Source organism: Tympanuchus pallidicinctus, unplaced genomic scaffold (genome assembly GCF_026119805.1).
Source record: "Tympanuchus pallidicinctus isolate F22 unplaced genomic scaffold, pur_lepc_1.0 scaffold1, whole genome shotgun sequence".
Taxonomy (NCBI): Eukaryota; Metazoa; Chordata; class Aves; order Galliformes; family Phasianidae; genus Tympanuchus; species Tympanuchus pallidicinctus.
In genome coordinates, this window is record NW_026294618.1 from 90,425,582 (window position 1) to 90,554,935 (window position 129,354).

Genomic DNA, 129,354 nt, shown 5'->3' on the forward strand with positions numbered 1-129,354 from the left:
TAAGTCTGATAAGAATAAGGTAAACTCATTTGTGTGGAGCATGTTTCTGCAGTAAGACTGCAGTGTCCAAGCAAATTCATTATGCAGGCCTGTCTAGACAACAACAGTCATTTCACAGACACCTGAAGTAATTATTTAGTATGCAGTATTACTTAGCATGTAATAAAAACAGTTAGTTATTCCTGTGAAGTTTTATCTACATATTCCTAAAAGCTCCTGACTTCATGAACCAGAGGTGAAATAGATGTAAAGACTGAAATCTCCCAAATTCTACAGGATTATTTAAAACAAAGTTGAGATTACATTTTTTTAAAAAATTTTTCCTATAGTCCTTGCATGGTAATTGTTGAGTCACAGCCTGGACCACTGATTGTGCACCTGGGGAAAGGACCCCTGTCAGTCCTGGGAGCACAGGTAAAGGAAGGGGTAGAGCCTGGCTGCACCTCGCTTAGTGGATGGCTGCCACTGGGGAATGATCTCTGGTTGGAGATCCCTCCTTGGTGAAGCTTTCCCTACAAACCTTCTGATACAGGTGTACAGTTTTCTTCTTCCATTCCTTTATAGCATCTTTCTACTGTGCCAATTTTTCCATCATCAAATGCCTTTCTCATCATATTGATCTGTCCAACTGCTACGGACCTTAATATAACAAAATCTGTGAAACTTCATAAAAATGTGCATGAATCATACATATATCAAGAGAGCTGTTTTCTCCTAGACTTTTTCTCCTTCCCAAAAGGTGTCACACATTTAAAGCAACTAAAACCCCACTTTTTCCATTTCTAAAACTTGATTCCTTTCATACTTACTTGTAAATGGATTTAAGGAAGATATTTCAATAGACATTTTTTAAGCCACTGTCGTGGCCTGACCTGAAGATTCTGAACTGAGTACCTTGAATTTTTAAAAGTACCCAAGCTTTGGGTAAAACTCATACCCTGATAATGCTAAAGATGTTTGTTAGCATAATTAGATCCAGGAGTTCATTCCTTTGTTCCTGGCACAATTCCACATAACCATGCACAAAGCGCACCTCCCCTCCTAGGGCACATTTCTGTGTTAAAGGTTTGATCCAGAGCACACTTGAGTCGGTCTCAATCTTTCCATTAACTTCAGAAAGCTTCAGGCCCTTAATGCCAACACAAATTTCCTGTCGGATTTTGGAGCAGCTCCTACATGAATGCTTGTGGTTCCTTCCTCATTTTCATCCCGTGTGCATCCACAATGCTGCAATTAAACCAGTAAAGCTGTAGGGCTGGGTTATTTTTTCTTTTCTTTCTGTCCTTCTTCAAATGAAAGGCTCAAAAGAATTCATGGACTGCTCCCTATGGATTTCATTCTCTCCTGGGTGGAAATGTTTTATTTCCAGTAATGACATCTGTAGTAGCATGTGCATCCCAGGAGGAGATGAGATCCCTGTTGTGCTTAGTGGCGGAGATGAAAGAAGGCTCTTGTAAATGTATCTTGCACCTCATGCATGTCTAAGAAGGTTCCATATAAATAGTACCATAATTTTTGCACTTGATGGTACTTGAGCACATTATAAGCAGCAACAGGTGGGAGACATGTTCAAACAATTGAATGGTCTGTAATAACCATGGTTAGGAGGTCTATTATGTTTCTAATGCAGATTCCACACGCATATTTGGTTGTTTCAAACAAGTTGGGGTTTCTGACTGGATTAGGGGCTGTTAGGCTAGACAATATGAGTCTATGGTTTTAGAAAGAATAAGAATGATACTGTTTAAGCAATTTCAGGGAGAAATAAGGTGGAAGAAGTGGCAGCCACAAAGACATTTTGTTCAGCTGAGTGATGATGGGCAGCTAAAATGTTCACACTTTGTATTTCACACAGGGTTAATGCTACCCTGAATAGATGTTTTCCCCAAGGATTGCATAGTACTGCAGAATGTAAAAGGAAAACTAAGTTTAGAATTAGGATATACAAGGGAAAAAAATGCAGATAGGTTTTTTGGCACTGAGTTGTGTATGAAATCCAAGCCAAGAGTGCTTTGCATTTTCTAAAGATATTTGGAAGTGAATTGAAATTACAGAAATGCCTACCTCTGGGAACCAGAGAACGGGGCATAGGAATCTGGAGAACTGGAAAAAAAATAATAAAAGAACACAGACAAAAGCTTCATGTGGCTGAGCACTTGGTGGTATAATGTTGCTCAGCAGGAGAAGAAACACAGTCCCTGAACCACAGTCCTCATTCTGAGTCAGGGAGAAAGGTTATTGTCCGCAGTGCCTTTTCATGAGTATGAGCAAGACAATGAAGGGAAGTGGTTTAGCTTTTTGAGATTAACAATAAATCATTAATTGCAGTGCTTGACTTCTGAATTAGAAATGTGTTCTAAGGAAAGTCCTCACAAATTGAAATCTGTAACATTCTAATTCCTTCAGTCTCTGTCAACACCACATCCTGTATAAAATAAAATCCCATCTTCTGGAAGATCTGCACTGAGGAAAGTAAAGGAAATATTAAGCTACTGATCCTAGTTACCCCCCAGAACTCAGCTCCACTTCACTAGAGTAACTTAGATTTTAAAGGGTCATAGGGAAACTCTTTGTTCCTTGGACTCTTTATCTGTGAGCATAACCAGTGTGAATCTATGTTGTCACTGAACATCTCAATATGCTCCACATTGAATTTACAGTTAGTTTGCAAGAGGATAGAACAGGTCAAAAAGCAACACTAAATAAACAGGAAAATCTCAGTGATGTTTTTATTTTTGAAGATTTAAGAGAAACTTATCTGATTAAGTAAAAACTTCAGGTGATATTTATGACCTTTCCCCAAAAAGCAATGTGAGTATTACATTTATTCTTTAGTTATCCAAAACAAGGTTTTTGTAAACAAGACATTGTTTTTATGATCGCTCAGAGAATAACACTGAATTTTGGGTTTTATTTAAAACTAAAACAGAATAAGCTATTCCTATTTCAATTGCTATGTTGACTTAGAAAAGATTTTTTGAAAAGAAAATAAGGCCTCAAAAATCACTTTTGTGATGGAGTTCACTCTGAAATAGTGGCACTTCTTCAAGCAGAAATGCTTACCCTTGAATACTTTTTGCCTGGCTTTACTCCTCAGTAGCAGTTTATATTGTAGGTACCGAGTATGCAAGCTCCAAAGCTACACAGCAGATACTATCGGGAATCTTGGTACTGATTTGGTAGGAGGGAGATTAAGCTCTCAGACATTATGTTGATGACTGCCTTGAGAAGAAACTGTCAGAATAAGCCAACCAGATGCAAGGCAGTGGTTTGATTTCATATGCACAAGTATAAGAACCGTATCTTCTCTTTGTTTTTTTTTGGGTTATGTTCGTGTAGAGTACCTTTCATTAAGATCCTATTCATGGGACAGTTTTTTTCAGGAGGGGTAAAAAAAGAAAACCCAGTCACCTCTTCCTTCTTTGCGTTCTTTCTCAGAAAACGGAATCTGTGTTGATTCTTCTGATATTCGTTAAAATATAAGATGTAAGCTGGCCTTTATCCAGCAACATTTCCTTGTATTAATTTATTTCAGTAAACACAGCTTTTAGATTTGAGTGATGCAGTTCACCTAATGCGCAAAGCACGTATAAAAGCAATGTCAATTTGTACAACCTACCCTACTTACTTTCCTTCCTGTCTGCTTTGTGTGAAAAGACTACTTCAAGAAAAGAGGGGAAAATTCCATTTTTTTTTCATTTGAATCTTGACTTTAACATAGTTTTAAATTAGGCAGCTTTGATAATGGTTCCTATTTGTCTAAAACATTTGAGCATTGCAAGACTGCATAAAATAATTCCTCAATGCCCTTAAGAATCTGGAACTCACTCAAGAAATGTGTGAGCACCAACTGTGATGGTAGGCTTTTATGTGAGGACTGGATTGAGATCACTAAGCACTGTCAGGGATTGGTCACATATGACCAATTATTTTATTCAAACTATTTGTCTGGCAGTGACATTAAAAAAAAAAAAAAAAAAAATCAGATCTGGCTAAGTCTCACATGTAAAGATTTACATTGCATTACTGGTCATCTGTACTCTGCAGTGCTATCTCCACTATAATTTACATGAAACCACTTTGAATCATTCAAATAAAGTCAGTGGAATTAATGAAGCTATCCAATCTTGTTTCCCCTAAGGATATGACATGATGGACCCAAGCTGCAATACAAAAATTCTAGCTTAAAATAAGGAAGAATGTTTGAGTTGTGGTCAAGCACTGGAACAGATCAGATTGCCCACAGACGTGGCGTCTTCTCCTTCCTTGGAGAAGTTCAAAACTAGCTGGATGAGGCTCTCAGCATACTGTTTCATTGCGCCTGCTCTGTCTGTCCCAGCTCAGTGCTAGGCACCTCTATATAATTCCCCCTTACAGTTGTATGAGGTCTGAAATGAGATGTGTATGTTAGTGTCACAGACAACACTTCAAGAAAACAAAACAAAACAAACAAACAACAACAACAAAAAAAAAAAAAACAGGAAAAAAACCCAATGTTTCCACATCTCATGGCGTTTCATGCTCAAAATGTGCTTTGTATCTTCACTAACAGTGCACATTGTTACTTATTCTCCTCCAGTTTCTAGCTGGCAAAGTGTTAAGACTGAGTAGTTCTCAGGAGCACAGTGCTCAGATTGTAGAGGCTCCCCTCTGGTTTTTGTCTCTGGGAACAGACTTTCAGCCAGCTTGCACTCCTCTTGCTCTCCCTGCCTGGCATGGTGTTCGCCTCCTCTTCATCTGAGTACATTAGATATGGGGTGTGGGGGATTTACAGCACTGCTGGCAGTATCAGACATAGAATAGCTTTGTAACCCTACCCCTGTCTTCCAGCAGAGAAAATCTTTGATGGAGATCTTTACACACTAATGTACATGTAAGAACATAACCCTTCAATGCATGCCTTTCATTAACATTAGTGATAGTTATGCATTTGCTGTGAGGAGAATAGTGAAGCCTCGGTACGACACGTGTGTGTCTGTGTATGCAAGGCCAGATCCTTCACTGCTATAAATCCACGTAGCTTAAATAATGCTTCATCATGCCATGCTCACTTACATCAGCTAAGGAGAATCTGACCTATGGCATTATCAGAAGCATATACTTCTGAAGTAATGATATCTGCAGTTCATCAGAATTTATCTATAGTTTCTGCTATCTCTAAACTAAACCCAGTGGTCAAAAGTCAACATTCAAGGGCTTGCGTCCTTGAAGATTTATTTCTGAATGACAAAGCTGAGCTCTAAAGTCATGAGGTTTATCTACACTGCATCTCAGTAACTAGAAATGTGCTGAGCTCTTTGGATATTTGGCTAAATGCATCAACCAGATGGCTCCCCAGTGGGCAGAGCTGTGAGAAACATTTTGAAAGATTTATACAACATCATGTTACATGACATCATTTTGCCTCATTCAAGAGAGCCGTAAAGGGGGTCTGAACTTCACAGAAGCTACCAGAGACTCAGAGGATGCATAGGAAATGAGTGCATAGGCTATGTCTCTGGCATTACAACAGAATCTGGCTGGACATGAGCGGATGACAGAGAGAAGTCTTAATGAGCCTTTCTTATGGCAAGTCTCTCTATGTACTTTCCAATATTCTTTTAGCATACTTCAAATATAATCTGCTTAACAAAAGTGGGAAAATGTCAGTTCCCAGTGTGCAACCTGCTAGTGAAGAGATAAAACATCAGGATTTCAGCAGAGATTTTTTCAAAATTATTTATAGCATATTAAAGAGTAAGCATAATGCTCTTTAGCTGAAACCTGTTTCTAAACATTCCTGCCAGATCCCAACCTACAGTAGTTCTCTTAGAATTATATTCAGCAGTTGACTACTAAAGAAATGTTCTATTATTAACTAACATGTAATTAGTTCATTAAAAAATACCTCAGCTGAACACTGTGTAACATAATACAGTCTACTACGAGAGTGAGGAGATTTCAGGCTCTGAACAAATGGAAGTGAAATTACAGTGCAAAGAAGTGGAAAGGAGACTGTGCCAGCTGGCAGAGACTGAAGTGTTTCAAATTACTGTATGTTTGTGACCTCTGTGTTCTTAAACAAAATTAATTAGATTATGGTATTTGAGAATCTTGGAATGCAATGGCCATATGCCAATCTTATCTGAACCACACATCTTAAGTTTAATTAAGATGTTTTAAATTTCTCCAGGTATTCCTTTTATACACACGTATATACACTCGTGTGTATGTTTAAAGCAGTGGAAAGTGATAAACAACAGACAAAGATTATCAAGGTGTGCTTAAGGTGGCAGCTTTCTTAATAGGACCTGGGGCCGACTCCATGAAGGGTCTTGGATCCAGCTTCAATGTTCACCTGCTACCTTAAGCCCCAGTAAAAAAATCTGATCCTCAGTACCCTTTTTCAGCTGTCTCTGAAGTGTGGGATGCTTACAGTTGTTGTAGGTGACTACAGTTTCAGTGTTCAAGATTTCCCTATGCTTAGTTTGTTAGTCTATCAAGTCTCTTTCCTCTATCAATGCTGATACAAAGCATCTCTCCTGCATTGAGCTGGGTTAACCTTCACCCACTTTCCTGCAGGCTGTGAGAGCATCCACCATCAGATTCAGTACCATAAAAAAAAAAACACAAATGGAGGTGATGATGATCCTTGCTGATACTGCTCCTAAAGTCAGAGCATCCACTGGGCTGCAAGGTGGATAGGTCTACTTCCTTCTCAGACTGAGACAATTTGAACCCTCATTCCTTAAGATGCCAGGCTGGATGGGGCTCTGGGCAATCTGATCCAGTGTGTGATATAGCAGCTGGTAACCCTTCTTGTGGGAGGGAAGTTGGAGCTAGATGATATTTGAGGTTCCTTCCAGTGCAGATATATGATTCTATCATGCCAGAAAGCTACCTCACCATTAGAGGAAAGTGAAGGTGGGACATCAGAGCCACTAAGCCACTAAGAGCCAATTGACAAGGTTAGAGGATCTACTTCTTTAATATTTCTCATGAATGTCATTCTCCCATTCTCCCACCTTTTGTTTGACCCGGTTCACACTCTCCTGCCCCAAGGAAAGCAGGCAAAGCTTCAGGGCAAGGTGAGAAAGTTCTTGGCTGGAAGAACCCTGGTAATGCATATTCCAACAGAATGGAAAATGTGGGTTGAAATTTCATTGGATTTAAAACATCCTTAGTGCTTATCCTAAACAGTAAGCTATGGTAGAGATAGACTGTGAGCATGTTTTGAAAGAAAGAACAATCTCTTTGTTCCATCAGTTTTGAAAGAATTCAACCGGATAACTTTTGCAAGACATTTAAGAACTTTGAATTCTCAAGAGAAACTTCTGGGGGAAAAAAAATACAGAAAAAAAAAACAACCCTAGATTTGAAGTGGGATTTAGACTAAACTCACCCCATGGTTAAGTGCCTGTGCTGGGGCTCTTGATTTCCACAAGGGAGGAGTGGTAATGCCCACCTGTACTCCTGGATTGATCCACTGCACCAGTGCCAAGCTGGAGTGACAGGCAGTGTTCAGAGCTCTCCGGTTTTCTGCTCATGATGACACAACTCAGCAGCTGGATATCATTTTACAAGCTCAATGCACTTATCAGATGTACAAATGCAGACAGAGATACACTTCTATGAATAGCCCCTTAACTTCAGTGCAGCCCTTGCTGGACTGGCACTTTAATGCAACACTATCTTCTGCTATTCCTAATTGTCAAATGGCAAAATGAAAGTATTAATAGCTGTTGTACAAGGAGTCAGTAACAAAGACCTATGTTAGACATCAAGATTTCTCCTGGCCTCCCAGATTTCTAATCCCTCTGTATCATTGAAGGGGCAAATAAAGTGTAAAAATAAATGTTTGTGACTATTTGGTAGCTGATATTTTGATTTCTTAGATCTGCTTGCTCGCTGTTCAATGAGATGTCTGCTCAGTAGACATGAAATGGACTGTTCATCTGTTGCAAATCCATATTAGTTATCAGACATGATGGGCTACCAAGAAAAATTAATCATCTATAATCTTAATCATCTGCTCCTTGAAACAGCTGCTATTTCTCCCAGGGATTTGATTACAGTAACCTTCTGCTGCAAATTCCTCCTTAATTTATCCTACTGTATTGGATTAAAACAATTTATTGCCCCGGCCTCTGGAATTTCTTTCATTTTTGTTTTTTTCAACAGAGGTGACAGAATTAATCAATTTCATCGTTTCTCCTAAATGTATTTTCAGTCTTATTTATTTCATCTTGACATGTCTCTCTCTGCAAAAATTTTACTGTCCTCTGGTTTTAGCCTGCAAGCATATAAATACCAAATCAGTGTTAGATTTTAAAAAGGAACCCTCAAAGCAACCTCTGTTCTCTGCTGTAAATCATTTACAGTACTCATAAAAATCACAGAATGACTTCTTTGTGGATACCCCCTAAATGAAAATGGAAATAAGGTGGATATTTTGGAGCAATTTGAATACATGGAGAGGAAGGCATAAAGATCTTCACAAGGGTACTCAGCCTTCAAAATTTTTGTTTCATTGCAACACCAGCTGAGTGCTGCTGTTTTCTTGTGAGATCCTGTAGATACTGTCCTTGATTGCGAAGAAAAACCTTTCATTGGCTACTTTTTCTAGATTTTTTTTGGCATCTTACCCATAGCAGGATGAAAAGCTAGCTGAGAAATGTAAAAGCAAGTCTTCAAAACATAAAGAACATGCTTATCTCCCACTGTCTTCCTAGATCTTCCCTGTTTCTATTGCCTAATCACAGCTGTGATTAGACCACTGCTGTGTGCTTCACAGGCTGTATCTCTAAGTCAAAATAAGGAGAAGAAAGCCTTGTGTTGGATTGATAAAACCCATTCAGCCCTGTACAAGTGCATTGCTTCACTAAAACATTATCACTATTTCCTTCTCTTTGTTAGAGGCCTTTCAACTGGTAAATCAGCAAACAAAATGACTTTGGAGCAAAAAGGGAATAAAAATGGCTCTGGCAGAATACTGTGCTGTTGACAGGTGATTTTTCTAAGAAAAGTACTTGCCTGGGGGTAATGGGCATAATTGGATACTGTTTTACTCCAGCTTAATGCCAGGTTTTGCAGACTCAAACAAGGCCCTTTGAATCCAGCAAGTTATTATTTAAAATAGAAAACAATTATCTAGTGTTCTGGCTAATGTCTGGTAAAATAGTAATTTGATTAACCAAATATGAGAATGAGAGGAAGTGTTGGTGTTGGCTTGTCCCAGCATTTTCCAAACAGTAGAGCACAGTAGTTATGCAACACTTTTCCATGCTATGAAAGGCTTTTTCCCCCATATTGTAAAACGGACGATACTTATATCATTGTGGTAAATGTATATGAGGGGGTTACTGGTTTCCATTGCTTTCATTTCTTATGCTGACATCTGGACAGTTTCAGTGTGACCAGAATTAGTCCCACAAGCTTAACTTTTGTTTGCTCCTGAAGAAGACAGGCCCTTGTTGCCATGGCTAGCAGTAGTCTGATTTGGAAAATTTATATGAAATATGTTCAAAGTCAATGCACTAACAAAAGCTGTGGGAAAAGGAATGTGCTCAGAATCCAAAAGGCACAAAAGCAAAGATGGGTCATGAGCAGATTATACGGAAGCAGAATCTCTACTAAAAATTTCAAAGCCATGCACCCTTCCCATTGCACAGAAAAGGAAAATAACTTTAGAATGACCCTTATTCTTACTTAAACTATAAAACCTCCAGGCTCAAGAGACTTATGAGTGAAAACCAGTACACTTACAGTAATTGTTTTGAATCTGTCTTATGTCTGCTTCTGCTTTAGACTCAAAGAAGATTCAAATACTTATCCATTGGGTCAAGTAAAAGATTCTTTTCCCTGCTGGCCTCACTTTTTTCCATCTCAGTCCCTAAACTCTCATTTACTCATTTATTTACCTGTGTTTATTCCTAAGGAATCTCTGTTTTTCATTTTCTCCCTCAAGCTGCAGATTCTTTCCTGTGTACTACTAAAAAGTACAAAAAAAATCTGTGATTCTCCATAAATGCCTCCCAGAAGGAGTCAAGAAGTCTCGTTACACTCCTCAAGAGCTGGGTCAAAGCCATGTACAACCTCTTTTACAAGAGGTTCTTGTAAAACTCTTCTCTTCTGCAAAGCATATTTTGAAGGGAGCATGACTCTTCATCTGTCTCCTCCTCCCTGCCACTTCAGTAGCAGAACCTTTCCGTAATGTGTCTTCAGAGCTGAAAGATGCAGTCTGATTATCTCTATAAATGACATACACAGATCTTTAGTCTGCTGTAAACTACTTGTATGCAATATGTCCGGAAAAAAAAATAAAAAAAATCTTCATGCATAAGGAAATCACTTTAGGTCTTTGCTTTTGTAAGTTGTGAGTTTTATGTCTGCATACAACAGGTAGGATTTGAGAATTAGCTCTGAGAATGAGTCATAAAAGAAAACTTTCATTATTTGAAGCATAATAGCTGAGTTACTTCTAAATTCAGTCCATTTTAATCCTTTTATACCTGAATATAAAAACAGTGAGTCTGAGCTATGCCTGCTGACCAACAAAGATCAACTTCAGAAAAGTTGGGCTGGACACTAGAAAACTTTCTGTATATTTCTCACCTCCTTCTTTCACTGAATGAACTGTAAAATGACCAAGAACTAAAAATCAAAACCTGACAGCTATTTCTGACCTTGCAGCTGCTGGCATTACTTGTTTGAGCTGTTTTCCAGCCAAAATAATTCCCTACTCTGAGCACAACTGAAAAATTACGTGAATTTAGTATAAGCAGCCATTGTTATCTAAAGACCTGTGTAGCCTTATCAGTGTGTACTGCGATCTTTACTTCTAATTAATACTATTGTTATTAATGATAGCCAGTTGGCCACTGCTGTATTTTGTGCAGTGTAAATACATAATCCATTTACACTTTGGTTCTAAAGAGCTTACAACTTAGATAGACAAAAACATCGTCCTTTTGCAGACATGGAAGCTGAGAAAGGAGCTGAGAGAGTTTAAATCACATTCTTGAAGCCACGCAGAAAGTCTGAAGAGGAACCATGTATTGAATCCAGTTCAGTGGGGTGGTATCTCTCCCCATCTAATATCACCAAGATTGCTCTTTTACTACTCATAAAGTCAAGATTTAGACTATGCTTGAAGTGAATCAGTGTACAGCAATGTAGCTCAGACCACCGTTATGGCTTCTCCTCTCTCACCAGGAATGAATTATTTCTGTGCTCCCTTGAAGAGCAAACTGATTACCTTGGGATGCACAAAATACACTTCTGTAGCAGTTGCATCCCATAAAAATACTCGCAAGAGAGACTACCCCTGAGTTCTGTCATAAGGACTTCATTCTCTCCTTTCAGTCCGAACCCCACTCAGACACTGAGCGCAAGAGGCATTTATTAATACCAGACATTGTAGGTTTCCTATCGTTTTATACAGATGACATTCATGCTGGCTGTTAGTTTAAGCTTTAAGAGAACAATAGGATTACTTTTCCAAAGCAAATATAACTACTCAATATTGTGATTGTAGTTTCCCTGCCTGAATCAATGAAAGGTCACAGTTTCTTCACTACTTGAAGAGGTTACTAAGCCATGGGAAAAAAAAAAACCAACAACAAAAAAACCCCACCAAAAACCAGAAACTGGACCCATGTATATTTGCAGAGAACAATATAGAATTGTTGGTAGACACTCTCTGAGCACAGCTAACAGACACTGCACAGATGTTCTGTGGGCTTGTTTGGAATGGGCACAAGCAGTGTTTAAAAGCCACTAAATAATCTTAAACAGTTGCAGCTAAAAGATCTACACAAAGCTTGCCAGAGTTCTTAACTGCAAAAAAGCCCTTTCCAAGAGCACTGTATTCTGGACATAGTGCTTTTGCAATGGCAGAAAACTGGCAGTTACTGCTGCTGGTATTGAGGAGTCACTCCTGGGAATCAGTCACCTGTGATTATAGGGCATGCATAAGTATTAACATTTGTATTGGTTTCATTCATAAGGACCCACAATGAGATCAGCAACAGTGCACATGGGAAGAGATACCTCCTACTCTAAACTTAACAAACAGAAATAGAATGAGGCCTTTCTCACAACTCCAGATTAAGCAGCCCCTTTTGCTGTGCTGTCCAAGCCAGAAGTCTTGCTTGAAGACTTCAAGTCATCATCTTCTTTCTGATGCTAGTTAGTCCCAGGAGAAAGAAAGGCAAGGTCTTACACAGAGATAGTACACTGGCACAGCTCTTGGAGACAAATGATAGAAACTTTGACAACAAAATATGAGAAGATAGATTTATATATATATATATATATAAAAGCACTAATGAATGCTACTTTTTCTCTAGCGATTTAAAGTCTTCTGGGTTGTTTTTGCAGATATTCAAAGCAAAACTCTGTCTCCAGTCACTACATCTCGCCAGACCTTGTTTATGCCTCAAACTCAAAAAATAACCAAATGGGTTATTATGCAGAGAGATACAGAAGACCTAGTCCATGTTCTGGATACAAATTTCATGAATCTAAACAAATTTAAAAAAACCTTTTTACTCCCATGAAATAAAATTTCTGCTTGTCAAAAATAATTGTGACAAATACATTCACTCTGGAAAAGATGAATTACATATATACGGAAATAAACAGCCAGTTTGCAACTTCTGCCTTCGGTTTGATGCTAGATAATCTTGGTTTACATTTCGTAGCATATGCTGTGCCTTCTGTCCCTTCCTTTTGCTACTATGATCTCTATCTCAAGGTGATGCCAGCAACAAAGTTTAATCATACTGGTTGAGCAGTTGAAAACAGGAGAACTAGTCCATTACCACTTTACTGAAGAGCAGAACAAATGGAAGACAGCAGCTGTCAAGGACAAGTAATATGATAGACTGAAGGAGAAGGAAATTCCCTAATCAGTGGAAGTACAGGCATGCTTCCATCTATGCAAACTAAAAAACAACACTTCTAAGGCAGCTGGTGAAATGACAAGAACAACTGATAGAGCTGCTAGGGTGAAAAGAAGTGCATGACCACAGACTGACATATAGGAAATTCTGGTTTTGGGTGAGGAAGATGGAGACAGAAGGTGTTCTAAAGAAATATGATTAAGATCAGTGATGATGAGTATTATCATCAAAACAAGCTCACATGCACAATCAAGGCAAATCTGTGAGGTTTTTTTTGTTGTTTTTTTTTTTTTTTTTTTTTTTCCCCTGAAGAATTACTCGCTTGTTCCTACTCACTGAAATTCTTGCTCTTTCTGCTTTAAATTGGGATGAAATTAGTACTGCTATTCTAGGAATCGTTTGTAACACGTAAGAAGAAGCTTCTTATATCTTAGCTTCTTATAGAATCAGAGAATTATAGAATGGCTTTAGTGAGAAGGGACCTGAAAGATCATCGTGATCTCTGAGTTTCCATTGGATATGTATACCAGAGCAACATTTCAGGTTGAGCTGAGAGACCTTGTTTGCATGTGCCTGTACCAATTTCCTGCATGTGTTAGCAGACCTAAAAACATGTATTTATAATTACGGCTGGCGAATGTCACAGTTCTGCTGTGCTATCATACGTGTCTGCATATGAATAGGAACCTCATTCCCTTGTCGCAGAATCACAGAATCACCAAGGTTGGAAAAGATCTACAAGGTCATTCTGTCCAACCATCCACCAATCACCAATGTACTTGTGAGCTGATGTAGAATGGGAACCACTCTCACTGCAGCTGTGTTCTCATTCAAGCTTTCCCAGCATGTGAACAAGAGATTTCTTGAGGTTTCATTTTAGACCTGCAAAGGAGGCAAAGGCAGCAGCTCCTTGAAAGGAGCAGGAAGAACACTGAGCCAAAGTTTTAGTGAAAATTAACAGTGCTGTGTAAAGTCACTACATAATGCCTTGTTGTTCTGTATCCATCTTTGTTAAGAGTTGCCAGAATGTAAAGTGTGAAATAGGATTTTGCTTCTATTTCGTATGAGACATGGCTAAATAAGCAGAAAAAGAGGGCTAAGAACATATGGATGTGACATCTGGGTGGTCAAAGGGAAGCTGTCTGTAAACTGGCCCTCCTTCAGGAGCAGCTGTCTGAGGACAAGTCTAAGCCTTATCACCACCCTTCAGTTGTTTCAACCAGCAAATCACAACATAATAGGATTTCAGACTTGCTTGCCTCCTAAGAATTATTGACAATTTAATGAGTTGCATGGGACTTGTGAATCATCGCCTGAACCTCTGATTGATCACCTGAGGCGAGCAATGAGTCAGCCATAGGAGCACAGGTGAAGGCAATTCACCTGAGCCTGGCTCCACCTCTCCTAGACCCATTTAAGAGCTGACTGTCAATGCAGAAAGATCTTTTCTGGAGATCCACTTCACTGAAGTTTATTGTACAAGCCTAGGATAGGGTGAGTGTTCTTCTTTCTTACTCTAGTATAGTAGCTACATCAGCCAAACTCGTGGGTATACTATATCGCCTGTATATTCACTGATTGAACAATGAGGTCGTTATCACAAATTTATTATATTTAAGCAGAAGGCTGATGAATTCCTTAATTATTATTGCATCTGTCTATACAGAAAGTTTCAGTCTGGCTAAATGTGTCAAAGTTTGGCTGCTATCTCTATCTCTTCCTCCATTTTGATGCAAAAATTTCTGACCGTTGTTCCTAAAGCTTTAGTGGAGCCATCAGAAAAGCAGTAGGGGATAATTTGGCAGATAAGTCCACCTGTCGAGGAGACTGGGCTCTGATCTAGGCTTTATCACGGGTTTCCAGTGGATATGGGATAAATCACTTAATCTCTCAACCCCTTGTGTTCCCCTTTTGTAAAGGGATGATAATAATCACCCATTTAGCAGATGAATTGTGATACTAAAGTAATTACCACTTCTAAGGCCTGTCAATATTCATAAGTGCAATCACTACAGAAGCAAAATGTATTACAAGCATTCTTTATTTTCCTATGGGTTACCATAACCTATGAATACCCCTAGAGTTTGTAGGTTGATTAGCTGTTCTAAATATTCAAGTGAGAAAGAAGCTATTGCCAAAGAAACTATTGCCTCAAGTTTGGAGGATGTAATGAACATACAGTTCTCACAAAAAAGGTGTAATTTGGACTTGAAATTTAGCCACATAATGGTCACAGGACACTGCTGGTAAACAAGTAGTAGTGCTGTGACAAATGATTAAATTGGAGTAATCTGTGATAATACATAGTTTTCTAATGGGAAAAATAAATATTGAATAAATAGCCAACCATATATGCTCAATTTTAATGTAACATGTTTCCAGTGTGCTTCAGAGAACTGCTCATCAGAATGGAAAATTAAACACTCTGCCACTAATATTTTGTGTGGTGTTAAATTCTGATAAGAGAATTGCATAAATCTGTATTTATATTATAGTTACAAAACTCTCAGAACTTCATAGATCAACTAATGCATCTGGACACATCATAAACTGGAAACACACTTATCTTCTACACACTTATATGAATTTTGGAAGTTCTCAATTTTTCACTTATTAAATTTTCCTGCTTTATGATACCCAGGTACATCAATCTACTTACTATACAATGATTAAAAAAAATAATAATAATAAATAATAATAAAAAAATAGGGCTAGGAATGTAAGCCTTCAAAAATATATAGAGAAACTGTTCCAAACTCAAAAGGATGCTGGAAACTTCCTCTCAGTGAGAAAATACAGGAGAGCAATCGGACAGCTAGCTCACAGGTCTTTCAGTTTCAAGCCTGTATTTAATATGTTTCACTCCAGTTTTAAAAGCCCTTTCATATCATTCTTTGTCTGTTTTAGACTTTCTCTGAAATTTATTTGTTTGTGTGACTGCCTTTAGAGAGTGTAAGAAGCAAAAAAGCAAATTTTACCCTATATGTTGTGTACCCTCACTTCCACCCTGGATCCAAAGTTTGCTCTATAATTTATTTAACTTGAAAATTGAAAGATTTATTTATCAAGTATAAACAATAGTAAAGTAGAATTTATTCTGATTACCAACCAGCCGAAGCCCATTAATATTTCTGACCCATGTGAAAATATTAAAGATTTATAATCAAGAAGTTTTGCAAGAAAGAATTATCTGTGAGATTTTAATAAGCTTGTACATATACACTAAAGTACACTATTCAAACTTCTGTATTTAAAATATTAACAATTGTAGGTCTATCTTAACATCTGCCGTCAGATATAACTTAAAGATGGAACAGAAGTAACAGATAGCTTTATACGTATAGTCAGAGAAATAAATGGTATCCTACAAGAAACATGGTTTTAATTAACACCTCATCAAGGAATAATCACCAGGCGTTACATGTTAATGTTTAAGTTAATTTTCAGCTAATTTATTTTTAGTAAATTCTCACTTATGGGAGATGCAACTAAACTTTGTTACATTGCATTTCACAGACTGCCATTAACATCTCTTCAAGACTGCAAAGAGCTACACAGCTTATATAGCATGGAGAAATTAATCACAGTCCTTTTTCTCATAGTTTAAGTCCAGGTTTACATATGCTTCAACCAATAAATCAGGAAAAAAAACATATGTTAACCTTGTATGATCAGTGTGATATAATAAGTGTTAAATTTAATAGAAAGGTTGTATTTGATAGTTGGATTACCTTTTTGTTGGACATGCTACGATAAGCTTGCCATATGGATTATCAAACAGGTGTGATTTCACTGTTACATAGTAGCAACAAAAAAGAGTAACTTCTTTAAGCACCCAGAACTAGATAGATTTTCAGTGAAAAGTTCTTTTGAATTCTTTCTACAGAGCCTCCACATTAAAGAAGTGAGCAATGTACGATCTGTACTCAATGCTTCCTGCATTTCTGGGAGTGGAATTATACTATACAAAGAGAGTGCCTGCAGCTGTCAGAGCAGAGCTCAGTGAAATACGCCAACATTTTCACATCATAAGAGCAGATGTGGTTGAAATTGTTGACAAGAAGCAAGGGCACAAGGTCAAATGCAGATTTTCCATATCAGTTTTTTCAACTGTCTTTTCCAATTAAGGCAAGGATGGTACTTGGCCTAGGAATACTGTACAAATCTTATGAAAGGAGTAACTAGTTGGGGAACAGAAGCTCGTGTACCGTATTGCAGCTCCTAACAGTGCTGTCTGATGTACAGTTCTTGATTTGATTTTTATTTTTTAAAATATAATAGATACCTACTTTCAGTCTTATGAATGCACGTGAATGCCCATTAATGTTAATAGGAAACATGTTACGATTTACAATGAAAATGTAGACCATTTCTCCCCCATACGCACCTCATTTTTCTAGGCATAGAGTTGGAGCCTGTAGGAGTTGGACCTACAAGGTCGCATGCTTGTCTGATCATCATTATTTTTCTACGGAAGCAACATCACACCTCATTGCATAATGAGTTGTGCTGAACAGAGATAGTTATAGGGATGACCAGAAAGCCTGTGTATTAGTGGTTCTGACCACCGCCAACCATGAATAGAAGGGGACTGAGCCCCAGAGGTGAGTAGGTTTAAAAAGTCATGTTGAAAACAAACACAAAAAGAAAAACAAAACACAGTGCTCACTGGGGTGTTTTATTCATTCCCTTTCCCCTTTTTTTCAGTCTCTACAAATACATGGAGTCACAATTTTTCCTGCATTATACGAGAACTTTCTAAAAATTTATGTTTTTAATGAAAACTGAGATTCTCTTTCAATCCTAAGGTTCAGAGAGATGGAACTGTAAGTAAAGCTTCAAATGTTGTGAGATTCATGATAAAATCTCTGGGCCTGGCAAGGCTGCATCCCAACGTATAGTTAAAACTAATATTCCAAGGAGGTGTATTTGCTGCTGAGTATGACACTCTTGTTTTCTGGTGCTCCAATACACCATTTCAAGTCAACTGTGATACACTACCTATGATACTGGATCAATGCTGTGCTGAACCAGACTCCAACTTTTATTGATGTTTCAGGCAATCTGCCATTTGGCAAGAGAACTTTGATTTAAAACATAAAAGCCAACTTTAGGGCACGAGGGATTCACTAGTAATAGCAACTGAAAAGCTGAAATTGAAACAAAAAAATGCGTAGTACTACATTACCAGTTCCCTGAGACTTCTTGTGTCCGTTTTACTGCTGTCTTAATCTCTATGCATTAATCTCTGATCATTAATCATTTTTACTTAAAATTATGAGTGAAATGAAACATCGCATGATCTATTTTTAAAATGGCTGTTACATGAAAGTCATTTTTGTTCATGCAACCTTATTTTCTCACAGAACAGTTTGGAGTTGCCTTTCAATTTTTCAGTACTGTAAATTATTTTGAATATTTGCAATATTTTTAACTTCTGGACAAGTGACAAATATTAGAAATATGAGCTGGATTGGGTAGCTTTTTCCAGACAGATTAAATCTCCAAAGAATTTTTCTCTCCCTACATGAACAAGTACAGGCGTTATTTGCTGGAGCCTGTATGTACACAGTTAAATATATGTTTTGTCAAATATTTGTGTTTGTGATTTGGACATTAGTTTTCTACGGAGACTTTTGTCAGAAAAATTCTGTTGGTGTAGAAAGTAAAATTAAAAGTGTAAAACACTGGAAGCAAACAAAATTAGCAGGCCAGTTAGCTCTTTCATTGTTTAAGAAAACAAAAGGGGCTTGTTTTTTGCATTTTACAGCTACTGAGATTGATGGAAAATAAAACTGCAATAGGATAGCCAGAGATTTTACTAATCTTGCATTACAAGTTACATCTATCGTGGGGAAAAAAAAAAAAAGAAAAAAAAAAAGAGAAACCTTTTACCAAAAAAAGAAAAAAAAGCAAAAACAAACGTAAACAAAAAGTTGTTTTATATTAGTCTCTAAGTGTCTCCTTTCAATCTTATGTTTTGACCATCTTCAGATTACACTTCTGAGCAAATTCTTCAGTCCACAGTACATTTTTAAGTATTTATTGAATGTGTCTCATTTTAAATGTTTCATTCTGAAGACGTTTTCCTGTGTGTGCTGTTGGTTTCAATGAATTTCAGGTTTCCAGCACCTGCTTCTTGTTTTGATGTGGTGACTCGCTGTTCAATAACCAAAAGAAGTAGAATTCTGTGCTGCTTGTTGCCTACCTTTTCAGAGGTGGAGCAAGAGAAATAATAATAAATTTAACTAATGCTATTATGGTGTTTCTCAATTTTTGCTCGCCTTTTGTGAAAATGTACCAAGTGAATGGGTTTCTCTTGACTCTATAATCTTCCATTTTTTTTAATATTTGATATGACCTATTGATTTGAGAAGTAACCACCAGGCAGCTGTGTCTGGAGAACAGGTTTACTATGGTGAGGGCGATAGGAGAGAAAAATAGAGGAATCTAATTGAAGGCTTGCAATACATTGAATGCTTGTACGGATAACAAGATAGGGATCAGAATCTGAACATCCCATCTTAAAATCTTACTGAGATAGCTTTCTGAAATAAAACATGGAAGTGAAAATGTAAGTGTTTCAGATGGGAGAGACAGCTGATTGAGAGAACCAAAATAAATCTCTAAGATGTTATAAAGTTACTTGCTTATTAGGAGCTGATCCTTGGTCAAGTGAAATGTCTGCATCTGTATTTGTGTATCTGCAGTCAAAACTTGCTGAAGGCTCAGGCAAACGTGCATTAAATAGAGTTGAGCAGAAAAAGGCAAGAGGTGCTCCAGCCTGAAAATCAGTAAGAGAACATAATTGAAGAAAATTATTTTCAAGTAGAGCCACTCTGGGTTAGGGTGGAGTCTATACATTTTTGTTGGGGCATGGGAGAAGAAAGCAGATAACGTGTGACATACCTCATTCTATACATGGCAGTCTCATTTTATTCAATGGAACATTCCCTGCTTCTACTCTTTGTCTTATCAATTTAGATAGCTAACTTTCAACGTCATAAGCATTTCTTGTGAACTGTGTGTTTCAACATCTGCAACTTTGCTGAGGACTATATGCTATAATAAAATAGGTCTTCTGAATTACAAAGGCAGTGAAGAGTAAGAAGATGTTTTTGATCATTTTTTGGCTGTTGGAACATAACCTTTCATATTTCACTAACTGTAAAATAGACAACTCAAGAAGCCAATCACAGTGGAAAATAAAAGACATAGCAGAAATTTATCAAAGTGACCTTTTCAAGCAAATCAGTAAATGTATCCTTTTCACCTTTTACTCTGGGCACACCCTGCTTATTTTTCATATAGTCATTTTGTTATTTGTATCCTACACTGTGAAGGAAATAGGGAAGGACTACGAGGCTGTAGACTCCAAAATAAAACAAGGAACGTACCTGTTTTCAGATGGGCGCAACAGTTTGGCTGAGAGTTTCAGATATGGTAGGTGCCAGTTTTGTAACTAGTCATTGACTTTCCTAGATATTCCATCACATTAATAGACCAAGACAATAGTCCTAAATTTAACTGATAGGGAAACAGGAAGAAAGTTGACTGAATACATTGTATGGAAGGGCTAAAATCTGAAAAGGCTACAGAAGGGCATTTTCTAGTTGAACGCTTGCAGTGCTGTTTTTAAGAACTCTGGCTCTTTAGAATACACAAAGAAGCAGATAACAAAGCCTTAAGGCAAAAATAACAGTAATAATAGTAGTAAAAAATCCCTGTTCTATTACTATATCACTGGCTAACACATGATTAAATTCATTTTGTACCCTAGTCAGGGGAAAACAAATCCATCAAGATGGTGATAAAACAACTGCCAAGATATAACTGTTTGTGATAGGGATTCTCATTGTTACACCAAATCCAGAACACCATAGTCTTTCAGTTCCCATTTCTGCCTTTTACTCTAAATGATAAAACTGATGGTAATTGAATGCAGTGTTTGTAAGTAAAATGATTACCAAAAAAATCGAAGAAAAAACTCATTTTTTAAGGGATTAAACTGAAACATAGAAAGGAAAAACAAAAAGTAAGGGCAAACCTGACTGAAAGACTTGTTTACATCTCTGCAATTTCCTGTGTTTCATCTGGTTGTGAACTCCAGAGACTGAACTATTCCTTTCAGTTTCAGCATGTTTCTAAGTTTTCTCTCTATTCCCAAATACCTACATTTAATGGCTAGTGTAAGTTTTCCAAAGTGCTTTCAGATTTCATAGAATTATAGAATCATAGAATGGTTTGGGTTTAAAAGCATAAGTTTCAGTGAGTTTCTGGTTAGAGTCTTAATGAAGAAATGAAGACATCAAAGATTCCTCTTTCTCTCCTGAGTGTCTCTATCTCACTTGTTTGAATATCTCACATTCAGTGCTGCTGCAAATTTAACTGATTTAATCAGGAGTGGGATGTTACAAGCCCTAGAATCACACTAATTAATTTTTATGTTATTAACTCTCTCAAAGACCTAATTCTCTATCTCCAGTTTGCAGGATGTCTTGTCTTTCATATCATCTTTCCTTAGGAGTGGGTACTATATTACTGAATTTTTTCACAATGAAGAAATGTGGTGGTATCCTATTGTAGTGGAGAGACTGACCCAGTCTTGAGAGCATTTAGATCAAGTAAACATCTGTGCAACCAGGCAGTAGTGAACCTTACACAAATTAAGGCTTAAATTATGTACTTTGTGTCACAAGAAGAGTAAGCAATAGGGCCTCTATGTTTGGTCTGCTGAACTTTCCTCCCTCCTCCCTTCCAACCTGCCTACCAACCTCCCTCACTTCCTTCCTTCCCTTACTTTTTTTATTGTTCATTTCCTTTTCTTCTACCTTTCCTCTTTCTCTCTCTGTTTCCTTCTTTCTTTCTCTTTCTCACTCTCTGAAATAAATAATTTTTTAATATTTGCTTGGCAACTCATTCCATACACTAGACTGCTTTGGGAACTGGTTATTGATTAATGAACATGTTATTGTTCCATAGTGAAGATGCATGTAATGTGACAGTAATTAAAAACTTTTGGCATAAAGACTGACAAGAGGCACTTTTACTCATCAGTGTGCTATACTACTTTTGTGGTCATTGAATACAACTAACGTTTTCCTACTTTAAACTTGTTACAAAATAAGCTGCAAAATTAGAATGTTTTTTGTAAAAAGAACTGAAATATCCACTCTTGATTTTGAGTGTCTTCAATCTGTTTTTTGAGTATCAATCAATCTGTTGTTTTGAAGCAACTAATTTTAGGAATAATACTCTGAAAGATCCCTTTTAGAACGCCAGATGTGAGAGTACATATTGTAACCAGGTTTCTGGGGGGGTGCATGTGAAGCAATGTGCTTTAGTTGACTAAAAATCACTACCAATTCTTTTTCCAAACTGATTTCCTTTTAAAGCTTTTCTACCCTGTTAAGTACTAAAATATTCCAGTATCTTTACTGATATTGAAAAGTTCAAGCTGCTTACATTCAAAAATGGAAAAATGAATTTGTAAACCTCAATGTCAGTATCAAGCTTCCATGTTTTTTTTTTTTGTTGGTTTGGTTTGGTTTGTTTGTTTTTTGTACAGGGGAAATCACTGACTCCTTATTGTCATTAATAAAATAGGAAGCAACACTTGCATCAGGTCAAACACTGAGTTAAGCCCTAGGCAGGCATAATGAAGTATAATGTGTGCCTACAGCATTGCCTGGGAAGCCACCCCATTACCAAGATCAACTTGGAATTTAATGTTGGCTTATGAACAAGGTATTAAAGGGAGAAGGCAGATGCATTAACTGGAAAGTTTACAGTTTTAGCAGACTGCACTCAAGTTTAAGCAGATTTTTACTTCACCTGTTGACTTAAACATTGTAAATCTCTACATTTTCTGCAGCCCTTTTCAAAGAAGCATCTGTTTCTCATGGTTCATTGATGTATTAACCATTTCAGGCACCAGGTGGTTTTTATGATTTGATCAAGACCTGACTCTGCAGCCCGTACTTGAAGATTGTTATACTGTGCAAAATTTCTTTAATACTAGGAAAGGAAATGGCATATTTATTCTCCATCCATGATTTTCACATCATTATACATAGTTGATTAGTGAAATCTGTATCTTTTTCTGTTCCTCTGAATGAGAAATTTTGCCCATTCAGCTTGAGAACTGAGGGTCTAACTGACATTTTTCTGGTCATAAAAGCCTGCAGCAGCAAAGACTTCCAGACTGAGCTACACCTGCAGAGGTCAACAGCTAACATCATGTTTTATAAATGCAATCAAGTGGCAATGAAGACATCTGTTTGTCTTGCCTACAAGTGGAGGACAAGTGGCTGCAGAAGCTAGGATACAAACTGCAGAATCTGCTACTTAGAAGGCTGACTTCTGTATGAGGTGAAATGAGCTTTCTATTCCTCTGCTCTGCAGTAGCTGGCTCTGATTGGCAGCTGGCCCTAGTTACATTCTTAAGTTTTGGTTTCCATGGCACGCTTTAAAACTCTTCCACTCCTTGTTTGCTGTGTATGTGAGCTTGCTCACTATGCCTGTTCCATGTCACTTAGTGTCTCAGAATTCCACAGAGATAAAACTTCAGAAAGTACTCAAAATATGCTTGCTTTCTCAGCATGGGAGTAGAGAGTGAATCTTACACAATAGATGCTAGCTATAATATTTTATGTGTGACCTAAGACTTTCAGTGTGAAGGTAAGATATAATGTCCATGGAAGTTTGAAGAGTATGAGGTTTGTTTTATGCTTTTCAGTCATTCTCTTCATCTTCTTGAAGTTTATTATGTTTGAACTGAAATGGTGGAGTCATATTTTCCATGGGTATCCTTTGAAATTTCTGGTGTTTTTTTTTTTTTTTCCCTTTAGGACTCTTCTAATACATTTCTTTAAACATAGCAGAAACTGCAGTTTTTTATCAGCATAGATTATCTTCCTACCAAGAGGCGAGGCCTTCGTGAAACAAGCAGGGGAAGCCTGTCTATGTAGTGATTGTGCTTTGGATAATAAAAGAGGAATTATATACCCAATGATAGTTATCAGCTTGATGATATTCAAATCTGCTGAAAATGAATTAACAAATTATTTTCATTTTCAGCTTTTATTAACCTAAAAAATAGCTTTTTCAGATGTTTAGCTAAGAACTGTACATGGCACACGATACAACTGTTTTCTGAAAGTCCAGTTTTCCACATGTAGTCTACACAATATCTCTGGATTGTACTTTTCACACAACAATATGCAGAGCTCAGAAAAGGGAAGTCTAGAGGTTAACACCTAATTCAACGGTGCTTTGTGGTCAAAGCAGATGAAACAAACTGGAATAACAAGGTAAGAAAGATGTGGAAGCCAAGGGTGTAATCAAGGATTTGTGAGAGGGCACCACCGGGCAGTTAGGAAGAAAATTGGACCCTGGTCCTGGCTAGGCAGAGAGGAATGGGAAGGCTGCTTTTCAGTCTATGTTTTGTGACTTATTCTTGCTTGGCTTATCCTTATGTTACCTACTTTCTCTTTTTTTAATTTTCAATACCTTTTTAATTAAAAAAAATGGGAAACTGACAGAGATTTATGAAAGCTATTGTTTCTTAGAGAGAATGTGAAGAGCCTTGGTACTCTTATTACAAGAAAAAGTCTTCAAGTGACCAACAGCTTTGTTGTGTGAATGTATATTCCGCTAAGAAAGGGGGAAAATAGTATTTTCTAGGAAAAACATTATGTACTAATGATGTTCAGAGAAAGAAAGAAAACTGGCAAAAGGTAAAATATAGGCTAAGAGTAAATGGCAGGCCTAGTGGTTTTGTTACAGTAATGAAAGGTCTAACTTAATGAGAAACAAGCATGCTGCCAGGAGCCCTATGTAGACACTAACAAATAAACAATATTTTTTTACCCACACCGTCAATGGAAATTCAAAACAACAACAAAAATAATCAGGCAACTATATAGGGGGCAGAGTAGAACTTGGCAGAAAACCAAAAAGAGTAGTAGAACATCAGGGGAAATCTGCAGGCAGTATGAATGTTTTTTGGGTTTTTTTTTGTTTGTTTGTTTTTTAAGTAGCTCAGAGTTTTCAGAGGATAAAACAGTGTATAAGAATGGAAAATAAAAAACAAGAGTTGTTCAAAGAGATATGGCATTTTCAGAAATTCTGGAGGCAATGTCTGACAAAAAAAGCTCTCCATATCCACACACGATTGTTTGCTTCTACATTAATGCAGGCTTCCTGCTCTGTTAAGTAAGGACAAAAGTTGAAGGCTATGTTGTGGGCCTAAAAGCCTATACTAGGTGGAAGTTCCACAGTCTGAAGTGTTTAACTGCTATGTATCAAGAATGTACACAATATGAACATACACACTATGTACACAGAAAGGGTCTCTCATTTTCAGTATCAGGTGTGGAAGCTTCAGTCACCCAGAAGACTAGGTAAAATAATCAATAACTGTTACCAGTGTTCTTCTGTTATCTCTACTGCAGAACTACTTGTCTTTCATCTTTAATAGAAAAGATGCTTGGTTCCTTAAATCTGAAATTGCAATTAGAAACTGTTGTTAGATATTCAGCAGTACCTGAGTTTAAAAGAAAACTGTGGTAAGATAGTTCCTCTGAACCTGTATCATTTAGTGTAAAAAGTATGCATAAGGAAGAATCCTGTAAGTTAAATAATCTCTACTAAAGACTACTGGATCCTGGGTGGGATCCATACCAAACTGAACATCACTGTAGAAGCAAAACCCAAAAAGAGGTGAAGTAGATATAGGATGAAAAATATATATATCTGTTTAAAGATCTGGACTGTTGAAAACAGAAAATAAAACTGAACTAAACAATGGAAAGAGGCCAAAACAATGCAGAACAATGTGATATTAATACGTGCAATAATTACTTTAAAATAAATAGCTTGAATTTAAAAAATGTTTGTGTTAAAAGTTATCTACAAATTTTTCAAGTACCTAGAAGATAGCTATAATTATAGAAGATGGGATGTAGTTAAAATCAAACTGATCTGTAAATAACACAACAGCTGTATAAAACCTGTTCATGAGGTGATATATTGTCTTTGCTAGCATGTGTGAACATCTGCATGTACATTTTAAAACTTCATAGGCATGAATTTGCCTCAGTCACAGGAATGGGAACTTCAGTCACTTTTTTATCCACAGAACTGTGATAGGGAATAAAATCTTACTCAGTGAGATATCAGTGGTATTTTGACTATAATAGCCATGTAATAAACCTAAGGATATAAAACCACAATATGAATAGAAAATAGAATCTATGTCAATTTATATTCTCTTTTGATATATCCTAGTAAATATGAAATGTGATAATTAATGATTGTAATTTTATTGACAACAATTGCAAACCAAACTCCAGCTGTCTGAGGTGTGACAGACATTAATTTGGGATGTAAGTAGAAATGCATTTCATAGAATGGCTTGGATTGGTGGGAACCTCTAAGATCATCAAGCTCCAAACCCCCTGTTGCAGGAAGGGCCACCAACATCCATGTCTAATACTAGACTTGCCTGCCCAGAGCCTCATCCAACCTGGCCTTGAACACCTCAAGGGACAGGGCAACCACAACCTCTGGGCAGCCTGTGCCAGCACCTCATGCCACCACGTATTAGCAGTTTTAATCACTAGCTACTTGATCTCAGGCATGACCTGTAGAATTAGAACAAATTTAGGCATTCAGGCTAAACATGTGAAGGTCTACCTGTCTGTACAATCTCATTTAGAATTCGTGGGAGTGGAGAAGGAATATTCAGTTTTTAACTCTGTACCTTGACACTATGCAGTGGGTTCATGTTGCATGGTGGGTTTTCTTAGCTCAGTTAAAGGAGCATGTAGGAAACGCATTTCCTTATGATACTAATGATACTGACCACTAGGATTTACCAGATGCCTTTTCTTCTTAGATTTGACGGTTATGATTTTGAATGACTGTACAAGATGCATCAGGAGACTAGCAAAACCAACAGATGTTGATCTCAATAGGCTTGCTCCAAAAGACTGCTGTTTAAGGAAACAGAGCAAAATATTCACACTGCAGCCTGAAGGGAAGAATTTGTAGAAATTTTGTGAAAAAGCTGACAAGCACTCTACATCTCCTTTGTAGGTTTAGGAGCTGTGGAAATTCAACAAAGCATCTGAATATTCCTTTATCTTATCAGAACTCTTTTTCTAACTCTTTGGTTTTTCTTTGTGTGTGTGTGTGTTTGTAATGCATGGCATCAAACAAACAAAGCTTTCTCAGAACCCTTGAAAAAATTATTTTTAGGAGTTTCTTTGTTACAACTACTACACATTTTTGGCAAAATAAATAAATAAATAAGAGCATATTTGGGTTTGATTACTATTGTGCTCACTGTCTTTCTGGGACTATAGAATTGCAGCACAGAGGCATCGATAGAAAAGGACAAAGGACCCTTGTGCAGAATCTAACTTTATTTTGCCCTGTTTAACTTTGCTAGTTTTTGCCATCAAAATTCATTTAGTTACAAAAACTGCAAGCAACTTTCTCTCTCCTCTATCTAGTATGTCAGAACTAGAAATTAATGAGGCAGTGAATTGAGGGTGTTTGTTTTGGACAATCTGATTACTGATATAATTTCCAAGTTTCTATACCTCTTTAAACAGCTTAATCTCAACCTCTGTAAAAATGTACAAAACTTTTTGACTTGTTGAATAAGATGTGTGTTTATTAAGTTCTTGATGATTTCTTATGTTTCTTGAGAACTCTGAACGTTTTAATGAGTACAAAGTGGTAAAGATCTGTGTGATGCCCAAAACCAAGTTTTTTAACTCTGAGTTTTTTTATAGCATATGCACAGATTTGAAATGTGTTCTGGGTTATTTGTTGGTGATGGCTGTTTTTATTTCTTTTTTCCTTTCTTCCCTCCCTCCCCCTTGCCTCGTCCCCTACGCCTTCACACCCCCACCCCCCTTGCCCCCCCAATTTCTGGCCCCATTCCTTTCAAAGCTTAGTGCTGAAGTTTCCCCAGGCAGCATTTTCCAAAACAGCTCAATTTGTTGGTGTCATAGGCTTGCTTAGCACACACAGGACACATTATTCTCTATTTATTTTGAGTTCCAGTATAAACACATTTGCAGCATTAAGACCAGCTCCCTTCTGCATGCCTGTGATTTCTGTTTGATGGGTGCCAAGCTGCTTCTGTAAATGTAAGGGTGTAGCCAGAATCCACTTTGGTGACTTTAGTAACCCAGTTTGTCTTTCACTTCTTCTGCTTAGCAGTATTAGGAGGTAAAAATGATGTTTGAAGCAGAAGGTTCTGTGTATTCATGTACATTTTCACTTCATTTAAAAAGGGGGAAAAGATAAATGGCCCTGGATTCATTTACAAAGATATGCTCGTGATGCAAATGCACAGGTCTTTAATTCTGTATTAACCATGGGATGCTCAACATGTATGTATTTCTCTGTGCAAGAAGCCTTTTTTTCTTTGAAATATTTTCTCCACCCTCTCCACCAGCTTGTTATAGTCCAACAGTAAATATTATTCACAACTATGCAAGAAATAGTGTGTGTGTTACTATTATGAAAAGTCATGGATCTGGATAGGGCACAGGTAAAAAGAAGCAATTGCAGATACCACAAGCACAGGCATTCTGCATATTGCCTTCTTGTATGGTTCCAACTTTCTTCTCCATACCTGGTCACCATCAAGCAGTCCAAACTTGTTGTTGATGTAACCACATATACTTCACTGATATTTCATACCAGTTTACAGGAGAAACTGGCAGTTCTTCCAAGTTGGAGTCTCTTTTTTTCTGTGTGTACTGAGTGGGAAAAAGTTAAAGCAGATTGCTCATGTGGTGCAGTGTCCATTGATGCAGGAGCTGGATACTTGGTCAGTCAAAATGTTTACCATCAGCACTGCAAAATGTAGCCCACAATTTACTCTAGTGATTAATAAGCCACACAATTAATACATTTTAAAAAATGAAAGTTTTTAATATGATGAATTTGCTCTGTTCTATATTTGTTTTTGCTCCTAGGATGCTATTCTGTGCTTACAGATTTCCTTATTTATATCTTTTCAGAGACAGCCTTCCATGGAGGTACACAGGATTCAACATAATTGAACACATTTTCTACACAGTATAAACACTACAGCAGTAATAGAGTGGAAAAAAAAACTACACAGGTAGTAGAGTACCAGAGGATTAGAAAGTCACTGAATATGTGTTAGGACAAGAGTGTCAGCTGGCTTGAAGAGGTATATTTCCATTGAAATTGAGGATCTGGCTTTATATTATCTAAGCCCACTTGAAAACTTCAAGACTTGGCTGCTGAGCTTGTGAGAACAAGCTTTGTTGCAAGATTTTCAACGTTGAATGCTTGAACTTGGACCACAAAGATATCCTTTCGTACAGTATTTTGGCATTTCACCTTCTGGCTTGGGCCAAAATCGAGATGTACATGAACATGGAAAATGAATTTTAAGGCAATGGAAATGTTCAAATGGAAACATCAGATGGGTCTGTGCTAATGTTTAGTTTGAGGGAAAACTTCTGATCTCAGTTATTTTTATGTTACCATTTCATTCACCCGCCATTCAGTAGTGGTCATTTTGAAACACACTGAGCTTGGATCTCCCAGGAGGGGAAAGATAATCTTGCGGTTAATGCACAGAACTAGTAGTTAGGAGTTCTGGCTTCTCAGTCATCTAGAGTGATTTTAGGCAGTTCACTTAAGCCCTGATTCAGCAAAGTATGTAAGCATGTGAATAACTTTAAGTGTATGAGTGGCCTTATTAAATCCAATAGTGCATTTAGCAATGCTGTGTAGCTATGAACTATTGTAAACAATTTTTGTTGATAATGAATAAACAACTGGTATTCCTCATGCTGTGTTCTCAAGGTTTGGAAAATTAAAAGAGAATGCACTGAATAACAGAACACTTCCCAGTACAAATAGAAATACTGATAATTACAAAACACTGGACAAGCTTTGAGAAGGATATCAACTCTTTCCTTGTTTTTGGACTTCTTGTGTGAGCTCTTCAGACATCCCAAGTTTCTGGGGAAGTTTTTGTGATTTTTCTGGTGAAATAGCTAAGTACTACCTAAAAGTGTATAACCCAACCAGACTCTATTCAGATGGAAAACATCTAAAAAAGAGTTGTAAAGCATGGCTCTGAAGAGGCAAGAGAACTTAGGAAACTGTTCCTTATGTGAGGAAGAACTTATGTAGCAGGAGACTCTAGGGTAAGGTCTGGAGTTTCATAAGCACCGGTGCAGATTTTCAGGACTTCCTTGGCAAAATATTGAAAATATTTTATGTAGAAATGCACAATAAAGCACAGGGAGTGAGGGGGTGTATTATCCATTACTCTGCTTTATTACACTGCTGAGGAACTGCGAGAGCTAGTGTGAAATATGTTGGTTCTCCCAGCAGATTCTCTATAAATGGGAAAATCAAAACTTATTCTACCGCCAAATAAATACACTGAAGGTTAAATAATGTTGTGCTAGCTAGTGCTATTCACACACAGCCCACACTAGGAACTGCTGAATGGTGTGCCCTCACTGGGACTCTCCAGTTACACTTGGATGGGGGTTAATTTGAAATGCCTCTTTAATATGACATTGCATCTTTACATCCTACTGTAAAACAAATGGTAAGCTAGAACTGATCCAGATTCACATCCCTCAGAGTCCTTCACTGTCCCTTTACGTTAGAAGCAAACGCTTCTACACATGTTAGAGTTGCTGAGATAGTGAACTCTTACAAGGCACTGCAATGAGCAGATACCTTCCCTGCTTCATTTCATAGCTCCAGAAAAGTAAAAACTACTTTGTCTGTTACAAGCACTTGGAGATCCTTCCTGTACAGGAAAAAGGACTATAAGGACAAACCTCAGTGTATAGGCTGCCTTGTGTTTTAGAGGAAACTCTTTTACTTGGGACATCTCCTCCTCCTGTCCTCTTTCCCTTGGACCCACTGTCACATAAGTGGTACTTATCTAGGCAAGTATTAAATGGTCAGTTTTATTTCTGCCATTGTGATCCTGGCAGCAATTTTGTGTACCTCCATATCATCTCTGGTTTTTGAGACAGAGCAACCATGTCTATAGGAAAAACAGCCATAAATAATGCTTTCTTTTTACTCAGGTATGCAGTTCTCCATCACAAAGGTCCTATGTAGGCTGGTATATCTCATTTAAAGGACTGAAATTTAGTGCAGGTGGAAGCTTAGAGCGTTATCAGCAAGATATGTATATTTACATAAGTTATTTTCCTTAAGCACGTGAAATTTTTTCTCTGCCTAAGTGGACATTTCAGTGCCTCTCTCTCTGCTAAGAATTTCTGGAATTCACCAAGCAGGTATCATGACACTGAAGTATCAGGATTCACTTGAATTCACATGTTCCACCATTTTTCCCGCCAGCTCTTGCATCAAACCTGACTGAAGTGAACGTGAAGTCCAGATCCCAACGTTGCTTGTGCATTTAGTCTCCTGAGAAGGGACCAGAGACTAGGATCCTTTTAAAATTTAGATTTCTCGCCATTGCTCAATAAAGATTTGCTAGCAGGCTGTAGGCTTTGCAACTTGAAAATAGAAATAACAATGATAGCCTGCTTTCCTAACACTTGAGGGAATTTGGAAAGGAAAATGACTGAGATGGAGAGGGGCATTGAAATGTTACATCAGCTGAGGCTTTGTATCTCAGAAGTATATTCTATGCTTGCAAGAAATTTATTTGTACATCTCCTCTAATCTACTTTTCATTTTGATTAATGTCAATTAAGAGGATTTGATATTGTGTATTATCTTAGCATTGTAATAAATAAGCACTGAAAATTCTATAGCCATTTTAAAATAAAATAATCCTAAAACAGAATTAATGTGATTTGTATTTAATTGCAGAAATAAATTTCTTTCTCAATGGCTGAAGCACAAAATCAGCACACACAAACATTTCCGTAGGGGACTCAGTAGCTTTGTTGGTCCCCAGGATCATCATTCTCAGCATGACCAGTCTGAGGAGGTTCAAGGCTCTAATTTTGATGTTATTTTTGGAAATGGCTTGAGTTTCTGCAGTTTTGGCTTTAAGTGAGATTGGAGTCATGCTTCTCAGTCCCAGCTGCCAAGCTAAACTTTTTCCTTGGTGTGAAAGCACGTGTTTACCCACGTGCAATACAAGCTACAACATCTTGCTGTAATTGCATTTGTCAAACTTCTTCCTAAGAATATTACCTCCTAACAGCATTCACCTTTTCTGTTTGTCTGTGCTTAAAATGGAAAGAGTTGAAAAATGCAACCAGAATATATTGTATATGAGTTAGTTTATTTTAGAATGAAAACAACCCACAGCATCAATTGCTCTTATTATTGTTAATTCATTGCCTCACAGCATCAGCCTCTGTATTACTTGATGAATTTCCACTACCCATTCATTATTGCAAATGCATTTCCAAACACTTCATATAAAGCAGGCTTCAGATAACTCACCACATTCTTATGAAAAGCAACATTGTGAAGCAATGCTGGGGAACAGTCATTCAAAACAAACCCTCAGCACCCACATTCCAGCAACACAAAGCAAATAATAAGCTGACAAAAGTAAGTTGCTTTTATACCTGTAACACTGAATTCCTGTGAAGCCGCGTTCCACTCACTAGTGTATTAAATTCTGACAAGTAGTTTGTACAGACTCAAGTTTGGTACCCAGTTACTGCATATCTACCAATGGACTAAAATCAAATTTGATGTGGCAGCCCTGTAGAAGGGCTACCAATGTAACAGTCTGACCTATATGAAATCTAAAGCTTCTTGAAACTATTTGTACCAAACAGAGACTAATGTGAGCTCTTCCAAAACTCAAACCACATTTCCACTGTGGCCCAAAAGCAATAGAGTGTAATGCCCTTTTATGCTCCTAGTCCTGTTCGTCCTTAAGGACTGACACCAAGACAGCTCTAGTTTCTATTTGCAGCTACATAGAAATAATTTTAAAGAAGAGTAAAGGAACGATTTGCTGAAACAGTGTCTCATCCAGTCACTCCTGGATACTCTCTGGCCACCAACCCACACACTGCTTTTACCATGCTGGCTGCCAAGAGATTTTCCAGTAAATGTTGAAGTCGTTGCTTTTTGCATCACTACCTTCACCTCTTTGTCTGCCTTTCAGTCAGGGTCCTACAGTTCTGTTACTGACAGTAGAATCCCAAGGAAACTAAAAATTAATGAGAACTGTTATTTTTTATTTCTTTAGCCATTTGCAAACTTTTGTTCAGGCTAGCAGACAACAGTGCTCAAATACCATATAAAAAAGTGTTCATCTTCTATTTCTGGCCTAACCAGAAACAGGCTGTCTGGTAAGTCTCACTGGAGAGGTTGTTCACTGAAAATTTCAACCTCCATATTGTAGAAGCAAGAGGTCTAAGTACACACTGAAATTTCAAAGTATTCATCTGGCCAAAGCACTCAACAGGCTTTGATTTCCCTCTGCTACTAAAGAGCTCTGTTGTACTTTCTTGAATTTATTACCATCTAGTGCGAGTCTGTCTGTCATCACTGCCCACTGTTTTCTCTAGTGGAGCAACATTTACAGGGTGTATCTTTACTAGAATTTTTAACAATTTTTGGTCAGACAAATTCATGCACCAGGGAGATACATATGTGTGTTATCCTTTTCTCAGAATGCTGGCAGACATCCACAGAAACAAAAGTACCATATGAAGTGTGTATGAATTAGACCCAAAAATATATACTTGCATTTCTCATTCCATTCAAGACCTCAAAAGCCATATTTGCAGTTAGCTTTTTTGTAAGCACGCTAGAAATTTGATAAAGTTTAACTTACTATACCTCAGTATGTTGCATTTGTTCACCGGAATCCAACTAAGAGTGTGAGAAAAGAAATCCTTCATTAAGTCAAAGATTCCTTTAACTCAGTAGCCCATCCTTGGCAGTAGTGATAGTGCACTTAACAGCGACCTTTTCTCTTATGAATTACAGAGCTCTTCAGTTTCGGGGAGACTGAGTTGGACTGCTTTATTTATTCACCACTGGACCTGTCCCTAATGAGCTGGTGTAATCACCAAAAGAATCCCTTTAAACTTTTGGCCTTCACAGTTTCTGGTTGTAACAAGTTCCAAAATATAATTATATGCTATGTGAATACATTACCCCCTTTTTCTGTGCACTAAGTGTACTCCTTTGATGAAGATACTTCTCTCCTTTGCTTGGACTGCTTTTCACATGTTGATTCTGATTGGCATCAGGTGATCAGGAAGACACATTGCATCTTGGAAGAAATGCAATAAAAATAATGTGGCCTGCTCCTCTCATTTTAAGGGCACATTTATATTTGTTTATCTAATCAGGTCTATTACTGCATGTGCTTTGCATACATCAGGAAATGTTCATAAGAGCTGTCAGGAAAGAACTATGAGGAATTCAGTTGTACTTGAGAAATAATGATACATTGCCACAGAAAAGTTTAAAACAGTTTGTGAAAAACTCCTTAACAGAAACAATTTTAAAAAAAAAGGTTGCATAAAGGAAGAAAAATAACTCTACTGGGCTTGATACTGAGTCATCTGTTTATTCCCAGTGCATGATGACAATAAGTGCTATTTACAAAATTTGTGGTTGGATTATGTTTTTAAACACTCTGCATACCAGAAGAGTTCAATATGGAGGCAAAGAGAAGGTGCCCCTCTCTGATTATTTTATGCAAAAGAAATGTACAGTTAATTGACAGTAATAGGAAATTCACCTCTTTTCATTTTTCATTAAAAATTAAACTCTTGGACTATTTAATTCAAGTGTTTATCTTCATTTTATAAATCTGTTTAATTAAAGAGAGAATATTTATGATTTCTTATGGTTTGATATGAAGTAAGGTAGCTGAGTGTGTGGTCTTTCCTAAGTTTTACTTTGAGATCTGGATTTTGGGTCTTCTTTGTAACAAACCACATAGGTTACAAACTGTAATGAATCGAAACTGATGATTGTTGAAAATAAACCAGTCCTATAAGCTGGAACCTCAAAACCAACGCTATATTCTGCTTTCTCTTAATTCCCTACATTACATCTGAGCAACATATAATCTGTGAAAAGGATGTAGCAACTACCTCACCAAAAAAAAAAAGAAAGATAAGAGAAATATATGCAGAGAGTAAATATACAGACAGAAGAAGCATCACCACTGACTCAGACGGAAGGTCATTTGGTATTCTCTTGTCAAATATGTTTAAAATGGATTAACTTAAACTGGAGCAACTTCAGGAAGAAAAGCTTTTGCACTCATGAAAGGAATGAGAGGAAATGAGAATAAATTGTTAATTTAGCTTAGGAGAACAAAAGCAGGAAGCGGATTTGTTTGTGATCTATGAACATTTTAAGGGGAGTAAAGCAACTGGTTCTATAGGACAGCAATGACCAAGAAGCTAATAGATTTAAAGTGGGAATGAATAAACTGAAAAATAAACTGAAAATGAGAAGAGGTTATTAGGCATCTGATAGTGTGGTGCTGATGCAGCCTTCCAGTCAGATTCACAGGAACAGAAAGAACTTGATTTGTTTCTGAAGCAGATCATGTACCGTGGTTGTTTGCAATAGTATAGAGCTGCATTCACTGACCTACAGTTCTCATAAGTTTTCATGTTCCTGTCTTCAGATACAGTACTTGGGTTTAGTTCACTGAGCTGTTAACCTTGATCCAGATCTTCAGTACAGATTTTTGGCTAGCATGGCCTTTACTGAAACCAAAGAAAATATTTTTAAGAAAAATCTGTAGCAAAGTGAAATGCTTTGGGTTCTTAGGCACAAACAGAACACAGCAGGTAGGGTCATAAGAAAAGAACTAATATAAGGCATATATTTATCTCCATACAATTTCTGAGCAGATGTTATTCTAACTGATAGCATATTTAATTTCCCTTAGTCTAGGTTCCAGGTACATGAAAGAATGCTGATACTATACATGGACTCAGAGAAAAAACAATATTCAGATGTTTTTCAATAGCTGAATTTCAGCGGAAGCAGATAAAATATTTGTGATTTGCCTCCAATTATATCCTTAATAAGCTGATAAGAGCACTGAATCATAGAATGGCTTCAGTTGGAAGAAACTTCAAGGTTCCAAGGCTCCAAGAATGGGGTATCCACAACCTCTCCAGGCAGTCTGTTCTAGCAGCTTACCATCCTCTCCATGAAAAACTTTCTCTACATCTGTAGCAGAAATGCTGTCACAGTCTGAACCAGTTATTGAGGAGCTGGTGGGAAGGTCGGGCCAATCCAGGGGAGCTCAGGTGCATGCAATGCAGCTGAGTGACATGAAGGGGTGGAGCCAGGATCCATTCCTTTCCAGATCTCATTTAAGAGGACCGTGAAGGTAAGGGTATCTTGCTGGAGGTCCCTGCATACCTGAGGCTTTCTGAAGGTAAGGAACTTTTTTCCTTTATTTTTGTGCCTCCAGCTGTTGTATTTGAGCAAGTTTTCACTTGCTGCAGCCTGGGCCCTTGCTGCTCTCCTGTCATTGCTGTGCTTTCTATCATATTGCAACATCTAATCTATATCTTCCTTCCTTTAGTTTAAAACCATTCCCCCTTGTCCCATCACTACCTACCTGTGTAAAAAGTTAATTTTCTTCCTTATGGTAATCTCTCTTTAAACATTGCAAGGCTGTAATGAGGTTTTCCTAGAGCTTTTTCTTCTCCAAACTGAACAATCCCAGCTCCTTCAGTGTTTCTTTGCAGGAGAGGTGCTCTGTCTCATTTTCTTAGTTCTTTTCTGAACTCTCTCCAAAATACTGATGATGTGCTTGTGTTGGGGGCATAAGACTTGGAGTACTCCACATGTGGCCTCACAAGGACAGAGTAGAGGGGGACAATTATGTCCTTCACCCTGCTGGCTGCCCTTCTGATGCAGCACAGGATGCCATTGGCTTTTTGAACTGTAGTGCATGCTGCTGGCTCATGTTAAGTCTTTCATTAATGAGGACATGCAAGTCCTTCTTAGTAGTGCTGCTCTCAAGGAGTTATTCTCCCAGGCTGTATATGTATCTGGGATTACATCAACCTTATGATTTTCTTTCCTGAATCTCATTAGGTTCACATAGGCCCAACAGTTGCATTTGTTTTATGGAAGTCAGCCTTCCAAACTTCAGGGCAGCTTGGCCCAATTCTTAGTGTATATTCATATATCATCTATTTATATATTATTATTTATCTTACTTATCAGTAAATCTCATTTTCAGAGAATTCTCTCAGTTTTTAACTAAGTCAACATTATATTTGCCAGGCACAGTATCATTACTGAAGTAGGAATTTTACCTTGTGCCACCAGCAGTCATGGGACTTACGCCTGGAGGCAGCCTGCAAATCATCTTCATTAAAAGAATGCCAGCAACTGACTCTGAGGCTTATATCTTTAGATTAACAAAGAAGCCATATGAGTGGTATTACAACCTCTGCAGGAGGAATGGTTCTGCTCAGTGGAAGGCTGGTAACTTTGCTTCAGGCAGGAGGTATAACCAGATGACATTTGAAATTCCCTTCCACACTGCATTTCTATGATTTAAAATTCACAGTTTATAGTTGAAGTATTTTTAGGTTTGGCTTCAATCATTTCTCAGAGAAGTCACGTTTGCTGTAGAAGCAAAAAGATTTTCTATGTAGTTTGAAATGAAGCCTTAGCTATGGTTTGAAAATGTAGTCTGTATTGCTTCCTTAGCACGAAGAGAGCACTTTGCACGGCATTATGCTCCTTAGGCCTTTTCTGTTCTTTGTAACCAAATCACTTTAATTGCAGTGGCTTATGATCAGATTCTCAGAGACAGTGAGTTGACCAACTTCAGTAATGGTGTATTTGTAAATACAAAAGCAATGTGAATCAGCAAGGATTCTTAAATAGGTTATTTATATTATTTTAATCATAAGTAGATTTAAAAAGTAAATAAAAAATATATATTTTGTAGAGTAAGAGTCTTTATTGGGTTTTGCATTTGACACCAAATGTCACCAAAACCAGGAGTTTATAAAATTGAAACTGAACGTATTTAAAAGCTGAAAACAGACTGGCAACCAAGAAATAAGAGCTTGATAAATGAAAGTGGGCAAAATGGGGTACAGACAGGCTAAACTGAAATGACTGAAAGCCCTTCATTAATAAATGGGATGCTGCTAAGGAAATGATATATATCCATTATCTGTATTTTTGTCATAGCTCAAAATGCACATACTTAATCTGCAGCAGGAATTTTCTGAGACAGGAGTGAAACTGAAAAGAGCAACACTACAAATCCAGTGTCATAATGACTTTACAACTTATACAGTTAAATAGTTTATTACATTTCTCAATAGAAGGCTTAGAAAGGGCCCACTAGCTTACAATTTTCTTTGGCAAAAAAGAAAACAACCTGATTTAAACACAACAAAAAGACTTGCATGGGTTCAAGAAGGGTGATAAAAGCAGTGCTTTTTTTGCTATCATTGGAACACTATCAAATTATGTGTCCAAAACAAATGGATCTGAATGGAAGTAGTTAAAATACTGGAGTAAGCCAGTCCAATTCTTTTAAAGATATTATTGCTAGCAGTATCCTCCCCCATGCGAAATCTGCATTGGGAGATAGAGACCCACTTCAAGTAAATGAGTCACTTTTGCTTCCTAGCCAGAACAATTAAACTTCTTGTATAAAACATGACCTGAAGCCTGCCCTTCACCACATCATCCCTCCTCAAACTCCCAGAGGTCGGTTCTGACATTTAACAGCTCACAAATTTAGTTTCTTAGCTCCTGAGGCCAACTGTGTGTCTTTTAAAACCAAAGTTCTGTTACTGGCATTCATGTGTGTGCATGTACTGTATGTGTACCTGAACATACATAGCAAGCATGTGGGTTGTATGTTTGCTTTCAGCCTATTCAATTTAACAAATGTATTTTTATCATCATGTAGAGGTAACGCCTTTGTCTGTTTTTTTGTATATCTGCTACAAGTTGTCAAGGTACATATTATCATACTGAGCACCCTTTCACTGCTTCAGGATAGAAGCCTATCATATGATACTGCACAAAATGGATGATATGCATAAGTTTAAAAAAAAAATAAATAGTTAACACATTCTGCAATTTGGTGCTTCTTTATTGCTCACAGCTGAGTAGTTTAGGGTGAGAGTTTTCTTTTTAAGTTGTTATTGATCTCTTGCCATATCATGCTAACAATTCCCTAAAAACATTAGCTCATTTCTACTCCACTCTTAAAGATTAGCTCATCTGAACTATGTACTTTGGTGTATAGGTGCTGAGTGCTAAACACAACTTAATTTTTCATTTTTAGAAGACATTCTTAACGATAACAGCTACTTAATTAGTTTGATCTTCTGAGCAATTTATCACAGTCTGTGTATTGGGATACAAACAAGGTCATTGTATGACAGGTTCAATTGGAGAGGTGAGTAGGAGAGAATTTTATTATTTATGTGTATTTCCCCCCCTATGATTTCTTCAATTCTCTAGAATGCTTCTTTATTTTTTTTGTAGCAGCAGAAGTGCAAGAATTTCCTTATGGTAACAGTCCTAATTCAAAACTGAGTAATTTGCAGCAAGTAAAGAGAATGTGCCTTTTCCTTAGCTGCTCTACTCCTTTCAAAGAAACTCTCCAGTGCCTGAAAGAACCATTAGTTATTTTGGGGACTTGATAAGGCCCAAGTGAAATTGAAGTTACTGATAAGGGTTTTTCCTAAGTTTATTCTTCCAAATCAGCTTCTTTTTGTTATGTGAAAACTATAGAGCTAAGCTTCCCTAGTGCAAATCTTTCGTGAAATCTAATTTTATGATATTAAAAGAAAGTTATTATAAAATAATTATTTCATATTTTAAAAATCCCACCCAAAAACAGATTGCACTTTTTTCCTAAGCTTACAAGGACCTTCTGTCTCCACTCTGTCACACCCTTAACCATCAGCCTATCAGCATGGGTAAATGCATGGAAAAGAAGCCCCTGTGAAGTCACAGAGGTTCATCTGTATGGGTTCATTTTCAAGGTGTTAAAGAAGACTACCTTTATTTCTTCTGACTTATATGCTGAGAACGTTATTTTCTAAGCAAACAAATAACAAACTCAGACATAGCGATGTAATAAGTTATATTATGTTTCTGCTAGCCAGATTTTACAAGCTGGCCACTAAGGTCCTGTAAAATTAAAGCAACAGCTCATCACAGAACTTTGCAGCATGCGAGAACATAGAGATGGAGAAGCCCAATTAGGTCATCCACTCCAGCCCACCCTTAACCTCTGCCAATGATACAAACTTCCATGGTGTTCTCATTTTATCATAGCCCAAGGAAAATGAATTCCATCTCATATAAAAGAAAGAATGTAGGGTCAAACATCGAGACAGAGTACAGGCTATGCTTACAATAGCCAACACAATTCTCCCTAACTGACTTCCATCCAAAAGGAAAAAAAGCCATCCCAAATCATCCAAGCAGCTGAACACTTAAGTAATGGGCTATTTTAGTCATCTTGTGAAAATTGCTGACATCAGCAAACAGTTACTCTTAGATTTGAATGGCATGATCTGTGACCTGGTGTTCCCTTCTTGCAGTTATAATCATGTTATGGCACTGAAGTCAATGCTGTTTCTATGCTGTCTGATGGGAAAGAAAATTGCTTTTTTATTTTCTTCCACAGACAGCAGATTTTTTTAAATTATTATTTAATTTCAAGAATACCAGACTTTCTCATGCCTCCTGTAAACCAGTATCTCACAATTTCCTATTCCTTTTAATTTTGACAGAGTTAGTTCTGACTGCTTGCTTTTGAGGCTATTACTTTGGAGAACCCTGTCTTTGATTTTCTGTGATCTTCAAAATCTAATTAGCAGTCTTCCAGAATTGTTGAAATCACATAACTGAATTGCCAGATGAAATCGTTCAGCACCTCAACAAACACAATAATTGGAATCTGCACAAATCTGAGTCCCTCTCCTTCATTTTCTGAGTAAGAAGACGCTTTATGTGTCTGCAGCAGATGCTTGGGTCTGTATGTCATCTTTAAGGGCATTTTTCCAAGAAAGAAGAATATTGTGGAGTGGTATACAACCTTACCTCAAGTAATAAAGTGTTTGCATGGTGCTGTGATGTAGAGGGCAAGAAGGGGAAAAATAAACGAACAAGCTGGTACCTCTCCTTGTGTTTATAATACCATGGTTAAAACTGAACTATAGTGTGTTGGTCAGCATAAATATCAGGTGGTTGCATTTACAGAGGCCAGAGAGCCACTAACTTTTATCATAGCCATGAAGAAATGTTTATGAAGTCTCCATAGCTCCTGTTATGTGTAGTAAGACAGTGATCAGAATGCTTCCAACAAAGCTCCTCTTCTCTATTTTGCTTCAGACGTACATCAAGTGAAATTTGACTCCCATTTTCCAAAAACTCACGTTATGTTAAATGAATATACACGCGCTCTACTTCAAGATACATGGTAAAACTAATGCTCTTAAATTAATGTGTTTTACCTGTATTTGTATATATGTTACAAATTAGCTGTTATTTTTAATGGCTCATTATAATTTTATATAAACTATAACCCCATTCAGTGTCAGAGAGGAGTCTGATCCTAAATGGTTTTATAATCTGGGAATATATTTAAATAAGTGTGCAAGTTTAGAGTTTTATTTCATTTATAATTGAATTGATTTACTAGCAAAACAAAGCTAAAAGGTGAAGTGTTAATTCATTTTTAATTCTTTTTTTTTTTTTTAGTAAAATAATACTTCAGTCCCATGGTTTACTGTATAATGCACAATGCGTAGCAAAAACAAAAAACAAACACACTGCAGTAGGAAGTTATATAGGAATTTGCTTCCCATAGTTAATGCTTTAGGTGGTCATAGAAAAACCTCTCTATCTATTGAACACATTTCCATAGTTAGCTAGCCCTTGACTTACTAGACAAAATAAAACAGATAATAGAAAAAAAAGTCCAAAACCATGCAACTACTGCCTACCATGGAAAGACTGTTCTTTCCTTTGTCAGCTAAATATGGCTCCCTCGTGTAATTTATCACTTTAAGAGAATACCTTCTTTGTTAGAGTCAAGGCGCTCAAACATGACATCTGTGGTGATGTGTGTGGGATGAACTGATATGAGTTATTCACTAGGAACTGCAGAGCTTTTAAAGAAGTAGTGGTGTTTTCTTGTTCACAGAGGTAAAAAGCAGGAGCAAAACAGATGGCAGAGAAAAGTCTGGAAGGTCTATGTAGGTCATTCTGAAAGTAATGCATCCTCGTTGTTTCCATGGAATGTGCAACAGATATAAAGAGCACAATAGTACTGTAAGTGAGCTTGATTCTTCATGGTCTAGACTAACTTGGTAGTTGCTGCCTTTGTCTGTACATAATGTCCTTTACTCTTCATCTAGAACTGAAGTAATCAGAAGGCTGAAGTAGTAATTAATAATTGAGTAGTGAGTAGTGATTTAACTACTGATAACTATTTTTCCAGCTATTACTGAATGCTATAAATGGAATGTAAATTTCTCCCAAAACTGTGTGAAATATTTGCACGTTGTAGCTGGTAATGGGTATGATGTTATTATTTGAGGATTCATAAAAAGATACTTTGAAGTTTTCTCGTCCATTGGTCTAAATACAAACATTTCTTAGAGAAATGTGTAGCAATAGAATGAATTATATCACCTAGTACTAAGGACTGAATTATGACTGAGCTACATTATGACTGATTTACATTAGGACTGAAATATATCACCTTATATTATGTCAACTGGAACATGACCATAAACAGATTGCCAGCTAACATAGGGTAAAAAGTACACGACAATTGTCTGCAATTTTTGCATATATTACTTGAATTTGCAGTGCATCTTTGAAATGCTTCCTTTATGCATAACATATGCTGACAGTGTGTTTTATGGTCCCTTTTTATTTTAGGACTTGAATTTCCAGGATGAATGTTAACAGGTATTTCAAGCCCCACTGTAAAAACTCTTCCACAGATGAGTAACAAATGTCTCTACCTACAGACATAAAGCTACTTGGTTATGGAAGAGAAAGGACTGAACTCATTGCCAAAGCAACTCTTGCTTGTAAAACCTGTGGAAGGGTGGTCTGTGGCAGTAGATTGGAAACACAGGGAGTATTTCTGAGGGTTTATTCAGACAACAGGCTTCTTGAGAAGCCTCATTTAGTCTACAGAACCTGCATAGGGAAACAGGGACTCTTTCTCACTTACTGCCTTTAGATCCTTAACAGTACAAACAACGATTGTTCCTTGGCTACATTTCACTAGGACAGAGGAGAGTCACTTTAGATCATAGGTGCTTTATACACATTATGAATCTGGTCAAGGACAACAAGGTTGCTCCCATACACTAAGATAACAGAAAGATATTTTGGAACTGGATAGAAATACTTAGGTTTTGCTTACTATTTATTGCTCAGCGTTGTGCAGTGTTAAAAAACAGTGATAGAAGGACTATCTCAAGCACAGAGAACCTTTGTAACAGTAAAAGAACTGCTGATCTCATCTGAAAATATGGGTATGATGCTTTCAGAAGTTTTACTAACACCTTTGTGCTGCTCTGCTTGGTACTATATGGGGCCTTCTGCTACCTACCATATGCCCCTTTCCCTACAGAGCTACAATGAATGAAGTAGGGAATGTGTGTTGTTTGTGAATGATGGTGAAAACACATCTTTGGCAGGGACCCTCCTATAACATATTATATACAATTTTAAAAAACAAAGGAGTAAAAGAGAGAAAATGAAGGAAAATGTACCCATTTTATCCCCCTCTGTTCTCCTAAGATTTGGCATTACCATATGGGATCTTGTTTTGCAGGGCTTTGGATCAGTATCAAGGATTTCGTTTCTTCAGTTTTAAGAACTTTTCATCACTTTTTCCTTCTAGCCTGAAAATGCAACCTTAAATACTTTACCAGGGAATGCTTCTGTGTTTGAAAAATAATTTTACTCTGTGCCAGCATCTGCAATTGAAATCAGTGTCAATCCTGATTCAGTTCTGACTCCCACAGACAAATATTCATTTTCACCAAGAATTATCTTTGTGCATGTGTACACCTATTGCATAGAGCTGAAGAAAGAAAAAGGAATTCTGTTATTCGTGTGCACCCTTCTACTGTTCGCCCTTTCTCTGATTCCCTCCATGCCCCATAAGGCACAAAGGCAGAAGAATATGGTCGATCACAAGGTGTCTGACTAACAGATAGGGTGAAAATCACAGCCTTGGATTACTCAGAGATGAATACAGAATATTAACTAATTAATAGGGAGGGGGAGAGATCTAGTAAATGACTACTATGATTATTGTGCAACAGATAAGAATGTGCAGGACTGCAGTGTGTGGGAAGCTGGAATACAAAATTTACCCTTCTGGGTTAGGACAGCACTGGGTTAAGATGAGTATTCTGCTAGTCATCTTCAATGAGTGCTGCACCTGGATAATGTGAGAAACCACAACAACAAACCCACCCATGTGCAGCTCTTAAGGAGAGAGCTGAAGGTGAAACTCCTTCCTGATCTCCAAGTGAAGAATGAAATCTATCTTCATTTCTTCTGTCTCAGAAAGTATTATGATATGAAACAATCTACTTCGAATTCTGTGCTTAACTAAGGTACTATTTACACCCCAGTGTTTCTTACTCCAACAGTTACTCAGTGTAAAGCTGATTTTATTTGGCATTGATTTTATATTTAAAACTGTATGTATCTCACAAAACCAGTGTTCAAACTGATTCATGAGCCTTGCTGGATTTGGATGACCCCTAAAGATATTACTGCTCATTGTCATCCTGTGTACTTATGAACTGGTAGTTGCCAAATCCATCTTAGAAGAGCAGGACAAGTAGTGTTTATCTGCTAGTTACAGTTGCTGGTCAGTATATTAGTAAAATTCAGACCATTCACTTTACTCTCTTGGTTGGCAGTAAGGAAACGAACACATTGCACTGCCTATTCTGTTATTCCTGCTGCAGTTTCAGTATCCTACAACAGTGTAGATGAGTGTGGTACTATTTTTGCATGGATCCTAGGTAGGCAACTTCATGCCTGTGATTCTTCTTCTTTCTTTCTTTTGAATTTCCACTTGATAATTTATAGAGATGTCTGAGCTTTTAAGCTACTTCAGTGGCAGCATGTAATAGCCCAAAGTTTTGGATTCACACAAATTACACAGAAAATTCTGTGTGACTTTATGACATTGCACTATTACAAAGTCTGCAACAACATTATATATTTGTGGTGTGAAAATATCTTGGCTAAAATCGGCTACTTTCTGATAAATTTTGCTACTCTGAGGGTAACAATTCTTTTAGCTCTTCTCATCTTGTTAATATAGTGCTCAACTTTCTGTACGATTTGTATAATTTTATATATGACTGTTTATGCTTAAGCTTTAGTGGGGAAAAAAAAAGTAGTACTGGCACTCAAATTTTATCCTCTGGGGTTTTTGAAAGCTATATAATTGATTATTTAGTGTGCAGAAATATTTCTTCTGTGTATAAGGTAATTTATAACCTTAGCTTTAAACAAATCTGGGACCTAGTTGAGGCTTCCACTTGAGTGGCTGATTAAACAAAAGACGGAAACGGTGACAGCTACTGTATAATGGATTTCTGTGATGAATTTCCAGATGATTGATCACTTGTCCAAAAACTTTTGAACTTCAAATATTTTCAAACATTGTCATGTCTAAGCTGTAACTTAGCCTGAATATCTGTGAACAAGAGGTGGCAAGAGCCTAGCAACAGCAGTAGTGAAATATACCCTGAAATAATTTTGCGGGATTACATGCATGTTATTTTTATCAGTTCATCAATTCTAATTTTCAGTCAGGAGTTAAATAATTAGTTGTCATCAGACTGATTTCTATATGGGCCTGAACTCAGAGTCAACAGGAGTGTTTTTTTTCCATTGGCTTCAATGGGATTTGATCAGACTTTAAAAGGAAAACCTTTCCATAGTCCTTTTCCCCTAAGGACATAGGTGTTTGCTAGGGCAAACTCCTAACAAATTCTCAATTGCTCTAAAACACAGTCAGCAATCTGAGACCATGAGAGAACATTTGTTTATTACTTGTATTTCATACAGACTAGCATTTTCTATTGAAGAAAACAAGTTGATTTCCTGTTTTGAAAATTGAACTCTGCATTCTTCAGTAAGTGGATGCAGGAGATGTTCCTTGCTACTACACAATCTTTTTTTTAATGTCAATCCTGCTTTTTTCCTTTCTTTTTCTTTTCCCTTCTTTTTCTTCTTTCTTCTTTTCTTAATATTTGTTCAGATGTTTACATAAGAATGAAGCTGCTTTTTTTTTTTTTTGGAGGCCCTTGGAAGAATAGTAGGGTTACCAGAAATTAACAATGTTAAGCAAGGACCATTAGGTAGAGGAAGGATTTGAGAACAGGTTGCTCCCAGTCCGGACTTAACAGCCACTATCAATCATAAACACTGTGTCACGCTGGGAGAATGTGTGTTCACAGTGACACTGCAGAAAACAATCTTGCCTCAGTTAGTATCCTTACACTTCAATTAACAATTCACCTGAATAACTGTGACATTCTTCCAGCACTTGATACTTGATCCCAAATCATAGTGGAAATTTTGCTGTTGCTTTTTTATAGGTGAAACTGAAAAGTTCCTTTTCTATTAAGAGCTTTTTCTAGAGGTTGGGTAAGGATGTGAAAAATGTAGTTGATATGCAAGCATATCTTCCAAAAAAAAAAAAAAAAAAAAGTTGATAAAGTTTACCGAGTGCTGGAATCTAATCAAGTTAAACTAAATGGAAATAAGCAAAGTACAGAAACAGTGGACAGGAGCCAGTAGTTCATACCCCTGTGAGTGGTGCCTCTGAAGTCCACATTCTAATTTATTCTTGGTATAGTTCCATGGGTAAATCCTCACTCTTGGGAATTCTCTGTGGGTTGCAGGTTCCAAGTCTCTATCAATAATGAAAGCTGAATTGCAAATCAGGAAAATACACAGTGAGAACAGGAAGAATCTGCTGTTACTTATACCTGTTAAGAGATGGAAACTTCCAAAGGCAGAGCATATCAGTAGCTGCAAGACATAAAAGTATGTTGGTTATTAAATGGGTAGACAATATAGGACCCTTGCAATGTTAGGGAGTGCTATTGAAAGGGTATTCATAACTTTTTATTTTCATTGCAAAATCAGTAAATCTCAACTGCATTCTTCTCCTCTTCTGCTTTATCCCATTCGCTTGTGTTTAAATAAACCTCAGTATTGCATTGTTTTGGTGCCACTGATAAGATTTCAGCATAGTATCCATTCATTATAAAAAGGCAACTTTCTATTGTGTTGTTAAATTTATATTCACAGGCTTAAAACTGTATTCTTTATTCCTTCCCCCTTTCCCCAATAGATTAATATCTTTAACAGGTGCCATTACATTATCAAAGAAATAGTGACAGATTTTCTTAAATTTTTAAGTGCTTATCTTTAGAGAGCAAGTCATGTACTTCGGAATCCTTTAATGTGTCACAGTGACATCCTGACTTCCAGCTAGCAGTTAAAATGTCCTCATTTCAACGTATGATTTTTTCTCTCTGGAAAGAATGTAGTGGCAAATACAAAGCAGTACATTTTTTTTTTTTTAATTTCTCATCTTGATTATTTATATCCAAAATGGATGCTTAATTGAGAAAGAAAACAAGACATAATTCCTGCTCCAGTGAACTTGCATCTAATATATCATCATTGTTTTTAACAGAGATGAATGCTGCAGAGAAAAAAGAAGAATAATCTGTGTAGATTTGGGGTCAGCTAGGCATTCTCGGGAATCATTTTCCATGTTATTCAGCCAGTAGAGCACTTACCATATATGTTCATAATATTTACATACCATACTGTTCTTAGTTGTAAAAGCTCAAGGTCATATTGTCACACGCCTTGGAGGATTAGTGGGAAAGTTACTCACTTGTAGCCTGGTGCCTGCTTGTCTGCGTGCACATTGCAAAACAAAAGGAAATCCCCTTCAATTCAACCTATGCCAAGGGCACTCCTTCCTAACCTTAAGAGAGAAGGTCGGATTGGTGTAAGACTACTGACTCTAGGATTTATTAAAGTTTCAGTAAGTACTCCAAAAAGAATAAATTCATATTAAAAGAAATATTGTCAGAAGTACCTTGAAGACTTAGGAGTACAAATCCCGAGAGTAAAGGATTTATGAACCCGGGCTGCATAGGTTATATTTTTCATAAGAGCATCCTGGGAAGCTTCGTAATGCCTTGCCTCTCCCACTTTCTTCACATCATGAAGAGGTTCAAATGCATCCGGCACAGGCTCTCCCACGCGCCTGCAAGCACTCAGGTTTGCAGCTCTGCTGGTGAGCCTAGCGGTAAGCAGCCTGGAAACTGTCTGTGCGGATGGGAGGACACTGGGAGGTGCAAGGCAAAGCTGGCAGCTGCTTCAGGGGTCTGACCTTCCAGTTTTGCACATGGGCTTTGGTGTTGTTTTCCTAGGTGTCCCAGCAACTTCAGCTCTGCCTTCTGATATAAGTGAGGAAAAAGTGTTAAAGAGCATTAGGAAGGTCATGTTGCCACTGTTATAACCACTGTTATTGCATGTGTTCCTGCGCTCTGTTTGTTTGCTATTGCCAGACACCTTGTTTTCCTGTCAGTATTATCACAAGCTATCAAAAAACTTTATAAATTTGTAACCAGTCTTCTGCACATCAATATTTCCACATCCATTCAAGTTCTAGAAATTTGACATACTTAAATTGTTTTTCCTCTCTGAAAGCTTACAGCTGCCTTTGATTTTGTTCAAGGCTGACAAGAAAGCAAATACCATTTCCCTTCCCTTTTTGCTGATGATGATATTGCTTATCTGCATTTCTTTCTTAGATAGTTCCCCAGCAATACCTTTGTGATAAAAGATGAAAAACATGAAGAAGTCACCTCAGAATTGCTGCAGATTTTCTCAGCCCTGAAAGAGAATTGAAACAACTTCACATCAGCGAAGCTGACTGTGATGCTGCCAAATAGAAATTATTATAAAGCCTTTAGCTGTTAGCATAACAAAATAGATTTTAGATTAATGTTACCCAAAGCAGCCTTTAATGGAAAAAAAAAAAAAGCCACACCCTGCTATGTCTCTGAATTTAAGGGATGCAAAAAAACAACGATAAGAGAGACCACACAATTATGTACAGAGCACAGTGTTCCAAAAGTTTCACAAATAAGGGCATGGAAGAGCAAATCCTGTTGATAGTTCTCATAAGTAAAAGATGACTTCATTTATTATTTTAACAAATGGCATTCTCTGATTCGAGTAATTAATACATATGTTGAAAGACTCAGCTCAGGACACCCCACTAAAGGCTTATGTTTTTTGCACATTAACTGTAAATTTCATTATGAATGAAGGAAAAATAAAATGTATGGATTTTTGAACATCATAAATGATCATGTGCCCCATTAAAACTGTATATTTTGTATGCTTTTTCTTCCCTGCTAAAACATGTCCTTACAGTGACCTTAAGCTATGCAATGTCCCTGTAGGACAACACCATAAAGAGGCCGCTAAGTTGTAGATTAATTTGCTATCTGCTAGTAAATATTAATCTACTGTCATTAAAATGGGAGCAGAATGCCCACATCTGTGTCAGAGTCAGACCTTTGGAGACCATGTTAATGTTTTCAGTGAAACTGTGTGATAAGGAGCTGTCAGGATCACAGGAACTCTTACATTTGTGCTATTCTGAGCTTCTCTGCTGATGCTGAGTTAGCAGTTAATGTGAACATTAGCCAGTGTACTACCTGTAGCTCTTATACTTTTCCCTCTTGCCTTTAACCTGCAACTATCTGTAAACAAATTTGGGAAATGGAAATTCCCTCCAAGCTTCTTGGCATCATCCTCTTTTTTGCTTTTTTTCTTTCACATCTTCATACGTTCTTTCCTTATGCAGTTTGATCTGAGAAACCCTTTTTAATTAGACTATTGTGATCTGATCACCACAAGGGCAAGGAAGGAATTTTTTCCTGGAGGGCAGCACTGCAGAATTAGCCCAGAGGGATTATGCTTCACTTGTTTTTACTTTCCACTCGCAAATCTGATGTTGGATGTGTAATGCAAGACTTCATGGACCAGTGATATGAGCTGATAAGGCAAATCCTCTGCTCCTATTTACCTGCATATGGCTGGGATTTTACTTGAATCATTAAAACATACACTAAATTGAGTAGTGTATGAGGAATCTTGAATGCTTAGTGTTATTTATTTATTTTTTATTTTTTAACTGAAGCCCTTAATTAGTGCTCAAAAGGATTGCTAGAATAGTATTAGTCAGATCAACTGGATAAAGGCAATGTAGCAATAAAGGAGAAGCCCATCTTCAGAACTGAAGAACCTGATGAAATAAAAGCCAATTTCCAGGCAGCTGTGAAATGGACAGAAGAGTCTTTGTAGCCTGTAGCCACCACCTCCTGCACAGGACAGTCTCAGAACATTTCTGAATCATCTTTGGTATTTATAGGAGCCAAAGGCTGATAAAGAGATCAGTTGGTTTCCCCAGAGCCTTGTAGGGGACTTCTATAATCTCTTGATTTGATCTCTTTAAGGATTCTAACTCTGATGAGGAACCCTGGTGAAAGGACAGACTTTGTAGCTGCCTTTTCCATGCATTTAATATTAGTAATAACAATAATAATAATAAAAGACCACCAATGACAAAAACTAACATCCTTTCATTTAAAGTGAAAAGTTTATAAGTTGATTTACAGAAACATTCCATTGGAAGAAAGAAAAATGAAAAAAGTCTGCTGATGAATAGGAGCTTGTAGTCTCAAAGTAAAGTCAGGCCAATAGTAATTTATTTGGAATATTTGAAATCCTCCCACGTGTATGAATTTTGTTAGGCATAGGCTTAAGTATGCTTACTTGCTGTCCTTCAAACAAATGTAGTCACACAGTTAAAAAGGTTGAGAAATTCAGACCTAATCAGGAGACTGAATGAAACAGAGTTGAAATCTGATTTCCAGTGAAAATCGCCTAAACAATTCCTCTACTTAACTGTGGCATCTGTGTGCCTAAACCCTTTACATAGCTCTGTAAATCTCAAGACATTATATGCATGAGTGGGGAACTGTGCAAGTCTGTGTGCTTGCAACTCTGAGCCCACAAAACTGGAGACTATTTCTCATCTACATAGAGTAGAATATGTTATCTAGAGCCTGGCCCTGCTACTATGCATCATATTTTTATACGTTTTATTTTTCAGTAGCCTCAAGCTTATAAGTGTTCTGCTAAATTGTTGTCAGTAAGAATTTTGTAGAAGACAAGAGAAAAGAGGATAGTGTTTCAAAATAATGCTTGGGAAGAATTTCATTATTCCCTGAATATGAACAATGGCAGTCATCCAGTTTTCACAAAATCCCATCACTCAAGCCATTTTTTTACTACCAAGTATGTAAGAGACTGGACTGAACATACTCTCATTTAAAGTTCTGCTGTAGTATCATCTCAGGCACAGGCAGAAAATTAAAGATGGAGAAGCCTGTAATAGTAAATGGTTTGACTGGAGGAGGTGACTGCAACTGAACATCTGTAGACTTCACAAAAATGTAGGTGGATCTCACAGACTAAATAAATTCCATCATATCAACCATTACGAGCTTTGTAGAATGAATCTGCAATGGATCTTTCAGAGTAAGTACAGTGTATTTTATTAATGAGGGAAGATTTTTTTCCTGCAGTATAATAGTTAGAGGAGGCCTACAACTGTGCTCAGGAACTGAGGGATTGCTTATGGGCTTCAGTTTCATTTAATATAGAAAGAGTTCCACCCAACATGGATACTCTCTTGATCTGGATGGGAGGGGATGCATAAATCTCACATGAGAAGGTATGCATACAATACCAGCACTGTGTAGCTCTCTGAGTAGTGGAGGCCATGTCATCGTTTGCAAATGATCAATCAGTGCTGTTTCCTACTCTAGTTCTTACTAAAATACAATCAGGAAAAAAAAAAAATTGAAGTGCAAGTCAGAAACGCTGAGAAAAACTGGCTTATAAAATATAGAAATTGCACCAAAAAATAAATAACATCACTCACAAAGCCCCTTCATTTAACTTCATTTAACCTGTGAGAATAACTTCAAGCCTCTTTCTCTTCCCTCCCCTCTCTCCGCCTTTTCTCTGGCTGCAGTTCACATAGCAGAAATGCTATACAAGAAGGAGCTCTTTGCAGAAACATAGAACGAAGGGTTGATTGAGGGCATCAAAACAAGGATTAAAGCAGAAACTCTCACACTCAAAGCAGGGGACAATTATTTGGTGTCCTACAGCATGGCAGGTTTACCTATGGCAAAAAAAGCTATCAAAAGCTATGGCTATTAAAATGCTATTTGTTGTAACTAGCTGTTTACCATTTGCTATTGCCTTTTAAGACTGAGTGCATAATTACTCTCATAATCTCTGCTTGATCATTTAGAACCACTATTGCGTATTGCTGCACTTCAATAATTTTCAAAGGCTGGTAGCTTATTTTCTAGGATTGTGCTTGTAGGGAAGAGAAAGAAACAAAGTTGAGCTGCTGTGTCCTCCCTTGAGAGAATGCCTTCAGGAGCACTTCTACTCCAGAGATAACTTCCCTCACCTGTGCCTATATTGACATTCCCAGTGCAGGCAGCCTTTCAGTGTTTCTACCTGATTATTCCATATTATGAAAATGTTTAAAAATATGCCTACCACTAAAACTTCCAGTAAGACTTTAGCATTCATTTTACAAAGGTAAAAGGAGCAGAAAGTGAAAGGAAGGGATGTCCTACATGCCACTTCCACAACTGGTGAGCATCGCTTCCTATTAACTAGACTCTGGGTACAGAAACTCATCATTAATAACATTTTTCACTGGCTGCTATGAAGAAGCACGTTAAAGAAAGAGAAAATGAAGGCTCTGAACACTATTTAGGAATTCTCCCGAGAGGAACAGAGAGAACCAGCATGAATAACTGCTAGCAACTTTCTCATTAATTAAAATTGGACAAGCAGCTGGCAGCTGAAAGGGGGAGCTGTAGGTGGGGGAATCCTGTGGTTTACCACTGCATTCCTTACATTCGTAAAAGCTATGGAATATTTCACTGTAGGCCCGCCAGAAATGTCAATGGAAATGTGAATTAAAAGAAAGAGCTGTCTGAAGGTGACAGAGATATTGGATATGGCCCAGACTAAAATATATGAAAATTTAGTGACATATATGAAGCAGCTTCTGGAAAGAACTTTTATTCTGCTGAAAAATGATATGATTCAAGAGATGCTGTAGTCTGCAAGATGAACCTATCTGGGCAAGAAACTCATTTCAGAGAAGAGGTAGAATAAATTTTTCCCGTGTCATCTCTCTGAGCCCAAACACTGTGCCAAGGGTTTTGGCCAGAACTACTCAGCATCTCTATAGGAGCTTTGCTGGGTTGCAGCATGCTGTATGGCAACTTTTTCTAGCCCTCTCATGAAAGGATCATAACACTTTTCATGAAAACATTCCTGCTCTGAAAACCAGTATTTGCCATCAGCCTTGTAATAGCATTGTACTTGTTCCTGGAAATGCCACCTCAGAAAATGACACGCTCATTCCTGAAGGAGGGTACCTTTTATTTTTTCTGATCTGTTCTCAGTCTTTGCTTTAAACTGTTGTGTGTACAGTTGAACCAAATGCACTGATTTCCTCTTGCAACTTGGTCCTTCTGCTGATACCCTTGGTCTTCTCTCCAAATTATCCCTAGTACAGTCATGGAAACACTTGGAAAGAATGTTATTATTGCTTCACAACCATGAGATTTTTTTCTATATGGGGTAGAATACAAACTTATTTCTTAACCACTGTCTTTTCTGTCAGTTCTGAAGGAGTTTACGAATTATGTGAGCTATCAGTAGTGCCATGACTTGGAAGTCCACAACAGGAGTCATCTTGTGTGCAAAATTAAATGCAATTTCCTTGCACTTAGAACAGCGGAAAGTTGGCCTGTCATTATCATGTGGAAAATTGTTTTAAATCCCCCTGGTCAGTCACCACAGACAGCTGGAAGATTTTACCCCAAAACAAAAAATAATCTTGAAAACTGATTTTTTTGTTACTGTTATTCTGAGTGTGAACCAAAGACATGGGGGGAAAAAAAATCAAACAAAAAAGAAGGCTTTCTTAACTGTTCTGTCATCAGTTAACATAATTTCTTCACCATTTCATCTTAGTAATGGTTCATTTCTGTTCAGTGGGTGGCATTTAGACAATGTTTGTTGCTCAAGTATTTCCAAATTTCAGGAGAGAGGAACAAAAAGGATGTTTTTAGGAGGGAGGGAAACCTCTCGGATTCCTCTGTCTCATGAACGTTGCTCCCTATGTTAACTTTCTTGCTTGTGTAATTGGAGACTCCTGGAGATTTAACTAAAGCAAATTCTAATAGTCCTTTTATCCTTGAAAAGTAAATATATGGTACTTCTAATGCTTCCTTGTTCTTTAATGAGGTTTTTTTCTCTTTCTCACTTAATAAAAGTAGCAGACATCAATTTATTTCTTCTAAGACAATGGACTACAATTCTCTTTTCCAGCTGAATCTACTCTCTCTTCTTTTCTGGTGCAGTACAAGTGCAGTAAAGAGTGTTATCTGCCTGTGTTGCATTGCAAGCCCAGCTCCTGCCATCTGCATTTACCATGGTGGCTCCTTTTATCAATGGCTCACTGAAATCACTGCTCTTGTGAGTACCCTTTCTGTGTACTTCTGTGTTGGAAGGTGCTGTCATTAGATTGAGGTATCTCTTGTCCTATACTAAAATTTGCACATTTTTTTGTAAGGGTTTTCATATTTTTTTTTTTCCTGTTTTATCTTAAAAAAAAAAAAAAAAAAAAAGAAAGTAATGGATTATCACAAACTTCCCATGAGTTATTTTCTAAAAGTCAGATCCTTACCGCTGATGCACTGAACTATGACTACCAAGGAAAATCTTTCCTGCCATGTAATCAGTCCCCACAGAGCTTGAATAAAACACACCAATTTCTGAGCTGGCTTAGTGTTTGCATATGCTCCTAAAGACTTGTCTGTTGCACTTATCTGTTGGGATTTAATCTTTCCATGAAAATCAGGTGCTAGTGTCTGTTGTCTTCAGCTGAGAAAGCATGAGAAAAAGCTCTATGCTTTTGAAACAAAGCCTTTGGTTTTTAAATAAAATGAAGTTTTATAAAAGAAACACATACAGTGAATAAAATACAGCTATAGAATATATCCAATATAAATTTCTTGTTCTGCTGCTGCCCAGGTAATTCTTTTTCAGGGGGTCTCTTGAATATTCCCTTACTTTGCATTTTCTTTCTAGTTTATACTCCCACGTCTGGTTGCCTCTGGCTGCAGAGGAAATTTCAAAGCATTTATCAAGCAGCCATTTATTTCTCTGTGAATTTAGGGGTCTTTGTTTTGTGGCATTGCTTGTAGGGAAAACTTTAAAAAATGTACTCATGCTATCTGATGGCACAGTTTTTTGATGGGCAAAACAGGCCACAGCTTGCTAATTCACCGGCTTCCTTGCCAGTAGGCTGTGGAACGAGCTGCACTCACAAATGAGCATGGTCTCATTCTGCAGGCTGTATACTATATACAGTTTGTTCTTTCACTCGGATTTCGAACGGTCTTCAGAGACTATAAGAAAATACACTCTGCTAATTTTGGGGTTGTTGTGGTGATATTTCTTTTTGTATAATACCCTTCCTTTTTAATGAAAGGAGTTTTGAAGCAATCTAAACATTTCAGGTAAGAATGCAGTTGAAGATCTTCAAGTCAGTTAATCATGGTTAAAGATTAATAAAAAGGGGTACAAGGAAGGATTTTATTTCCATTAAGCAATATTCTCAACAGATTCAAGTAACTAGTAAAAATCCAGGCTTTTTATCGCATTTACACTAATTATATATGCTCGTCATATCTCATTATACTCATTATATATGCTAATGCTACAGTTGTGACATGGTTCCAGGAAAATGTTTGAAAGATCATATTCACTTCTAAAGCAAATCCAGCTGATATTTCTTCATATACCTGTATTCCTGGAACTCATATTTTCCTTTAAACATTTATTACCGCTCTGTGTGTGGTATAAACAGATAAAAGCAGTCAAGTGTTACACAATGAAACATTTTTGTGATAGACTATTTTTTATGCCGAATTGAAGAGCAGCCAAAGACAGACTGACCAGGGTTATTATTCATCCAAATTTCAGTGAATTTATACACTAAAATGGACGTCAGCCTTTTCTATTTCCTGTAAAAAAGTGTGTATTTATGCTGAAATAATGATACTGTATCAGATTGCTTAGTGTAACAGTCTGTATTACTTCGCTCATTCCACAAACTGATATTTTGTTCCCTACCAGTGAATCCAATGGGAGATCCCAAATGAGAGCAATGGATTCCTTGTATTTGGATAGGCTACTGTCAGCATTTCCAGGAAGGTGTTAGAACTGGAAAACCAGATGCTTCCACAGTAGGTTTTCTCCTCATCTTGAGAATTCTTGCTGTAGTAGATACTCAGGTTTTTCTGTCTCCCAGAAAGCTTCTTCAAGTTGTCATTTGTTTCATTTCCACTTGTATTACAACTTCTCTATTTTATTTTTTTATTCATGGGGTGGTGGGGAGGAAGGAAGGAGAAGGAGTTTTAAAATTGTCACGTTTATGTATCTTCCTCTAAATCCATTCAAGACTACTGGTAGGATTGGATTAATGACTTGGCAGTCTGATTGCACTCTTTCCTTTGCATTCTTGTATTAACTCTTTTCCCATTACTATATCAAAAATAAATTTATCTTTGTTTGTAAAATCCTTACATTTTTTATCTTCTATTAGATATTCTTGCACACAGTGGTTTCCTCCCATCTTCCTTCCTTACATGCCCAAAACGCTTGCTTTTATCCTCGTTTCTTAGGCTGGTCCAACCACAAGTACCATCCTCTCACTCCATTCATACCCTGAAACCCAGCACATTATCATCTTTGAGGTAAGGATGTCATGTTTACAAAGTAATTACTGCTCATTTGACATATGCAATTTCTATTTGTTTGTTTGTCTCCTATTTGATATTCCTCTTAATTTACCCTCATGTCAAAATTTAGAGGTTTTCTGAATCACATCCTAACAAACACTTTGAATACGAATGTTTCAGGTGGCATCCCTCTGGAACTGTGATGGTTCTTGTAATCATCCCTCTTCTTACAAACATACATATGACAAGGGCATAGAGAGTTCCCCATGGCCAGCCTGTTTGGGTATTCAAGCTTGATTCCTGACTCTGTGCTTTGTGGAAACTGGATTATGCTCAGTCTTCAGCAATAAACAAGATAAACAGACTAGAAACAAAATCAACTCCCAATAGGCACAGCATGGCATTTCTTGCAGTGAATATACCAGCAGTTACTGTTACTCTTCTGATGTCCACCTCTAGGAAGCAGAGAATTAATTTTCTAAGTTGCAGAGAAAAGACCAGAAAAAGGTTGTGCAACTTCCACACTAAAATACAACACAGGAAAACACAAAAAGCAGACTTAGTGTATATGTATATAATAAAGACTGAAATACAACTTCAAAATCAGTTTCATTTTAAAAGGAATAAAACTAATTTACATATTTATTTTTATTTAAAAAATCCTCTTCCCCTCATATTTCATTATTAAAAATAATACTGGTGTAAAAGGGACAGCATAGGCCCTGTGACTTTTCTACAACATCCTCTGTCTTTTTCCCACGGAGATAATAAAATTCTTGAAGTAAACAGACCAGATCTCCTAAAAGTTTTAGTGAATACTAACAAGTACCTCAGTCTGAGCATCTGCAGTCATTGGATCATCTTTTGGTGTTGTGCGTTATCTTTGTGCTTTTTTTTTTCCTCTTGATCTCTTGGGAATCAACTGATAGTTGACTCTCCCTGAATTCTGTTTACTCTGTGAGAATATTTACAGTTGGATAAGGAGGTGCAATATCTGCATATCTGAATGCCTCTTAGTTCCCAAGAAATCCCAATTCCATCTCTATTCAAAAGAAATCAATAAATTAATTATTTGCCAGAATTTCTTTAAATTTTGCATGAGAGTAAATATGAAGGAATAAGGAATATCTGGAATGCTCGCTTATTTTTAACTCTGTATATTTCTGTGGTCAAAGTTATGCAAGGGTTTTCTAAATTAGTGTATCGCCCTCATAGTAGAACATGCATACCTTACAGTTTTATCATCAAATACAGAAACAGCCCTAAACATCACAGGCAGACAGACAGCTGAATGGGTGGTCTGAAACTCCTATCTCTCCTTCTCAGAGCAGAAGAGAAACTCAAGCATCAGTTCCTTACAGAAGAGACTAATGTGTGGCGAGGAGATCAGATAATTGCAGTACAGTTTACACTGATAAGGTCATTAATCCTTGCTGTTCTTAGGTTCACATACTTAAAAACTTTTAATCAGTAATTTGAGTTATGAAGAAGTGGGTGGCCAGTTAATCTGTTATTTGGCTTTTCACAACTGATTTCATAATATGTTCTGGATACAAAGGCAACTTCTCTCATGGCAGTGGATGGATTTTCCTCTACTTAGAATCACATTAAAATATCCACTAAAAATCTATGCATGCATAAAGAAACAAAATAGCTTATTTGCTTGAATTATTTTGTTTCCCTCAATATGTGTGAAATCTGTTTTGCGATAGTTGCTACTTTTAATCAAGCAGTGTAGTGTAGTGCAGTGTTTCAGGGCGTTTTTATACATCTCTGCACAGAAAGATTACAAAACAATTCATAGAATAGAACCATGGAATGGTTTGGGTTGGAAGGGACCCTTAAGACCATCTAGTTCCAACCCCCTGCTATAGGCAGGAGCACCTCCCTCTAGGCCAGGTTGCTCACAGCCCCATCCAGCTTGGCCTTGAACACCTCCAGGGAGGAGCATCCACAGCCTCTGGGCAACTTGTGCCAGTGTCTCACCACCCTCACAGCAAAGAATTTCTTCCTAATATCTAGTCTAAGTCTACTCCCCTCTAGTTTAAAGCCATTTTTCCTCATCTTATAACAAATATGTGCTCTTATAAAAAGTCCCTCCCTAGCTTTTCTGTAGGTCCCCTTCAGGCACTGTAAGGCTGTTATCAGGTCCCCTGAAGCATTCTCTTCTCCAGGCTGAAAAGCCCCAGTTCTCTCAGCCTGTCCTCATAGGAGGGGTGCTCCAGCACTCTGATAATCTTTGTGGTCCTTCTCTAGACCTGCTCCAACAGTTTAATGTCTTCCTTGTGTTGGGGGCCCCAGAACTGGACAGAGTGCTCTAGGTGGGATCATCCTTCAGTTCATATTTTTCAAATTTATATCCTCTTTTTGTAAAATTGATTCAGTCTGAAATATAGAATAACATCTTAAACACATCACAATTTTGCTTTCAGTCTCATGCCATGTGGAAGCTACTGATGTCCTGTTCCCTCTGTCTCTGAACATAATGTAACTGTTGACTTTTCAGAAGCCTATAAAAGTAAGACAAGACTGCCAACAAGGAGTGTAACACAGCTAAAAACTCCTCTAAAGCCTGCATGTCCAAGTCTGCTTTCAAGTGCCTAACTAAGCAGTGATTGCCCTTGCTACTTAGGGGACCTGCTGTAGATTTAGGATGGCAAATCATGTGGAATTTGATCTGGAGTGTGCCCTGAAGTCAAACGGCCAGTAGTCATATTATGGAAAAGTTCGGTGTTCTTCGCTGAACCTCACTGGTCTGTCTTTTTTAATTGAATCATTTATGTAGGCAAACAGGAAAAAATGTTGTAAATTCAACATATTTGTGAAAAAAGGGGAAACTGTGTTTTGGCTAAACCCCAAATTCCATGATGTTTTCTTTTTTCCTTTCAGTGAACGGCCTTCAAATTTGGAAAAATAAAGTGGTACACAAATGGCACTTACTTTCATACAACAAAACTTGTAAAATTTGGGGAATCGAGAAAATCAAAAGGCATAATAAGTTTTGCTTTTTCCCATCTCTTTCCTTTGCTGTCACTGTAACTAACACAATACCTTTGGTGATGGGCTGTAAATGGTGCAGGGGAATGTAGAAAAAGTATTCTAACTTGCCTTTGTTTTCACAAATCTCCTACCAATGGTGTCTTTTGTAGACATTCTCTCCCTTCCTGTCAAAGCCTAAACTTTTGGTCTAAGTTACTTGACAATGACCCTTTTCAAGTACTCAAATAAAACATGCAACTTTATTTGCAGTTCCTGAGGCAACCACTATAAATGGAAGTAACACAGAGAACTGCTGTCAGTTTACTGTTATGTCACTATGGTGTTCATATATAAAAGCAAACTACTGTTTTCTCTGGAGCTGTAATAAATACATTTTGAGACACGCAGTTGCTAAGGGAACTGATTGCTTTCAGGACAGAATTTGCAAGCAGGCTTTGAGGAAGAGGCCCAAGAGGCCCTTAGTATGGCACTGTGTTTTCCAGAAGTTGCAGTAACTGGTAGGACATGGGAAACGTCTGAGTCCATCCCCAAAACTGATCTTTGGCCTGTCTGCTGTGTTCTTGAATATACGTACTATTGGGCAAATTGTGAAGACTGTGAGAAAAATCTGGTGGTGCTGCACAGGAATTAGGTTAGGTCTACACCTGAACCAGTGACTGAGATCAGGTGAAGAGGCACAGCCAGCCCTGGGAGCACAAGTGCAAGCAATTCAACTGTGAGACTGGAAGGGGTGGATTCTGGGTCCACTCCTCCCTAACCTCCTATAAGAGCTGGTAGCCAAGAAGGAAGTATCTCTACTTAGAGACTGCTTTTCTTTGGAATTTTTTTAGCAAGCCCTCATCTCTAGAATAGGGTAAGCTATTATTTTCTTATTACTGCCTTATGTTTAATGCTTTTCATGGGTCACTCTAAAGCTAATTGAAGGTAATTTCACACATCACCTGATACAGTACCAGGTAATAATTTGGTAGTGGGAATCCTTGTAATGTTTTCCTAACTCTTCTCTTGTTTGTTGGTGGTTTGTTTGTTTGTTTTAAATGGGAAACAACTAGATGTTTTCGCAAAGATATTTTGAAATGAAAAATGTTAGGTTAGGAAAACTATTGCTTTTGATTTCATCACTGTGCCATTAGCACAGTGCAAGTGTTTTTCTTGGTGTTATCTGTAACAGAGGACCCTGTTTGTGTTCTACCTTTTCATAGTCAGAGTGTTGGAATTTCCCTTCTCATTCCTTTTTTCTTTGGTATGATCTCTCAAAATACACAAATTGCTTTTATACATTTCCCAGGAAAATACCAGATACGTCCATCTTTCTGTTTAGAAATTCTTAGTGTTTCTAGTAGGCTTACAAGAAACACAGATCAGAAAGTACATGCCTACCTCACATCAAATTGTATTTGATGGAATACAATTACCATCAAGGTATTAATAATCTTTTCATGAAGTTAAAGCTATCAAATCCTTAATACTTTACTTACCTCTCATGTTAGAGTACATGGAGAAGGAGACCCAGGTGAACCTCATGAGGTTCAACAGATAGAAATACAAGATCTTGAACTTGGGTTATGGGGACCACCGTTACAAGTTGGGGGATGTAAGGATGGAGTGCTGATTTGCAGTGGAGAGTGGTGATGGATGGCAAGCTGGACATAAGCCTGCAATGTGCCCTTGCAATCTGGAAAGCCAACTTTATCCTGAGCTGCATCAGAATAAGCGTGGCCAGTGCTGTAATACTGTGTGAAAGAAAAAATAGAAAATTCAGGTACAATTATAATATTTTAAGGGTTGTCTTACACCTAAGACAAAAACAACCAGAAAAATTAAGATTCCCAAATAAAATTAGTGGCATCCCATAATTTCTTCCCTTTTCTGTTCCTGTTTCTAATTGGCCACTGCTACTTTCTTAGGCCAGAATTTTGGCAGTCAGGTTAGATCTGCCCGTGCCTTCCCTTCCTTCTCTCATCTGCTTTCACGGTGGTTCTATGAAGATGCTCAACTCAATCCTGTTATGTCTGGGAAGTGAAATAACAATAGCCTGGTTTTTTCATTTATACTCTGGATAGTCGAGATGTGTCTAAAGGTGAAGAGTCATCTATTACCATAGATTTTATTATTATAGAATAGCAAAAAGTACTGCAATGTTACACCAAACTCACCTGAAGCTGTTGTTTGACATCTGTAGTTGCAAATCTGTCTCTACTGGTTCTCTACACTTCAATAAGAAATTTCTCTTTCCCCTGAGTGCTAAAGAGCACTTTGCATGGCAGCTGGTTGTACAACACCTCACTGTAACTTCAGTTGCCAAATGAATGACACCACACACAGCTTTCTTTCTGGTCTATTTGGGAAACACAAGCCTGTATTTAGGCTTTCATATCACCTCGATTAGGCTTCCAAATCACCTCTGGCTAGCAGAAGGAAGGACATATGCACACCTTGGTGCTGTCAGCAGGGCCGTACTGACTCACCTGTCAGAAGAACATAACTCTACTGTGTTTGCTCAGCCGGCCAGCCTTGGGGGGAACGTGCTGAGTGTCCTGTGCCTTTGCCAGCTGCCGTGGAATTAGTTCTGTTGTTCCCATCTGCATGGAGCAAAGTGCTCTGCTAAGTTTTAGCAAGACTCATTTGCCAGTGTCTGAATCAGCAGAAGACAAAGTAGTGATTATTTACCACCACAGAGCAATCTCACCTCACGCACAAGACAAGACATGAGGAGGCAAAATTACATTCAAGTGTAAAAGCAAAAGATGCTTGGGTCCTGTGGATTAAAACTGCATGAGCCCATTCTACCACTGAGCACAGTTTCAAGGGACATTGGCTATCATGAATGTAATTAGCAGATGGAAAATAAAAGGGTAATCTGTGTTCAGCACAACTGTGGTTAATCCCCACAGTTGGGCTATAGTGAATATCAAGATTGTGACTTATGGATGTACAGAGTCCTTTTAAAAATATGTGACAATGCAAGGTAGATTTTCAAGGATAATCAGAGATCTAAAATACCATGGCTTCTGAACAACTTTTGGGACAGATTTGGGAGAGGAAGTGGGGGTGAATGTGGATCCATCTTAACATCAGAAATGGAGGATTCCTGTCACTTGGTTTTTTTTTTCCCCGTGTTTCTCTTCAAAATTGAATTTGTTAGTGAAAAAAGAAACCAATAGCCAACTGTAGAAACACTGATCTTAACTTCTTTCTTTCCAGCTGTATATTTTCTTAGCCTAAAAGGAAAAACAAAATTGAGAATAATTTTTTTCCCATTAAAAATGGGGGGGAAGGGGGGCGAATATTCTTAAAGTGAGAGAAAATATTTGATGGTATTTTTCTATTAAAAGTGATTTAAGCTCCTTTAGTATTTGTCCAGCAGGTTTCATCCAGAAATCAATTTTATTTTGTGAAGCCCATTATGGTTTCTCACAATATCCGTATCCAGTAAATGTGGCAAAATAAGGACTTATGTTAGGCAGGCATATGGGAGAAGAGGTAGGAGCTATGAAGAGCTACCAGAAGAAAGGGGAAGCACAAAGAAAGGGTTTTAAGAATGAGATTAGTCTGTCTGGAAGAATGCAGGGCAGAATATGCAATTGGGAAATAAAAGATATAGGCAGGTGTGAGCTGACGAATACAACCTCCTGAAGATAAAGTGAGGGTGACTGAATGTTGTGATGTCATAGTAAGCCAATGGAAATAGCTTGTCTGAGAAGAGGAATTCTATTAAAAGAGCAAGATAAAACAAAGTTGGAGTATTACTTATAACTCAGAAATGCATCAGTTCACATATGCCAAGATAAAACCTGATATGTGTTGGGGTTTAAAAAAAATAAAAATAAAAAAATTGCTTCTGCTAAGATGAGGGGAAAAATTGTCTTGTGCTTAACACAGACTGATGCTTTCAGAAAGCCCATTCAGGCCCTTAAGTGTTCTTTTAAATTAGGAAAGCCACCACTGAAAATGATAGGTAGTAATCAGTTTCTCTGAGAATTTCTTTGTTTAACTTGTTTACTCTTAACAGGTATTCCCATAAGAGGGACTTTTTTTCCTATTTTGACACTACAAGTTACATTTTTGTTCTTGGAGGATCTCATCCAAAGCTTCACAGTAAAGCTAATGCGAAGCAGTGTTTTATTTATGCAGGCATAGTTAACCCAAGCTTGAGAACTGTTTTGGTGTTTACTGCCAGTGTCATTACAAGCTGGGTAATGCAAGGATGGAGCAGAGCCCACACAAAAAATGACCTGATGGTACTGGTGGATGGGAAGCTGGACATGAGCCAGCAATGTGCCCTCACAGTCCAGAAAGACAACTGTATCCTAGGCTGCATCAAAAGAACCATGACCAGCAGAGTGAGAGAGAGTGATCCTGCCTATCTGCTCTGTGCTGGTGAGACCTCACCTGGAGTACTGTGTCCAGGTGTGGAGACCTCAGTACAGGAGAGACATGCTCCTGTTGGAGCATGTCCAAAAGAAGACATAAAAATAAATAAAGAGGATATAAAAAAATAGTCCATCTCTCCTATGATGACAGACTGAGAGAGCTGGGGTTGCTCATTTTGGGGAAAAGATGAATTCAGGGAGACCTGAGAGCTGGCTTTCAGGGTCTAAAGGGATGCTGAAAGAAAGAACAGAATCTGTATCAGGATCTGTTATGATAGGACAAGGGGACATGGTTTCAAACTAGAAGAGGGGAGGCTTGGAATATAAGAAGGAAGGTTTTTTTTTACAGTCAGGGTGGTGATGAACTGGCACAGGTTGCCCGGAGAGGAAGTGGGTGCCCTGTCCCTGGCATCCAAGGTCACACTGGATGGGGCTCTGAGCATCCTGATATAGAGTAGGTGTTCAATGGAGGGGGATTGGATTGGATCGGATGGCCTTTAAGGGTCCCTTCCAACTCAAATGATTTTGTGATTCTATGATTCGTTTGTTGTTGCTGTCTTAGAATAGAAATGAAGGAGTCTTCTCTCCAAAGAGTCTCTCAGGTAAACGCAGTAGTACATAAAATATTGTCTTGTGAGTTTATTTGCCTCTACAAAATGCCGTGGAGAATAAGGATTAAGAAGTGTCAGCAATACTATGGGAGGTGAACTCAATGATTGTAATGGGTCCTTTCTAATCCATATTATTCAATTATTTTGCTCTTAACAGATGAAATTAAGAGATGGCTTTTTAGTCATACTGGTGTGCTCTGCTTGAGCTGCTGGCTCTCTCAAGTGTGGGTGTTCCCAATTCTCTTGTATATACACATGATATTTAGGAAAGCTGTTTTTTCCCAAGGGTCCAATTTCAGTAACAGGGATCATGGTGATTGAAGTGAATGGAATTTCAAAATATGCTTTAATACATGCTCCAGTGCATTACTCAGTTGGACCTAGGATGCATGGTACTGTTCAGCATTTCTAATCAATAGAGTCTCGTGTTTTTGAGATGTGCAATATGTTCTTCTGATTTCCGTCTACTCTCTGTAAAATTCCTCTTTTTCTTTTTGTTTTAGGAATAGGTTTTCATTTGTAAGCCTTATCTTCTGATCTGAGAAAATATTCTGAGATGTTTAATAGCCAAAATTGAATATCTACTCTTATTTATGGCCCACTTTTGGCCTTTGAAGTCCTCATTTCCAGAACATCTTGTATTTTCTGCCTCATGAATTCTTAATAAGTTCCAGTTGAAAGTGCAGCAGATCCTAGTTTGAATCATAGCCCCCTCCCCTCAAAAAGTAGTGTATGGCTTCCCCCAAGCCCTCATTTCCCCACTGCTTCAACCACTTTCCCTTCTTACTAAATGTTGGCAATTTCACCAATGCCCAGGCTGACCCACAAGGTTTTAGAATCCTTTTAATCCTTTTTATGGTAACAGAAACATTTGAGACTTTTCTTTGAAGGCTTTGTACAGTGCAGAACACCTGCAGCTTAACACACTGCGCTAGCAAACACCCCCTATGAGTCTAATGGAGTCTGGCATCTGAGAGCACTGTTGCACAACACTGCTGGAATAATGAGGCTGTACCTTCACCTTAGGACCTATACCATCACAGCTAAGTCTGCTTTATCGAATGGCATAGCCAATAACAGACTGCATCCTAAAGGTGTTGCTAAAAGTGGTGCACTGTGCTGATCAGCAGCTGAATGCCTCCTGCACAGCACAGCATGGAGATCTACATCTAGCATATATCTAACCTGAAGGAAAGGCTTAGAACCTGCCTCACATCTGCCCTTGTGAAAATGTGCTTGCTAATGAGCTGAAACACCTGTGGCTTTTGATACGGCTCTAAAAAAAATTTACAAACATGTAGACAGAATGAATTTGTTGAGATATAGAAGTTCTGGAAAGTTTTAAAGGCTTCTGAAAATGTCGCTAAAAGATGTCATCAATTTCCTTATGTTTCTCTACTGTCATTTAAATGTTCACCTTTGGTATTTTATCTCTACATCTTTTCTTTTAGAAGGACTCTGGTATACAAAACTGTGAACATATTGAAGTGTTATCTCAGAAACCACTCTGGCAAGGAGATAGGGAGAGAGAGCAAAGACACAAAGAAAAGTAACCCATGCTGAAAGATGTAAACTCACAATTACACGAAGAATTCCACTATTCAATCTTACAGCCAATAAAGAGGGTAAATCAGTGCAGAGGCCAGGAAAGGATGCCAAATGGGTACTTGTGAGTACTAAAAGACTGGATGGTAGAATGAAAAGCAGAAGATGCACATCACTGGATTTGAGAGCATTGTGACTGTGCAGTGAGGCTCAGGGAGACCTTATTGCTTTCTGCAGTAACCTGAAAGGAGGTTGCGGAGAGGTGGGGATCAACCTCTTCTTCCAAGTAACAGCAATAGAAAGAGAGGGAATGGCTGTATGTGGCATCACTGGAGGTTCAGGTTGTATATTAGGAAAAACTTCTTGGAGAGGTACTGAAACATGTTGCTTGGGGAGGTGTTGGAGTCACCATCCTTGGAGGTACTCAAGAAACGTGTAGATATGTCACTAAGGGGTGTGGTTAGTGGGCATGGAGGGGGTGGGCTAGGTGATCTGAGAAGTCTTTTCCAATCTTAATGGTTTTAAGATTTCATGACTGCGGAAGTGAAAAGTAGAGCTGTGGCAACTGCTGCTAGCCCTGGGTTATATTCTGAGCTCATAGGAACTGCTGGGGCCTAATCACATAGAGGAGGAAAAAAACTGTTTTTTCTGTTTTATGTGCTGCTGACAAGTGTGGCACTGGTTATCCTAAGGAGAGCAGATGTACATCACAGAGGAAGGCAATAAAGAATTTCGGCTGGGAGTTAGTCTTCCCTCCACATTCTCTTCTCAGTATTGAAAAACAGAGGAGTATCATATGTTCTCAAGCTGATAACAGTTCACTGAAAATTAACTTTCTTTACAAGCTGAGCCTCCTTAGATTATTCCTTTTTTTTTTTTTTTTTTTTTTTTTTTTTTTTTTGAGAAGCAGCCCTAAGATGCCAACTGTATTTTGCCTTTTAAATTCTTGGTTCACTAACATGTGGTTAATAATAAACAATAATTTAAATTATTAAATACTGTCAAACTGCCACTTAATTGCTGTAATGAATCTTTAGCGGTTTGAAACTACTTATGAAATATTAGGCAACTTGAAATAAAATGAAAAGCTAATAAAGTACCAGGCAACACTTTGCATTTATTTACATTGGAGAAAACACAGATCTCCACTGTTAATTCCATTTATGTGTACACCTATTGCATTTTCCCCTGGATTTTCTTATTAGAAGAAAAATGTCCTGCATTTTTGCCAGTTCAACCAAGTAAATTCCCAACAAAACCAACTAGCAGATGACAGAAAATAGGGATAGGTCTATATTTTTGTAGGCACTCTAGAAAGACTTTTTTTCTGAAGCACATAAATGGGCTTCCAAGAAATAAGGTGGTCTACTCCCTTTCAAGTGTCTGAACACTTTGGATAAGGGAGTGGCACCTACAGCTTTGCCTATTGCTTTTACCAGAACATATTTAAGACCCTTGGGACTTACAAAGATTATCCACAAAATCATGCCTTTAAATTTTTCCCTTTCAAACTGCAAAGTGATCTGAGTTCATCCTTGTGGAAATCAGATCTATTCTGCATTGGGCATTAAAATTTTAACTTCGTGGGTTGTTTTTTTTTTGTTTTTTTTTTGTTTTTTGTTTTTTTTTTTGTAAGAAGTTTTACATAAGTTTTTGGTTTTTTTGTTTGTTGGCTTTTAATTTTTTCTTTACCGTAAAGTTTAGACTAATTAATTTGAAAATAATGAGATTTCTCTCTGGTTTCATCTTACCATGGAAGTGTTGCAGATTGCACAGGTTTGGATTACATTTTTCGTTGAAGATCACATGAAATGCCTTTTTACTCTAACAGCCTTTTCATGTAAGACTCAGAAAATCCCATAGAATTTCCCATAGTGAAGAAACCTTAGGGTTTTGGTTTTTATGAATTGATTGAGGAAAGCAATTGGTAAAGGTTCCTCTTTTGAAGAACTCCTTTACCACCTCAGATTTCCTTCTGATAAACGGAATTACTGACAAAATTCTGTTTTCCGATACTAAAAGTATAAAACTGAAAAAGAGCCATAAGGAACAACTAAAGCCAGCTGAGAGGAGCACCATTTCCATTTGAAATAGCAGGAGGTGATTTCAGCTAACCTATGTAGACAATCCTGTAACACACTGTCCTTCAAACTGCATGGTACAAGCAGTGTTGCAAAGGCGTCTCCATGCTAAGCAATGACTGACCTGCTGTTCAGTGAAATCTCAATCTCCTGCTTTCAAGATATTTAGAGGAATGTGCACACAGGCTTGTGTATGTGAAAGGGTCCTTCTGAAAGTATACCTTAGTGCTGACCTATAGCTTTTACTGGTTTTTTTTTGTTTTTTTTTTCTTTTTTTTTCTGCAGTTGCTATGGAGTCTTTACTGATCGTACATTGTAGAGTTTGGGTCATCAGAGTTGTTGCCCCACACAGTTCTGCCATCTCAAAGAGCTATTGTACTGAGCTGGCACCTGTGAATGGCAGTGAGAAATGAGATGAAGAGAGATTTATTTCACTGCAGTTTTATTTCTTGTACTTTCTTGCTGAAGCAGTAACTACATGGCAGAACCTTGGAAGAAAGTGCAGTATCAAAGAACAAAAGTATAAAAATGCAAAAGCAATCCTATTTTTTTTATGTTGAGCTCTAGTTCAGTTTAGGAATACAGCAATGTAGATCACTAGTAATGTACCCTTCCTGGTAATGTTAATTATGAAATAAAATATAAAAACTCTGCAAATTTGTGGGAAACTTGAATCAGAGTCTAAATTGCAGAACATAGGTCACTCCAGTGATGCAGAAATATTGAACATGTAGAAACACATTCTCCTGTGGAATGAACAAAACTGTGTCCAGTTCAAGTCTGATATTCAGGACCATGCACTGAGAAGCTTGGCTCTATCTTGCCAATATAAAAATTCAAAAAATATTGTTCATCTCTCTTTGTCCTCACCATGCCTTTTCATTCCTAAAAGTGATAAGAAAAAAGGATGAAAGGTCTCAGTGCACTTCCTGCTTTTTTTTTTTTTTTTGAGGCTCCAAAAATCTCATAATCTAACCAAATTTGTCTTTTACTGAAATTACTAGCCTTCCTTCCATATTTAGAGAGTTTATGCTTGTTTCTTTAATACAGTTCCTCTGAGGATCTGCCAACTTCTTAAGCTCCTTTCCCTGAGACTTATTTTCACCATCTGTAATTCTGAATGTGTTTATTTTACAAGTGAAACAAAATTCTTAATTGATTTCAGGAAAGGTAGTCTTTTAGGCTAACCAAGTCCTCGACTGTTCATATAAGAATATTTGTAGGTATGTATCAAAGCATCAGCATCAACCATCAAATGCAGGCAGGGTATCATGTATCTGATATTATAGTGAATCCGTATTATGTTCGTAAGACCATGAGAAACATTCACAGTAAAACCACACAGTACAAACACAGAAACTTAAATCATGCTCATTGAAAAGTTTGCCAAGGTTCATGAATCTTTTGAACTAACCTGGGCCTATTTTGAAATGAACAGAAGACATGATTTTGTATTGAAACCAGGTGGGTCTCAGGGGTTTTTGTTATTTGGGGTTCACTTGGAGTTGAAATTTGAAGCTGAAATCAAAGGATGGAACCCAAAAATGATCCAACAGAAGAAAACCATTCTGATATCACTGATGAAAAATCAGACATTCTTAACTTTTTTAAAGTAAACTAATCAAGGCATGTTTACCATTAAACTGTGAATTATGTGATATGATTACATACATGTTTTTGGAGAGTGCTCTCACCCAAGGCACATAAGTAACTGAATGTCTCATTCATGAAAAGACTAAGACTGTATTAGTGAAGGATATAAATCCTTCTGCTTATCTGCTGGATAAAAATCAAGACAGACGAGTCTAAAAATCCAAAAGTCTGCATTGCCACTGTCAGAGAGAAAAATTATATGTCAGTTCTAATGGAGGAGCTGGAGGAATGAAGTTTTTTGCTGTCCTTGTGGGATGCTAAGCAAGCATTCATAGTGTTCTAAAAGTAATAATTGTTGGTGACTGCAAACCTGTAAGAGCGAGACTCTGGGCTTTTAGCAATTACAGAAGGCATATAAACAAGGAGCTGATTTTGTTCTGTTAGAGACCTCAAAGCTTGCAGTTCAGAGCTCTTGATTCTCCTCAAAATGAACTCCCTGTTAAAAAAAAATATGGTCTCAGTTTATCAGTCTGCAAGCTAGCTCACAGGTTGCAAAGTTTAATTTCTGAGACATTTTGCAAAATAAGCATAGTATACAAGAGAATATAAAATATTAATTAAAAAAAACTTTAGGTGTAAAATCCAAAGTTGCTGAAGTGAATAGTTTGACATTGGATTTGGGGTTTTTGTTGGATAAGAGATAGAAGAAGAACTCATAAATAAATATTTTTGTCCTTGATAATCATGTGAGAACAGGTTGTTGCTGTGGTGTTGGCTTTGCTATTGTTTTTATTTTTGTTTTTTAAATAAAGTAAAATGTGAACAGATGTGAACAATGAATAATTAACAAGTAAATCAACATCTTCTGAAGTAGTTTCATTTGTGAATGCAAGCTAGTAAATGAACAAGGAGTTGATTGATGAAAATTTGGAGTTTAAAACTATTTCCATTTGAAATTTTTTTTTTTTAATCAGTTCCTACATTAAAAGAGGAGAATTTTAAATATGCCTTTGAAGAGTGGCTTGCACATTTTACAACACAAGAAAAGGCAAGGCCAAAATAAAGCCCACTAAATTTTCAGTACCATGAAACCCTAAAGTGAAGGCTCTGGGGAGCAGTTCATTGCCATGGAAGCAAACACATGAGAGAAAAATCTTTGGATCCTTTTCCTACCACACACAGCTAAAGATACATGGATGTAAGAAAGAATTGGATTGACTGACTTTTAAAATTTTTTAATTGCATGATTTTAGTGTTTGTAAAAGGCAATGGATTCAGACATCTCTGGTGGCAGAGCCTGTGCCAGCCCAAATTTCCCACATTGCCTCCTGGGTAGTTTGCAGGTCCACCTCTCTGCAGAGGTAAGGCAAATTCATTAAATTCATTTCATAAAAACAATCAAAGGGAAACCAGGTGACCTGTGTTCACCTACACATCTCATTCTCTGCAGAGTTAGAGGCAGGTTCAATTAAAAGAAAGTATTTGCCTCCTGGTGTATTTATTTTTCCTTAGATATTAATTTCTGGATCCTAATGCCTACCAAAAAAAAAAAAAAGAAGAAGAGGTATGTATTCAGATTAGCAGCACAGGTTCATGTCCATCTCTTTGCACAGTGATCTTTCTTGCTGGAAAGCCTGAAAACAAAGAGCTTGCCAATACAAAATGTTCAAAGCTGGTGGAAAACATTTGTTTCCAATATCATTTGTGAACGGATTTCACTCATCTCCCTCTATAACTAGTCGAGATAAGAAGTAAGATAGGCTTGATGCATTTAAATGGAAGTAAGCAAATGGAGATAATTAAGTAAGATAACAGGGTTAACTCTTAGGGCATGAAGCTTATCTTCACGCTGAGCTGATTCACTCGAGTTAAAGGAATGACTTTGCATTTGCAGTTTTGCAGCTCCCAACGTATGATTAAATATGTGACTAAAGCTCTTTTTGATCCAGAATGTTAGAGCAGCGTAATTGAGGTATCCTCATTCTTTCTCTAAAAGAAGTCATCTAGAAGCATTTTGAGGCTACTTTAACATCTGTGCCCTCCTGGATGATCCTACATCACAATATTGGCTTTCACCCTTCCAGTTATCCACGTATATTACCATCAAGCCTCACATCTATAAATATCTGAAAGGGAGAACTCATGGATTCAATACCTGATTAGCTTTAGTGGACGTGTAATGAACTGGGAAAGAAGCAACAGTGATTTTCACTTCCACCGTTCTGCCCATCTGCCTCCCCAGGTGCTTTCTTACAGCTCAGAGTGGTCTGCATCCTCCCACTGATTTTCACACACTTCTGCCTCCTCTCTTGTGTCAACAGGGACCATTTTGTGCATGCAATCTGGCAGACGTGTGGGATGTGGGAAAAGGTGACTGACAGCAATGAACGGAAACGTTAAAGGAGACACAAAAGGTAATCCACTGTACTGATTTCTACTCATCGAATCTGTCTTGAAATCTAGAAGACAAATGAAATGTGTCAGCTTAAAAGCTCATTATTTTAAGCCAGCCTTGTGAAGGCTTGATTAATTTTTTTGAATTTGATGTTATCAATACCGTCAGTGTACCAGGAACAGCTCCCATCTGTTCTTCCCTCTTGTCTTCCCAAAATGGAGGGTAGCTCTCAGGGTGTTGGGGGTTGCTGATGTTGTGAATTTTTCCTAAACACAGTGTTTTCCCATGCTTACAAGACCAAGAGCTCCCCCACACAGCAGGCACGAGGCTTCACTAGCACATACTGTATGAAAGTTCAGCACAGTGGCTCTGTTTTGCTGAACAACAAAAGTACTAACAAATTGAACAAAGAGCACAGAAGGATTGAAGAAAAAAAAAAAAAAAAGGCTTCTGATTCAAAGCAAATATTTTTATTTAAATTTTCAAATGAATGTACTTTTACTGCATTCCTTCCCTTCTGGGCTCACTTTCCATAAACACTCTAGTGAATAAACTTTATAAACAGGAATAGTGCTAAAAGCTAATTTTAGAGTCTGAATTTTCAACTGTTCTCCAAAAGTAAAATCCAAACCAAACTTTAATATGAATTTTACACTCAGCAATGCAGTTTGAGCACCTAGGATTGCTACTGTTGACCCAGGCATAGCAAATGCCATCCCAGAGCCAGTCCTGCCAGGGATCCCTCTGGTCTGGTCTGTGAAATAAGATTCTTCAAAGGATAAAATGAAATTTATCACACTTTGGACTTTTTTGTTTTCTTAAAAAAACAAAAACAAAAACAAAAAACACCCTGATATGTACAGAACCAGGCCATAGACAAAAGAAATTATTTAATCCAATGGTATAGCAGCTTCTAGCTAGGGAAAGAGACCATTAGCTCTTCATCTGCATTATTTTGTCTGATTGCGTGCTTACAAATGTGAATTTTTTGGTGAGTTGTATAAGGAAGTTGCATAAGAAATTATACTGGACAGTACTGGAAAAACCATCTAACAAGTTGTGCCTCTCTGTGCAGAATTGTTTTTTCCCTAAGAAGCTGTTCCCTAAAATGTCATTTATTTTGTAAAGGAATACAGTAAGATTAAAAAACAGGAGTGTAAACATGGGAACAATAATGCATCAGTGTCAGCAGATAAGCTTCAGTAAATACCATCATATTAATTGTGTAGCTCTGAAGCGAAGTTGCTTTGGTCACCCCTTCCAGAGTGTTGCACCAACCATTCTCCACTACCAGCAGTGTATATGTGGCCAACTACTGAAGTTCTGCACACACCCTCAGTGTTCCCTGATAGGTGGGAAGCAGCAGCTTTTGTTCCACTTCTGGCCCATTTTTAAGAGGAAGGAGAAAAATAAATCTGCTGTAAGGTATAAAGACATCAAGCAATACAAAAAATATGAAAACAACACAGAGGTTTTGCAATGAAACCACAACCGTGAGAAAATCAGAGACAGAGGAAGTGAAATCCCAGTTCTGTTTCCAGCTCGCTGTGTGGTCTTGGGCAAGTCACAAAGGGCCATGTTTTGAACATCTCACACTAGGAACCAGCTCCTTACAAAGTGCTCCTGCTTTGCATCGCAATCCATGCAACTCGCAGTGAACTATGGAAGCAGCTTGGATGTGGGTCTACTTATGTATGGTTTTGCAGTCCGCTCCTGGAGCTCTGTTTGACTCCATCTACTCACATAAAGCAAAAATGAAAGCTCTTACCACTTTGACAATGATGTTTCTGAGTTCAGCCTAATAAGCGAACATTTGCATAGATCTTGGAAAATGTGAAGTGCAAAGTAAGTGTTGTGCAGCTGGAGCAGATGTAGCTTAAAGCTAATCTCCCTGCTTGGGCTTGGCAGGTATTATGAGGAGCTGCGGAGCAGAGCAGCATGCCTGTGAAAGGGGAATGCTAGGATGTCAGGATCCCTCTGGTAGGACCAGAGCCTTTATAAAAGTGCACAACACATCCTATTCTAACTGTTTTACTGTTGTGTTATCAAGTGAGCGGCCTGCCTTAAGCCACAGACATTGCTCTACAAATCTTTTAGTGTGCTGGGAAGTCCCAGAGATATCTGCACACCACAACCATTATTATATAGTGTGGGTCCAACAGCAGTACATTTCACAAATTCCAAATCTTTTCCATACATTTGGCACTGTCATACCTTAGTCCCCTAGATTTTGCTCCACCTTTCTTGTTTCTTTAATACGGTTAATGCTACCCAGCTGTTTGCAGTCAGCTTTAAAAACTGTAACTAAATTAGCATTCCTGCTGAAGCTTATTCCCTGAGTATGTATTCTCTACATTACTGATGTTCTCCATGCATTTCTTGACATTCAAGTATGGCTTCACTTTTACTTGCAGAGTGTTATATTTCAAAAAATAACACTCGTTTTGAAAAAAAAAAAAAAAAAAAAAAAAAAATTAGAGATGGGCTGGGAGAAAAATCCTGGACCCCATAAGTCCCTGGTTGCAGGAGAAGTTTACATCCAGACTGGATTAGAAATGTGCAAGTAACCCTCATCATAGGATTCCCTGTCCTGTTAAACTGTGAGATCTTACAACATGTATATCCCAGCAATGGTAAATCAAGACCTTCCCAAGTGAGAAATTAGGGAGTTAAGTTCAATGATGATTATTTCATACAGCAATTCAGTGTTTAAACCCAGGACTGAAATTCTGAACTGTGCATCTTGCAGCCCCAGTGATGCAATTAGACATCTTTAAGGCTTGTTTTTCACCTGCACTGTAGAAAACAAGGTAGGGAGAACCCTTGGGTTCAGGGTACAACACCAGCACTGTGGCTTTCTGCCACAGGGACAGGGCTTTTAGGGTTTTTGTCACTTGAGTTTGCCACTAGGCACTTCTTGGGTAGCTTGGGTTGCTGGCTCAGTTATTTCAGGACTGGGTTCTATAGAAAATACAGAAATAAAATAGTATTGTACTAGCAGAATGTAGGATTTTCCTGGAAACTGGCAAATAAAGCAACAAACCAGTATGTAATGTGGCCCTGCCTGGATCTCAAAATCTATTTCTAAACCATAAAAATAAATCATTTTTCATTATTCCTTCTCCACAAAATCTTCTGCAAACATCTCTCATTTGACTGTGGCTCACAGTTGGGCAAAAGAAAAAGGAGCCTTATTCCACAGGGTCATTTGCCCATTGGTGCATGGTCAATGTGACATTTTTTCCCCTTCCTTTTCTGCTATTACTTGTACAATGCTGATTTCCTCTCCTATTCTGTGTTAAAAACCTCCTCCTGTGGTGAGCACATTCCCCGCTCTCCTGGGTTCAGTGAAGTGCGTCAGCTCTGGGCAGCCCCTGGAAGCTCCCAGCATCAGCCAGAGCTCAGCAGCCTAATGAAGGCAGGGACAGGATGGAATTAAAAGTGCATCTGCACAAAGCCAACCAGTCCCCAGCAGGCTCCTGTTGGCTGCCCATGCACTGGCCTCCGACTGAGCAGCACATGTAAGCGGGGTAACAAATGATGGAGAGAGGAGTATGTGTGTGCAAAGAGTTCACCGTGTGCTGAAGTCATTTGTTCACTCAAGTTTCAAAGGCCTCCTCTGTCATCTGCAGCATTAAGGGTAGGATTATTGATTTAACGGAGCAGTTCCACTATGCAAAGAAGTGGAAAAAATCCACTTCAGCCTTGGCCTGAGGAGGAAAGCCAGGAGCAGCATTACATATTTCTTGTTGCATGTGCCGTGTGCGCTTGCAAGGATAGGGATCGCTGCTCTTTGCTCTGAGAAATGCTAGTGTCAATCCTGGCATGCTCCTCAACCAGTGCAGAGCCAGCAATTGCAGCAGAGCTCTATGTACCCGCAGCCAGTTCCAGCACAGCCTGCACTCACCAGCCATCAGAGATCCAGTGCCAGCATCGGGACAGCAGAGCACGTTTGGGTTTCACACTGAATTCCAGGTTTTGCTTAAGTGTCTTTAAAGAGGTCCCCTGTAGGTTATAAGAGGGAGAAGGGCTGGTTGATTGGATGTGATGCTGCTGCGCTATGGGGAGAGCATGTACTAATTTCATAGGAGGGAGATACTTGGAAAGCAATGGCACTGAGAGAGACCTAATGGATGTTAAATTAGATATGAACTTTCCATCTGCTAAAATGGCAAAAAGCCTCATGCAAATATGGGATGCATTTACAGACAATTCATGTCACAGTCCAAAAAAAAGGAAACTTTCCTTCTTTAAATGGCAAAGTACCAACAATGGCATAATACCTAGAATCCTACGGTCAGTACTTGACATTACTGTGTCCAAAGATTTCAGAGAAAATTAAAACAAATTAACAAAGGCTGGAGAATAGTTCTATAGAAAGTGTTAAATGGCTGTGTGTATGTAGGAGGATGCAGTCAGTTCACAAACCAGCCCCATACCATGGTCCAAAGTGATGCCTGTACAACTCAGGCTGTCTCGTCTCATGTGAACTGGACCCAGCAAAACAAATACATATCCAATCCCAAGGCCAAATGAATCCACTGTTAGGAGTCCCCTCCACAAAACTTAGCAGGAATAGAGCTGGTTGAAAAAGGAAGGCTTTTCAGCAGAGAATATTGAGAAAATAGAGCAACTTTTTAAAGTGTTTCCAAGAAACTGTTCCATTCTCTTTGTATAGAACTGGAATCCAGAGATTTGCTCTGAAGATAGAGTGCTGAATTCATTGACCACAAATATCCTAAATGTGCAACTTTAATTACAACTTTCCAAAACAAAAAGAAGTGCCTAAAAATTCCAGGAAAATAATCTATTCTTTTCTCTTTTATCACTTTTAAACAGAACCCACATCTCAATTTCTTTCTACTGTATGTAGTGCTGTGCTGCAGGGAGTCTAAAATGCTCAACTACACTTTGTCACGAATCCTGGCTTCACTTGACCTAAGGGATTAATTAGTGTGGGCGTTTTTTAAATATAAACCAGTATTAGCATTATCACTGAATCATAGAATGGCTTGGGTTGGAAGGGACCCTTAAGACCAACTCTCTGCTATATTCAGGAGCACCTCCCTCTAGGCCAGGTTGCTCACAGCCCCATCCAGCCTGGCCTTGAACACCCCTGGGGAGGGGCATCCACAGCCTCTGGACACCTTGTGCCAGTGTCTCACCACCCTCACAGCAAAGAATTTCTTCCTAATATCTAGTCTAAGTCTACTCCCCTCTAGTTTAAAGCCATTTTTCCTCATCTTATAACAGATATGTGCTGTTATAAAAAGTCCCTCCCTAACTTTCCCTGTAAGCCCCCTTCAGGTATTGGATATAGGTAGTAATTAGTCTTGTATTTCTGGAAGGATTATGTGACCTTGGCCTCTTTCCTTCAGTCTATCCCTTTGACAATGAAAAGTGACAGAGGGCTATTTCCATCACTGTATATCCCAGCTAAGAGAATTGTACTAGAAACACAAAATAAATGCCTCTCTGATGTTATTTTGTACTTAAAGAAAACTTATGAAGCATAGGCAAATAAAGTGCAAAAGGTGGTTTTGAGGCAAGAACAGTCAACTTCAAACTATTTCTGCGTTTAGTATTTCCCGCCAAAATTAAAAGGCTATGACGTGCATTCTGATGACAGTTAGACTTGACCTACTAATTATGGAAGTTATCACAGGATATGTTGCTCTCTAATAGGAAATAATAAATAACTGTATCAATGCAAAACTGTTTCCTGTACTGTTAATTGCACAAGAGGAACTCTTTCCAGTTAAAGGAAATGATCTATTCAAAGAGCATTAACATTCAAAGAGTCTGGCTTAATTGATAACATGATTAACTGAATAGGATCAGGAAAGGAAGTCCTTTTACCTTGGAGAGGTGGGGAAAAAGGCTGTAGAGGTGCTTCTGAGGTGGTGTTCTCAGACTACAGACAACAAAACTTAATGAGCAGGATTTCCTCAGTGACTTAGCAGCGGTCTTCCTGTACAAATGGTGGATTTTCTGACATGGGAGTATGGATAAAGATAAAAATGTACAAAAACTTCATGAATGGGAATCACTGTGGAACTAGTATGCAGTATCTGTAAAATCCATGAGTAGAATAAGTTTATATTATATATATATAAGTTTATATTATAATATTTTGAGATAATTTAGAGAAGAATACCCTTCGGATCGAAATTAGTCATGGATGAAAATATACACAGTTGTTGGTATAGCAAAGAACAGAAATTGGCGTAACTTTTTCTGCTCCAACAAAACTTCCAGAGGCTTGGAGTAACTAAGCTGTCAAATTCCCCGGGGCTGTAGAGTGTGGAAGGAAATGGCCAAGAAGATCTGCCAAGGAATGAATCCATCACTATTGCCCATTCCCCATACTCCCTGTTCTCACATCACAAGTCATTGGAGAATGGCTTGCTGTACATTTTATTTCAGCCAGTTCCCATGTGAGGGGATAAAATGATCTGGTTTTCCAGTGATGCTTCCAGGTTTTTGGGGGAGTTGTACTGAAATCAGGATATTGTCCTGCAGAGTTTGGGAAGGAGGCTGGAAGGAAGAGAATAAAGGATAAGCTCCCGCCAACCAAAAATGTGGGGCCCCAACTCGTTATTTCCTATGTTTCTTTCTTCATTGTTCATCCAATCTATCATCCCACTGTGTCATCCTGTGACACGTTTCACATCCCATCCCTTCCAGATCTAAACTTTTTTTCACCCTTCTTCTATTACTTTCTCTCCTGTCCTTCTTCCAGCAAATAGCCACCCTAGATGGGCTGAGCATATGCACTCACACTGCATGTCCTTAGAAAGTCTTGCAGAGTTGGCTTCCAAACTCTGATCTCCCTCCCAGCTCAGAACTGATGTTGAAAGACTTGCATAAGTACATACCCTGTGTCTGTTCCCCTGTTCATCCCAGTGTAAATTAGGGAAAGTTCTACTAACATCAGCTATGTTACTCTGGTAGAAAATGAAACGGGTGGCTGGAGAATCAGATCTATCCACTTTATCCTTTCCAAATTAAATGATGTAATTTGTTTGCTTTCTTAAAATGAAGTGGTCTTTCAAAGGTGTTTTTTTTCCACTGGATATCACATTAGCTTTCCATTAATAATAACAATAGTTACACGAGCAGAATAATTAAAGCACAAAGTCTCCTTAGGTTTCTATTATTGCTCTCAGCATTCAGTGATGAAAGAAATTGAATAGCAGGAAAATAACCCAAAATATACTTCACAAAGATTGATTCAAGTTGCTGCTAGGAAGATACTGCACCGTATGGAAAATGTAACTGAGTAGCTGACAATTTTGTTTACTTTAAACAAGGGTAGGTAAGATCTGATAATGCATGGGATCATTTTGGCACATAGTACAGCTCTCCCAGACCTATTGCATTATGCCTATCATCGAGTTAGTTCATCTAAAAGCACAACGTGGAACACCCTGACCCTTCTTATCCCTGTTAATCACTTTTAAGTAAATAATACCCCTTTGGAGAATAGTGATTCATATTCTGCAAACAAAGATACAGTCAAGCTGTGAACTGGTCTTCCTGCAATGACAGGTAAAGTCAGGGAGCAAAGATAAGGAAGGATTTTGTCAGACTATTATCATTACTTCACTTTTAATTGCCTATAAAAGTTTTTTAAAGCAGCAGGACTGCATCGAAGAACACAGTCCTTTCTGTTTTCTTTCAAGCCAGCTTCAAAACAGCTGTTCTGTTTCTCTCCCATCATCACCTATTTAAGATAAGGGATCCTTAGGAGCCATTTCCTCTGTGAGCAGCTAAGAAAGGTTGTATATCTCTAAAACGTCCCATGCTATTTCCTTTAGATAAATAAAAAATCACTACAATTCCTTGTTTCCTGAAGCATTGTTATAGCCCTGGTCACACAGGGCAAAAGCTGAGCAAGAGGTTGAGGACCTTGCAGTTCATGCATTTACATTTCCACTTCACTTTCTGCTTTTCTTTACCAAGATACAACCCTGCTTGATATTCATGCACCCCTATTTCATTCTAGCCTGCAATGGGTGGATCCAGACTTTTGCTGAACTGCTCCTCAGATGGTTTTGGAGAGGTGGGTAAAAAACGGTTCTGATTTTTCACTGGAATAAGAAGCTGAGGCATGTTCCTTACTGTCTCATTAATCTAGAGTTGTCTAGAGTTGTGGAAATCACTCATGGACCCAAGAATGTTGCTTGTCCACACTACACCAAAAAGTTGTGAGCTATGTTAGTCAAGATGTTATGCAGTGTGTGGCTAACTGGAGACAAAACCTCGGATCAGGACAGCAGTATTTGAACACCATGCTTCCAGGGCTTGTGACTCTTGTTTCTTCGTAATGCCAGCTTGCAAGCCTCTATGCCTTGCTCCTCATTACTGCATACACGTGCCCTCAGCTGTATACAGAGGCTGAAAGCTCTCTGTGAGGGCATATAAGATTAACATTTTGCTGCTACTGTGGCTTCTAGCAGTGCCTGTTCACAATGTGGATAAAAAGCCAAGATTCCTATCCACAAAATGTTTGAGACATTTATCCAAGTTGCTCAGAAACTGGAGTTCACTTTGTTCACGGAATGATGATGTGTGAGAGATAGGTATTTTTCAATGGACAAGTCAGGAAGCTCCATTTTATAAGTTAATAAGTTAATAAGACAGATACATTAAATGATTAATTTCTCAATCCATTTAAAGAAAACACTTTAACACATTATGATGTGACCAGTGGCAGAATATGCTTTGTCATGTTATTCATGAGATCCTGTGAGAAAAGTCTGTGCTGGAGCAGATCTGGTGGTGGATCTGATTTTGCTTTGACTCACTCTCCCACATTTTGCTGAGGCTGTAGAAGAAAGTGGTGTGATATTTGACTTACCATCAGAATAATTAGGTTCAATACAATGAGATATCTAACTTGTTTAGTGGGTTTATTCCACCATTTTCCTAAATATCACTGCCAGTTTTTGTCAGAGATTATGTCTAACTAGTCTGCTTGGCAGAGAACAAGAGGTCAAATGCTCATCTGGTGTAAATCAACGGTACCTCACTGATATCCATAAAGCAGTAGAGCTACCCTGGTTTACACCAGCTATCTGGGTTCAAGGTTTGTGTTGAACCATGTAAAGTTTTTTGAGGCATTTCCAGTTGCCTCGAACACATTTATGTTCAACACCTCAGTCAGAGAGCACTGATAATCTGTAGAAGTTGACCTTGAATGCTTTTTTTACTGAGAAACTGATGTAGGGTGAGAGTGTGCCTTTTGTAAGGTCTGGGAAACATATGCAAGCTGCTTTGGCAGAGATCCAGTTCTTTTGTAACTATCTAATCCTGAATGAAAATCTTCTCTGTAAGATACATTCCTCTTCTGTGAAAGTCTTCTGCAGATGCTCATATTCCCTTCTTTTTTTTTTTTAAAAAAAATCTCTTTATTTGTCCTGATATCCCTAGAACAGCCCCACAAGGTTCTCTAATTAAAAAAGAAATAACTATTTAAAAGCTTTCATCTTGCTACTTTATTTTATGTACTTTAAGCATTTTTCAAGTTTGCATGAAGCTTGAAACAATTTTGTCAGTTGTAGTATAGAGGGGAAAAAAAAAACCAGAAGAACCAAAATCTTGTTTTTCCTGAATGAAAAACTTTATTCACCAGTAAAGATTTCTGATAGTCCTTAGAAATAGAAGTTCAGCATGACTCTATATCCCAATGTAGAGAAAAAGTGAGAACTCTAGGAGGACTTCACAACACGACTTTGTCTTGGGCTTTCTGTGAGTTTCCACTAGAAAGCTTCACAACAAACACCCACGTGGCAAATACTTAATTCACAACATAGTGTGAAACTGAATAAATTTCACTTTAATTAGCTTTCTAAATCATGGAATACTGTGTAGTTTTTACTTATTTTTATATAAATAGAAAAGAGCATACTCAGTACTCTGCTGCTTGACACCATTAACTCAAAGAATTTTTTTAATATCTTTGGAACAACTTTACTTGTGTGTTTGTATCTCCTCACAGACAGTCCTCTTCTATCTTTTGGAATTAGAATAAAAAAAAAATCAATACTTTTATAGAGACTTGCAGCATTTCAGTTCCAAAAAGATGTCGTAAATAGTTTAGTGTCTGAGTATGAGCTTAAAAAATAACAAAAGAATATGCTTCTGAAGTTTTTGATCTTACCGTGAGCTTTGAAATTTTCTGTGTGGTGAATTCATTAAAAAGATACAAAATATAAGCTCAAGATCTCAGATTTATTTGGTGCTACAGAAGCCTTCCATTCCAGGAAGAAATATATATCAGCCCAAATAATGCCATGCTTATTGTAATTTCTTGAATACTGCATAGTTAACATTCAAATGAAAAAAATTTTTTTTTAGAGATTTTACTTTCTTTTTTTCCGGTCTTTGTTTATAGCAATCAAGTTATGTAATATATAATTCAGAATTTGCACCAGACACAACCAGTAAAATGTGATGCAAATTAAGGGTGGGCAAACCGATTCAGACACAGGATGAACAAGCCTGAATCTCAAATGAGAATTTACTCTCAGATGCTCAAAATGTGCTTTCAAATTTAGAATGCTTATTCTTTCACTTTCAGTCACTTTTGTGTTTCTTTATTCCGAAACAGCCATCAAGGACAAGAGAACAGATGTCGTAAAGCATGCTTTCTTAGAAGACTCTTCCCATCTGTCTCTTTTCTTAACCAACAACTTTGGTTGCCAGTCTTGCTCCAGTATTCATTTCTCTCTCTCATTTAGTACTTTATTTTTCATTATCCCTGTTTCCATACACTCAGTCCTCCACCTTTGTTAATTTACATCATCTTGATATTCAGGGAGCTGGGAATTATACATATTCCTCTCGTTCTTTGAAAAATTTTGAACACATCTGTCCAACTCTAATCCCAAATGTTTTCTCCTATTTTATTTCACTGAGACCATTAACTGTGGCTCATGAGTGCCTTTTCCTATTTCACAGAGTGTTAAGTGATATTCACAATGTGATATCTACCACACACGTTTCATTTTTTTATTCCATTATCTCCCTAAAGGAAAAATGTAGGGAAAGTACTTTGTTCATTTGTTTGCTTAATATAATGATGTATTTAAAGTGAATGGTATGCTTTTACATTTTAGGAGGTAATAATTTACTTTGTTCTTCAGTTGGAAAATCTGAGCACTTCTGATGCTTGGGGTATTATGTGATATCATACACTATAATGAAGCTTTATCTGTGGTGCTGACCTAAGTGTGCAAAGGAGATAGCACTGGAACTCAAGTCCTGGAAACTCCTGGTGGAACAATTGAGAGCCAGCTTTCAGAATGCTATAAAATCTGATCTGCTGCTATGGTATGATCAAACATACCACGTCTCACACTACTTTCATGTCAGTATTCATCAAGTTACTCCACACAGATTAGTCAACAAGCAATATCTTATTTCTGCCACTTGAGAGCACCTTGTATAAAAATAGACTAGAAATTATCAATGAATGTGATGCCTTATCCCTGGAAGAAAAGAAATATTTAGTACTTGAAGAAATGGTAACTTTCATGAATATTGGTTCAAATGTACAAACATGGATTATCCCAAAATCTGCAAATGCTTAAGAGGATCAATAGTGTCTGTTACGTAAGAGAATCCAAGAAGAAAGGGGACAAATGAAGAGTAGAAAGAATAGAGAGAATAAATAATCTATCTTTCTTGCTCCCATCACCCTGAAAATTTCATGGTGTGAGTGAGGAAGGCAACTGTCTCCTAGACTATATCCAGACCAAATTTTTAAATTTTGCCCACAAAGTCCTGCTTCCTTTTGTCCTAATATTAGGAAGTTTAGTGGTATTGAATGGCACTTGGTATAATAAGTCAATTATTCAACTCTTAAGACATTTTTTACAACTTTCATTTAACAAACTGACTGTATAAAGGAATTATCACAGAAGGTAAAATTTCATGAAACCTTTTGAAAATCTCCCTCCTGTCTTCATTGAGGAGCTCCATAACCAGAATTGAAAAAATGGTTTGAGAATATTTCATTCTCTCTACCTGAAAAGAATCACAGCAAACAAAGATGCATCTCAGTACCAAACTCTCACTAACACAGAGGCAGTGTTCACTCAGTTTAAGTAACATTGTGTGAATATTCAGCATTCATGGAAACAAAACACATGGAGAATATCAAAGCTCAAGTTACCAAACTATTTGCAGCTCAGATTCATGGTGGGTAACTCTATGGGCATTATCTATCTAATTTCTCCTTACATGTACAGAACTGCAGATGCAGTAGTTTTTCCTTTCCAGGAAGAGCTCTTTTCATCTGATTCCAGCTCTGTTGATTGGTGGGCCCCAAAGGGACAGAGCAGAAGTTATACCACATATGAACAGATGAAATGGGTTAACTGCTTCAAAGTAGAGTACTTAGCGTTAGTCAAGTTTGGGGAGGGGGCACATGGGGAAGAACTGTACTTGCAGGCAGTGGGGAGCTTGAAAGCGTTACCTGGGAAATATAAGTTTCTTTGTAGAAAATCAAAATCATCCTTTCTATCCCAAACAGCCAGCGCACACATTCAATGTAGAACAGTCATGTGTTCAGGTGCCCGGGACCAAAGTAATCACTCAGGATCAGAGCTATGTGAAAAACTCTGCCACAAACCTGGCAAAAAAGCACAACTTAACACTTTTGCAATACAGCAAGGCATTTTTTCATCCTTACCTCAAATATTCTGGTAAAAATCAAAGTTATTTTTTCTTCACTAACATTAAGCCCAGGTAAACTGCAAATTCATAATTCAGTAGGAAGGAAGTGGACCCTCATTTGTGAAGAAATTCTGCTGATTTGAAAGGAAGAAGGCTTCAAAACTCATGTGAAATACAAATTCCAAAAATGTTTCAAGTCAGATGCTATATATTATTTAGATAAAAATTCTGTTTAAGAGTTCATCATGTTTAACTTTTGATTTTTAATACAAATAGCAACAAAATTATTTCAGCAGGAGAAATTTTCGACATTGTTGAAAATCTTTATTTTGTTCTTTTCAGAAAAAAAAGTCTAATTCAAGTGTACACTTATTTAGCTTTACATGAAAATGACATTCTTCTCTGAAGATTTATTTTGTCAAAAATTCTTATCAATAACAATTCCCAAAAGATGTATCTGGGTTGTTGTTTTTTTTTTTTCCTAAGAAAAAAGGTAAGATATTTAACCATGCCAGACATAGTTTCTTTATTTCTGGACTACAACAAAGCTCTTTGGCTTCTATATGCTGAGTGATAATTAATTGTATTTAAATTTAGTCTGATCTGCTTAACATATTAGAACTATTTCATTCCTGATCTTCCTTCACAACTGATAAGTGTATTTTTTATCATTAACAATTGTAACATTTAGCCAATTATATTGCTCGTTTTCTCACCACAGTGAGAAAATTATTGCCACTAAATTTATAGGCCTTTTATTAGCAATTATAACACAGTGTATTTCCAGCATATATTATCGTGAGTGTACATGCCTCTTCACAATCATTTCTGCAGAACATGATCCGGAATCATAGAATGGCTTAGGTTGGAGGGGACCTTAAAGATCATTTAGTCCAACCAGCCAGCAGGGCTGCCCCTCACCATCTCAAGCTGTCCAGGTCATCCATCCATCCCTCCAGGGATGGGGCACCCACAAATTCTCTGGGCAATTGTGCCAGTGCTTCACCACTCTGAATAAATAATTTCTTCCTTACATCTAACCTAAATCTCACTTTAAGACATTCCCCCTTGTTCTATCACTATGTCTGTGTAAAAAGTCAGTCTCCCCTCTGTTTATAAGCCCCCTCAAGTACTGCTGCAGTAAGGTCTCCCCTGACCCTTCTCTACTCCAGGCCAAACAAGCCCAGCTCCCTCAGCCTTTCTTCATAGTAGAGGTTCTCCAGCTCTCTGATCATTTTATGGCCCTCCTCAGGACCTGCTCAACTGGTCTACATCTTTCTCCTGCTGGACGACCCAGGCCTGGGTGCAGTATTCCAGATGGGATCTCATGAGGGCAGAACAGAGAGGGACAATCCCCTCTTCTGATGCAGCCAAGGATACTGTTGACCTTTCAGGGTGCAGTGCACACTGCTGGCTTACGTTTAATCCATCAGGACGCCCAAGTCCTTCACTGCAGGGCTGCTCTCAATGAGCTCTTCTCCTAGTCCGTGCTAATATCTGGAATTGCCCCAACCTAAGTACAACACCTTGCACTTGGTCTTGTTAAACCTCATTAGATTCTCACATGCTCATTTTTTGAATGTGCGCAGGTTTCTCCAGACAGCATCCCTCCCTTCTTTTGTGTCAACTGCACTACTCAGCTTGGTGTAATCAGCATATTTTTTGAAGGTACTCTCAATCAATGTCTATGCCATTATTAAAGTTGCTGAAGAGTACTGGTCCCAAGATGAACCCCTGAGGGACACCATTCATGAAGGGCCTGCGCCAGGACACGGAGCCATTGACCACAACTCTCTGGCTGTGGCCATTCAACCAGTGGTTTATCCAATGAACAATCCACCATTCAAATCCATATCCCTGCAATTTAGAGGTAAGAATGTGGTGGTGGACCGTATCAAAGGTCTTGCACAAGTCCAGGTAGATGATACCAGTTTCATTTCCTTTGTCCACTGATGCCATGGCTCTATCATAGAAAGCCACCAGATTTGTGTACCTTAACTACAATTTGAGGTAATATCAATACATTTCTAAGTAACTTATTCTACATTTTAGTCTGATATCATCACTATTTCATCATCATGCAGAACCTGTTACCTTGCATTTGATTAATGCCTGTCATTCATTCTGGCACGAAAAATAAGCCAGATCCCCATTGGTAGTTTGAAAAACTATGTTCTTCACTGTTAAATTTGTTCATTTAGGGATAATGATGTTGTTTATGTTTCTTCAGAATACTTATTTCTCTTTTTCAAATATGGTGTGCTTTTGTTGCCAGAAGATGTCATATAAGCCAAATTCAGTGCTATGTTTTGTGCTTTCCTGTGGAAGCTACACTGATGGCAGTGGTCTCTGAAGGGTTGTTTTTTTTTTTTCATTTTCTTTATATGTTGCGTGTAATTTTTTTTGTTGTTGTTGTGCATTTTCATAAAATTATGCTTTGGAGTGTAATACATGAAAATAAATAGCTGAGCAATGTTTATAAAAAATAAACAAGATAAAAGTCATGTCTTTGAAAAGGGGGAGGAAGTAGAAATTCTGACAAATATTTCATGACTATTTTTTGAGAACAGTTGGTTTAAATTTCCAAATAACTTTTGTTTCAAAGGGACAGTATCAAAACACATGTGAAAAATAAAATTCTAAATAAGGCACAATAAATTATTTCACTGCTTAGGTATTGGATTTCAAAGGGAGAAGAGAGTATGCACAAGGATATTAGAGTGGACTATATTGTATCTTTGGGAATTGCTGTCAAATATTGATGAAAATAGAGAGACTGTCAGAGATCAGATAAAAGAAAGAAATGATTACATTTGGAAGAACAATGTGAAATGTGTGGCCAACAGAGATTTCAAATGTAAGCTAATAGCAATCCACCAAAGAACAAAGCTGGAGGAAGTCCCACATATTCAGTCGCATTTACAGTCAGTTAGCATATGTAGAAATGTTATGGTGCATTTTCCCTCATTTGGAACTCACAAAGTACTCGGTTCAGTAGATTTGACTATGGCAAATAGTTACAGTATATTGCCAGGCATCAGAAAGTTGGAAGAAAAAGTGACAAACACTGTTTAGGTCATTTTGTTATAACATTACTTTTCAAAATACTAACACAACTTTTGGGCTTTCCAGAATTTAATCAAGTTATGAAAAGAAAAAGCTTACTGCTTTTATATGTTACATATGGCCTCATGAAGAAGTTCAGGTCCTTCAGATGTTATTTTCATGAGTATCATGGTACCTGGACGTAGGACACACAGTGTCTTGTTTTGAAATGCTTGACTGCAGTAAAATACCAAAAGCCATGGCAGAAAGGTCTGTTAACAGTGTTTTCTTCTGGAGTGACCCCTCCTTTCCAGAAGAGTATTTTAAACAAAGTCTCTGAACAGCAAATTTCCACACTTCACTCCAAACATCAAAAATTTCAACAACTGGCAAATCAGCGTTTCCTAGGCCTACATAAAGATTTATTTGCCAAGTTTTTAAGTTTACATATAGAACTACAAAATCTTTAAGTGTAGTAAAACTAGAGTATGGATTCTCTACGCACAGACAGACCTGGGTAGCATTACAAGTTCACTTAAAAGTATGATAGTCTTTTCTGTAACAACACAGCACTGCAGGTTTTACATAGCTTCAAATATTTCAGGGCAATTTTACACATCAATTCTTAGATATGTTTAGTTTTGTTTAAAAGGGCAATGAACTTTGTGTTCTGTGTTCAGATGTTTGTTATATTACTTGTAAATCTTGAGCAACTCTGTGGATTTCAGTACAGTTCTTGTATACATAAGTGCTGTAACTGAAATCAGTGTGGTCTTCCATTTATCCTGGAGAGAGATTACAACCTATCCTTTCACTGTAGCAGCTCTTAGATCAAAATTTTTATTTGGAACCTCTGCTTATGGGCATTGCAAAGATGACTACTCCCCTAGATTGAAGATGAGATGGGATTCTCCAATCTGTTCCTTCGGGTTTGAATCCGGAATTTCATTTTTCATCTTATCTTTACTGCAGTAAAAATGTAAAGAGAGAATAAAGGTATCACAATATAGAAACTGTCATCATTGTATTGCTCTTTTCCCCATATTTCACACTGTTCTAAATGTAATCATTCTGTTTTGTGATCACAGGGATGTTTCACTTGCATGTGCTTCAAAGCCTGGCTCAAGCTGGGTAAATCCCTAAGGAAATGCAAAACAAAATAAAGACGTGACCCCAAGGGGAAATTCTTTGACTGCTGCATTTGGATTTGAAAAAAGGTGTGATAACATCACCTAAAAGATTCAACACTGGTGATATTTGTCATGTGATCTTTATCAACAAGCTATCATAAATACACAGATACAGACCTAATTATAGTAATAATGTTTCTCAGCCACGTTCCTCAGTCCTGCTAGAAGTGAAAAAAAACCAGCCAACAGAGCATTTGGAGAACAGAAGGTACGACTATAGCCCATCAGAAACGCAGATAAGAGGGCTTGTACTGAAAGTGCATGTGATGACAGTAGTGTGTATTATACTAGTATCAAAATCACCTTTTGATCTGCAGAACTGCTATCTGCATCTGCAAACATAACAAGAAACTGGATTTTAGAGGAAAAACAAATATCTTAATTTCTAATAGCTCTACATGCTGCTCCCGAAGGTGAACAGGGGGGCTTTGATTCTCAGCATCAAACTGATAAATCAGTTCTAGGTGGTGCCAAGATCCAAATGGAAAACAGTAACATCCCAACTTATAGCCATATGTATCAGTTATGGAAAGTAACATCTCACAGGTTGTAGAGAGGATGACCTCGGAGAAAACAGTAGTTCCCATGAAGTTTTTTTACAGGAAAATTTAGGTAGACTTGGAGTTATTCTGAAAATCGCTGCTTTAATAAAACTCATTTTGTTTACCAAGTTTGGTCTCCTCTCAGGTTTCAGCCTCACAAGAAGTATCTCACATTCAACATGTAAATACAATTAAAGTTATGACACAAATGCACTGATGCCAACGGGTTTTAAAGGAAGGCATATGGCTCCCTGCTTTGAATGATGTTCCCTTGGTTTGCGCAGCATTATTTTGTTGTCTTTTAAAATGTAATTTCTTATTTTGTTTATGTTACAGTAGACTGAAAAAAAGGATCTGCTGTTGAAGCTTATAAAAGACCTAGATTTCGCTGGAGAAGCCGGTGATATGATCATTTACTGATTTCATTTGGGTTGCATACATATAACAAAAAGCAGAATTCAACAGTCCGTCCCTTGCAGTGAGAATGTGCAGACATACCAAATGTCATAAATGTTCCCAGCTGGAATTGAGACCTATATTTTTCTCATAAGGACAGCACATAACTTGGGAACTTTGTCCTTAGCTCAGAGCTGGGTGGCCTAATTCCTTCTGTTTTAGGTTTCAGACCAAAATCAATGTGTACATCTGAGTCGTAAGTGCTGAGAAATTTTGGCTCATAGTGGAAAAGATTACTACTAGACCAGTATTAGTGGTATAGGAGGAGCTGACAGCCTTGTGCACTCCCACTGAGTGATTCTTGGACCATTTCTAAGAAAAAGGGTTTTCAGCAGGCAGTCTTGCCAGCAAAAGGAGAAGATGGGCAAGATGACTACAAGCTTTTGCAAATATGATTTTGCTTGCAGCCATACTACTTTATTGAATTCTTCAAAACTCATCTAAATGAAAGACGAGGAGATTCAAATACATGTTTCTGGTTTAGACTGCCTCTGCATTGAGGGAATTTTGCTTGTACTTTCTCTTATCAGTGATATTAAATTATTGTCTAAACAGCCATGTCAGAAGTTGCCAGAGAAAATGCAAAGTGCCCTTTCCTTGACTGTGTTCTAGGTAGGGGAAAATGCAAAGCCCATGAGCTGCCAGAGCTGCTCCTTTCCTCCTGGCCAGTGAGCAATTTTTTGCTAACAGGGGTGCGGAGCAACCTTCTAGACCCCTCATGGAGGAAGCAACAACAGTGCAGTTTCTGATTAGAAGTGCAGAGGCTAGGAAGTGTGAAATTGAAGAGTGGCAAGCAGAAAGATTCTAAGCAATGGTAGTTCATGTTTGTGAAATATTGGTTTAGCACAAAGTCAATAGTATGTATACTTACAGAACTAGTGATGTATCTCTGCTTCATGAAGTATAGATGGTTCAGGATTGCAAAGTGGCTTATTTTGTCAAAACAAGGAATTAAGTGTCTCTCTGAAAGACAGAGACGTGGTGGGGAGAAGTCTCATACACAGGGGGGCATTAGATCTGGTCTTGACACACAGCAGTCAAATGGAGTTTGTGCATGTTCTTGACCTTCTCCCTTGGTCACATTTAACCAGAAATGTTTCAGTTTCCCTTAAGTTTCATCAGTCACAGACAGTGAATATATTTTCATTACATTTGAAAACTAGAGCAGTTCAGGGTCACCTCATGCCTGTAGATCATACACTGTAGGAATTTTAACCAGTCTGGGACAGCAGTGATGTAGCAGTTGTAGAACATACCACTTGATGATCCAGCTACAGCATGCATACCACCTCGGTATGTGCTCAGAATTGCCTGAAGAGCACTAGGTAGTTTGCATCACACAAGCAAAGCTGAAATGTCTTTCCCCCTGCTCAGAGGACTTCAGGCAAGAATAATATATTGTCACTCAGTGCTCCTTAGTATGATTCCACATTATTCCCTCTTGAGTCAGACTGCATGATTTGGTCCCTCTCTCTGAACTGCAGAGATTACCAATGAAAACACAAATTGTTGTGAAGATTGTTTGATAAGATTTTGTTTACATACTAGCAGCAGTTTCTCAGAATTGTAAATAAAATTAAACAACACAGTAATTTTTCTGCCAATATCTGAGTTCTAGTGCTATTCAGTCTTCAACTCTGACAGCAACAAATCCAGCTTAAATAGAAAATATCATTAACTTTAAGTAATTTACATAATAGTTACTTTACCCAGATGAGTATTTCTTCCAAAAGAAGGTCACAAATGTATTGGTAACTCTTTATTGTTTGCAGTAAATTGGGACATTCAGTCTGCACACAATAATATTGAAAGGGATTTGCAAAGCATTATTAAAAAGAAACTAGTGTCAAAAGACTGTTCCATAAAAACACATGTACTAAAACCTTCAGCATTAATTGAATCATGATTGTGTTTTGGCAATGCTGAAAACCTGGCTCAGCTGTAACTCTGATGATTCATTAGTGCTAATTAATGTTTTTTCCAGGCTAGTAACAAACTAAAGAAAGACTGTTTTTCTCTACTGATCATTCCACAGTTACAGTAATGGTTTGATTTATGTATCAGCCACTTACTGCTCTATTTCATTCATTCCTAAACCAATTTCAAAGGGATGGAGAATTCTCACACTCAAGTTTAAAACAAGCAAACAAACCATTGTGTTTTCTCTCAATACTGCTAAGCAACAACACTGGGTTTCCTAGGGCTTCCTGCCCAACCTGCCCAGGCTCCTCTCCCCCAGGAATCAAAGAGCATCCTTTCCCTTCCCAATCCCAACTGGCTGGGTTGGGCTGGCAGTGGGTGCAGGGCTACCAGTTGTGGGCAGCCAGCTGGCCAGTGGCTCTTGGCAGGGTCCTTTCTATCCCCTGCTCCCTCCTCTGGTCTTCACTGCTGATTTTCCCAAAAATGCCTCACAGTTTCATGCAGGCAGTTCAAGCTGAGGGCACAATTGTATCTTCAGACCTACACCGTGGACCTGAACTTCAATATTATTCTGCTCTAGGATCTACAGGGTAGATTTCGGCTCCAATATTTTTCTCTCTCTACAGGCACAAAAATGTGTGTGCCAGCAATAGCATAAAAAGTGTAAATGCTGCAAAAATATGTTACCATTTCCTCTCACTCTGCTGCCCAGTTTAGAAATTTGGCTGCAGGCATTCACTGCAGTTTGGAATTTTCTTTTAATATCGTTTTTCTGCAACTGTTTTCTTTTACATTTTTGAAACATTTTTAGTGCTCAGGAAATGTCTTAGAAGGGGAGCCTGGAAACAGAAGCACTTTGCTTACACATAGATCAAGAATAGGGTGAGCAGTGCCCCATCCTGCCAAAGAGCTTCAGTCAAGGGTGATCTTCTTAGTGGCTGAGAAAATATTTCGAGCTTCATGCACATTCAGTTCTTGGCCACTTTTGGCTGAGCAGTGACAATTCAAGTGTTGTGAATCTCTTTCCATAAAGTACAAGACTGACATCACCAATGCGTTTCCCATATGACAGCAAAGAGTTTCCAGATGGAAACAAGTTTCTAACTCTGTTGAACGAGCATGAACTGTAGCAGGGACAGAGAGGTCTCTGAGTCAGATAAAACTGCTATTGTAAAATAATAATAATAACAACATCAATAAAATACCTGGCTGAGAAAATATGAGAAGAGAAAGGGGAAAACTCATGTTAGTTTTATAGGGACTACTCACAATAAAGCAGGTATAGAATCAGACAGATTGCTTTTGACAGAAACAGTAAACCATTGTGGCCTTGTGAGAAAGGTGGAGTACATTTAAGCTGATATATGAGATCACTTAGAAAACCATTTGTGTTCTCTGTCCTTTAGATTTGTTAATGATAAAAATACCAGCTCCTAACATACTATATGCAGATGTTAACTAATAATAAAATATTGCTCTTTTAAATTCTAAATTAATTTGCAAATTTGCAAATATAAATTTTGCAAATATAAGACATTTGAAATGCACGCAGTTTAACATCCAACAAGAGAGAAAAACAGGGAATTAGAGATTGGCTTGCACTTATGAGGCTACAATCTCACTGGGATCACAGAGACATGGTGGGACAGCTCTCATGACTGGAATGGTGTAATGGACAGATGCAAGCTCTTTAGGAGGCACAGGTAGGATGGAGAGAAGAGGACGTCACCCTTTACACAACAGAGCAATAGGGAAAAGCATGGATATCTATCTAGGGAGGATGGTATGTCAGATAAGGGTTTATGGGTCAAGATAGCAGGACGAACAAGGTGGGTAATGTTATGGTGGGTGTCTTCTAAAGTCTGCCTGTACAGAAAGAAGTAGGCAAGTCTTTCTTCTAAAAACTGAAAGAAGCCAAGAAGCCTCATGTTGACAGGCCCTGGACTGTATGGGGACTTCAACCACCCTAAAAATCTGTTGGAAGAACAACACAGCAGGGCACAAGCAATCCAGGTTTCTGAGGTTCAGTGGTGGCAACTTTCTCATATAGAGAATTAAGGAGCATATGAGAGGAAGCACCCTTCTGGATCTCAGAATAGTCATGGATGTGAAGGCTGGGAACATTCTTGTCTGCAGTGACCTTGAGATGGAGGAATTAAGGATCTGAGAGGACAGAAAAAGAGCAAAGCCTAGGACCACCACTGTGTATTCAGGAGAACAGACTGGTCTGTTCAGTGGCCTGACAGGAATTGCCCCTTTGGATACAGTCCTGGAGTGAAGAGTTGTTCAGGAAAGCTAGCTGATATTGATGGATCCCCTCCAAACTCCAGACTGGCCCATTCTGACATAATAAATCAAGCAAAGGTGACAGGACACACACTGAATGAATGACCTGCTCCTGACAAAACTCAAGGGTAAAAAGGAGGTGTACATCAGGTGAAAAAAAGAGGAGCAGGTAACTTTGGAGTAATAGAAAGAGGACTGGAGAATTGGAGAATATTAGGTTAGGAACAATTAAGCAAACTGAACATTAATAAGACTTGATGAAATACACCCATGAGTGCTGAGGGATCTGTTCAGTGTCACTGCAAAGCTACTCTCAACAATCACTGTGACTGGATAAGTTTACTGAGGACTGGGAGAAAGGAAATGTCATTTCTATATTCAAGAAGAGCAAGATGTGGGGAAGTATAGGCTGGTCAGCCTTACCAGCCTTACCTTACCTTTCCCAAAGAAAGTAATGGAACTAATTCTTCCAGAAGCCACTTACAAACAAATGAAGGACAAGAAGTTGATTTGCATACATGCATGTGAAATGCGTACATGAATGTGAAAACATTCCATCACCGGTGGGTGAAGACTGTTGCACTGCCATTCAGAAGGGGCTAAACAGTCGGGAGAAATGGGCAAAAAATCCTAGGAGTATTAGTGAAGGGAAACTCTTACACCTGGGGAGGAACAACCAGCAGTAACCCCAGAGATGCCTTCCAACTGCAGCCATTCTTTGAGTTAGTGATTCTTTTTTATTTTACTCTAGTTGAAACAAAAACCAACACTTTACCAGCTTTCATTATGATTTCACCTCAGAAAAATCATTTGAAGTAGATTTAGGACTATCCTATTAGTTTATCGGAGCTGGTTCTTGAACTAATGATTAATTAGAGGGCTCTGTGTTTGGAGGAGTGTCACATTTTGAAAGCGGCATAAATCTATTCCCAAACACTGAGATCATGAAACAGCCACTGACAATTTCTCAACAGTATTGCTGTTAACCCTACTGAGCTTGAAAAATGTCATTTTAAAAAATTATGCATTTGCTTCTATAAAAGTCCTTTGATTCTAGCTGGCTGTAATTTTTCTGATTCTCCAACCACTCTTAGAGTTTATAAGCTATGATTCCATATAAGTCAATGCATTTGCACTTCTGCAAAACTGGTTTGAGAAAAAAGTCTGACGCAGAACTCTCCTAAATTGTGCTTTCCTGCACACCATTAAACAGCTGACACACCTTGCTGTAAAAGTTTTCTGTTGGATATATGGAGCATTGGCACATTGAGTTACAACCAAGTTCTGAAGACAAATATGCATATTCAGACTTGCGGTCACTAAAGATATTTCAGATTTGTACTACTGAACCTTAGATCAGAACCATTAACTTTTACACAGTAACTTTTACATGTTTGCTCAAGGCTTTCGAGGAGCTTTGAAAAATGTTCAGTTGCAATAGAGCTACCAGGAACTACATGTGTGCTCTTTTAATCTTCAGCTAAATGCAGAAAACGGGGAGAACACAATGCAGATAGCTTGTTTTGCAGAAGCTATTTGAGTATCTATGGTAAACATGTCACTAGCACCATGATACAATTCAGAGGGGATGTACAAGGACTGCAACGTTCATATAGGAATGGTACGGGGTTAAAAGGGAATGTGTTCACTGAACTAACGTTGGGAAACTGAAACTGATAGTTCAGAATGTAAATTTTTATGCAAACATAAATAATGCAAACAGGTTGGTCTAAAAACTCAGAGCTTGTAGCATTCTTTTTATTTGCAAAAAGGCATGCAGAACTAGCAAACTAACCTTACACTGTATTATTGTTCATTGTCATAAATTTAAAGCTGATTTTCACAACAAAAAATACTGACATATAGTTATACCATGCATGACCTTGCTGAACCAGTTTTATCCTGTTTAAGCTGTAGGTGAGATTTGGCTCCATTCATGATACGAGCAACAACAAATTCCCTTAGGTAAGCACTAAGTTCTTCAACACAGATACAAGTTTTCATTTAGAGTTGATGGAAGAATAGTTTGTCCAATTACAAAGCAAAATGTCCTCACACAAGCAAGCTCCCCAGAGGGGTATACATATAGTTCAGCTAATTTTCTGAGTTTTTCTGGAATTGCTACAACATTAACCCTTCAGAGGCACTTTTGCAATAACATTTTTCATTTTGTCTTCCCACCAGGTACAGTGGGAAGAACCATGGAAAAATACCATCCTAGCTCTTCTTCCTCTTTAGCACTTTAGCACTTCTTTAGCACTTCTCTTTGGATAAAAGAAAACAACAATGCCTTTTACTGGACTTTGTGATAGAAGCATCCAAGCTTGGATATGGGAAAATGCAATGCTGTTAAAAAGCTGAATTAGAGCTGTTGTTGTTTTTCTGGTTCTTTCCATGGGCATTGTGTACAGATACAGAATGCAATGTGGCAGCTCCCAGCTCCAGTGCCAAGTTCTGTTATGTCTCCACCTACTAGAGATACTATGAATCACATGCTAGAGTAACTGTGAACTTTTCAGAAGGTGATTGGATCCAAGGTAGGATCACATCATTCCAGCTCTGCTGCAGAAGCCAGGGTCACCTGAACTACCAACTTCAGCCTGAAAGAGGATCTACAGGACACTTCCCATCTCTCTCACCTACAAACGTACACAACATTGGGTTGGAATGCAATTGAGAAAGGTGAAAAATAACACGGCAAAACAACCAAACCACCACCCTGAATTTGATCTCAGTTCTATATATAATAAACAGCCATAACACAAGTGTATTTAAAACAGAGTACTTGTCCCTCTCTACGTGCACTGCTGCAATACAATGCTCTGTATCTGTTTGCTACCTATGCTGCTTGTAAAGTAACAGGCAGTGTTTCTTTTTTGTTTTTAATCAGAGTAGTGTTTTTGTTAGTTGAAGTCCACACTTCATTAATGTTTCCCTGCAGTCATACCACAAAACTAATGTTTAGCCCAGCTCTGAACAAGATACTGGCTGCTGTTCTCCCATCATTAGAATGCATTTCATTAATTTCCCACGTTCATATGGTGTATATGACTAGACAACTAAGACAGAAGAAGCGTTTTCATATTTCACTTCAACACATTGTATTCGGGGAGCTGACATTTTGGCACAACACAGCACAGGCTGTAGCTCAGCAAAAGTATGATTTCCTTTGCGAGAATCTCATATACAAGTTGTTAATTGAAAATCTTTGCTCTGTGGTTGGCTGTACTGGATGAAGTGTAAATATGTGTCCCTGACACTTCGCCTGAGAGAAGAAGAGGAAGGAAGAAGGTTTTTTAAGGTTTTGCTAGTATGATATCTAAGGCTTGAATAAAAACCTTACTCCAGTAATTCAGTAGGCAGCAGGACAGGTTTAGGAGAAATAAGGATACCACATGTTAAAACAGTAATATATTTTTTTATAAAATCAAAGCTGAAAAATAATTTTCTGAGAGACTCTAAAGTGCTTGCTTTTAATTTTTTTCTTTTGTTTTCCCCTTCTGTTTCGCTACAAAAGTGGGAGCACCAGTAGTGGCTGTGCAAAGTGAATTCATATTAATAAAAAGCAATCAATGGGTGTGTGAGAACATGAGGGTCTCCCAGAACTCAGTTTTGTAGAGGACTATATTTCCTCCCAAGCTTTCTGCTACTCTTATGCAGCTATCACAGCTCTCCCTTCCAAATAATTATTTCTGATTCATAGCACAGGCTATGAAAGAGGAACTGGCCTTGCATTTCTACTGTGGTTGTACTGGGGTGTATTTGACTCATGGATGTCAAGTAATCTAGGTCAGCATCAGCTACTCATGAGAGTTCTTGGGTGGTTTTACAGATTAAAACCATGCTACTAGCTCCTGGCATATTTTCCTTCATGAACTGATAATGGAAAAATGTGCACAACTCTGGATGATAGAAATTATTGAAGAATGATGAATACTTAAAACATTGTAAAAAGAAAAACTCCACTTTCTGCTGTGGTTGATTCTTGCAAATATAGTGTTAACCCACAGGGATCTGATCCCATCTTCTAAAGTATGGCCATCTAACGTACTGCCTATATGATGGGAGATCTCACATATGTGTGTACTCGTGTATTTATTCACCCATATTATCAGGTATTCCTCTCACTTTGAATTCAAATTTATACTCAGCCTCACAAAGCAGATGATCTCTTATGAGTAATAGAAATTGTGGAGTCACAGACATCTACTAGACTATGAGACCAGCCAGCTTTGGAGATCAAAGGATGTGTATAGTCGGAACATCTTCAGAGCCTGGTGATCTTTTTTCTTTTATTCTTTAATGAAGCTCTAATGAGGTCAGATTCACACTGCCGCAACTGACAGATCCATTTGCCTTACAGGTCTTAAAGAAAGATGGGACAGAGAAATGCACAAACTCAAAATGAAGAACATGTATAATCTCAGCTCTTTTGCTCCAAAAGTAATGCCTCCTTTTTATTTCCCCAGAAATTATAACAGATACAAAGAAAACAATAACACTACTTTTTAGAGCAAATTCTCAGCTACTAAACTCTACTTTTCAGTACAGTCATCCCATTAGCTATGCATCTTCACCACTGATGAATAAGAGCGTGCATGCTGCACTCATCAAAATTTGCACCAGCAGAGGTGACCCACTGTCACTTTTGCCACTGCTGAAATCCACCAGCCACCACTTCACTGTGCTCACTTCCACTGTTTTGTCTCCATAAACATTCAGCAAGCCTTAATAAATGTCAGTGGGTGCCATTTTTTCCACATACATAGAGAAATTCAGTGGCACAACTTTACTTCATATGCTCTCCCATGTCAGATGCCATTATATCAGACTGACCCTCTGCTGCCATCTGTCCCATGGCAACAACATGTAACGGGATATTGGTGGGAAGACTCAACTTCTATTGCCATCCCACCAACATGCACCTCTGATGTTGAAGGCTAATGTAATAAAATAGGTGCTATTGTCTTCAGAGCAGCCCTTGAGTCTATTCCCTACATGTCTTTTTTTGTATCTTGGAGGATTGGAATTTCCCCTCTGGCCTACATGGCCTGATTAATTCCATCCTGAAGGAGACCAATGTGGGTGCCTTCCTCTCTGCAGTGTCTCCTGATGAAGCCTAACTAAGCACCACTGAAGCCAGATGAGGCAGACCCAATTCTTAGAGATGGTGATTCACTGACATGATTCATTGCAGCCCCTCAGATGTTTCTGGGAGGACAGAACAATCTGGCACATGCACGGTTCTCACAGTTAACTCATGATGCACCCTGTGGAGCCAGTACAACCACAGGGACTCTGGACAGATGCAATCCTACTGATCCTACAGCATCCAGCCTTCAGAGGGCCTGCACTCACCCACTAGAGTGAGAGATTACACCCACACAACCACACTGATTTCACTTACATGACACTGAAGATATTATCCAGCCCTTAATGTTTAATCTCAAAGAATGTATGTTAAGTGAAATTAAATGTAACCTTTCTGTGAAATGTTGCAGCTGCCTCATTAACTGAAGCTCTGCTCCAACACCATTCTCCTTGTTGTCAGTATAAGGTATTTAAAATCTCAGCATAAAGGGATACAGACTAGATCTCTGAAATCCTCTTATGCCATCCCTAAAGCTCTGTAGCTTTTCACAAATACTCCGTGAATAGTTTTTAAAATATATTTTGGTGGCAGCGCACAACAAATCCTCCAGAAGGAACATTGAATATTGTGGTGGAAATGCTAAGTCACAGCTTGAAGTAGTGACTGAGCACCTGGTGGGGAGGCAGAGTCAACCTAGGGGAGCTCAGGTGCATACAAGACACCTGTGTGACTGCACCTGGTGGAGTCAGGATCCACCCCTTCCCAGACCTCATTTAAGGGCTAGCAGGGGAGGCAAGAGTATCTTGCTGGAGATCCCTGCCTACTTGAGGTCTTCTGAAAGTTAGTAGCTCTTTTCCTTTTTTTCCTGCATCTGTGGTTGTTACATTTGGGCTTGTTCTCATTTTCTGTAGCTAAGGACTTTGCCACCCTGCTATTCTTGTGGTACTTTCCATCCCACTGTAGTGCTGCAACTATCTACAGGTTTAATTATTCTCCTCTTTTTTCATTTTATTAATACATTCACACAGAATATGTTCTCTTACTCCTCCTTCTTCCTTTCCTTTATGTCACTCCTGATTCATTTTCCTCCTTGGGAAATGAAGGATGTTGCTATGCACCTTAGTACTGATTATTTTACAAATTTCCAAGGAGCAGAAATATCTTTAAATCTGAATGTCTTCTCATAGGTTTTAGAAATCTAGAGAGGTGTGAAAGAATGCTACTTTCTTCCCCTACCTACATTTCAATCAATTCTTCTTTTCTATCATTATCTGTGTGCTCTGAAATGTGCAACTACATCTGTGTATGCAGTATGGTTAATGTCTGTAAGTTTTCCAAACTCAGTGTAATTAAAGCTTAGGATAAATTTATTAGATCCCTACCAGAATCTACATTGATCGAGGGTTATTCTGTTGTCTTACTCTGCAAATTAATATGAGCAATACTTCGCAATCATGTTTGGTTTTAATTTCTGGTATCTTTGATTTATCAATTAGCTCCAGTTCACAAGCAAGATGAAGTTGACATGAATTTTGGCTTTGTGATGGCAGCTTAGCCTTTGTAAACAGGCTGGTAAATCAGACTCTCAGAACCATCTCTAGCAGAACAACTATTTGAGTTATTTCTGGATGTCTCTGAAAAGTATAGCACAGGATTTAGGTCACAAGATAAATACAATAAAAATTCCTCCAGATGAGATGTTATTTGAGCATCATCAGAACAGGATCCTGGATAGTTGACTCTTTTTGATGAATAGTCCTATGGAGAAAAGAAGATAATTCATAACAGGATTGCAATACGACAGGTATCCCTCTTTACTAATACATACAATCATCTCTTTCCCATCTCTTAGTTGCTTTTCTCATTCTCCTTTGTGCTGGGGAAAATCTTTGCCTTTAGTGTTTCTGTGGCCCTTTTTCAGGTGATGAAAGGAAAATCCTTGATGAAGAGGAAGAAGTGGATTTTTGAATATCTGATGGATGTAGGATGCCTACTTTTGATCTGCTGTCTTGGCTATATGCACCATTGCCCTCTACTGGCCAAGAGCAGAGCTATGTTGGGTCCTTCCTGAGGCAAAGCAGCTCACCTTCCAGAAGCTACTTCAGCTCTGTGAAAATAACAGCCACACCAAGATACCTTCTTTACTCTCAGAATGGAGCCAGGGATTTGCAGTAGCACTAAGTTAAGGACAGCTGCCCCTCTACAAGTCTGTACTTCCCACTTGGATAACCTCTTCATGGTGCCGTTGTTTATTATCCGAAGTGTGCTTGAACCATATATTTTTAAAAAGTGGTTTTATGTTGCCATATTTCTAGTCAATTTTTTACTGTAAAAACAGAGAAATGCTTAATCTGCTGGAAAAACAGCACGATGAGCTGTAGGCAATCCAGGAGGTTCCTGGAAGGCATCAAGAATAACTTATTAAGCCAAACAATAGACAGCCCCACCAGGAAGGATGCAATACCTGTTGCTTATCAATGCAAGTGAGTTGGTTAGTGACATCATTGGAAGTTGTCTGTGCTGTAGTGCTCATGCTGTGATGAAGCTCACACTCCCAAGGGATATGGGACAGTTAAAGAGTAAAATTAGAGTGCTCGCTTTTAGAAAAGCCAAAACCCTCCAGATTTTCAGGGTCAACAGAACTCCCTGGGATATAAGGACAAGGGAGTAGAGTGCAGATGGCTTAAGGAAGCTTTCCTCAGGGCACAAGAGGTCTCCATCGCCAGGTGTAGGAAGTCAGGAAAGGAAGACAAGAAGACTGACATGGCTGAACCAGAACCTGCTTGCCAAACTGGAGAGCAAGAAGAAAATGCACAGCAGTGGACATGGGGACAGGTAACCTGGGAGGAGTGTATGAATGCTACTAAGCTGAGTAGGGATAGAGTCAGAAAGGCCAAGGCCCAGCTGAAACTAGACTTGATAAGGGTACGAAGAAGAACAGGAAAGGCTTCTACGGGTATGTCAACCAGAAGAGTAAAGTTCAAGGTGTTTCCCCCTCTGCCTAGTGAGCAATACAGGCAGGCTGGTAACAAAGGTGACAAGGAGAAGGCTGAGGTATTCAACTCCTTTGCCTCTGCTCTTCATGCATTCCATTGAGAGGATGTTCAGAAATCGAGGGCTGTAGGAGCATATCACTCCTAGTGTATGTGAAGATCAGGCTCACAACTATATGAGGAACCTGAACATCCAGGAGTCTATAGATCCTGACAAAATGTGTCCTAGAGTCCTGAAGGAAACAGCTACTGTAGTCACCAAGACACTCTCAGTGGTATTTGGGAAGTCCTGGCAGACAGGTGAAGTCCCTGGTGACTGGAAAAAAGGTAACGTCTCATCCATTTTTAAGAAGGATAAAAAGGATGACCTGGCTTCACCTGTGTGCCAGAAAAGATGGTGGAGCAGATCCTCCTGGAAGCCATGCTAAGGACAGGCTCTAAGTAACTTGATGTAGCTGTAGAAGTTTATTGCAGGGTAGCTGGATTAGATAACATTTAAAGGTCCCTTCCCACTCAAACCATTCTTTGATTCTATCCTTATACAGTTATCTTCTGGCTGATCAGCAGTAATACATTAAATCACACTGAAAAATTACAGTCAATTTCTGAACATTATTATTATTTTTTTTTTTTTAGTAGCACTGCATTGACTTTGAGGAGCCTATAGTTTCTCTTAAGTTTGCTGTTTTGCTACGCAGTGCTTCAGCAAATATCATCTTACCACTAAAGCAATGGATTCTGAGAAATAGTCCTTTCAACTTTTCTGTCAGTGACACTTAAACGCAAAAAATGAAAACAAGAAGAAAAAGTTTGTCTCCTTTCCTACTTGCTCTGTTTGAAATCTTTCACTAAGCCTTCTGAAAGCCATTCAGATGTATTTATTTGTGTGTCTTGCGGATGCAGGAGTTGTTTCCAGATTGGTCATAGTTTGGTTCTATCACCTCCCTTTATTTTCCCATGTTTGCAGTGTCCTGCCATGTTAAGGAAGAAGTTGTGCTGATACAAAAAAAGATTTTTTTCATGTTTTTCTTGCAGTGGATATTTTCCTACATGAGTTAATTTCTACCTAGTGAATCTTCTGAGTCATCTAAATCAGAGGATACCAGCCTTTTCCTTGCTGAGGGCCAAGCAGACTTTTCATGCACCTTTTGCAGACCACACAGATCAATGTTATTTTATAATTTGTGAGGAAAAAGCAATTTCTTCAAGACATATGGAATACAGTTGCTGGCTAATTCTGCTAGTGGCTTCTCACATATTTTCTACATGACCTTCTTTGCATGTTGGGCCTCCTTGATACACCATTGATATACTTCCTTGAAGAATGACTTCTCAAGGCTTTATTATGGGAAATACCCCAAGTAAGCATTCCAGGTCTGGAACAATTCACAAGGAATGGCTCTGAAATTACTTGTAAAGAGTAGCTCATCTCTGGCTAGGTGTTTATTTAGCCTAAAAAGATACCTGCTGAAGTGAGAATGATTACATGTAATTTCTTCTACCAGCTCCTTCTGCTCCCTGCTGCATTCGCTAAGGAGATGCTGGGCAGCAGCTCTCATGGATATCTGTCACTGGATGCAGTGCCACAAAAGCAGCCGTATTTGTGGAATCCATGACAGCTGAGAGTGTGTGAAGTCTCAGGCTTGTAGTCTGCAGGTCTTGCAGCAGGGGCCAACAGTCAATGCAGATCTGGAGTATTCTGTACGTGCATCCCTGTATCATCTCAGAGTTCTCACCAGGAAGGGTATTCATATATTCATATTGGGTGCATTTTCTTAAAGGCATCTTATGGACAGCTAACTCTACCTCTGCTCTTTCCAAACTCCCTCCCGTACTCATGTTCTCTTCCATACACTGCAGGTTTTCTTTGTATCAGAGAAATCTTCCCACAGCTCGTGATATGCCTTTGATCTCTTGGCAGTATTTGTTGACAAGGATGGATTGGATACAGTGAATGATCGCAGTAAGCATGTGAAAACATACCTAAAACTTAACTTGATCCTACATTAATTGAGAGTAGATCTCAAGGCTTTTCTCTTGAGGATTTTAGGACTTCATGTTCACTTGCATGCTGTCACTTAATGAGACTATAGCACAAACTTGTGAAAAGCCACGCTTATCAAGTAATGTCACTTGCTGGGGTTTCTACATGGTTGGAGTTTCCCAGAATATATCCTCTTTTTCTGCCTGGAAATGTTCTCTGAGTAGTAAAAGATAATTTTCACCATTTGTCTGGATAAGTCAGCATAGAGGAAAGGTAGCTCTCTGGCTGCCAGATGTCCAGTTGCTCCAGGCAAGCATATGTGCATTACTTGGTGTAGTAAGCCAAATGGACCCCAAACCCATCACTGCTGTGCACTGTATCTGTGCCACTCCTTAGTTTTGGAAACCTGGGATTAAAAAAAAAAAAAAAAAAATGGAGTCCTGTTAGCTAAAATTCCTTGGTTCCACATCAAATAGCAGTATATCAGTAATAGCCTGTAATTTCTTTTCTTAAAATACTTGTGCCTGATTTTCTGCATTGCCAGCACCTCACCTCCACTTGAAACCATCAGGTTCTGTGCTCCTCACTGCAACAGTCTTTTCATCTGATCTGATAAGTGTTAGATTTAGGATATGTCACCCGTGGGAAAACTCCAGCCCATGTCTTGGGGAATAAGAGGGTTCTGGTAGTGCACTGCTGCTGGGGTGGCTCCTATAACATCACCTAATCAAGAGCATTAACTTTTGGCCATCTGAACAGCATCAAGTTGCTGGGAACTAGGCCAGTGGCTGAACCACTGAAGGTGAGGGGTGGACCAGCAGCATGTGCTCCTGACCTCTCAGCTTAATGAGAAGCAGTTCAGATGTGATTCATAGTCTGTGTATCTATGGAGATGGAGCTGGTCTGTGGAATTCATGGGGTTCTCATGTATGTTTTACATATTGTCATAAAGCGATTTCACTTGCATCCCTAGTTTTGATCACAAACTCCCTAGTAAGAAACTGGTTAAAGATACATTGCTTTGACGCTCATGGGATACATGAAAGGAGACAAACACAAAATGGGCAACAGTATTGCTGAAAAGGAGGTCTAAGTTGTGATGTCAGAAGCAGACTGTTATGCTTTAATGTGGCTGTAATTTCACCCCACAGAGTGAAAGGAGAGCAACTGGTTATACTGTAACCAACCTAACACATTTGAGAGTTCTCATCTCACCCTATATGCTTTGTTCTTACTGCTCTATGCTTTTCCAGTGAAACAGAGTAAGAGTATTGCTTCTTCAAATCTACAGAAAACTACAGAATCTGCTCTGCATTGTTGCTGGATGACTTTCTTGAAGATGTAGATCAGCCTCACAAATTTCCTTTGTGCACTGGGAACTAAAATGAGCTAACTTTCTGTCAAGCAATGAATACCGGTACATTTTTTCCACTTTTGCAAACATTAAACTTTTTGAGTGAATCAAGTACTTAACATGGCACGATGAGGAAGAACTCTGGGGAAAAACTAGTGAGCTCATAGTCCAAAACTGATGCAGTCACAGTATTCAAAGAAAAAGAAAGAAAAAGACCCTCAAATTTTCCACTACGATAAAAACAGAAGCAAGTGCTAGAATAAGTTTTGACATCCATTGTTCAGTGTCACAAGAGTGTTATTTCTTCTTATGTAGCAAAACAGTGGTTAATTCATAGCTCCTGGGATTTTTTTCAAGCATAAATCACAACGGGGTTTTTTTTTCCCAATATCAATCAGTGGTTTGTAAAAATCTGCAGGGAGAAATAAACCATACAAGCTGGCAAGTAGTTTAAAATGCCACTAAAACAACTCTGGTAGTTATAAACAGTAAACAAAACATAGTAACCAATTTAAACACTAGAGATTGTTGTATCATAGGAGCATAAATCATTAACTTAATAATTTCAGCAGCAGTGACTCAAACACAAAATTAAGCCAACAGTACCCCCTGTGGCAATAATGAAGTACTGTATATTGTACAGGAAACAACTGACACAATTGGTGATGGCAGTATGGAGATCCTCTGAAGGAGAACCTTGCAAGAGAGACCTCCAACTCATTTTTGCACAAATGGCTTCTGTATAAGGAATGATGACCCAAATGTATTATTGTATGCACAATCCTGAGACGATGAGCAATGGAGATGAGGCTACAGGTATTTAAGGAAGAAATACGTGCATGCAAATGTGATGGCAGATCACTGCTAAGATGCAGACCACTCAGCATTCTTAGAAAACACTGCTGGTCTTTTTTCTGAAGAACCTAGTGACGCATCAGTGTTACGCAGTAGCTGGTTAAAACATAGAAGGGTCTGAAGATGCAGTGTTGACTCTGGCTAACCTCCTGTTACGGTAGGACTGAAGGGTTCAGATCCAAGTATCCCAGCTGGTCCTTTGCAAAACAATGAAGCATATCTAAAGTGAAACTGCATTCTCCTTCCCTCAACAAAATCCATCCTACAGCTCTTCCTACTGACTGGAAATGAAGCTCAGAGGGAAGGCTTCTCTCTGGGTATTAGTCATGGAACTAAAGGGGATAAATCTTTGCTTTACCTTTCCTTTAGTTTTCTGAGAAAATCGCAGAACTTATAGGACATGTGAACGCTACTCAACCAAAATTTATTTTAATTACCATCTTCAGCTTTTGATAGCTCTTCAAAGAGATGAGAAGACCCAAAAATGGCTGCCAGAGTTGGCAGGAAATGCAATTCACTTTCACCATCTTTCTTTTGTGTCACTATTTCTCTGCTGGTAGTCTTTCCAGTACAGCATTTTAGATGCAAGAACAAATCGGGTATTTCTGATAATGTTAGATACTAGAGGGGAAAATAATCATGTCATAATACCTCACTTGAGAAGAAACATTTAATTAAGGCACTTTTTATATACAACCAGATCTTTTATTCTGTGGAAATATGTCATGACATACATTACTGCTTGCAAGAAGTATGAAGTCACTCCCTATACACCAGGGAAGATGCAGACTGAAAAGTATGTGAATGACTGCAAACATTTCTGAGTGTGAATACAGATTATTGATTCAAACCTATGTATCATATATAAAATATACCTTAACAAATAGAGATGATGAAAGGAATTTGCAGAAATGACAGGCTGCAGTGCTATGTATTCTGGAACTTACCCCCAGTTTCTAAGATATAATCTTATGGAACTTATCTAAGAAATTATCATCATCTACAAAAGTTTTAACAATATTACATTATCATCTTAAAGCATGCCTGAAAGCTCTGGAACAATATGAGGTCTTTTAATTCAGTGTATCAGAGAAAAGGAGATGCAGCAGAACATTGCTACTACTGTTAAGTAGTAATTAAGTAATTATTGGTAAGCAAACAATATGTCTGGGTAGCCACCAGGAACCAAGTCGAGTCTCAGTTACAAGAAAGCCTTTCTTGTGGGAAGGTCTTTTGAAAATCAAAATACAAAATCAGGAAAAGAGAAGAGATACAGAATTTATGCACATCATTCTGAAGTTTGAAACCAGCATGGCAATCAGGTTTTTAGGTAACAGAAAAGCTGAATTCCCAAAACCATGGCAAAGCCATCAGGAATGCAGGTAAAACTGCTGGGAGCCTTCACAGCAGAGGGCCAACTGGGAGTCTAGGAGAAGATGGGCTAACAGCAACAGCAAATGGGATCTGGGGCTCACATCAGTGAGCCAAGGTGATTGTAAAGAGATAAGGGGTCATTAGATCTCCCATTGAAATCTAGAAGGCAACATTATATATTTACAAGTAACCACATACAAATGGGGAAGGGGCACTGTGGCATTCTGGATAGCTTTAAGATGGGTCATTTACATCCTAATACACAACAGATTAAAATCCTTCAGTGTCAGCACTCCACAGTGAATTCTCAGATCACTTTCCAGAGTGATCACTCGTATTTATATCTATTTAATAACACTTAGACAGTAACCTGTTGCTATATACAATACCAGCATGTATGCGCGTGCACTATGGCAGTGAGATGTGCCAGGCTTTGAAAGGGATGAATTCAGTTCATATACAAGCATTTATCCATCACATCTAGCAATAACATGCACAAAAAACATCAAGTACCTCGCTTGGGTCAAGATTTTCTTCTTTCAGATGTGCCCCAGTGTTTGCTTTATTTCTGAAGCAGAGTTAGCCAAGAAAGTCCTGACAATGGCCAGATATCATTGCTGCATAGCCAAACTGAGAACTAATAACATATTTAGCCAAAAGCAGAAAGTTTAAGGATTCATCCTTAGCTGAAATCTTTTCAAGTATAAAACACTGCTTCAGATCTTTGCATGCAGTAGTATTCTGCCCTATTCAATAAAAAAAAAGTATTACTAAGGAGAATCTTCTGAGAAGGATAAAATCAGCCACTTGCTCAGCTCTAGCTATTAGTAAAAAGTTGTTTAAGAGGAAGAGGTGGTTTGTGGAGATTTGCATTGGACAATAGACCCCAGGTTTTGTTTTCTTTTAGCTCAAGAACACTGGAATCTTCAGTTAATACCATTAACATTGCCCAGGACACCAACACTAATTCTGGAAGTCTCTGAGGGATGAATGCCCACAGGTGAATGCTCCATCATAGTCTATATCCTGGCTTTTTGGAATAAATGGGATTTCCTCATCAGTGAAAGCCAGACATTTCCCACAGTGGAAACTAGTTCAGATTCAAACACCACTGTTAAACTGTGACCATCACTCAGGCCATCCACTATTTAAAACACGTTTAGAAAACCATTGTTCATAGGTTTGCAAAGTATTGCAAAATGGAGGCTACTCCATTTTATTTTATTTTGACTTATGTTTTTAACAACAGGAAACCAAAGAGTCTCATTTTGCTGTACTTAAGCAGCAACTATCTTCCTACTCTGAGTCTGGATTAATACACATCCTTGGAAGAAAATAATTAGGTTCTTATGTGTGAGTCAAATGTCACGTTATGAATAGTGCATGTCTGTGCAATGAAGAAATGCGACATATGAGTTCAGTCTTTTATCTACGTTCTCAGCCAAATCTTCTGGAAGTTACTTAATATGTGTGAACAACATAAACTGCAAGCAAATCTAGAGAGGGAATTTGGTCCCTGAAACACAGCTCATAAGGTCCTAGGGATTATCAAATCAGCCAGTTTGCTCTACCATAAGTCTCCCTTGAACAAAAGTAGTCTATTTGTGTCTTAAGTGTTTGTCATAATAATGGGATAATGTTCTGACAAAGTTGCAGACTGACAGGCAGCACAGCAAAGACATGATATAGGGCATAGTGCTGTTCTTGAGCTCCTATCAAGAAATATCAAATGACTTTAAAAAGATTTATTTCGCGAACAGCATGTGAGATTTTTGTCAAAACAGAAAGCTAAATGAGATATTATAATAGTCCTGTTGGATAAGATCCCAATATATCTTCATCTATCCAGTGCCTTATAAATTCCCATAAATCATGTCAATTTATCTTAAGAAATTCTTAAATGTCCTCAATATGCCGTAATGCTCAGTCAGAGAAGGGAAGAGGTTACTGTTTCCTAAACACCTATCTGAAGGCCAAACTATGTTTTTTTCCAAATTCTCATTCAGAATTTTCCAAATTCTCATTCAGAATGACATCTCACTGCAGAGTAATTGCTGTTATTCTCTCCTCTGTTCCACGATCATTCTACTCTCCTGCATTTTCTCTAAAGAGTATGTAAAAAAAAAAGTTAGTCTAAAATGGCATGTCTACTTTATGATGATTCTTCCAGTGAACTACTAGAAAGGACCTTTGCAAGCATTTAATCTTGATTGTCAAATTTGTCATCTGGAAACATAGCTCACCATAAGGAATGGCTAGAACAAACTTAACTGCAAATAATGTGCTGCCATTCTTTTAGTCATGTGAACATTCTGTTGCAAGACAGCCCACTGTTATGCACACTGACCCATTAACTTGATCGGGTTGCTTTGACTGCTACTCCAAGTATCTTACTAAAACTCATACAAACCTTACTGTATCTCTGTAATCTATTATTTTAACAGCACATACAGATTAAAACCCTAAAATCCATGTATACGTAAAGTGATAAAGGAAAATGTGACTATTGATACCTTCAGGATAATTAGAAGTGAAAGAAAATTAGCTTGCCAAAATTACTTTATGAGGAGCCTTTCTTATATTTTTCAAAATAAGATCTTATTATCTTTCTTTCTTGTTCCTGCAGCCTACAGCTAAAATTCTGAGATGGCAGCATGATGAATTGTATTGTAAAGCATATTTAGGGACAGAAATCTAGTATACATAATGCATTTGAACTCTGTAAGTAAGCAATAATGAAAAACATACAACCCTTCCAGGCAAAGAAAATCTATTTGTGATCCTTATTTACCACTCCAAAATCAAATGAAAGGATAAAATATGCCCATATAAAAGCACACTGACAAGCCATAACTACAGAAATCACTTCAGCATAATTTTTGAAGATTCTGCACGAGACCAGGATTATAAATAAGCATGTGTTTAATAGTCATTGGTATTTTTTTATGTTATTTTGAAATGTCAGATACACCCAATAGAAGCAGAATGGAAAAACATGATAACATCTGGTGGTGTTGGAAGCAATAATTTTCTTGAATACCACAATCAACATGCCTGAACACTCAGCATTTCTAACCTGTCTTCTCTGTTGAAACACTGAAATAATTCACAAATATGTAATGTAATTAGGTATTAGCAACATCCAAGTATGTTCACAATTGTATTTCCAACACTGACATGTATAGAAACATCCATCAAACTCTGGCCCCATGCAAGGTTCTATTCAGAGAAAAGAGAAAAAAATGCTATCAACTTAAGTAAGACAAGATGTAATATGGACATGAAGAGAATAGCGCAGCCAAATGAGAGAAGCACTATGATAAACAGCTTTTATAGAATCACAAAATGTCCACAGTTAAAGGGGGCAATGTAATCCATCCCTTGCTGCTGCACCTTTTTTTCTGTAGCCTATGCCTACAAAGAGGCATAACTCAATTTTTTAAGTAAAAAGCAGAGTTCTGTATTCTACTAATTTTTTGTCTCTGACAAAATAAGACATATTAACCAAGCAAGAATCCTGTGGATGGTTATGTTATGAATCACAGCTATAGCATACATATTGAGACAATCTAAAGAACAAGATGATATCTGACAGTCCTTTAAGAATCTAAGATTGTCTTTACATGGTTGATTGTCCCTTGCATAAATTTACTGTTCCATGGCAAACTTATTCCTTGCAGTAGCAGTTAGAAGCCAAAAGCATGAACATTCCCAAATATTTACAGAAGATTTGTTCTTCAGTTTCTGTTGGACTTTCCAGTTTTCCTGAGAATATAATGATCCATTATGTTACAAAGACTAGGCAATCACATTTGCACTGTCTTTACAAGACTGATGACTATTTCATGCTTGGAATGGTTGTTTTATGTAACTGAGAATTGTATTGTTCAGAACTCAAGGAAACATATTCCCAGTACATATCTAGTTACAGCAGATCCTGATCGATATCAGAAAGCATAAAACCAGTGGAGAGTATGACACGTAATCTTCAAAGAGGCAATAAAGGCAATGCTGATTACAAATGTAACACTGGCCACAAGATAGCCCTGCTCCTTCAGATGACCTTTTTCCATATTATCTGTGTCAAATTTCAAGTGATCAATCATGGGACACAGGGTTTGTCAGCACTGCCAGGCTTGGTTCTCCCACTGTGTTTCCCTGCATGGAGTGAGGATGTCTAGAGCTGTATGAGAACATCAGTCAAATATCTTGTGATGGGAAAAAAGGAATAATTTTGAAATATCATAACAAAATGAAAAATTTCTGCTATTTCTTCTCCTCTATTTGGCTCTCATCTTGATAGCACAAAAGGCATTGATAACCTGCAGTTGAGAGCCACCAAAATGGTTAGACAGGGGCACATGAACTATGAGGAGAAACTGACAGGGTTCAGCTTTGTTCCGTGTGGTGAACAAGAGGCTAAGGGGGAAAATCACTCGTGCAAAATGCTCCCTTATAAAAAGCTGATCGTGTAGTTGGGACAGAACCAGACTCTTCCCAAGGTGTCCAATCGCAGCAGAAGCAACAGCTACACTTGATAGAAAGGAAACTTCTGGCTAGACATCCCAAAAAATCACACTGAAGATGGTGCAGAGTGGCTGTGAAATCTCCAGCACTGAACATGTTTAAAATTCAAGGTACAAGGTCTCAAAAAATAGGATCTGACTTAGTGCTGCTTTGAGCAGGACTAAGAGGACTCAAGAAGAGAAAAAGCATATGCTTTCAGAGTTTTGCCAGAAGCCCAGTCACATTGCACCAGTGGAGGCTTCAATGTGTAGGGCCCAATTTCCTCAGGGGGAGTAAACATCAGCTGTGTCCACTGAAGTCTAAGAGAAATGTCCATTTTTATTACTGTGAAGAAATTAAAGGTAGGTCACCACAATTCAAAGACCAGATTTTTAAATCTCCTGTAAGAAAGATACTGAAGGATAATTGCAGACACTATCCACTTAGGTATCTGAAAACTGTTGTTAAAGCTCCATAGAAAATCAGGCCCTTGTTCTTTTATGTGTCTCCTTTGTTAGTTACAAAGATCAGATTTCTTTTGCTATCCCACAGTGCTAATATGTGATGCTGTGTTTATTTTCCAGGTCAAGTAGTTTCATGCACTGGAAATTTAACTTTGAAGAAATAATATGAGAAAAAAAAAAAAAAAAAAAAAGATAATCTTAAATCTACCAAGTTTAAAGGGAAGAGAAAAAAGTTGTGTTCACATGATTAACTGTCATAAGCACAGTACATACCATCAGAGGTGCCAAAGCCCAACTTGAAAGGTTTTAAATGTTTCAAGCTGTGCAAGCATGCGTTTCTTCAAACAGGCAGAACTGATTATGATGATCACAGGCAGAATCTTAGTTAAACAGAGGATGTGCAATTTTTGTAAGTCGTTATACAGTGATTGCTAACTATTGAAGTAAATGGCTCAAATGTTTATTAGCACTGAAGACTTTTTTTTTTCCCTTCTGTAACCCTGCAAATTAAAGAGTGTTGCAGGCGATGAAGAAAATATTTGTCATCATGAAAAGATATGGAGTGAGTTTGGAGATAATCAAACTTGATCTGGTGTTCTAGATTTCAATAAGTTTGGTAAAATTTGGGATAGTTGTAATTCATGAATAACTCTTTTCTAACATTGAAGAGATTTTCTTTAGATTTCTTTACCCCTTTATTACTTAAAACCCACACATTCTGTTAGCAGCAAGAAGCTGAATGAACACCTGCTCCCCACTATTTCAGGAGATGCGCATACTCCTGTATTCTTGATATGTTATATCATAGAATCATAGAATCGCAAGGTTGGAAACGACCTGCAATGTCATCTAGTCCAACCACCCTCCCATTCCCAGTACCACAAGCTACTAAACCATATCTCGTAGCTCCTCATCCAGGCGCCAATGAATGGACACAAAGAAGTAAAGGAAATCTTGAAAGTAAGGCTAGGGTCATGAAGTCCATATTATATCTTACAGCTCATGTTCTTTACCCTTAAAAAAATGTTACTCAACTGAACAATTCATGTTGCTGATGAGCTGGAGACACCTGAAAGAAGTCTGATTTTCAATAAATGGTGAGTTTTTACTCTTCTTTTTAAAATGTTGCTACCACTATCCTTCCAGAATACAGTCTACCATTCCAGTTGTGATTCACAAAACTGTCCGTTGTACTATGTATAAATACACTGAAATAATGACATGTTCACAATGTCCTTATCACTATGTTCTTCATGTTTTCCAGGCAGAGTTTTCCAATTAGCAAGATTCAGAGCGCGTAGAATAAACCAAAACTATTTGCTACTTTTTGTTGTTGTTGCTTTTTTGGGTGGGGTGGAGGTGATGGGGAGAAATATAAGCAGATTTGATTCATTTGCAGTGACAAAACATCTTGATTCCTATGCCTGGCTCTGTGTCACAGTTTATTTTTTCTTCCATTTCATGATTCATTACATTAAATAGGATTGGTTACCAACAATAAAAGCATGGGGATTTTTTCTTTAAATCAAGCATTTCATAACAAACTGATGCACCCATTGGCAAGCATCTCTCTTCCACTGTAAATACAGATACATACTCTTCTGTCTATTTGCACTCAGCTATTTCTCATATATACACAAACATTTGTACTCTTCATGAATATGTATCACTTTCTGCATGAATTATGCAGAAGGATAATATACAATTTCTGGTATATTGAGGTTGTCATTCTACAATATCTTTAAATTTGTAATGGAAAAAGCCAGATCCAATGGGAAATTTAAGAGGTTGATTAATACCAGAAAAAAAGAATGAAAAAGATTGGAAACAGAGTAGATGCCTGAAAATCTTACTTGTTTCTACCTAAGGTCACTAATTTAATTTTCTCCTACCGTCCATGTGGTTTTTGTTTTTTAATTTCCAAGAATTCCTGACTGTTTATTCTATAGCAAACCAGTGGGATTTTAAGGCCATGGTATGTTGTGGGAAATGTCTCAGTAGTATGTGCTCTTTGTTAAAAGTTGCTGTGGATTTGCCTTTGTGCAATTGAATAAACACTAACTATGCCACTTTTAAAAGACAGTGTAATCTGCACATCAATTAAAGCCAAATTTTTGCTTAATGGTTAAGACAGGACTATGTGTCATCCTCCCAGTGTTCAGCAAAGAAGTGTTCATATCAAATTGCCAGCATAAATATATATATATATATATCTTCAAATAGATGTGTGAAGGCAGATGGCTTATTTATACAAGATTTTAATAAGAACAATGTTTTTCTAATAAAATTATATGTGATTCATCCAACATGTCCAGCACAACAAAGGAAAGCAAGAAATGGGCTTTAGGCACACCAGCTCTGATTGTACACAGGGCTCCAGCGCCTGCCCAACGATGTGCTGCCTCCCAGCAGCACAGCTGGCTCACGGTGGAAAGCTGGGTCTGCAGCCCAGCACATGGGTAAATGATTGGAACCCTCCCCAGTCTTCTTCTCACCGCCTCCCTGCCCACTTCTAACAAACCTTTCATGCTACACACAGATGTAAACATGAAAGACCGCTGTTATAACAGAGGTGCTGCCGCTGGTAGATGTGTATCCCTGATCTCGGTCCAACTTCACTTGTCCTTCCTTGCCTCCTCCCACTGCTAATATTCCTCCCAGTCCTTTGCAGATGTTTTGTTATCATGCTACTGCATGGTTATTTTTCAAGTGGCTTCTTAGAGCAGATGTTCTACAGGCATGTGCTCCTTAGACTTCTGTTGACACTATTTCTCTTACAAAAGAAGTGTATTGCCGCTCTACTCTTAAAAGAAGAAAAAACAAAACCCAGTGCTTCAAATAAACAAACAAATCATTGGGGATTTAAAATACCTACTGATAATATTATGACATCCCTAATCAGCTTGGATGTTGTTGTTATTATTGCATGCTTTACAAAGCAGCTCTTTCAAAATATCTCTTACTCAGAACACTCTAGCCCCCCCTATTTAGTTGCAGTACAAATCCTTTAACACTTAGTAATAAAGGCTACATGACAAATAAAAAGTGGCATGCATACATTTAAACACACACAATTCCACTAGCAGATTTTGATTATTTGCTTTAGCAAAATAAAACAATCAACGTTTGGTTTTATGCTAGCATGTGAATTAACGTGCAGTTCATACACAGGGGCATGCTCTTACTTGGACTCACCTCTTCCCAAGGGATGGAACACCCCTCCTTACAAAGACAGGCTGAGAGATCTGGGGCTGTTCACTCTGGAGAGGAGTTGGACTAGATGGTCTTTAAAGGTCCCTTTAAAGAGGCAACTCAAACAATTCTGTTTCTATGACCTTTCTGTTCCACCTTTAATACAGTGTTTCATTCTGGTTGCTAACATGGACAAGCAAGTGAGGAAAAATACATTACAGTTAAGTATCACTGGAGGTTGGATTTCAAAGAGAAATGTGCAGCAAAGTAGTCATCTGGAAATAAAACTGGGTTAGAGGCACCACCTGGGTGGAGAAAATAAACAAACATCACATAAATTTGGGAAAGAGTGGCCAGGTTTCCTGGTGGGTATAACCTGGAATTGTTCCATTAATTAAAACTTGGTTTCATAGGAGCTTTGCCAGTTAAAACCAGCTGAAGAGCTAAGCCCACAGCCCACAACTTTTGGCTTTGACCAAATTGCGCAACCCGGAATGTACCCTTGATGTGGAAGCACGGCCTTGAAGAATGAGCACAAGAGTAGAAAATGACTCAAGCCACCTCATGCCTCTGCTCCAGTTGGCCTTTCTATACAATCAGCTTATTAAACAATACTTAAAAGTGCCTGATTCATCCTCTTTTATGCCAGTGAAATTGTTGGACCTAGACCAGAGTAAAACTGGAGCCACACACAGCTCAGCTAAGCCCAAGGATTTTGAAAGAGTTGAATTAGCTAATGCTTTTCCAATTCTTGTTAATGTAAAGCAGCAAATGTATCTCTCTTTCAGAGACTTACAGAAACATAGAAGTGGGGCTAAGGGAGAGCTGCAGTGTGACAATGACAGGCAATGAGGGATCATGGTAGTCTCTCCACCAGGATGCCGTCTGTAACTCAGACTTCTGCTCTGAAGCCCAGCTTCAGTCTCTGAATATCATCAGTTTAGGGAAAAAGAATCCAACTTTTTCTGTTTACAGTCTCTCTGTCCTCAGTCTAACATCACTCCTCTCTCACTGTCCTACATACCACCAAAACATCTGGGCTGGTGGCCTGTGCCAGAACTCACATCAAGAAGTCCAATTGGTCAGATGTCCCCAAGGACAGGACATATGCCTCCTATCAGATATCTCCCCATCCCACTAATAGGTTTGCTACACTAAGAAGGTCTCAATACAATTGTTTGAAACCAAAAAGGGGGAAAAAAAGAAAAGAAAAGAAAAGAAAAGAAAAGAAAAGAAAAGAAAAGAAAAGAAAAGAAAAGAAAAGAAAAGAAAAGAAAAGAAAAGAAAAGAAAAGAAAAGAAAAGAAAAGAAAAGAAAAGAGAAGAGAAGAGAAGAGAAGAGAAGAGAAGAGAAGAGAAGAGAAGAGAAGAGAAGAGAAGAGAAGAGAAGAGAAGAGAAGAGAAGAGAAGAGAAGAGAAGAGAAGAGAAGAGAAGAGAAGAGAAGAAAAGAAAAGAAAAGAAAAGAAAAGAAAAGAAAAGAAAAGAAAAGAAAAGAAAAGAAAAGAAAAGAAAAGAAAAGAAAAGAAAAGAAAAGAAAAGAAAAGAAAAGAAAAGAAAAGAAAAGAAAAGAAACATGAAAAGAAACATGAAAAGGAAAGAGTAGGATGTAAGCCGTTTGGAAGCCAGGGTGATGAGAGAGAGGAAAAAGGGCTAAATATAGTTCTGTGTGTGCATGTGTGCATGGATATGTGCGTTTGCACACATGTACACACATATATAAGCTTGCCTAAAAATATTTAAGGTGGATTACAAATTTCAAGGGCGAGTACAAAATACTACCAGAAAGCATAAAAGAAATAAAGTAGCTGAATTTGAAAAAAAAAAAAAAAAAAAAAAAAAAAAGTGGAAAGTATTTTTGATTGGATTTCTACTAACTGTGGGAAAGCTACTAGGGGAAAAGTGGGAAATGTTTAAGCAACTGTTGGAAAGAGTGCAGTTGAAATTCTTCCCACTTCAATCTAAACCGGCAAAAGTGCAACATAGGCCATTGTGGTTAGGTATGGAATGAAATGTAAAGAGTTTTACAAGCAGAGAGCTGAAAGCTTTTAAAAAAGATAAACAAATCTGTGCAGAGGATTTGGAGGCACTGTATGTAAAAATAAGCAGAAGTAAGTTAAAGGATCAAATTAAAGGAGCAAATGAAATTACTGAATGCTAAACTACATAAATATTTCAGCTCACAACAATGGGCTCTTTAGACATATTCGCAGTAAAGAAAAAGGAAAATATAATAGTGGTCTCCTAAAAACACACACACACACAAAAATGAGAAACAGAGACAAAGGAAATGGTCTAATAATAGTATAAAGAAGGAAGGGAAAAAACAAGGATTAAGTTACTGCTATTGATCTAGAGCCCAGCGCTACAGAAATTGAAATGCATCTTTTTTCTCCATTAGGGACAGACCTTCAGTTGTGTAGACAAAGGTAGAGACAAAGACAGAAAAAGCAGCACAAAGCTGTCACTTGGTTACCCTGTCCATAGCACTGGCTGTGAGGAGACATGTCTCAGGCTGCTAAGCATGGAAGAGAAGGCACAAAGCTTCATTGGCTGCAGTGATGCTGGAGGTGCCTCTCCGATATTTGTGAGTCACTGGGAGTCAGCTATTTCTGACCTATTAGTAAATACAGCTCTGAGCTGAGGCCAGAGGGTAAGGTGCTATAAAACTATTCCAAAATACACTTTGGCATCCTTTTCTCCAAAGAAAACCCAAGGTAGCTCAGCTGCACTTACACTAACCGACTTATTTTACTTATATTTTGTGTCCATGAAAGGGAAAATGGGTATTTTAAAACAATATCAAATCTCAGGATAATGTAACAGACTGTGCAAAGCTATCAGTGACAATCAGATAGCCAGTGACCTATGATTTTTGGATGCAGAGAACTTACTTGCTTTATATTGCTTCCTTTCATATAGGCTTTCAAAGCAAGGAACATATGCGGAGGAGGATTTAGAGTAGAAGTGGGTTACTCCCCTCTGCATTATTGCATGGTTGCACTGTTTGTTGTCAAGAAGCCTTTGCACTGCTCTGGAGTAGATATACCAGTATTTTTTCTCCAAGCTCTTTCTCCCCATCTGGCTCCTCACTTGGTATGTGTTAAATTGATTTTCAATGATGATGAAAAACATTCAAGATGACCTAATAGATGTGTATAAAATAATGAAGGAAGTGATAATGATGTACATGATAAAACCTCTTCTCCCATCCAAGTTGTTCAACAGTCACAAAATGTGGCAGAAATGCTCATAACATAAGAGGAATAAAAGCCATTAAGAACCTGTTTCAAGAAGAGTTATAAGCACCTGGAATAAATGGTCACACTGGGCAACAGAAAACAAATTGTAGTAGGAATTTAAGTGATTTTGCACTGTTAAAAAAAAAAAAAGAAGAAGAAACACAGGAAAGCAGGATTGAGATAAAACAAGAAAATAGAAAAGACACTTGAATACATCCTTGTGCAAGCTGCATGGGGAATAAAAGTGACTGTGAAAGAGCAACTGTTTGTTATTATGAATTATCATTTATTTGCATGAAGCCAAATGTAAATGTAGCCAAAGCCAGATACTTACTGTGGAATTGTAAGTACATGCTTGCTTACATGCTTTACAAGAACAAATCCTGCTTTCTTACCTTGAGCAATGACTGTTCAAGATGATGGCACTGACATATTATGCTTGACCACTCATGAGGTATGCCAAACTTTCAGAGATTAAGACCACTGTTACTAAGAATATTTAAAAATATTCTGCTGCTTAAAAAAAAATCCTCCTGGCCTCTCAAACTGATTTCATAGGATCATAGAATGGCTTCGCATGTAAGGACCAAGGATTATCAAGCTCCAACCCCCATGCTGCAGGCAGGGCTGCCAATCTCCATATCTAATATGGGGCTCCCCAGGGCCCCATCCAACCTGGCTTTGAACACCCCCAGGGATGGGATTTATTCCTTTTAAACTCTGATTTGAACCTGAACTCCAAATCAAAAACCCTTTTTTCCCCCAAAATCTGAAATTTGGACTCTTCCCCAGTAACTGACTCTTAACTTTGATGCCGTAACAATTTACACTTGCTAAATGTGTGGGTCTCAGTTTATTCCCTATAGACTGAGCTGAAAAAAATAATTCATATACCCTATGCCTATGTATGTTTTGAGATAGCTTTTGAAAGTAATATTAAATAAGCAATATTGTTAAAAGTATGGAAGTAAATTCAGTTTCCTTTTGAATAACTCCACTCTCAGTTCTGTTAACTGTTGCCCTGAGGCAAAATTCTCACGTGTACAGATAATACTACCCAAAACATACTGGATGACAACCCTCTGTTTTTACACAGGACATCCCTCAGTCCAAGTTTCTCTTCTCAGCCCTCACAAGCTACTTTTCATGTTGTTCTTGACAGATTGTGCCTCACGGCAAGAAGTAAGGTGCTTTCCTGCTATGTTGCTTGGACAACTGCTGGTTACTGCCAACTATAGACAGGCTTTTGTGATGTCACAGCCCCATGTCCCACATCCAGACCAGCACTGTGAATGCTGTCACTCCTCATTGCCCTTTCACTATCTTAGGAACCTGTCACCAAGAAGATGCATCTCATTACTGGATAGTGCTGAGCCATGGTCATAGGCAATGATTAGTTCAATGAATTTGGCATGCAGAAATATATTGAAATTGCATTATTCCAGTGAAAATACCCAGATGCCCTTAGGAAATAAATATAATGACATTAGTACTGAGAAAAAGGAGAAAAGAAGATTCAGTAAGAATTTCAAAAGGAGGAAACAGTTTGAAACCACAGCTTTTATATATCAGAACCAGCTTGGTAAATCAGACCCTTTTGTAATTTAATCAAACGCTGACACATGGGTGATGTGCACAGTGCAGGTCTCTTGTCCTGCTAAAGTATTACCACAGTACTTCATTTGTTGAAGCAAGAGAATCTGATTCAAAAATTAAAAGTTTTGATAGATGCTTTCTATGCCACCACAAAACAAAAATGTACCAAAAGAACTTATACTTGTATGCCCCCTAAATAAGATGAAAATTTAAGGCATATACAGTTTGGCTCACTTCCTCATTTCCTGGCTTTTTGGTAAGGCATTGAAACTTTTGGGCATAACTCAGTTTTCCTGCTTCTTCCTTAATAAAATATAGTAATATTGGAAGATGCAGTAGATTCACAAACCCTATCCTCATCTACCAAAAGAATGAAAGGTTTTTGTAGAACTCAGTGTCTAATCCCATGATTCTACACCATTGTCAAAAAGACTCTACTATTAAACCACCATTCAAAAGACTCAGTGTGGCCTTTTGGTGGAGTTTTGGATCCTACATAAAAGTGAAATTCAGAACTACAAATGATAATTTGTTGCAAAAAAAAAAAAATCAGCAATACAAGTTTTTCTGAGGAGCCCTGAATAGTAGGACATAGGCCATATAGAATAGCAGTAACCAGAACAGACAGACATAAAAAAAGAATTTCACCCCTACATCCATTCTATAGGCTCTTATTTGATGTTTTAATTAAAACGAGTAAAATTCTGCGTTCGTAAGCATTGGCAGCAGGTACAGAACAATATCATGCATTTTGAGATTCCAGCTATATATCTGTTAGAAATCCATTTGAGTACAACACAATCTTACCTCTGTACTCTGTGCTTTACTGAGATAATAAAATCTGTCTGAGGGGAGTTAGTGCTTCCAGCACCTTTCTGCAGAAACCTCTCATGGTCCGTTCTATTTGCAAGAATGTGAGATTCCTTTTAAAACTATGATTTCTGTATTCAGTCAGTAGAACTAAGCTCATATATGATCTTAGGGAACAAAAGAAAAGGAATGTGATACTTTAACAGAGGTACTTATTTTCGATTTTGCATTGCTATGAAGTCCTATCTTCTCAAGTTCACTGCTGGTAACATCAACTGAAGTCAGATAAAACAGGACAAGTCATTCTTTTACAGCAACTTTGGCCCGGCTTACAAGATCATTTCAACATATGCAATTCCTTCCTAACTCTTCTGAGATAATTGTTCAGTTCAATTGTGTGATTAAAAAAAAAACAACATCTTACAGTTCAAGGACCACTTTTAAAGTAATTGGACTAATTATCTTTGATAAAAATATAAGGGCTCAAAACCTGCAGCATCTCTTTAAGTAAAACATGAGAACAATTTTCACTGTAAGAAAATAAACAAAGGCATTATTTATACATATAAAATACAACAGAAAATCAAGTTGCTCAAGTCTTGCCTACACAGTTGTACCTGCATGTATAGCTGACACACACTTTCATCATGTTATGGACTTACTTCAGTACCTTTTCATTCTGTGTATCTGAAAGCCACAGTGTCACTCTTTTTAACCATTTTATCATCAGTTTTGCAGATTATCTTTAAGGTCTTTTCCAACCTGAACAATTCTATGATTCTATGATTAGTAACAAGAGATTAACTCAGATGCTTATATATCTAAACTGCTGTTTGAGCATTTCAAAATTGATATTTGCTTGTTCAAGATCTTATTGCAACAATTTCAGATGAGGATCTTCAGTATAAAATACTGATTTCATTCATTATAATACCAGACCATGACAGAAATCTCCGACTTAAATCTATGCTGAACTTTGGTTTACCTTGAACAGAATTTAAATAGCAATGTCTTCTGTTTCCAGAGTATCGCGAATTAATAAATGCATTCATTTGAAAAAACTTCACCTCAAGTTCTTCTAGGTCCACCTTTTAAATAAAGGCCTATTTTCTCTTCCTGACATAATTTGCAGCAAAGACAGATAGATTGTGTGCAGAGTTTATTACGAGATCGATCAAGATAATTGAGGTATAATTTTCTCAGTGATTTCTGTCATCATTTTTAAAGGCAGGGATGATTATGTTTCTCTTTCACCCATCTGGGAAAACACACAGTGTTCTCATGTAATTTGAACGTTTCAGCAAGGATGTGAGACCATCTTTTTGGATGTAACTAATAGCTCTGCCATTAGGCCATCCTCTCCTGAGACTTCATTTTTCTTATTAATAATCATCAACACTATCTCTTGTTCAGAAAAAAAAACCCAGCCACACCTAAGACTTTTCCTCACTGGCATAACAGCCAATTTCACATTTAAAGTGCGGCTTATAGTTATTACAATTCACATGCTTCCTATTAAAATCTCCACAGAGAACCCCATTTTTTTTCTCTCCAATTTTTTTAAGAATTAAGTTTAATTTAAGCTACTCCTCTTTTAAGTTACTTTTTTGGGTTTTTTTTTGGTTTTTTTGGTTTTTTTTTTTTTTTTTTTTAGGGCTATTTCAAAACTAAACTCCAAGTTCCTAATTTTGCTCCAGTAACCACATGAAATGTTTAATTACACCAATTTTTCCATGCCATAATTTAAGTGAATTATTCTTAATTACATTTAACCTTTCAGTAGAACAAGATCCTGACTGTCTGCTTTGTTATTCTCCTCTTGTTTGTTGTTTGTTTTGTTTTGTTTTGTTTTGTTTTTTTCTGTGTACTACTCTGTTTTGGTAACTGTGATATCCTTTATCACAAAAAGCATTTCTTTTCTGAAATAAAATTTCTTTGGTCCAATATTAGATAAACTTCTGGATCTGTGATGGTAATGCTCAGTTTTACTGTGATCACCTATTTTTCAATCCACTGTAACCATCAGTACTCTACTCAATCACTTTCACCTCTTAACACCTGAAAAGGGGTAAGGCTTCAAGTTAAAGTTTTTGCCTCTGCTTATTATTAAGATAAAACCAAGATATCAAATAGATTAACAACACATCCATGACTGTATATTATGTATAAGACATGTAATCTCCAAGGATGTTTGTGACATAAACATATTTAAGCTTCAAGGTCCATCTCTTAGCATCTATGTCCACATTAAACATTCTTTGCATTGTAAAAATATACAATTAATTTTTTATCTTCTGCACCAAATCTAGTCATTTTAAAAACATAATAAAATGCAGCTACTTGCTCTGCATTTAACTTAGAGTAATAATAATAATAAACTTATTCCATTACAGCTTAGTATTTGGCAAGATTTTTTCTGTGCTACTAACAATGCATTGGACCTAACATAATTCCTGCAAATTATTACAAAACTTAAAAACAAAATAAATTGTAAAATTTGTAAATTTATATCATAATGGTTAGTTAAGCAGGACTTTCTTCAGAACTGCTAAAATCCATTTTCAATTGAACAATATATTATTCATTATCTATATGGAAAGTTCAAAGCTGTTTAGAATTTTACCCAAGAGTTTGCATGATCTGACTGGCAGAGAAATAAATATGATGGGTGGTCTGTTTAAGGCACCTATCCGACTCTAATCACATTACATTTCAATAGCATCAACATTTGAAAACACTATAGCTGTTGTATCAACAAAAGTGCATGGGAATATCTCCAAAGCAGATGGCAACTAGCACATCACAAAAACATGCAGATTCCCAAGCCAATTTGTAGAGCAAAACAGCATTTACCACAGAGCAAAGGAAAGAATAATTAGCATATTCAAAAGTTCAGAACACCCAGCATCACATGGTTTATGCTAGGAACCATGAAAAGTATTTACCATCACGTAATACTGTCTTTCATTTGGAAAGGACTCAATTCAAGCAGGGTTCAGTCAACTAAGTAATTCCTTTTGACTGCAAAGAAATATGAATCTGTTTGAAAATAATGGCTAAATTTTGCATAATGGGAAGTATAGGAACTCAGGCAAGGATCTTCTTAATCCAAACAGCTAAGTAGTTTGGAGTCAACTCCTCCAAAGGGATACAGTTCTAATGACTGAATTAGAGTCCTGAGAGACACCATTTCCATGATCTGCTAATAATGGTGTTACAGTTGGAAAACTAGTGAGGTGGAATGGTGGGTGATACAAGAGTGCAATGGCAAAAGGGGCAAACAGGGAAAAAATGCTCACCTGTTTCTGAAGATCTAGGCTTGCAGGGAAAAACTGCACAACCTCTACCTTCTGTAGAGAAGTATCAGTGTTCTTCTTGACCACAGAAAAAGCCTAGTATCACTGACTCAGAAACAGATATCTACACTGTTAAATTCCAACTAAATAAACTAGTAAAGAACTACCACATTTTTATTATCCTTACCTGGCAGAAAAAAAATAGTACATCCAGAATTTACTAGCAGAGATTACACAACATAGTACTGAGATATAATTACTTGAAGAAAAATAAATAGGCTATGATTTAATAGACGTACATTGATGCTCACTATCCACATTGCCTTTACATTCAGTCACAAATTTCCATGTATGAAAAATGTATTGATGAATCATAACACTTATACCATATCTGGTCTATGAAGAAAAAAATACACCTCCGTGCTTTATCTTTAGTCATTACAAATGTTAACTTAAAAGCTCAGAGGATGATACTACACCTCTCAACTTACCTCAGTGTTAATATTATATGTGTATGCACGTACATACACATCGGGCAATCTTTTGAAAGAATGCGGTGAACTGACATTAAGATAATTTAAAATAAAAATACACTCCATCTAGAGAAATGGGGTATCCATCAATACCCTATGTATCTTTAGGATTCCTTCAGATTTCCAGTGTTCCAGGTATCTTGGATCAGATAGCACCAAATTGTACTGGAAATTTGAACAAGATATTTGCTTTCTCCAATGAAACACCATCAATTTAGGCCAGAGGCAGAGGCCAGAGGCAGAATTATGCCTCTATAAGCTTCTCACCATGATGTGGTGCTGTAAGCTGAAAAACAGAGATAATAAGTGTTGAGAAATGCAAAATGCTGCTTTATGGCATCACATAAATTGGCACAAAAAAACCTGCTTGCACCTACATCCCTACAGTTTTGACAAATACATATCAAAATTTGGAAGCTGTAAGAACAAAGTCCCACTGACACAAAAGCAGGAGAAAAGAAACAAATAGGTCCATTAGCAAATTATAAGTGTCCTGAGTTAATAAAGATTTGTATATTTTACTTGCTGAGGTTCAGAAAGAGTAAATTAACCAAAACAGCAATGAAAATGTGAACACAGGTAATTTCCACAGACACAGAAAGGTGGTTTCTACCATTTCCATATTCTAATGCCATGACAACATTGTGAGCCCAGAAGACTCTCTTGATTGGTCCAATTTAGCTGTGGGTCAACCAGAGGATTATTCCAGATTGACAGTAATATAACCAAAACCAGATTTTAGCATTAAGAAAGCTAATTTAGATTTTGTCATGACTGTATAAAGACTTGCCAATATATTTATATGAGCAGAGCCTTCTTTCAGACTTCCAGTTTATACTGGCAAATGTACTCCACATTGACATGAGATACTTTGGTTGGACAGATTGCATTTCTGTAGAGAAAATGAGAGGGGCTGCTAGTACAGCTATGTTATTTGAGAGCGCAATATGTTTAACACTCCCAGTTCCCATATCCTTGAACACAGAATGGGGCAGCATAGATCTGGGCACACTCATTTATGAAATCCCATGCAATAACCAGAATTTGCAATTCTAAGTCAGAACTCAAAAAAAAAAAAAAAAAAAATTATGGGAGTTTAAAAACAAGAGTCTTGGGGACTTTTTCATGTGTGTCTGGAGTTTAGATTCATGTTTTCAAAGCTTTTTCCTCTACTCAAGATAGTTTTTGTTCTTTTAAAGAAATAAGAACCTGTGGTTCACACTTATTAACGTATATGTAAGAAATAGTTTTCAAAAGAAATACCAAAGCACACAATGAAATCACAAGGAGTAACAAAGGATCTTTCATTCTGAGATCAGAAATTTTTCTGAAGATTGGGATAATATTGTGCTCCCAGGACCTCCGTTATTCCACACTGAAGCTCCAATGGATCCAAAGCATCTCAAATTACTCCAAAAAGCCCTCAACTCACATCTTGCTGCCAAGGTTAGTTCAGTACCCAGGGCAAGCATTTCTGGAGTACTGTATGGTGCATAACACAGCTCTGCCAGCAGCAGTCAAGTCAATATAAAACCAGCCATACCAGTTAGTAGCTCTAATCAGTAACATATTAAAGAAAAGGCAGATACCACCAGTCTCTGCATTAATAGAAAGCAGCTTTGCTGTTTGCTGAGAATACTGTTAATGTGTTTTTGGTGAGCTCCGAGCATGTCTGTGAGATTCCTGGGGGAATTCTGCTTGAGGAACATCCCTCCAGGCTCCAGCAGGCTATAAGCTGAACAAGATGGATGAAGGCACTTGCCTGAGAGATGGCTCAGATGCAGCAGTTGTGTGGACATCCAAGTGACTCAGAAGCAGCAAACCCACTGCAAAGAACGAGCAGAAGAAACACACTGGCCCCAGTAACATAGCCAAGACTGGATTTGTTTTGGCAGAGTGTTGGTGAGCTGCAGACTCCAATCTCTAAAGAAGAGAACTGCCTCCTGTTGTCCCTGGGACTGTGCCCTTGTTTGTTTTTAACTAATTGGATGGCATGCAGTAAATATCTGGCTTCTGCTAGAAAAATTATCTCACAAGACCCCAAATGCTAATTATCCATTGGGCCAAAAAGAACAAGATTTGTTTATTTATCACTTGTTTACCTTGCTGTGGTAACTAGCAACATTGGATCAAGATCCCATTGTGCCAGAGAGTGTTCAGTTGCTGAACACAACTTGCTTTTTTCTTTGTGGATTGATTTCCTCCCCTATCTGCATGGTAAATAGCATCTGTATTCACAAGAAAAGAGATATAGTTTAGACAAAGAATTTTTTTCCTCGTAAGGAATGGGAGAACAAGGTACCAAAATATATTTCTCACTGGACAGAAAATAAAAATAAAACCTCTTAAAATCCATATATTTTGAATGTTGAAAAATTTTCAAAGAATCAAACTTTTTATTAAAAAAAATCAGTATAAATACATACATACTTTTTTTTTTGTTTGTTTGGCTTGATGAGTGCATGAAGGTCAGCAGAGAACTCTTGGAAGAAATTGTTAATATCACCTATGGAAAGGTGGAGACTTCAAGAGGAGACCTAAAAATAAAACACGCCACATAACTTTGGTGTAAAAATATTGCGCAGATCCAAATATTTGATGTATTTTATTTTCTGCTTCTTTGTAGCCATCTACTTCTACCTCAATTCAAAACAGCTATTAAAAAAACCTGCAGTAATCGGACAATACCTAAAAACTATTTTTCCATGTGGGATTCAAGGGCATTAATTCCGCATTATAAGCAGTGTTTCTGGATATGTACACATGCTGTACATAAAAATAACTGCAACATACTGCTTTCAGCTAAAGTTAATCTTGAAGTGCAAAACCGTTTTAAATGAGAAAAATATCAAAACAGTTGCAAGTAAATTAAACTCTTGTGGTTTCTTCTGAATACAGTCAGTATGAGAGAACAGTCTGAACAGAGAGCACTGTGAGCAACAGCCTTTCATAAGGAAGAAAACAGTTCACACTTAACAGCTACTTTCTTTAGAAAACTTAAAAGTGTCTCACTCATATTTCAATTTTTATGTAGTATTTAAATAAAAAATTTAATCCATTTATTTCTCTGAGGCCAGGAAAATTTTAAAGAGAGAAGCAATTGCAACAGAATATGCTTTTAAGGGTATGAGAAGACAGCTTACTGAGATTGTGAAATATAATAAATTCCTTTTGGTGATGTTCTGTGTCAGCAGTGAAAGACTTGTAAAAAAAAAAATATGAGCATCAGAAGTTTAGCAGATGCCAGTTTAAAAAAATTGGCAAGCTATTTTCATATTGCCTGTAATTTTCTAAAGCTATTAACATATTGTTAATTCATTCACAATAGTACTTCCAGTTTTAGCAGCAGCTATGAGTTTCATGGGTTATGCCTGACTGCTTTGTATGCTTCACGTGATTAGCCAGAGAAAGAGCTACAGCACTTTCCTAAACCATACTCCAAGCATATTCCCACCTTCTCCTCCTCTCCAGGG

General features: G+C 37.9%; 2 long non-coding RNA genes and 1 other non-coding gene across 5 annotated transcripts; all 3 read left to right on the forward strand.

Moving 5' to 3' along the window:
* Positions 1–39,142: 39,142 nt before the first annotated feature.
* On the forward strand, positions 39,143–114,538 carry LOC128087271 (uncharacterized). 3 transcript variants are annotated; one of them, XR_008209753.1, is made up of 5 exons: positions 39,143–39,297; positions 72,397–72,499; positions 80,499–80,535; positions 86,744–87,024; positions 114,275–114,538. It is a non-coding gene; the product is annotated as an uncharacterized LOC128087271 (long non-coding RNA). The 3 variants fall into 3 exon arrangements; XR_008209759.1 differs by lacking the exon at positions 80,499–80,535 and having other exon boundaries at positions 72,397–72,489; XR_008209744.1 differs by lacking the exons at positions 80,499–80,535; positions 86,744–87,024 and having other exon boundaries at positions 72,397–72,489.
* On the forward strand, positions 63,205–63,277 carry LOC128090218 (U7 small nuclear RNA). The gene has a single exon (XR_008210871.1). It is a non-coding gene; the product is annotated as a U7 small nuclear RNA (small nuclear RNA).
* LOC128087262 (uncharacterized) lies at positions 100,240–104,513 on the forward strand. The gene is made up of 3 exons (XR_008209731.1): positions 100,240–100,525; positions 101,182–101,489; positions 101,607–104,513. It is a non-coding gene; the product is annotated as an uncharacterized LOC128087262 (long non-coding RNA).
* Positions 114,539–129,354: the final 14,816 nt, after the last annotated feature.